This window comes from Leucopleurus acutus (genome assembly GCF_964270905.1).
Source record: "Leucopleurus acutus genome assembly, chromosome: 20".
Taxonomy (NCBI): Eukaryota; Metazoa; Chordata; class Mammalia; order Artiodactyla; family Delphinidae; genus Leucopleurus; species Leucopleurus acutus.
The window spans coordinates 2,122,056-2,238,741 of record NC_139162.1 but is presented as its reverse complement, the minus strand read 5'-3'; the positions used below and the strand labels follow the sequence as shown (position 1 = coordinate 2,238,741).

The 116,686-nt window shown below is 47.7% G+C and overlaps 2 protein-coding genes across 2 annotated transcripts; one reads left to right on the top strand and one right to left on the bottom strand.

Moving 5' to 3' along the window:
- The first annotated feature begins 7,113 nt into the window (after window positions 1-7,113).
- On the top strand, window positions 7,114-20,097 carry MAP1LC3B (microtubule associated protein 1 light chain 3 beta). Its single transcript, XM_082862661.1, has 4 exons — window positions 7,114-7,273; window positions 15,200-15,255; window positions 17,814-17,920; window positions 19,074-20,097. The coding sequence occupies exons 1-4, from the start codon at window positions 7,234-7,236 to the stop codon at window positions 19,246-19,248; spliced, it is 378 nt and encodes a 125-aa protein (XP_082718787.1). The 5' UTR covers window positions 7,114-7,233; the 3' UTR covers window positions 19,249-20,097.
- A 2,981-nt stretch (window positions 20,098-23,078) lies between these two features.
- ZCCHC14 (zinc finger CCHC-type containing 14) lies at window positions 23,079-81,188 on the bottom strand (the record flags this gene model as incomplete). Its single annotated transcript, XM_082862655.1, has 13 exons — window positions 23,079-26,108; window positions 27,244-28,728; window positions 28,812-28,952; window positions 30,182-30,309; window positions 30,684-30,775; window positions 32,253-32,532; window positions 33,561-33,615; window positions 33,697-33,791; window positions 34,568-34,677; window positions 37,321-37,392; window positions 48,385-48,458; window positions 55,631-55,754; window positions 80,622-81,188. 13 exons carry the CDS (start codon window positions 81,186-81,188, stop codon window positions 26,053-26,055), a joined length of 3,279 nt encoding a protein of 1,092 aa, XP_082718781.1. The 3' UTR covers window positions 23,079-26,052.
- Window positions 81,189-116,686: the final 35,498 nt, after the last annotated feature.

Here is a 116,686-nt window from a genome sequence, read left to right as displayed (position 1 = left end):
CTAGGGCTTGGCCCCGCCCACCAGGGGGAACCTGCAAAGACCTGGGCCGAACCCGAATGCCTCCCGCCTACCCCCGCCCTCCCGTGTCATTGAGACCGTCTCCCCGCGGCCCCACGACCCCACGACCCCCGGGGGGACCGGCGCCTGGGCAGCAACTGGCGCGCTGTCGGGTGTGAGGGCTGAACTTACCACCTCCCGAGTATGTGGCTGACGCGCTCTTCCCGAGATCAGCCCCGAACACCCTACGGGGCACCTCCCCCCAACCCAGAATGCCCCAGGAAGGCCCGAAGGGCCCCCGCAAAACCCCCCAGGAAGGCCCAAAGTTGCCCCCCAAGAACCCCCCCTGAGCACCCTTCCATGAAGAATCCTCCAGGAAAGCCCAGAGGACACTGCTCCGAGGACCTCCCAGGAAGGCCTGGAGGAGCCCACCAGAACTCCCCAGAGGACCCCAAGAACCTCGCGCTAGGTGTGTAGTCAGTCTGATCTTGCTGTGCCCTAGTTACCTTATTTATTGGGTTCTGGAGGCTGACTGGGGCCTAGGGCGGGGGTGGAGAATGTGCAGACCTTCTCCTGACAGTGGCTTCACCTTAAGGAGCACTGATAACAAGAAACTGTCCAGAGAGGAGGGCCAAGGGTATAGATGTGATTACAAGATTACAGGATTATAGGAGCCTCTGCCTGGGTGGGCCCAAATCCTTTCTGGTCAAGACTGACTTCAACGCCCTGAAGTGCTGGAGAGCCCTTCAGGAGCCCAAAAGGAAGACTAACAAGAGCCCGAAAGGAAGTTAAGAATCCACAGCCCACCCCAGTGTTTCTGGTCAGTTTCTATTTCTACTCAAATAGAAAATAGAAAATAGTGACCGCGCCAGTTCCCTGGGCCCAGCCTCCACAAGGTCCTGGCTATTCACTACCTCCCTAAGGAGGTCTCCAAGCAGAAGAGAGGGCTGCCTACCCCAGTCCACTGAATCCCATAAACAAGGAAGTTCATCTTCTGACAGAAGTAACCATTCTGTACTTCAAACCTTGACCATCTCAACTCCAGCCAATTGAAAAACAACATGTAGGGACTTCCCTGGTGGCACAGTGGTTAAGAATCCGCCTGCCAATGCAGGGGACACAGGTTCGATCCCTGGTCCGGGAAGACCCCACGTGCCACGGAGCAGCTAAGCCCGTGCCCCACAACTACTGAACCTGCGCTCTAGAGCCCGCGAGCCACAACTACTGAGCCCACGTGCCACAACTACTGAAGCCCACACGCCTAGAGCCCATGCTCCACAACAAGAGAAGCCACCCAATGAGAAGCCCGCGCACTGCAACGAAGAGTAGCCCCAGCTCGCCGCAACTAGAGAAAAGTCCGCGCGCAGCAATGAAGACCCAACACAGCCAAAAATAAAAATAAATTTTCCAAAAAAAAAAGACTCCGCACTCAAAAAAAAAAAAAGAAAAACATGTAACTGCCCTCCCTGTATCTCAACGGTTTTTCAGACTGTCCTCCACCCTGTTATCAGAACTCTCTTCCTGCAAATAGCAACACATAAACAAAAGCATACTCATCACTTCACTCACCTATTTAGAAATATTTGACTTCTTATGACATCACACAAAGTACCTCACAATCCTGTCCTAACCTCCCAGTCTGGCATCATCTCCTGTGTCTCTACTGAAACTCACCGTGTCTGCCCCTTGTTCAAGCTGTCTCCTCTGCCAGGAGAACCCTCTCCCCAGTCTATGCCAGTAAACAGCCACCCCTTCTCAGAATGTCCCTTTATTACAGCACCATCATTTGTTTTGTTACAAACATTTGCTTCCTTTAGTAGCAGCCTTACTAGATGTATCTCCTGTCACATGATAGACCTGCTAACACACATCATGTAATCAGCAAATGTGTACTGACTAAATGTTCAATGAAAAAGGAACAAATGATAAACTGGCTAGAAGGCTAAAAAGTGAGGAACGTGAACCAGATTTAGAGAAGACTAGTGGATTTATCACCTGAACCATCCAAGCTAGCAAGTCTCCCAGCAAACAGAAATGCATTAACTAATGTAATAAATATTTACAGAATGCCTGACTAACCTACATGCTATGTTCTCTGTGGACCCATAGATTGTAAAGCATGAACTTTGCTGTTGTATATTTCAATCAGTTTGTTTTCTTAAATCTATCTACTCCCTACTAGGTCCTATTAATAAAATACAGTATTCTCCTATTAATAAAATACAGTATTCTCAGGTCCTATTAATAAAATACAGTTTAGAGTACATTAAAATGTACAAAAATTTCCATCTTTAGAAGAATGGTTAACGTATGTTCATAATTTGAATAATGCATAATTCAGTGAAAAGATACCTCTAAATCTATATATTCTTGACAGCAGGAACGACAGAGCACTGTGTACAATAACCCACAAAGGTGTGAAAGGATGGAATTTGTGCTGACCATCAGAACAGAAAGAAAAGGATGGCCGTGAGAGCTTGGGTAATCCATATCGGTGGAGAGGAACCAGAGGCGAAGAGTTAGGCTGTAGCAGAGAACTATTACACATTGAACCCTGAAAGCTTTGTGTCCTTGAAACTTTTACAATCCCTTATATAGAACTGTAGCCCTTACAAAGAACGCTAAGGAGGATACATTCATAAATGAGAAAAACCTAGATAGAAGAGGCCCTTTTTATGGAAAATTTTTAAAATTCCATACAATTTTAAGGCTTACTTTTTATTTCCAGTTATTACAAAATTTTGGCTCTATTCCCCATGTTGTACAATACATCCTTGAGCCTGTCTGACACCCAAAAATTTGTGCCTCCCTCTCTCCCACTCCTATATTGCCCCCCACAGCGGTAACCACTAGTTTGTTCTCTGTATCTGTTAGTCTGCTTCTCTTTTGTTATGTTCATTAGTTTGTTGTATTTTTAATTTAATTATTTTTTTTCAAGAAAGCAAAGTGAGGATTTACTAAGCGAAAGTACCATCTCAGTGGGAGAGGGGGCAGACTCAGGTGAGTAGCTGCCTAGTTTGTTGTATTTTTTACTTATCCCACGTATAAGTGATATCATACAGTATTTGTCTTTGTCTGGCTTATTTCACTTAGCATAATGCCCTCCAATCCATCCATGTTGCTGCAAATGGAAAAATTTTGCTCTTTTTTATGGCTGAGTAGTGTTCCATTTGTGTGTGTGTGTGTGTGTGTGTGTGTGTGTGTGTATACATATATATATATACACATATATATATATCACATCTTTATCCATTCATCTCTTGATGGGCATTTAGGTTGCTTCCATATCTTGGCAATTGTAAATAATGCTGCTATGAACATTGGGGTGCATATATCTTTTCGAATTAGTGGGGTTTTTTCAGACATATATTCAGGAGTGGAACTGCTGAGTCATATGGTAGGTCTATTTTTAATTTTTTGAGAAACCTCCATACTCTCCTCCACAGCGGCTGCACCAAGAGATCATTTGTTTTAACAGTATGTCGGGAATATAAGAATGAAGTCTTTGTTAGTGAGAACTGATAACAACTAAGGAAATTAGTAGAGTACAGGACGAGGCATTTCTCAATTGGTTGCCTCAAAAGTAGTCGTTCTTTCAGGTTGCCCCTGAAAGTAGTAGTTCTTGAACTTAAGAAAACCCTGTTAACTTTCCCCATGCTGGTTCTCAGAATCCAGATGTGAAAAAATGGCATCTTGCCCACTGCTCAGAAGAAACAGTCAAGGTGAATGGAAAGAAGGGAAAATATTCAAAGGCTAAACAACAGGTTTGAGGTGTGAAATAAGAGTCTCAATGATTACATCCTTTAGTCCCAACATGGGCAAAAAGCTGGAAAAATAGCAATCCTTCAGAATTTGTTTGGAATTAAACAAGCAAAAAACTACAATAGAGAAAAAAACCCTGTGGAATGCCTGCCAGCTCCATTAGTTGTTACACACTCACTTAAGAGACAATGTTAGGTTTTAGGAGTGATTTGAGATCACTTTCCTGCATGCACCAGTGTGCTGGTTTCTGAAGTTGTACACCAGAGCCAGAGCGTCCTGGGAGAGGAAGCACTTCCACATGGTGCCCTTCTCGCTTCGGACAATCCCTCCTGGACCTGGTGAAGACACTCCTAAGGACTGCAAGCTATGGAGCACCGACTGCAAAACGCTCCTGGCTGAGTCCTTTCTGAGAACAGCGGGAACACTGCTCTTGAGCAATACTTGTTTGTTTACTTTAGTTAAAGAGCAGAGATGACACAAGACTGATTGGACCACTGGCCAATAGTGGCCCAGACAGCAGGGAGGGTGGAATATCTTTCCCAATCAGAAAGAAGAGAGGCAGGACAGGCCGGGCAGGCCTGAAGAGCTGAACTAACTCTCAGTGTGACTTGCCCTCCATACTGAGTGTGGCAAAATAACCCTAGCGTGTTCTGCGCCGCCAGTTAATGTTTCACGCTTCGTGTTTTTGTTTTTTTTTCATGCCTCGTTTAACAGATTCTTAGAAATAGCGAGACAGCATGATTTACGGCATGTTACTTCACTAATGCTGGGACATCATATTCAATTTCTAGCTGTTACCTTATAGAAAGAAGTAGGGCAAGAGTTACTTAAAACTGACACTGCTTGGCTTTCTAGAATGATTATTTAATAGCTTAAGAGTACCATGAGATTTCTGGAGAAAACACTGAATAAATTCACATGACAGATGCGGTCTTTTTTACTGTGTGTGGATTATTTCAAAGAAGAGTAATATTTGTTAATCGTTTAAAAATAAACCGTACTATTCTTATATTAACTAGCTTAAAATAGATCATGATATTAATTTACCACTCTGAATATCATTTGCTACGTCGAACATATATTAAACTGCAATCTGGGGGGAGATTTCCCTGGTGGTCCAGTGGTTAAGACTCTGCAGTTCCACTGCAGGGGGCACGGGTTCCATCCCTGGTCGGGGAACTAAGATCCCTCATGCCACATGGCACAGCCAAAACTAAACAAAAACAAAACTGCAATCTGGGGGCACATGAAATTTTTCACATACACTCAAGCACACTTGTTTTCAAATTTTACATGAAGTTATGGTACTTCTTGGTTGATATTTATTTGCATATGACTAAATTAGTAAACTAAATATAATTTATATTTTATTTCAATATGTTGTTCTTACCTGCTCATGAGACACCTTTACACACCAACTGCTCTGGATGATTTTTCTGAGACACCTATAGGGAAGTGTGGTTTTAGATTCAAGTAGAAAGTGGAGATAATAGCATAGCAATCACTGTAAATGTGCACTTCAGTACTTGAAAATCACAAAGAGTAATGCTGTCCCATCTCTATCACAGCCCTTGAGGTAATCCCTGGGGCAGTGAACCCAAGGCCTGAGGTTATTTCGTAAAGCTTTATGGATGCCTAAGGGACTGGGAAAATATGAAACTCTCCTTCCCCTCCCCCCAGCTCCAGATGCCTGATATCGATTTTTTTTTTTTTCACTCCTCTTGCATTTGGAACAGTTGTCCAGCAAGGGAACAAAAAGTCCATTTCTTACAAACTACCAATTAAGCCAAAAAAGCACTCACCAGTCAATACTCAATATCATAAAAACCCAGAAGAGAAAGCAATACACAGTCCACGCTCTCATTTAAGACTTCGAAACTGATCATTCTGTGTCTGGCAGAAGGTAGGTACACTTACTGGATTTCCCCGCGCCCCCCTCATCGTCACAGAATAAATCAAAAACAACCAAGATAGTACACTTGGAGCTTAAAACCTTCCTTTGGAACATTGGAAAGCAGACAGAATGTTTAAGTCATCTTTATTAACTGTACACTATTAGAGATTTTTCAAGGTAAAGAACTGTGACAGAAAGAGGAGAAAAAAAAAACCTGGGAAAGTGACATATGCACAAATGCACTTTTCTTTCGTAAACAGTGGCACAGTACAGAGCTACAACTAACATCACTGTTCTGGCAGCTAATTATAGAAGATACTTGGCTACTCTGTAAAGAAAGAAATTTCAGGTGCATTGGAACCCCTTTGAGAAATATATTTTAGTAGGTTTTGTATGTTTGTATAATAACTGTATATTAGCACAATCCAATTACTTTATGAAACAGACATTTTAAGAAAGGCTTTTACAAACTCAAAAAGGGGAAAATACTTTCAAACTATGAAATATTAAACAGCAAAAACAGCCAAAGAATCACGTGCTGCTCATTCAGATACCTGTTTATCAGATGTTTGAGTTGGGCAATAACTGATTTGATAACTAAACGTTGCGTAGTATCTAGATTCTACCAGGAGGCCCCTTTCATTTGCTCCTCAGAAAGCACTTGGAGTTCTAAAATAGTATTGCCCTCTTGCACACGAGTCGGAGACTGAGAAAAATGGTTACGTATGCAAGGTAGCTCAGCTAGTTAGTGTTTGAAAGACTGAGCGGTGTGAACACGGGTAAGACTCCGTATCTGAGACCAGCAGAGATGAATGAAAGGCAGTGAACCCTGCCCAGGTGTGGGCAGGCCCGCGCCCTGTCAGCGAAGGTAATGCCCAGGGCTCATTCGACCACCTGAGTTACCTGAGGTCGGATGCCGAGCTCAGGGCACGGACTTTCTCCAGGGCCGGACTTTACCGACCATAACCTGAAATAACACAGTTGCGGTTCTTTTCCTAGTTGGGACAACGCGTGCCGGAAGTTACCAGTGGACAGTTTCCTTAAAAAAGAAGAGAAAACTGAGACGTACTTGACGTGGAAGCCAACGAAAACAAAGACACAAAAAGCCGCCGGCGGAAAAGCACCAGCATCCCCAAAGGAGGCAGGGGCACAACACCCCTTTATTTTCAGGTGCAAACATCACCAGGCATCAGAACCGGCACCGGGAACAGGAGCGAGGCCGAGTCGCGGAAGCTCGGCCGCAGGGGCAGCACCGTGCGTGTCTGCGCGGCGCGTTTCCGCGGGTCACAGGCTAATCCAGCGCTCGCGCTCCCCACGCGGGCCGCCGACCGCCCCCACTCCCGCCAGCCCCGACCCCTCCCCCGGCGCGGCGCTCGTCCTGCTTCCGCCACGCCCGCCATGGCGACGGCGGCGGCCCGCTCCTGGCCCCGCCTCCCGGGACGCCGCGCAGGTCACCTGACGCGGCTGCGGGCTGAGAAGACACAAGAGCCGTCGCTGTCGCCACAGTCGGAACCGTCTCAGCCACCGCCTGGAGCCGCCGGGACTCTCCGCCTCGCCGCCCCCGCCCAGCCTGCCGCGCCATGCCGTCGGAGAAAACCTTCAAACAGCGCCGAACCTTCGGTGGGTGCCGCGGGGCCGGCCGCTGACGGAGGGCCGGGGCCTCAGGGGCCGAGGCGGTGGGGCCGGCCCTGGCGGAGGGGCTCCGGAGAGGGCGGACGGGCCGAGGTGCCGAGGGCTGAGGGGCTGAGCCAGGCTGAGGCGGGGGCTGCGGGAGGGCCGGGCCCGGGCGGCCGAAGGGCCGAGGCGGGGGCCTGACTGGCCGAGGGCTGCCGGGCCCAGGGGACTGCGGGCCCGAGGGGCCGGAGTGCGGGGGCCGAGGGGCCGAGGGCGCACTGGCGCGGAGCTGCTGAATCACCTTTTGGCCCCGGGAGGCCGGGCGGGTTGTGGGCTCGGGGCGCGTCAGCCCTCCAGCCCTGGGGTGTTAGGTCCCCAGGACGAGACGAGCGCGAGCCGCGCAGGGGGTGCCCTCCTTGAAGGGGAGGCTGGCCCGGGCGTCGGGCTGGGACAGGTTCTCCGAAGTGGTGGCCGCGGGGGTGCAAGGCAGTCGTCTTCCGGTGCGTCGTCCGGGTGACACCTGGTCCCTTTACGCGTCAGGCCCTTCGTGGAGAGGAGTGACTCCGAGGCCGCGCCTCCTCACGCCTGCCCCTTCCCCTGCAGCCCCGCGTGGCCGGGACGTCTTGGTCCTATTGGTGGCACAAGAGCGAGGGTGGGTGGCTCTTCTAACCGGCGGGCGACAGCATTCTTTGAGAGCAGCGGCGAATCCGTTCTCTCCCAGTTCAGGCTAGAATCCCCACTTAGCTTGCTGGCATTTGGTTGAAACTGGAGGTGACACCATCACAATATTTACTCCTCCACAAACCCCATGGGAAGGAAGTGGTTGGTGCTCCCTTTAGGCTAGACAGTTCTGCAGTAACAACGTGGCCTCCTTGCATATCGCTGTGTAGGGCTTGTTTATCTCAGCCCTGGAAGGCCAGGTGGAGTAGGGCGGCACCAGCGTTCCTTCCTGCTCTAATCTTTAAGAGCTTGAGCAGTAAGTAGCGCTTTCGTCTACTTTTGTCTAGTTTCCTGGAGTCTAGAAAGAGCCGAGCATTCACTTGAGCTAGGATATGGTTTTGTAGATCTCGTTATTGATAATTGTTTCTTGTGCCTTGGAAGCTCCAGTAGATGAAATTCACGCTGACCTGTGGAGCATATCCTTTCAGCCTCTTGAAGCGGTTGGTTAGCAAAACTTAGACGTGTCTTTTTTTTTTTTTTTAAAGAAATTTTCTCTTTAGTGACTTTCATGAACTCAAGTTGATACTCATGAATATTGCTTACTTTTTATGCAGCCATGAGAACAGCATTTAGAGCAGATTTGCCGTTGTATCTGGCTTCTGTCCTTACAGACTCTGGCATTGAAAGCTAACTGGGGACATTTGTATGGGAAAGATGCCCATTTTCTCATGACCAATACTATAGTTACTTTCTTTTTGCTTAGAGTATTTTTAGGTTATCTAGAAAAATCGCTCAAGAAGAGTAGGTGGTAAGAGTAGGAAAGGTGAGGAATAACTAGAATAAAAGTGAGAATAAATGAGAATAAAATAGCGAATTAGAAGGAATTCCCCTGGTGCCTGTGGCCTTGAGGGTAGACCAGCAGGTATGCCTCATTTTTTTCTCCATTAGTCTATTTGTGGAGTTTCCTCTTTGTTCACCTTTACTCCCACTCCTCCTTTTTTTCTCCCTGGTCTCCTGACTCTGATTCTTTTTTTTTTTACTTTTATTGAGAAATGACATTCATCACTGTATAAATTTAAGGTATTCAGCATGATGGCTTGGTTTACATATATTGTGAAATGATTACCATAATAGGTTCAGCTAACATGCATCTTCTCATAGATAAAATAAAAAAGGAAAATTTTCTCCTTGTGAAGAGAACTCCTAGGATTAACCCCATCCCCCACTTTTTTTAAAAGGGCTCTTTAATAGTCATTTTGCAGGGCTTCCCTGGTGGCGCAGTGGTTAAGAATCCGCCTGCCAATGCAGGGGACACAGGTTCGAGCCCTGGTCCAGGAAGATCCCACATGTCGCGGAGCAGCTAAGCCCGTGCGCCACAACTACTGAGCTCACGTGCCACGACTACTGAGGCCCGCGTGCCTAGAGCCTGTGTCTGCAACAAGAAGCCACCACAGTGAGAAGCCCGCACACCTCAACAAAGAGTAGCCCCTGCTTGCTGCAACTAGAGAAAGCCCACGCACGGCAATGAAGACCCAACGCAGCCAAATAAATAAAAATAATTTTTTAAAAAATAGTCATTTTGCAGAAAAATATCACATCATTTAATGGCTACTGCCTTTCCTTGCTACTGATTATGGTAATCAGCACTGACAATTTTCAGAGATTTGTAACACAGTAAATGAGGGAAATAAGTTGTTTGGAGATACCTTTTTTTTTTTTTTTGCGGTATGTGGGCCTCTCACTGTTGTGGCCTCTCTCGTTGCGGAGCACAGGCTCCAGACGCGCAGGCTCAGTGGCCATGGCTCACGGGGCCAGCCGCTCCGCGGCATGTGGGATCCTCCCGGACCGGGGCACGAACCCGCGTCCCCTGCATCGGCAGGCGGACTCTCAACCACTGCGCCACCAGGGAAGCCCTGGAGATACCTTTTTTATAGACACTAAGACCAGCCCCAGTTAGCTTGAACAGTACTGTTCCCAAGTGAGTGAGTTTAGGTTAATTAAAAATTGAGTATATCTCTGCTGTGATATATTCTACCAGGGTTAAAAGGGTTGAGATGAATCTTAGGGCTCGCCCAAAACAACCACTTACTTTTGTGGCCAAAGAAACTGGGTGGGGCCCTGAGAGGTGGAAATCATGGTCCACCTAGTGGCAGAGTCTGGACTTGTACCCTTCTGATAGGAATTCTGTCCTCCAGTAGGTAGCCATCATTTCCAGTACATGAAGTGGGCCAACACTCTGAGTCAAGAGGCAATAGTGTTTCCTTACAAATGGTTTGAAAATTTTTGTCAACTTCAGAAGTTGTATTTGAGCAAACATTTTTGGATTCAGTCTTCTCAAATGTCATAATCTCACTCCATTTTCTTCTAGGGTTGCCGTAGTTTAATAACAGATCTGTCTCCTAGACATCATTTTGCTGAGATTCAATGTTAAACCTAGATCTTAAGCTTCACCATCAATAACAAAAGGTCTGCATGTCTCGGAAGTTCATGTGATGGTCTAGAATAAATAGCTCCAGCTATGTAACAGGGAGACTGGAGAAGGAGATTTATGCCAACACCTAGGTAACACTCCCTGCTCTTAAGCTGTGTCACTCACTGATGGGTGGGATTTTATGTTTTTTATTTATAGGCATATTGGGGAAAATATTTATGGTTCCACTTAAGTGAACTAAATCCTGGAAAATATATGTAAGCCTTACTTTAAATGCCCTAGGGAATCTGTCTCAAAGCATCTTTGCAAATAAGACACCTTAGACTCCTAGTTTCTATTTTTGTAAGGCTTATAAGCGGTCTTAGAGACAGGAAGAGGAATCTGGGGAAGTATATCATCCATGTACAAGCCTGAGCCCTGGGGAATACAGACATGACTAGAGCTGGATCCCTGACCGCCAGGGGCAGTCTGTTGAGAAAGGCAAATGATAAACAGATCATCACAGCATTAGGAAAATAATTGAGTAAAAGAAGTGCTCTCGTGTGCCTTTGATCCAGTGGTGTTGGTAATGCTTTTGTTAAATATACTGTTGGCTTCTAAAAACAGCCTTCTATTCAGAGTTAGGCGTCAGCATATACCATATTTATTTAATCACTCTGGGCTCACCACTGGATTTTCATTACAACTGGCCAGGATGCTAAAGACATTCCTGCAGGACTTTGGTACTACTCTTTTCACCTTAGGGAAGTCACTTGTCTTCCTCTGTTGTCCCACCTTTAATGAAAATAATCATTTTTGCCTTCCTTTTTGGATCATATTTTGGGGATAAATCAAGATAAAGAAAACTTTTGACGCTGTAGTTTGACTTTGAAGCCCCACATTTAGAGCCCATTTTATTTTTTCCTGCTCCACTCACCAAAATAAACCTGTTTTCCTTGCATAAAAAATTCTCTCCCCCTTCTGCCTGAATGATTCCTTGAACCTTTTAAATTTTTTTGGAAGAGCTTTTAAATGTGAAACATTTCGGGGTGTATTAAACTTACTATTTATTGGCTACAGTGAATTAATTAAATTGTGATTTCCCCTTGCTTGTGAAATCTACTCTGACAAGATGGAGGTTTTTGTTGTGAAGATGGCTGATAGCTAAGTGTAGATGGTAGAGTGTCTTTTCTGGGGTAGCACAGACATAGGGACAGGTCTTAGGGCTGAGAGAAATGCTGAAGTATCCATGACACCCCTAGAAATAGAGCGGGGTTCTAAGGATGATAGAAAGGAAAACTCTTCCTTTGTGTCCCCTCTACTCTGCAGTACTCCATAAACGCTGCGGCTCACTTCTGACACCAGACAAGCAATTCAGCTAGTTGTCATCCAGTTTAACTCAATTCTAGCGCTACCTGGTGATAGCCTCAGATCCAGCAGGTTAAGGGCTCCGTCCCACCTGACAGCACCCCCCCACCCCCCGCTCCCCACCAAAGGCTAATTGCAAGTACAGGTCCTTGCTCTGACTAGCTATAAATCAGTTTCCCAAGACCACCTTGTGTTTGATTAAATTACTAGAGTGGCTCCCAGAGCTCAGGAAAAGCCTTTAATTACTAGATTATCAGATTATTGCAAAGGATATTAAAGCATAGCAGGTGAAGAGCTGAATGAAGAGATACATGGGGGAAGGTCCGGAAGAGTGCTGAGCACAGGAGCTTCTGTCTCCACGGAGTTTGGTGATTGCACTCTCCTGCCACCTGGAAGCTCTCCAGACCCTTTTACTGTAAATAAGTTCGTTTGTATTATTTTTTAGATTTTACATGTGATACCATATATGATATTTGTCTTTCTCTGTCTGACTTACTATGATAATCTCTAGGTCCATCCATGTTGTTGCAAGTGGCATTATTTCCTTTTTTTTTTTTTTGCGGTACACGGGCCTCTCACTGTTGTGGCCTCTCCCGCCATGGAGCACAGGCTCCGGACACGCAGGCTCAGCGGCCACGGCTCACGGGCCCAGCCGCTCCGCGGCATGTGGGATCCTCCCGGACCGGGGCACGAACCTGTGTCCCCTGCATCGGCAGGCGGACTCCCAACCACTGCGCCACCAGGGAAGCCCCTCATTTTTTATTTAATAACAGCTAGCATTTATTAAGCATTTACTATGTGCCAGATATTTGCAAGGGGCGTACCAACATTCTCACTGAATCTTTTTTCTTTTCTATTATGGTTTATTACAGAATATTGAATATAGTTCCCTGTGCTATAAAATAGGACCTTGTTGTTTATCCATTCTGTATATAGTAGTTTGCATCTGTTTGTCCCAATCCAGCACTCCCCACCCTGGTCCGCCTTGGCAACCAGAAGTCTGTTCTCTACGTCTGTTAGTCTATTTCTGTTTCATAGATAAATTCATTTGTGTCATATTTTAGACTCCATGTACAACTGATATCATATGGTGTTTGTCTTTCTCTTTCTGACTTATTTTGCTTTGTATGATAATCTCTAGGTCCATCCACGTAGCTGCAAATGGCATTATTTCATTCCTTTTGGCTGAGTAGTATTCCATTGTATGTATGTAACACATCTTCTTTATCCATTCCTCTGTTGATGGACATTTAGGTTGCTTCCATGTCTTGGTTATTGTGAGTAGTGCTGCTGTGAACATAGGGGTACACGTATCTTTTCGAGTTAGAGTTTTCTTCGGATATATGCCCAGGAGTGGAATTGCTGGATCATATGGTAGCTCTATTTTTAGCTTTTTGAGGAACCTCCGTACTGTTCTCCATAGCAGCTGCACCAGCTAACATTCCCACCAACAGTGTAGGAGGGTTCCCTTTTATCCACACCCTCTCCAGCATTTGTTATTTGTAGACTTTTTTTTTGCGGTACACGGGCCTCTCACTGTTGTGGCCTCTCCCGTTGCGGAGCACAGGCTCTGGGTGCGCAGGCTCAGCGGCCATGGCTCACGGGCCTAGCTGCTCCGTGGCATGTGTGATCTTCCTGGACCGGGGCACGAACCCGCATTCCCTGCATCGGCGGGCGGATTCTCAACCACTGTGCCACCAGGGAAGCCCTATTTGTAGACTTTTTGATGATGGCCATTCTGATGGGTGTGAGATGATACCTCATTGTAGTTTTGATTTGCATTTCCCTAATAATTAGTGATGTTGAGCATCTTTTTATGTGCCTATTGGATGTCTTCGTGGATGTCTTCTTTGGAGAAATGTCTATTTAGGTCTTCTGCCCATTTTTTGATTGGGTTCTTCGTTTTGTTGAGTTGTATGACCTGTTTGTGTATTTTGGAAATTAAGCCCTTGTCGGTCGCATCATTTGCAAGTATTTTCTCCCATTCTGTAGGTTGTCTTTTCGGTTCTTTTTTAATGTTTCCTTTGCTGTGCAAAAGCTTGTAAGTTTGATTAGGTCCCATTGTTTATTTTTGCTTTTATTTTTATTGCCTCGGGAGACCTATGAAAACATTGCAGTGATCTATGTCAAAGAATGTTTTACCTCTGCTCTCTTCTAGCTAGGAGTTTTATGGTTGTCCTCTCTTCCATTTAGGTCTTTAAGCCATTTTGAGTTTATTTTTGTGCATAGTGTGAAGGTGTGTTCTAACTTCATTGATTTACATGCAGCTGTCCCACTTTCCCAGAACCACTTGCTGAAGAGACTGTCATTTTTCCATTGTATATTCTTGCCTCCTTTGTTGAAGATTAATTGACCATAGGTGTGTGGGTTTATTTCTGGGCTGTCTGCTCTGTTCCGTTGATCCATATGTCTGTTTTTGTGCCAGTACCACACTTTTGGTTACTGTAGCTTGGTAGTATTGTCTGAGGTCTAGGAGGGTTATGCCTCCTGCTTTGCTCTTTTTCCTCAGGATTGCTTTGGCAATTCTGGGTCTTTTATGGTTCCGTATAAACTTTAGGATTATTTGTTCTAGTTCTGTGAAAAATATCATGGGTAATTTGATAGGGATCACATTAAATCTGTAGATCGCTTTGTGTAGTATGGCCACTTTAACAATATTTTTCCAGGAACTTCCGTGGCAGTCCGGTGGTTAAGACTTTGCCCTTCCAATACAGGGGGTGCACATTCAGTCCCTGGTCAGGGAACTAAGATCCCACATGCTGTGCAGCCAAAAAAAACCAAACACCAATATTCTTCCAATCAAAGGGCATGGGATATCTGTTTCTTTGAATCATCTTTAATTTCTTTTATTAATGTTTTATAGTTCTCAGTGTATAACTCTTTCACCTCCTTGGTCAGCTTTATTCCTAAGGTGTGGTTTTTGTTTTTTTGTTTTTTTTTTTCTGGCTGCATTGGGTCTTTGTTGCCGCGCACAGGCTTTCTCTAGTTGTGGCGAGCAGGGGCTCCTCTTCGTTGCAGCATGTGGGCTTATTGCGGTGGCTTCTCTTATTGCAGAGCACGGGTTCTAGGTACATGGGCTCGGTAGTTGCGGTGCACAGGCTTAGTTGCACTGCGGCATGTGGGATCTTCCCAGACCAGGGCTCGAACCCGTGTCTCCTGCATTGGCAGGCAGATTCTTAACCTCTGAGTCACCAGGAAAGTCCCTGGTGTGATTTTAAAAGATAGTTTTTTTTACATTCCCTTTCTGATATCTCATTGTTAATGTAAAGAAATGCAACCAATTTCTGTATGTTAATCTTGTATACCAACCTTTGCCAGGTATGAAGTGTTAGTGTTTGGTTTCTCTCAGTTCTAGGGAAGATGTCTTTACTGCTTTGCTCTGCCACAGCTAAGGATAGGTGGATTCAGATATGGAAGTCACCAGGTAAAAATGCAGGAAAGAAGCTGCATTTTTGGCCCTTAATAATGCCTGTGTTTCTTCCTTTCCTTTGCAGAACAAAGAGTAGAAGATGTCCGACTTATCCGAGAGCAGCATCCTACCAAAATCCCGGTAGGTAGTCTCTGTTTCAGTTGTTATTAATGTACACGGAAGAGAGCATGGCTTAAGTACAACTTTAGTACAGTGCTGCTATGTGCGACTAACTGACGGGTTTCTTTTTTTAATTTGTATTTATTTATTTATTATTTGTTTGATTATTTATTTTTGGCTGCGTTGGGTCTTCATTGCTGCACGCAGGCTTTCTCTAGTTGTGGTGATGGGGGGCTGCTCTTCGTTGCGGTGTGCAGGCTTCTCATGCGGTGGCTTCTCTTGTTGTGGAGCACAGGCTCTAGGCACACAGCCTCAGTAGCTGTGGTGCACGGGCTTAGTTGCTCCGTGGCACGTGGGATCTTCCTGGTCCGGGGATCAAACCCGTGTCCCCTGCCTTGGCAGGCAGATTCTTAACCACTGTACCACCAGGGAAGTCCCTACCTGATGGGTTTCTATAGGAATCCTCAGCTATGCAACTGGTGTGTCAGTTTCATGACCTAGAATGGAGATACCTTAATCTACAGTTTAATCTAATCACATTCTATTTCCTCCTAAGTCTGAGTTTACTGTGTTAATGTTACACACTTCACAAATCAAGGGTATTTTACTTGCGGGGGAAGGGATAGAGGGGCTAGATCTGTTGGTATTTTATCAGTGAAAGTTGGTATCCACCCTCTTTTGAAGCAAGCAGAGACTACTGCTGTACGAAAATCAGTAGCCCTCAAGATTTAAATGTGACTGCGCATTCCAGACTGCCTGACTTTGATGCCCCAGAGAAAGAAGTCTCTCCTTATATTTTATTTCTTTGCAGGATTGAGGAAAGATGCTGCTCCTGTCATGTGTAGGGACCTCAGATGCTTATTGCTGTGCCCAGCCAACAGTGTCCTGTGTGCCCTGGATCCTTTGGTGGTGGACCTTAAATAGGTTTCTGCTGAGGCACTAGGTCTAGAGAGAAATGGTCAAGGAGCTTTTGGCTTCAGACAGTGGCTGAGTTCAGGCCTTAGGTTCAAGGTTACTAAGTGATCTTGGGCTCATTACTAAAATTCTGAGAGGAGCTGCCATATCCTCATCTATACAATGGGAAGAGAATCCACCCATGTGGTTGGAAAATTTTGCATAATTCTGGGGACATGCTTGTTACCTCTTACAGACCACTTCCAAGGAAACTCCACTGCTAAATTCTGCAGACGCTTTCATGGTTGGCTTTCTGATTGATCATCTCATACCAAAGTGGGGGAAAAGAAGATGGGAAGATCAGTGGGGCTGGGGTTGTGAGGTGCACAGAAGGGAGAATAGGATGGGTCTGCTCAGCAGTGTCGTGACTAGGATTCTGTAGTTAGAAGATACGTTTCTTGGACTGGTTGGAAATTTCAGTCTGTCTTCACACTCAGGGCCAACATACGGCCTGGGGATGAGGCTTCTGGGTAATTTCCTTTTCAAGGTTTTTCTTCACTTTTGAGTACCTGCTGTGTCTCTTTGCTAGCAGGTACTCGTCAGTCACTGGAGACAAACAGCCAGCCCAACAGTCTGCCAGTATTTGTTCCATAGTCTCCTTCTGAAATGTGAATGTCTGCATATATCTACAGTCATCTTTTCTGCTAGTAGTTTTAGGTTTTTTACAGAAGTCACATTCATACTTGTAGATACCATGTCTGAACACACCTCAGAGATAAAGCTATTGATCTTACCAAGGAGGGTGACGACAGCTTGACCTGGCCTTACACAGAACCTCATGTAGGCCCCGTGCAGTGCAACAATATACATACAAGCATTTTTCCCTCTTCTGAAGATTTTCCATTCCTATCTTACAACTTCTCATTGTCATGACAGGGTAAAGAATTGCTCTACGTGGAGAAGGATGTCTCTGGTGCTCAGTAAACAGGTAGTATTGAGGCTCAAGGGCAGTCACCAGTTTGCTGTCAGAGACTACATGAAGTGGCTTAGAACTAGAAAAACTTTTTTCCTTTATGGAAAGGAGGAAGCATGGCAAGGAGCTAATGGATTTATTTCAAGTCATAACGTGGAACTATTTTTGTTCCCTGCAGAGTTCATCAAGGATATTTTATCAAAATGGCAGGATCTTCGAGACTTCTGCAAAAAAAAAAAAAAGTATCTCCAGACCAGCTAATCATGGTCTCTGCTTCTCAAATATTTACTTAGGATTTGAGTCTATTACCAGAGTTAAGATCTTACTTACGCTTTTAATAAAAGTTTTATTAAAAGACTCTCATCATGTCACAGGAAATGGTGATGTAGAACTGGCAGAGATTCAGATCTTTGCACTTAGAGCTGGTACGCAGCGTCTCTGCTGGTATAAGGCTTGGGGTCTTTTCTGACTGGGTAGTGATTTTCATGGTTCCAAACACCAGAATTTATAGCAAAGTTTCTTTCCCCACCTCAGGGCTACCTTGCCCCTCCCTGACGGCAGACACGTTGTCTCGTGCACCATATTTCGTAAGGAACAGAAGTGCTGTTTCAAACCCCATTTTGGCGTGTGCCAGCTACAACATAGGACGTATCTTACCGGTTTTTCTTTGTTAACGGTTATTTTTAAATCACTTTTCTGGCTTCTTTTCTAGGTAATAATAGAACGATACAAAGGTGAGAAGCAGCTTCCAGTCCTGGATAAAACAAAGTTCCTGGTGCCTGATCATGTCAACATGAGTGAGCTCATCAAGATAATTAGGTATTTTATCATCTTTTTACTTTATTTCTTTGGGTAACTTCTCATTCTTTATCAGGCTTACAGATAAATCTTCAGTCTAGCTCTGATAAAAATCTATGCAACTTAATAAAACTGTAAGACATTTCACTTCTGAGTTTTTCTATTTCTTACCTGCTGGATCTCAAGTCCCTTCTGATCCTTTCATCATAACATCTATGTAGATGTCTCTTAATCAGAAAAGTTTTATATAAGAAAATAAGTTAAGAGAATGTAGACGTGGTCCAATGGTAATAAATTGCATCAGCTTAGATCTTAGTTTGTAAATTATATTTTGAACTATTTTTATCACATTAGACACTGGTGGCTACTCAGATAGCATACTAGTTTTAAAACTGGCCTCAGGACTTCCCTGGTGGCGCAGTGGTTAAGAATCCGCCTGCCAATGCAGGGGACACGGGTTCAAGCCCTGGTCCGGGAAGATCCCACATGCCGTGGAGCAACTAAGCCCATTCACCACAACTACTGAGCCCGCGCTCTGGAGCCCACGAGCCACAACTACTGAAGCCCGCGTGCCTAGAGCCCGTGCTCCGCAACAAGAGAAGCCACCACAGTGAGAAGCCCTGCGCACCACAACAAAGACCCAACGCAGCCAAAAACAAATAAATAATTAATTAGCAAAATAAATAAATAAAACTGGCCTCAGGAAAGTAGTAAGAATGATCTAGCAAGGATTATCATTAATACTTACCATGCATATAGTCGTAGAAAACATCCTGTGTCTTATGAGAAGAAACATTCAAGTCATCGTAAGGCATATATTTCATTTTGCCAAAAGCAGCATTTACAAAATCTTTGTACTTTTTTTTTTTTTTTTTTTTTTTTTTTTTGCGGGCCTCTCACTGCTGTGGGCTCTCCCGTTGCGGAGCACAGGCTCCGGACGCGCAGGCTCAGCGGCCATGGCTCACGGGTCCAGCCGCTCCGCGGCACGTGGGATCTTCCCGGACCGGGGCACGAACCCGTTTCCCCTGCATCAGCAGGTGGACTCTCAACCACTGCGCCACCAGGGAAGCCCAAAATCTTTCTACTTTTATATTGATCCAGGGTGGGTGATATTTTTTACACATTCTCCCTAGGTATTGATGTATCAGTATTTCTTAACGTTTTCTTTCAACAGAAGGCGCTTACAGCTCAACGCTAATCAAGCCTTCTTCCTGTTAGTGAATGGACATAGCATGGTGAGTGTGTCCACGCCAATTTGTGAAGTGTATGAAAGCGAGAAGGATGAAGATGGATTCCTGTATATGGTATACGCCTCTCAGGAGACTTTTGGAATGAAATTGTCTGTGTAAGACTAAAAGAAAATGTGTCTGTTCTAGAATTTAAACCCTTACCAAGGAATAAAAAAGGGATGTTACCAACTGAGACTGATCAGTTCACCTAATCACAGATCATCAAAACAGTAGTAGTGTTCCTGCCTAGGAGTTTTTAGCAAGTTGTTTTTTTGTACTTCAGGCAGAAAAGCTGGGCTCCAAATGAGCACATTCAGCTTTGGGAAACTTCATTATTTAACCTAGGCTGTCTTGTTTTCACATTTAGAAGTTTAAAAATAAAATACTTTGCATTCTAAGTTGCCAATAAAATAGACCTTCAAGTTATTTTAATGTTTTTCCCCCAAAAGGAACTTGCAATTTGAGCATTCAGAGAGACATTCAGTCTTCTCTCTGGAGAAGAGAACCTGCCAGCTTTTTATAGAAGGGTTTCTACTCAACTAGAGAAATCTCCTTAAGAGGATCTTTAAGCCTAAATTGTCAGGCATAGCCAACCCCCACCCCCAGCCCATTTGCCATAATAGCTGGCAGAAAGCAGGGTGGATGCGAGTGTATAGGAAATAAGAAAGCTGAGCTGCTGTCCGGGGTTCCTGATTGCTAATAAGCGTATTTCACATCAGTGCTCTTGTCACAAAGTTTTCATTTGGTTTGTTCTCTAGGCAGTAACGCAGAAAAATACCACTGCTCAACAGGAACCTTGAATAATTTATAATTTTGGTCAAGTTTCTCAAAAGACCTAGAGAAAGAGAATGACATTTTTTTTTGTTTTGAATATTCTCTTAAGAGCTCAAGATAGTGCCTGCTTTAGTAAATAAACAAGCAGTTACATGGGTTTCATTCTTTGGGACAAAGGTAGAAAGCTACAGGATACTGAAACAAAAAGCATTAAAATTCAGATACACCTCCTCGACCTTTCGGCTTAAAGCTGTAGATGATCCGTGTTTTATGTTACGTATGTGACTAAAATATGTTATTAAAAAGCATCTTTAAGGGTATTTCAGTTATCACAGTTAGGTCAAGCAGTCCTCAGAATTCCCCCACTCCATGTGCATGTCAGTTTTGAAAATAGCAAAAGGAAACATGTTCTTCACAGATATTAATGTCAAACGTTAAGCATTTTCAGAGTCCTACTAGAATAAATAACCAGTGCTTCCTACTACCTGCATGGGGTTCACTATGTACTGTTTTTGTGAGAGCTGTCGCAGAAGGCTCACAGGCCCCCTTGAGACTGTACAGTGGCAGGTCGCCATTAACCCTTGTGCATTTAGACGTGTGTGTGGACAACTTGTATCAGTGAGTGGCAGTTACTTACCGTAACTGAGGAAGAAAAAGCAACATTACCGCATATGGGCCTCAACCCCGTCAGCTCCTCTTCCCGACGCATGCATCTGTCCACGTGGCTAACTTTTAATATGTATATTTTTACATTATGTAAATTCTTAATTAGCCTGTCTTGTTTAGATTGTATACATCATTATATCTGACATTCTTGTAACTACTATGTGACCGATAAGATTCCTTTAAGAAACTATGCTTTTTAAAGACAAAAGTACCACGCTAAGAGGGGTGACTTACTTATATCCCACATTAGTGGGTGGTTACCCTATTTATAGGATCTTTAAAACAAGTACATTTTTAACGAACTAAGGTGAATAAAGGCACAACTAAAAACTGTCATCAAAGTTCAGTTTAATGGATTAGTATTTGAGACTTGCAGTCTATACCATCCACGGCCAAGTGGGTCATATCCTTTCCAATGAGGAGTGCTGAGGCCGGTTTCACTGTGCCAGGGTGGAGGGACACCCACCTCTGAAGGTCTCTGCCTTGTCATAAGCACCTCGCTCGCATTGGTCAAGGTCCTGACTTCAAAAAACTCAATTCTCTTAAAGGTACAGATGTGCCACGAAGTATGGGGAGACGGGATGGGGGAGCGAGCGACCTAGGTGTTTTGTGGAAACAGGCACTTGAAAACCTGATCTAAATGAACAAACGTGTAACACGAAAAGTACTGAGCGTGTGTGGGGCGTTGTGTGGCACATGGGACCTGAGGTGGCCGTGTGGGGAGCCGCGTACAGTACAAACAGCAGATGCGCACATGCCCTCCACCCTCAGAGGCCCTGGAAGTGACCAAACAGAGGGGCTGCTAGCAGGTGCCAGGAGTGGCCAGCTGTGTCACCTGATGCTACTTACCTGACAGGGGCCCTGACTAGCCCGAGAACCGTGTGCACGTTTTCCTCCGGGTAACCACAGGTCTGACGACAAGACCAAGAGCAAATGGGGACTCCTGCTGGGGAAAAAGCCCCAGAATTCTCCCTCTGGGGCCTGGCACTGCTCAGGACAGCCCCGTAGTCCTGGGCGAGCACAGCACCAGCCCAAGTCCAGAGAGGACGTGGCCTTAGGTGGCAGGGCACATTCATCATGAGTTTGGAAACGTCCAAAGGATACTTGATCTAGTAATGCTAATAACCTTGATTGTTCACGGGTACCTGAGAGCTGGAACATCTTTAATCCAACCCCAAATCAATTCACATTTCTATTCACAGCAAGGACATTTTTTACACACCTAGGAAACGTGATAGAAAATGGATTTAAGACCAGGTGTCCCTTTTGCAAGGCTGGGAAGAAGGCGGAAAGGTCAGACTCCCTAGTTTGGAGGATCGTGATGTGAAAGGCTGTGTGCTTCATACTCTATGAGACAAAGACCTAATAAAAAGAGACTGCTCTTTCTTTTTTTTAATTTTTATTTTCAGTACATTAAATTGACTCATAAAAACATTCTAAAAATGTACAATTTTTCCTTTTTAACAAAGTATAATAAAACATAAAAACCCCAAAAACAGAATACTTGACATTTACAATTCAAAATCAAATTAGCAGAATATTAAATATTTACAAAACTATATCTTTTAAAAATATTTATAAAGTTACATGCAATTTTGTAGAATTGACATAAAAGAATGGCTCAAAAATGGGAGAATTTTCCTTCATTCCTAAAAAGAAAATATGTCCAATAGAAGCTGGGAAGATTCTTGAGTGTACACGAGGTCTTCAGTTTCAGTACCAAAGCCTGTCTTTGTGCATCTAAGAACTTTACGCATGTGAGGGGCTTCTTAACACCGGGGTGACCTGGCAGGCGCACCCCTCCCTCCAATAACAGTGTAGTAACATTGACCTTTGGCCTCAACCAGCACAGTACGTAGTTTGCAAGTGTTGATGAACGATAACTCACTTTGATTCAGAACCTCGGGGCTTTTCAGTAATGGAGCCTCTTCAGAACCCATGGCTTTAAATGTCCCCTGCCTCATTCATTGGGAGTCATCTGCACTTTGGAAAGGACGGCCAACCCGCTCAGGTTCCACAGGCCCATCCACTGGGACGGGTGGTCGAGCTGAGCAGGGTCAGGGTTTCCCTTACAACCTTTAAGACTTCAACACGTAACGCCATCAGTTATCAGTGTGTAAAACTAGCAAGGCATCAAATAAGCCACCACGGAAGCAGGAGGAGTGACAACGACAGGGAGCGAGGAGGGCGTGGCCCACTTCCTGCTCAGCAAGTGCTCACTAGCAACACTGCAGTGAGTGGACAGATGCAAGCCTCGGTCAGCCTGTGCTCAAACAGGAACGCATTACAGCTGCATAATGTCAGGCAAAGTTACTACCCGCTATGCATCTCCATACGTAGTGTGCCGTGTAAACTAGCTAGGTGGACTTCTTGCGATAAAGGACCTAGAATTCTAAATAGTGAATTAAAATACTGAACCTACTAACTACTGTATTAACAAGCTGACTCGTGTAATTTTTTGGAGATTATAAATGATGCTGGTTTTTTAAAATACCCAATCACATGTCTGCTTTCAAGAAAATAGCTTTTTCTTTATTATTCTAAGTGCTAGCTCCCATTTTCTCAGTGCTCTTTAGCAATTAGAAGTTTTTAACATTTATACACTTTCCAATGTTCAGTATAATCATAAAATAAAAATTAGAAAATAAGGTAAAAAATTGAGTGTTCTGCTTTAAAAAAAAAAAAAAAGATTAGTGTTTTATCCCAACGTTGTATTCTACTTCAATCTGTACATTCCACTTGCCCCATTCTTGGAGATAAAAAATGGGGTTAGAAACTTTAAAATATGACAGACTACACAGAGCAAAGTGGCTGGTGCCACACCTACCTGGTTGCCACAGCATTTGGAAACTGAGCCCACAATTTCAGGAAAATAAGTAGTTGCAAGGGTCAGTCTGATCTGTGTTTCTAGCTGATGAGGACGTCCTCTGAGGAAATGCCAAATGCTCTTTAGGCTCACTGACTGTGGTTGCTTCTGGAGAGAAATTTCATCAGAGAATACTGCTAGCAAATATTCCCAAGTTCAAGTATGGGATTCACTTGGGAAGAGGTCTCACGGAGCGGCAGCTGAATGCTTTGTGTCCTGGTGTCTCACATTTACGTTTTACCACTCTCAACTCGGAACGGCCTCACTGGAGACGTCACTCTGCACATGCACGTTCAAAGACAGCTGGAAGTTTCTCTAAGACCTCTGATGACTGGAACACAGCCACACAATGTCTGAACTTATTTCCCTCAATTTGAATGTCATACTTCAAATTGAAGTTCGTTTTAATTTTTTGTCGTATTTAACGCTAACCTCTTATATTTATCAAAACAGTTATAAGGGTAACAACAGACACACTTTCATTCCCCAATACTGACCACTAAAACAAAAAACCTAAATATGATTTTTTTCTTTTGTTATGAGACGGTTTTCAACAGTTTCACTGTGTTGAAATAGGATTTATTTAAAATAGTTCTTTGTTTAAAAAACCAAAAATTTTAAAAGTTTGGCTTTCAGCACATATCCAGGCCACTGTAAGGGCCTTCAGAAATATTAAAATCGTAAACATCAATGAACACTCTAAGTCTTCCTTAAACATAATATGACAAGTTCCAGTCTAGTACTCTTTAAGGCAAAGTTGCGTCAGTTCTCGTAATTTTGACATTTTGTAGTGTTTATAATTTAAGAGATCAATGTAACATTCCCCCAAAATGCTGTTGTAAGCATCATCATTACTTCAAAACTGTATGTAATACTGTGTACCAGGAAGAGAGAGAAGAATACAGAGGTCTGTCAATTCTGCATTGCATAGAAATAAAACTCTACTAAAATAAAACTCTTAAAAACTCTACTAAAAGCCTTTCATTAAAAAAATGTAACAACTTTCTGCTTTAGTTTCCATGAAGCAGGAAACTGATCTCAAAATTTGAAGCCTTACATCACAATGCCTCAAATTCTAGGGTATTCTTTTGATTTACACCAATTTTACATGAGGCTGATTGTCCCATTTTAAGAGTGGTCTGAGTATTGTGATTTTCTTTTTTTAAATAAATATTCAACTGGAAAATCCCTGGGCAAGACCTTACCAATCAATATTTTAATATTGAAGGCTTTAGCGTTTAAAACAATATTGTTTGAGCAGAAAATTCCCTTTAGCCTGGAAGCTTTAAGTCCCTAACTTTCGGACCAAAAGCTCTCATTGCAGTGGGGTGAAATTGAGAGCTGTGTGGTGGACTTTCTATTTCCCACCTTGGTAAAACTAGACTTCTGCAGATCTTGTAGCTCTGTCCTGTCAGTGTATTCTCTTTCAGAGTCTTACCACTTTCTATTGTAGTTTTCCAGGTAATTTTTAACGGAACTAACTATTGATACACAGCCTAATACAAAAGAAGTTGACAGGAGAAAATTTCCAATCGTTTGCTCAGAGATTATAGGACTGTATTATTGTTGTTGAAATGTCTGTCTCAAGTGTGAATCCATTAGCAGTGAGCCTTGGGGTCCTTGGGAAGTCCATGGGAGATAAAAGAACTTGCAAACTTGGCTAAGGACGTGCAGCATCCATGAGTGCCGCTCACGAGGTGTGCCGCTATCGCGTCTCTGCCAGAGTTCCTTCGTGGTGGAAGACGACAGGACTCAAAGCTCGGAAGGGCTGGGAAGGAAGGTGTCCTCAAAGCTTTGACTACTAGGGATTCTCTGGGACTTGGACCCTTTTAGAAATTAAGTTGTTGCAAGTAACTATTTCTATTTAATAATGTAGTTTAAATTTATTTGCAGGAAAAAAAAAAAAAAGAAAAAAAAAACCCTGAAACTGCTACAAGTGCTTTTAAGGAGGGAAGGAAATACTAAAATCTCTGTTGTGTACTAAATCGTGTAGCCTGCTGGTGCGGACTCTAAGAACGGATTCTCTGAGCGTCTTGCACTGACTGGTCTCAGGGAGTTTGTCTCCCAGAACTGCAGAGATGGACATCGGTTTACATTCTTCGGTAGTGCAGTCCTCAAAAAGCCCAGAGATTAGTGCCTAACCACTTTAAGAACGAAACAGAACAGAACAGAACAAAACAAAGGCGACATTTTCCCTCACCAGGGGTGTCAAGAGTCCGACTGGTAGAACTCCACTTGGAGAACTCCGACCTTCAGTTCTCGATTCCAACCTCACGTAGCTGCCCTGGAATTACGTGTGAGCCTAGAAGGACCAATTACGGCAATGCTCTTCAGGAGACGGGAGGTCTCTGCATTGCAACCAAGGGTGGAGGTGGCCAACTTTCACCCACAGTGGAGATACCCACTAGGCCAGTCCTGACATCAAGCTCCCGTCTAGGATTTTGGCAATAAAACTGAGTTTGATGCATTCCTACGCTAGGTTTTCTATCCAGTCTAGTAAAGTAAAGCACCTTTGGATTAAAAATATTGAGCTCAACAGCAACTAGACTTCTCAGTTTTGTATTTAATTTTCCTTAGGTCTCCATGGCTTAATAGTGTTCTGTTGCCAGAGAAAAATATCAATCTGTGGAGTCCAGACTTTCTGCTGGAGGGGCATATTTCAACCTAAAAGTACCTAGAGAGGGGGAAAAAAAAGAGATCAAATTTGAATCACCATAGAATTACTGCCATGATCTGTCCAAAGTTATTTCCAGAGTCACTGGTCAAGATCTGGGTGCTGGAAATCCAGACCACCTGTTCTGACCACTCCCAGCTCCCCTGGCTCCACCCCGCAAACTGGACGTTATCTTAACAAGTTTATCAAATCAGAGAAGGGGTGAAAAAGACTGAAGAGTTCCCAGTCTGTTTCTTCATTCTTTGGGAGCTCAGACAGCACAGAATTGGCCCCCTTCCTTGGGACAGGGCAAGGGAGGCCTGGCCGCCACCACAGGCCTCCGGGCTCGCTGCGTCAGGAGACGCAGCACCACCTCTATCAACGGGGGAGGGGGGCCCACAGCCCACAGTCACTCCACCTGCCACCAGACCTGATTCCAAGTTGTCTGTAAAGCTCTCCAGGTGACTAAGGGGCACAGGCAGGTCTGGAACAACCCTCAAGAGTCTCCAGAAAGCAAGTGGCTGACTATCCAAGGTCGCAGAGTGAGCAGTCGCAGGCTGGGACCAGTTTTCCCAACGCCCAGCCTAATGTTTCCAAGGAAAACAGCAAGAACAAACCCGGTGTGGCAACGACAGCCGACACACACCTGACTAAAGGAGACAAGAAAGAGTAGCAAAGGGGGAAGGAAGAAGGTGCAGCGCAGAGAGTGAGAACACCACGCAGCCGCCACACAACGCCCACGGCCATGGCCACTGCCACTCTAGACGGGGGAAGAGAGGCGGGGACAGCGAGCTCCACCTGTAGCGCCTGAACTCACACGCCACGCCCTCGGTTCTCAGTTAAACACCGGCGGCGGTGGCACTAAATCACCCATGCTTCCTCCCCAGTCACGTGGCACAAAAATAACAGACCAAGGAGCCACTGGGCCACAGCCAGCTAGCCACAATCTAAAATGAGAAGCAGGCTGAAATCACAGAGACAGTCTCAGAACCAAAGCAGACCTTCTGGGGGCTGCACAGCCCATCAAGAGTTTCGTGCTTTTTCAGAGAGCATTTGAAAAACCACTTCTTGCTTGCTTTAAAAAAAAAGGAAGTTGACTATTACTTTCACAGAAAGGACGCTCCTGTCTGGAGCTCTCCACCTCGGGGGCCTTTACCTTGCCGGTTGAAGTCCATGGACGGCTGCTTGCAGTCCTGAGCGCGGTGACCGGTGGCCCCACAGTTGTAACACGACAGATTCCCGCTCTTTTTGTGACTGGAGCCGTTGCTACTACCCACCAAGCCCTGGGCCTGGTAGACGCCCGCCGCCCCCATGAAGTTCTGCACGGGCGGGACGGTGAAGGCCGACTGGCCGCCCAGCACGGGCTCGGGGCCCACGCCGCTGCTGTAGGGCGAGTGCACGACCGGGAAGGCGCCGCCGCCGTACTGCTGGGCGCCCACGTAGCCACTGCCGCACATGGGACTGAACGGCAGGAACGGAAAGGGGAAGACGGACGGCCCCGAGAACGGGTGCTGGAAGTAGTTGGCGTAGCTGACAGTTAGGCCGCTCGAGCCGCAGCTCCCGCTGCAGCCGCAGGACGTGCACACGACGCAGCCGGGGGGCGGGGCGGGCGCGGGCTGCTGGGGCGCCGGCTGCTGCTGATGGTGGTGGTGGTGGTGGTGGTTCTGGGCCGAGGCGGGGAGGTTTCCGGGGGAGCCGCCACCGCCGCCGCCGCCGCCGCCGCCGCCGCCGCCACTGCTGCTATAGAAGCTGCTTTCGGGGACCGAGGAGAGTGCGGGGCTGGAGCTGGGGGCGGGGCAGCTGGGCACGGTGGCCATGTTTGCAAAGGACGTGGCAGGGTGGCTACCGGCAGAGGCAGTGTTGCTGTTTGCGCAGAAGCTGCCCTGCAGGGGGCCCACGGGCACACTGCTCATCGCAGAGAAGGCAGCTTTGGTGTTGGCTGTGTACAGAGCAGTCCGAGGGTTTATTATGGCAGGGGGCACGCTTATTTGCACGTTGCCGGAACAGGACGTTTGCCCAGACACGGCAGAGTCTGCAGGGACAGATGAAGACACCAGAAGTTTGATGGGTGGCCGAGCCACATGGAAGACGGTGCTGGACGTCCCTGCGGCAGCAGTGCTGGTCTCCACCACCAGGGCCGGCTGCTGTGCCGGCTTCATCACCCTGTCGAGGGCGGACGCGTGGACGACTTTGGTGCGGGGACCAAAGGAGACGGTGGGCGACACAGAGCTGCTCTCGGTGAGTCCAGAAAGGACCTGCATGGGCTGATGGGGGGTGGACGCGGGTAGCATGTCCATCATGGTGCTGCCAAAGTTCTTGTCCACTTTGATGCCGCTTCTTGGTCCAGAGACTTTACTGCGCTCCTCGAGAGACAGCAGCGAGTGCACAGAGGACGAGAGGAGCTTCATGTCCGCGCCCCCCCTCTCCGCCTTGTGCACGGAGTTCAGCATCCGGATGGGCGCGATGTGCGAGGCCGCCGTCATCATCTGCGGGGGCAGCGGGTGGTGGCCCGACGGATTGGAGCCTGCTTCGTTCTGCACGGGGAGGACCTGGGCTGTGGGCCTGGCGGAACTTGAAGTGAAATGGTTCAGCAGCATCACAGGCTTCTCTTTGTCAGAGCCCTCCAAGTGGATCTCCACACCTAGAGAGGTGGAAACAGCGTCAGCACAGCTTCCGCAGACCAGGGCGCGGCAGCACAGCGCGAGCCACACGGGGCGTGCTTACGTCTGTCGTTCTCCTCCGCGCTGTCCGAGCTCTCTTCCCGGGCCTGCACGCCCATCGGGCTGGGCGAGGAGCTGGAACACTCAGAGGAGCTGCCTTCCCGGGCCGTCTGGTGCGGGGGCTGCGCCACCTCCACCCGCAGTGCTGCGGAGAAGGCACAGGTGACAGCCCGGAGGTGGCACCAAGCTCCGCGAGCCACGGGATGCCAACGGGGGCTGTGCCAGCCGGCGCCGACCGCGCCCTCTCCCACCCGCATGCATGCCTATCGGGCTCATTTTCTATCCTGTCCCTATTCATACAGGGCCGAGGCTCACAAGCTCGCCAGGCGGCAGACGCACACGTGGCCGTGCTCTCAGCCTCCCCAAGCAGACGCTGCAGGACAGGAAAAGGACCCCCAAACCACCGGGTGCTACGACAGCCACACTCCACAGACAGACACCTCCGTTTTCTGAGGACCGGGGATATAAGACCTTTTCAGTCAAATAAGCACTGAAAAGATGCACTGACATTTTTTCTTCCTGGTTTACTGTCACTCTTGATATTTCTAGTGCATGAAGAAAACAGCAGAATAGCTGTTACCGTGACCCTCCCCCTCCTGCCGAGGAGAGGACGGCAGGGAGAAGAGGAGGAAGGCTGGGGGCGCGGCATCAGGGACTTCAGGATGGACCTGCAGGGCAACGGCCTGAAGCCGCCTCCACACCTGCCGTGGTGGGGCGGGGGCGGGGGGGCGGGGGCGAGCCTGTCATCTATTTTGCATACTTCCTACTCTCTCCCTTTCACCAGAGCAGTTTCTGGGTCTAATGCTTTTGCCCAAACCACTTCAGGCGAGTCACCAGTCTCCAGCTTCTAACACAAACGTCCCTTCTATTTTCCTGTCGCAGAAACTATAAAAGCTAAAATAATGAAAAGTAACTCTTAAGTATGAGAAAATGGAAACAGCAAAGTCCCAATTTTGGGACTTCCGTGGTGGCTCAGTGGTCAAGAATCCACCTGCCAATGCAGGGGACACGGGTTCAAGCCCTGGTCAGGGAACTAAGATCCCACATACCGCGGAGCAACTAAGCCCGTGCGCCCCAACTACTGAGCCCACGAACCTAGAGCCCATGCTCTGCAACAAGAGAAGCCACTGCAATGAGAAGCCTGCGCACCACAATGAAGGGTGGCCCCCGCTCGCCGCAACTAGAGAAAGCCCACGCACAGCAACGAAGACCCAACACAGCCAAAAGTTAAATTAATTAATTTAAAAATAAAATAAACTAAAATAATGAAAAGTAACTCTAAGCACTAGAAAACAGAAAGGGAAAAGGGGCGTGACCTGTGGCCTGGCCCTCCTCCGAAGGGTCCCAGGTCCAGGCGCGCCCGGCCCCACCCACCTGCAGCATGGCTGCTTCGCACCGGCTGCACAGGCCCCACGTGGCTGGTGGGGGGAACGCGGGCCACTCCGCTGCTGCTGACTGGGGGAGGGGCCGAGGGGTTCAGGCACCGTTTCTCTGACTTCTCCCTGTGCGACAGGAAAGCACAGCAACAAGCGAGCGTTCAGTTCTGCTGCAGAGCCTCTCCGTGTTTCAGTCTCTGCTTAATGCAGAGCCTCTCCGTGTTTCACAGTCTCTACTTAATGCAGAGCCTCTCCGTGTTTCAGTCTCTACTTAAGAAGGCTGATTTCCGCCAAAATAATCTCCAGGGTGGAAGATAATGCATTCTGACTTCTCAGATTCACTCTAAAGGGTCCTTCCTAGCAAACCAAAGCCACATTTGTAGAATCTTAAGAGCATTAATTAAGGTTTGATAAGCAATCAGCAGTAATAAGTCCTAGCATCTGTTCCGCATGTTAGAAACTAAAATGAAGACACATTCTGTAAACAATCTCACACTCACTTCTCCAACTCCAGCTGAGTCTTGAGCTTCTTCTTTGCTCCCATGGTGAGGGATTCAAATTTATTTAGATCTTCTTCCGTAAGGCTCAGAAACTTCCACAGAAGAAACAAATTACAAAGTGTGAGAATTAATTAGGATTCTGAAGACAAAGAACTTGGAGTTTAATTTCATAAACGTATTCTACCTCTAGGATATGTAAACAGATCAAACTTAAGTAGATAATAAAAGACTGGGGATCGCTGTCAAACATTTACTTGCTAAATGACTTGGTGTCCAGGGTCCAAAATATAAGACGCTCATTGTGCGTCTGAGGGTCATGGGCTATGCCCACTGAGCCTTCAGCACAGGCGTCCGAGTGACAGCTGGGTGAAGACTGGGCACCTGGAAGGTCCGTGCTATGCGGGCAGGAGACTGAAACAGTGTTCTGCGTCTCAACTGCTGCAGAGATGCAGCTGGTGGAAGTGTCTCCCCTCCCGGGGCTCTCCCTCCAGCGACAGGAGCAGTCTTCTTTAGTGGCTCTTTTTTCTTGAAATCATGGTCATTTTAGGGACAACAGCAACTTTGTTGGGTAGCCAGTGATCCAGAAAAGTAGATGCCATCCAAACCGAACGGCGACCTAACTCACTGGCCTCATACTAAGAAAAAAGATGATACTTGGTTCTCACAACGGTCCATAACATGATTTGTGATCTTAGCCTTTTCAACTCATACATTACGCTAAAACTTTTTAAACTGATCATGACCAAGGTTAGTAAAATCTGTTGTTTTTAAGACTTGTGAATCCTAAACTGAGAGTATTGAAAATTTACTTAAAATGTGTTTTTTATTAGCAGTAAAAGCTTGATTTCTAGATTCTTCAATTGCAGATTTTTGGACAAACGGAACGTTTGTAGAGATAAAAGGCACCAAGTCACTTTATCCAGCAGGGGGAGCTCAGAGTTCAAACATCACATACAGGTCCAATTTACTTTTACCATTGACACTGAAACTTAAGAAATTTCAGAATTTTTTTAACAGTGAAAAAATGCTCCTTGTCAAAACTGTATTGTAAAAGATAACTGCTATGTAGGATTTCTTGAAAGCCATAAAATTCATCTATTCCTTTAGCTCTAAGAGCCTACATGAAGGCAGGTCATCAGACAACCCTTTTGCACTGGGCTCTTGTAAAAGGCTACGCTGAGGGGCATCTAAGAAAGGGGGACGCGGGGCCCACAATTCACTACCTCTACCCACTGAAGGGCTGCTGGAGACATAGCCCTCAGTCACAGACAGTGAGTGTCTCGTTTGGGAAGACCCCAAACTATCTTAAGAAAGCTGTTTACAGACAACTGTGATCCAGTTTTTGCTTCAGCTGCAGGTCGCCTCCAAATTCAAATCCACGGCCCCTCCAGCAAGCTCACAGGACTTGTGGGGACACGCATCTGCAGGTGTTAAGGACCAGGTGGTATCACCTCCACGACACACACGCTGCAGAAACCCAACTCAGTTCCTCTAGGAATGAGGTCCAAAGAATGACGGGTTACCTGAGACAACAAGCACGTTCTCGCTGCCTGCTAGTAACCAACGTACCTTCTCCATCGTGAGCTGTTTAAAGACAGGGTAGTACTTGTGCAAACGCAGTTTCCGAAGCCAGTCTAAAATCCCATTTTGCTCCTGGGTCTGCGGGGCCTGCAGGCTGGAAGGCATCAAGATGGCGGGCGAGCTGTCCATCGGGGTCCGGTAGGCCAGAGCTGAGCCTGCACCCCCCGTGTGCGAGCAGTGGGGCAAGGCGGACGTGCTGGCCGAGTGCTGCACGTGATGCTGGGCGCCGCCCTGAGATGACGGGATGCCGGCCACTCCGCACACAGGCCTGCGAGGACAGCAGACAGGTAGTTTTCAAAAGACCACGGCCTCCACCGAGGACCAGCTCCTACAGCCTGGACTGCATCTGCAGCCATGTCCACTGCTGGCGCCAGAGCTACTGCCACCACCACCCTGGGGTGAACGTCTGAAGGCGTGGACATGTGCGTGCGCAGACGTGTATGTACCCATCTAGATGCTGCGCTTGAGTACGTGTGTACATGTTATGTACATGTACACGTCTGTGTGTCACCACCAGACTTGTGGCTTTGCTGCCTAGTTTCTTTCTGTTGCTTCTATCACAGGATGATACTGATAATCATATATTAAAACTCCAAAATCTTTAATATTCAAATTAATTTTTTTTTTGAAAAGTAAATTCTAGAAAGCTGAAGGACCAAAGCATCATCCTCTGTCCCTACCCCTTCCACACTAAACTGCAAACTGACATATTACATGTTTACACACTCCAGGCAGAGGGTGAAGAAAGTCAGCACCTTCAAAGACCTCATTACCTGACTAGAGCTCACAGAACCGTGTGTGTGTGTGTGTGTGCACGCGCACGCGTGCACACACCGTCTGTGATGTTAGCCCATCTTAATGCTGGCTGTCAGTCCAGATGTGCAGTCTGTCTGTCACCCGCGCACTGCCACCATCACTGTTGGGCCCCGTGCTGGCAGAGGGGCCTCCAGAGCAGCGACTCTGGCCCTTCGTGGGCTTAATCACTCCCCAGGAGCTTGTAAAAATGAAGATTCTCAGAAATTTTGGTTGCCTAGAATGTGCAGGGCCCAGAAACTGGCATTTGCAATAAGGGTCTTTGGGAATTCTAATTCCAGGGGCTCCGAGAACCACTTTTTTTTTTTTTTTTTAAGAAATCAAAAAGTGGATTATCTCTATCCAATTCTTCTCTCAATATTATTACTCAAGACTAAGATCAAGAGTGACTTAACTCTAGAAACAACTATTTACACAAAATGAAAAGTAAGCTCTGTAACAAGGCTGACTGGAAATGTGTTGGTTACATGGTAGAAGTCTCACCTTCCAGACACGCCCATCATGGTACCGACTTTAGACAGGGAAGGGTTGCCAGGACCTACAAGTTAAAATAGATATAATTTATTTACAGACCATAAAAATGTTTCTACTTTTATTGAATTATATTTTACAAACTCACTTGGACTTTGAAGCTGTTGGGTGGGAGATGAAGTGCTGAAAAATTTCTTAACATGGTCATTTTTTAATATGTGAGAAGGTAATGAAGCCAAATACCTAGAAATGAAACAGAGTGGTTTTATCAGCATCAAAACGTGTTACCAAAAAGTAACTGGCAGAGAAATTTTAATTTTCAATTAAGAGATATATATAGCAGAGAAAAACTAAACAGAAGTGCCTTAACCTATATTCTTCCTGCTTTATTCAGTTTCATTCTTGGTATGATTCATACTGTTTCCTGGTGCCCCTTTTCCTTATTTACACTGTACTACGCTGTATGAATTGAGTCTCTCAGGGCCCACGACCCGGGCCATGAGCACAGCTGGGGCCGTCACAGCTGCTGTGTGGCACTCTGATGTTGGCCCCAGTCCCCGGGGCCCTCTGTGCGCACGTACAAGACCAACGCGCCAGGACGTCATCAAGGGTCCAGAGCCACCGGGCCCAAGAGACTTTTTATTAGGTCCTCATTTTATCCTTTCAACTATAGGACAGAAGCAGATTTTATTTCATTAAGACTGTCAAAATTACATTAAATGGTGGCATACACTTTGAAATTCCTTCACTTATATATTCTCAAAATCATGCCTAGATTATTAAACTCCTTCAAATTCTCCATAACTGATGAAAACCCCTAGAGGCAAACAGGAGACCTGAACCATCCGGACCGCATGTCACCTGAGGAGCCCCTCAGATGCCTATAGGCAGCTCACGTCGGGCCCCGCCCGCGCTGCAGAGGGCCATCGGCGGCTGCCCGCACTGCACAGGGCCATCGGCGGCCACAGCGCCGCAGGGGGGCCGCTGGCTGTGGCCTCGGGTGGGGTGACGAGCATTACCTCAGGTCCGCTTCCAGATCCATGTGGTTTCGCTCTACATAGAATGCATCTGGGCCAGCTAAGCAAGGAATGAATTTCTCCAAATTTTCTTCAGGACACAGCTGAGATAACTGAAAGACGAAAAGGCATAGGAAGTATGTCACAATTCATCTTACGGAACCAGAACTCCTCACTGCGGGAAACACTTGGGCAGGTCCTGGCTGCTGACACCTGCTGCTGTGATTCTGGGAGCCACCTGGGCTTCTGCGTCCACTTGGGACGCAGGAAGCAACGACCCACCACGACATCAAGAAGAAGCTCGACACCCCACACCGCTGTGCCTGCTCTGAGCCCAGCAGAGGGCTGAGCTGCAAGGCCACCAGGTGAACCGAATTCCAAGACGGACCTGCCCCTCTGAGGACACAGGGCACGGGAACTGTCTCAGCCGTGGCAGAGCCCGCGGGAGAGATGGCTGCCGTACAAGCAGGTAGAAGAGATCGGCTGGGATGAACACATCCCCACAGGCTGAGTGTGCGTCAGACAGCAGTCAGCCCGGAGCCCAGACACAGGGGGCCTGTGTCCTCATTCCCGAGCTCCCTTCCACAGGTGGGGAGGCTGGAGAGAGTCTGCACAGGTGGCACAGGGGTGAGGCAGCTGCCCCCGGGGGTGAGGCTGGAAACCCCATGCCTTTCCCTGGAGCCTGCTCTCAATCCAAAGCAAAAAGCCTGTAACCCGCCGGGGGAGGGACGAGATTGCTCGTGCTCCCAGAGCTCAAGCAAAACCCCCCGTTTCTGGGGGCTGAAATGCCTTCATGCCTCTGGAGGAGGAGGGGAAAGTCCTCCCGGCACCAGGTCACAGGCAGAGATACCCTGCTTCTCAGGGAAGATGAAAACAAAACCCCTCTGGCCCCAAGGAAGGGGCAAGAAAGCCCTCCTGAGCCGAGTCAGCTGCTGCTGGGGAAGGAAGGGGCAGGGATGCTGAGAAAGGCCCCCCACGACCCTGTGGCTAGAGCTGAGGCTGCACCAGCAGGACGGGGAACCGCTCCACCCTCACCGCGCATGCATCGCCACGCAACAGGTGACAGCAGTCTCCCAGGGAGGGAGGAGTCAGCGGAGCAGGGAGACCCCTCTGTGCCACAGGTGAAGCAAGACCACGCCAGCCTCCTCTCAAGGCTCAAGGCACCAGCAGGCCTCCCTGGAGGAACCTGAGGCCTGTGGTGCAACAGCAAAACCCAAACCCAGCTCCGCTCCTGATGAGATCAACCTGAAGCCCCACCGCCGGTCCGACAGACGCAGCAGCAGGCCCGTCTCCAGGCTGGTTTCTAGACGTGACGTCTCACATTCAGTCAAAAATTATAAGATAAAAAAGAGGGGGCAGTCTATCATCAAGATAATCATCGGAACCAGACTGGAAAATAACCCAGATGTTGGCACTATCACACGAGGACTTGAAAATAACTGCTGAACATACTAAAGGACTTCGTTTAAAAAAATGAACAACATGCATGAACGAGTGGGAAATTTCATCAGAGAGATGGAAACTTTCTATTAAAAGACATCATCAAACGGAAAAGCTACAGAAAACAAAAGAACAAAAAAACCCCAAAATCATGGTACTAGAGATGAAGAATTCAGCGCGTCAGCAACCTGGGCAGAGCTGAGGAGAAACGTAAGTAAACTTGAAGACGGGGTCACGTACACATGATTCAAGGCCCGGAAGAAGAGAGAGTGGGGCAGGAGAAATATCTGAAGAGATAATGGACAAGAAGTTTCCAAAATTACTGACAGACAGCAAGGCAGAGACCAGGAAGGGCAGAGAACCCCAAGCCAGGTGAGTATCAGCCACTGCAAACACCCAGACAAAAGGGTGGCAAAGTCGGCCGGCATCAGCGGAGTCCAGAGAAGCGCTTTTTCACAAGACAAGAGGATAGGCACAAAGGAGAGGAAATTCAGTGTTCTAAGTGGTGCAGAGGAATCAGGGAACCCCCGGGGAGGATCACTGATCAATCCTAGAAAGCACAGCACTGTGGCGTCCTTCAGCGTATGGCAGGCCGAAGTAAGGGGCACACGCAAACAACTTCTGCCCAAGCTTCTCACACAGGATCCATCCACTCGATTCTCTCCTACGGGATTACATCCTTAATTTTATAATCAAATGGCAAGCCACACTTTGGAGACACTTCAGCTATGTTATTCCACACAACAAAGGTGACTACTTCAGCTGAACAACTGCGGCAAAGACAGTGGTTCACTGCTCCAGCACAGGCCAGGCCAGGGGACTTTAGACACACAGGTGTGTACGTATGTAACACGTGTACATGGGGGTAAAGAGGTAATTCTTTAGTAGTGCAGCTTGTTCAAACGGTATTTTTTGAATCAATTTTAAACCAAACAGGTTGTACATCATCTGTATTTCAACTTTAAAAAATAAAAACAAACAGGAAAATTCAATATGTAGACGGAATAAGGTGGAAAAAGGTGAAGTGTCCGCCCACTGCCTCCACGTGGGCCCCTCACTCAGCCTCAGCCGAGCTGTAACAAAACACCCCTTGGGCACCTTCACACTCGCATCTTTCTGTCCCATCTCGTTCTCCGCAACCGGAAGGAATGTGGACCGTGGCCCTGAGGGCCACTCGCCCTGTTGGAGCACGAATCCCCGGCACTGCACTCACTGCACCCGCTGAAGGCTGCAACCACGGAAATTACCTGGCAGTCCAGTGGACCGTGGGGAATGAGACCCTTTTAATTTTTGTAAGAGCCCTTAAATCACCTTACCTTGGAAATAAATTCAGTCACTTCAGAGGAAGATTTGGTTACTGATGTTACTGAAGAATCAGACCACAAGACCTTAAAAACAAATAAACAAACCTTAAAAACAGACGCCACATACTTAATTCCCAACACACTTGTCCAGGGATTCGTGGCCGGTACAGGCGCGGTAGTGGGACGAGCCCTAGTGCGCCTCTTGCCTGGAGCGTTTATATACCCCTTGGTTTGTTACAGAAAGAATGTTCACGTAACTCAAGTGCATTAAAGCTTAGCTTCCTGTTTTGCGCAATTATTCAAAGATCAGTGTTATCACTCAAGTGTGGAGTCTAAGGCTGCTCCTCAAAGCGTCAGAAAGTCCCTGACGACCCCAACTGCGGGTATGTGTGTGAGCACGTCATCCTCACGTTGACCTCCTCTGTTCAGGTCAGTCTACGCAACTGTGGATGTGGAATCAAGAGATTACCAGAAACGAGCCCATCCAAACAGTAAGTACTCCATACATGTTCAGTGCTGGGGGCAGGCTGACGGGAGGAGGCCAGGTCCCAGCCCTCAGGAATCTGACAGAACTGGGGGCGGGGGTTGACACAGGCCAGGGCAGTCAGTACCAGAATAGCGGGGAACATCCTCCATCGCAGGGGGCGGGGTAAGAATTCGGGGAGAAAACATCAGAAAGGTCTTTCTGGAAGTTCTACAAAGCCCGGTGTGTCTGTTTTCCCTTCCTGCACCTACGACAGCAGCAGTTTTAGTTCATGACTCCACAAATGGACTGTACGTTCCCCGGGGCAGAGGGCTTTCCTGCACTGAGGAAAGCGTGAGCTGAACTCAGAAGGCGCGAGAAGGACAGAGGGGACAGGATGAGATGGGAGGGAAGCAGGGTCCATGACAAGAAGGGTTAAACCACGAACGAGGACGTTGACCCTAAAATCCAGAAGGAGCGTTGGAGGATTTCAAGTCGGGAAATAAAATGACTGAGTGTATTTTATCACCAATAGGAAAGCGTTGTATTTACACTGATTTAGAGAAAACAGGCTGGAGACACCAAACAACTCTCATGCTCTCCTCCCACCCCGCGCTGGCCTTCATCTTCTGAGAAGCAGCCCAGCATGTTTGCTGACGGTCTCCGGGGCCTGAAGCGCTGGCCATCTCTCCTCTCTGTTGAAATTCACGTGAGTTCCTCTCTGCTCTGGTGGCTGTCACATCACATAACAATTACTAAGGTATGTTTTTCAAGCCCCCACAAAATACAAGCCAATCAAGGAAAGGGACCTCTCTTCTTCATCTCTGAATTCCCTGTGCCTCCCAGAATTTATCAAGGCAAGTGCTGGCATTTCTGAATGAACGTGCTGTGCCGTCCCAAATCTACCTACACTAAAATCAAAGCACCTACGCCATTTTTTCTGTCTAAAATAATTAAATCTTTTTAACAACACTAAAAGGAAGTTTGGGGGAGAGTGAGCTGCTCCGCACATAAAACACCAGTAACATCCAGGATTAAAGGTGAGAACTTTCTAGCATTAGATGTACGACCCCAAAGTACGGCTGACGTGGTTTTCTCAGTAAAATATGCCGCATGTCACGTGGCACGAACGCACCCTAACCCAACTAAACCCAACACCCAAATGGGGAGCACGGCATGGACACACCATTCTATGCTGAAACAGACAATCTGCTTCCCTGACAATTATATATTTTAAATAGGCGCAACTATTCTAGGTTGTCTGCTCCTGGTATACTTTTCTTTGACTTCCAAAAGGACTTGCTGCTCCAACCAGGGGCAAGGACTGGAAACCAGCAGACCTCAGCAGCACTCTGCTCTGCAGGTGACGCAGGCTGGCCTGACCCAGTCCCCTGAGGAAACCCCCTGACGCAGGCTGGCCTGACCCAGTCCCCTGAGAGGGCGGGCCCCTGGAGGGGCATGGACACGGGAGAGCAGCCTCGCACTGTGCCACGTGCTAGAGACACGTGATCTACCATGTCCAAGACAGCATCGATCATAAGCTACCCCACTGCTGATGTACCACCAAGAAGAAACACTGCCAATCAAATGACGGCCCAGTGTTTTTCTACCACCATAGTCGCTCAAAGAGCCACTGAGACCTGCTGAGATGGATTTTAATGTATCTTAAACATACACAAAAGAGCATGGGGACTTCCCTGTGGCACAGTGGTTAAGAATCCGCCTGCCAACGCAGGGGACACGGGTTCGAACCCTGTTCTGGGAAGACCCACACGCCGCGGAGCAACAAAGCCCGTGCGCCACAACTACTGAGCCTGCCCTCTAGAGCCCGTGAGCCACAACTACTGAGCCCTCGTGCCACAACTACTGAAGCCCGCACGCCTAGAGCCTGTGCTCTGCAACAAGAGAAGCCACCGCAATGAGAAGCCCGCGCACCGCAACAAAGACCCAACGCAGCCAGAAAAAGAAAAGCACGGTATGCACAGAATACATAAGGGTACTGAGGATTTCTTCACGCTCAGAGTCTAACTCCTCTGACCCACTGTCCGTCTCAGCTCTCAGCACCCTCTGGAGAAGGGGGAGCAGCGTCTTCTTCACTCACACAGGCAGCAGCTCAGGCAAAGGCCCTGCCACTGCTCAGGCCACAGCCCTCACGTGAGCAAGCGGCCCAGAGCCACCAGACCTGCCACCAGACCTCTGAGGAGCTCTGAAGTCGAATACAAGGACAGGCAAAGCAGTCGCAAAGAACAAGGCAGCCTGGAGCTGGCACGGACCATGCACTCAAAACTCGCTTTTAGGACTAAAAACTATCAACGAGATTCTCAGTGAACTAAGAGCAGACAGCATCGCCAAGAACAGGATGCTATGAGAAAAGAATCGCCAGGGAACAGAGGTCTCTGTTGTTAAAAACAGGACAGCAGAAGTGAGACATTCACTTCAAGAGATGAAAGATGAGGGAATCTTCCGCAGGATAGATCAAAGTCAAAGGGAAAGAAAATAGAGGAAAAACTAAATAAAACAGAGGACCAGTCTTGAGGTCCAACAGGCAGACAGCAGGAGTTCCAAAACAAGAAAACTGAGAAAAACAGGACACAGGAAATCAAAAGGAATGATTCCAGAAAAGGAACTCAAATTAATGGACTTAAGTTAAAAGGGCCGACTTGCATCTCAGCACAGTGGATGGTAACCTACACCCAAGCCTGGCTCTGAGAAATGTGCAAAGGCTGGGGACTAGGAGGAGATCCTAAAACCTTTAGAAATGACAACAGGGCCAACACCGGGCCAGGAGCCAGAGCAGATCGTGCTTCTCAAGTGCAACACTGCAAGACAGTAAACAAGAAGTGCTTCCGAGTGCCTAAGGAAAATGACGCCTGCTCTAGAACTGTATGCCCAGTCACATGTCAGGTCAGATGGATGAAGACACTGCCAAACAGAAAGCCAGAAACCGTACCTCCCCAGGACCCCTTTCTAAGAAGCTACTAGAACAACTATTAAAACCTAGAACTAACCCAAGGCAATAGATGAGTTAAGAGCTGAGAACAGGGTATCAGAGCCAGGAGGGAGGAAGGGACCCCGCGGGTGATGGTACGGGGGCCCCGCAATGAGACTGCAGCAGGCCGAGTCCAGGTCGGAGCAGGGCCGTAGCTCCAGAGACGACACCGATGGAATGCGGGATGCATTTGAACACCACCAGGGAAAACTTCAGGGGTGACTTTGTTTTCTAAGTACTTGTTCACAAGCAACAAACAAACAAAAAGAGACAATTAACTCCAGGTAGAATAAAGTATCGGAAAGGAAAGGTACTAAATAAGCATATACCACATGGCTTGGGTAGCAACAACCTTCACACAGTCAGGCTAATTATCATACAAGCAATGAGGTGTATTATCACAAGAAACAGTTCCCTGCTCCTCCGGGTGATGTAGGCACAATTACTGGACTCTCTGCACACAGAGAGCTGATGAAAACAACTAAAGAAAAGAAAAACAGTTGTCAAGACTCATCCTTAGCTAATAGTGATAAAATGTTCAGAGCAGTTAAGACTGTTTCAAGATGGAAAACTTCTAAAGAAAAGATACAGCACTAAAATAAAATGTAATGTCTGGATTCTTAACAAAGACTGGCATAAAAAGAATGGGTCTTTTAATGAGTATTGCTCCACAGTTCCTTTTAAGTCAATACAGCTCTCCCATCTACAGGCGTTTCAACTGTTCGCGTAATCTTCTGATGTTTTTTTCCCACCCTGTCCTTCATGTGTAATAAGTATACTTTAAAAAAGTTTTAGTTATTCAACAGTGAATTTGGAAAAGCTGGTAAAATTTGGACATTTCACATGTACACAGATATAAAATAATTTTTGTATTTTAAAAGATTCTGTCATTTTCTTCCTGTATTTGCTTTCCTCAGTAACTAGTAATTACAACTTCAGCAAAAACAAAACCAACTCCATGAAAAAAAAGAACAGGAAACTCAAACTCCTGCTCGCAGTCCATTTGTTACTTACGTCTTCCTATAAAATAACAACCTTTCATTTGTCTCCTGGAAAACAATGACACATAAAAACTAAAAGTAGAGACAAACAAAGCTGAGAAAAAGGGGAGGGGGAAGTCGCTGACTTCTCCTTGAATGAGTGAAAGCTTTCAGAAAAAACCGCTTCTCGAGTCTTCCTATACTGTTAGCAATAGAGGGTCCATCTCACCGTGGCTAAGGCAGAGACTCCTAATAAAGTTCTTTATTGTTCTGGCCACAGCACAATAGCTATTTATATCCATGTTCAAAAGACAACCTATTTAAAGGACAATTTATCCTAATTATTTAGGGCTCTGTGGACAAAAATTAATCCTCAGGTAAACTTCTTTCTTTCTTTCTTTCTTTCTTTGGCTGCATTGGGTCTTCGTTGCTGTGTGCGGGCTTTTCTCTAGTTGCGGCAAATGGGGGCTACTCTTCACTGCGGTGCACGGGCTTCTCATGGTGTTGGCTTCTATCTTATTGCGGAGCATGGGCTCTAGGCGCGTGGGCTTCAGTAGTTGTGGCACGCGGGCTCAGTAGTTGTGGCCCGTGGGCTCTAGAGCACAGGCTCAGTAGTTGTGGTGCATGGGCTTAGTTTCTCTGCAACATGTGGGATCTTCCCGGACCATGTGTCCCCTGCAACGGCAGGCGGATTCCTAACCACTGTGCCACCAGGGAAGTCCCAATCCTCAGGTGATGTTTTTAAAGGTTTTACTGAATATAACTGACAATGAAATGCACATATTTAAAGTGTACAATCTGACCAGTTTGGACATACGTATACACCCATGACACCATCACTCCGATCTATATAATGAACATACCCACCAGTCCCTCCGCAGGAAGCTACTGATCTGCGTTCTATCACTGCAGTTATTTTGCATTTTCTCAATTTACATAAATAAACGCATACAGTGTATGCTCCTTTTTTCTGGTTTCTTTCACACAGCACGATTACGCACTTTCCCCCACACTGCCAAGTGTATCAGTAATTCACTCCTCTATTCTGAACGCTGAACTGTGTGGCTGCGATACCACAGTGTATATCCAGTCTCCTGATAATGGATATTTGGGGCGTTACAAACAAAGCTGTTATGGACATTCGTGTACAAACCTTTGTACGAACGTGTACTTTCATTTCCTTTGGTTATTGACCTAGAAGCGGGACCGATGAATCAGATTTTAGGGATATGTTTGACTTTTTAAAAACTGCCAAACTGTCTTCCAAAGTAATCTCACCATTTTACACTCCCATGGCAGTCCTTCCACACACCTGCCAGCAGCTGTCAACTTCAGCCACTGTGACGGGCGTGCAGGATGAGCTCACCGTGGTTTTAATCCGTGTTTTCCTAATGGCTACCGATGCTGAACATCTGTCACGTGTGCTATTTGCCATCCATACATCCTTCTTGGTAAAATGTTCACTTTTTTTATTGGGTTATTTTCTCACCACTGAGTTTTGAGAGTTCTTTTTCTAGTTTGAATACAAATCCTCTATCAAACGTGCAATTTACGAATGGTTTTCTCCTAGTCTGTGGCTTGGCTTAACTTTCTCCACGGTGCCTGTCAAAGAGCAAGTTTTAAACTCTGATGAAGTTTAATTCACTTTGTCTTTTATGGCTCATGTTTTTGGTATCCTACCTAAGAAATCTTTGCCTGTTTAAGTCACAAACTTTTCTCCTATGCTTTCTTCTAGAAGTTTTATGGTTTTACGTCGTACATTTAGGTCCGTGATCAGTTTTGAGTTAATTTCTATATAAAGGGTGAGGTTTGATGAAGGTTCCTTTTTTTGGCATATGGTTATCTGCTCCTGAACCATTTGCTGAAAAGACCGTCTTTTCTTCACTGAAATGCCTTTATACCTTTGTCAATAATCAGTTGACCAGGGTGGTGTGGCGTCCGGGGCCCTTAGCCCGAAGCAGACGCGGCCTGGCCTGCGGGATAGAGCAGTCGCCACCGCCAGGCCCCGAGCCGACCCCAGGGCCACCCTGCAAGGAGCCGCGGGCAGCGGGAGCCTGAGTTGCTGCCAGTGCTGGCACCAAAACTGACAAGCTGCTCCTAAAATTCACATGGAAATGCAGCATCCCCAGAAGAGCCAAGACGATCCTGAAAAAGAAGACCAAACCTAAGAGGACTCACACTTCCCAATTCCAACGTCAAAGCCACAGTACTCAAGACAGAGCAGTGCTGGCCTAACAACAAGAGAGATGAATGGAACTGAGAGTCCAGAAACAACCCCTCACAATTTCGCTCAACGGATTCTCAGCAATGGTGTGAAGACCCTTCAGTGGGGGAAAGAATGGTCTTTTCAACAAATGGTGCTGTCCAATAAAGATGTTAAAAAAATTGTAAAATAAACAAACAAACAAAGGGTGCTGGACAACAGGACGTCCACATGCAAAAGGACACATTCGAACCCCTACCTCACACCATACACAAAAAATCAATTCAAAATGCATCGAAGACCTAAATGCAAAAGCACAAACAATACAATTCTTAGCAGAAAACACACGAGTGAAGCTCTGCGACCTTGGCTTAGGCAACGACTTCTTAAATATAATACCAAAGCACAAGGAATGAAAGCAGAAGTAGGGAAACTGGACTTTATCAAAATTTAAAACTTTTGTGTGTCGAAGGACAGCATCAAGAAAATGAAGAAAATTCCCACCCAATGGAAGAAAATATCTGCAACCCAGTAATTCCAGTCCTAGGTGTGTATCCAAGAGAAATGGAAGCACTTGTCCACACAAAAACTTGTACATAAATGTTCATAGCAGCATTACTCATAAGAGGCAAAAAGTGGAAACAACCCAGAAGTGCATCAACTAACTGCTGAGTGGATGAACTAAATGTGGTCCATCCACTCGGTGGAATTTCACTCAGCCATAAAAAGGGAAGCACTAATACATGATATAACATAGAGAAGCCTTGAAAACATTATTTGCATGAAAGAAACCAATCACGAAAGATCACATATTGTATGATTCCATTTATGTGAAATATTCAGCATAGGCAAAGCCACTGAGGCAGAAAGTAGGTTAGTATTTGCCAGGGACTTGGGGAGGAGAAGTGGGGAATGACTGCTAATGGGTATGGGGCTTCTTCCTGGGATGATGGAAATATTAAAATTAAATCGTGGTGATGGTTACAAAATTCTAAATAAATTTTAAAAAGCCACTGAACAGCTTAAATGGATGAATTTTATGTTATGTGAAATCTATCGCATCAGAGGTGTAAAGAAGAAAGTCAATTAGAAAATTTTAAAACCGTCTAATCTTTAAAAATGCCACCAAGGATATTCTCCTAAAGTCTTCAAAACAACCAACTGAGCACTTTACATGTGAGTCTAGCTCGGGCCCCACTGCCCCGGGGCACGGCGTCTCCTCCCTCTCAGCAGCACCTTTAACACAGGTGCTGAAATCGGGTACCGTGAGTCTTCCAGTGTTTTCTTCGTTTCAGAATTGTTTGGACTGCTCTATAGTGTTCTCCATATAAACTTTATTTTATTTTATTTACTATTTATTTATTTACTCAGGCTGCGCTGTGAGGCTTGAGGAATCTTAACTCCCTGACCAGGGACTGAACCCGTGCCCTCGGCAGTGAAAGCGCGGAGTCCTAACCACTGGACCACCAGGGAATTCCCTCCATATAAATTTTAGAATCGTCTTATTGATTTTTTTTTCTTTGAAATTTATTTATTTATTTTTGGCTGTGTTGGGTCTTCGTTTCTGTGAGGAGGCTTTCTATAGTTGCGGCGAGTGGGGACCACTCTTCATCGCGGTGCGCGGGCCTCTCACTGTCGTGGCCTCTCTTGTTGCGGAGCACGGGCTCCAGACGCAAAGGCTCAGCAGTTGTGGCTCACAGGCCCAGTTGCTCCGCGGCAATGTGGGATCTCCCCAGACCAGGGCTCGAACCCGTGTCCCCTGCATTGGCAGGCGGATTCTCAACCACTGCGCCACCAGAGAAGCCCCTCGTCTTGTTGATTTCTAAAACAGAAAAATGCTACTGGGACTTACTTTTGCCGGGTGGTCATGTAAGATGACAGAAAGTTTGTAAGTTTAAAGGTACATGGAATGATGTTCTCCCACTGTCCACAGGTTCTCTCTCTTACAGAACTGTAGTCCTGACCACAACGAGCTAGGGAGACCGCGGTTAAACGCCCGAAGCTATGTAACTACAAGGCGCTTCACTTTTCGAGTGTGACAGGAGTCCCAAACCTAAGCACATGCATATCACACATTCGTATCCTACAAGCAGCCACTTATTTACGAGTAGGAGAGTGCAACTCACCTGCAGAGAACAAGCACACAGTTTAAGCTGCGCAAATGAACGGTGTGCTTTATAAATAAGAAGATGGTTGTGTTTTTTTTAAATCTTCCTTGTATCTTTCCTTTGTGCCTCAAATTACCATCAACAAATGTAGTGTGGGCAGTAAATCCCTTAGGGCGTATCAAGTTAGTATCCCAAAAGAAAATGAGTCGGACCGCTGGCTAGTGAAGGATTATCACTTTCCTAAACACAAGAATCCTTTTATCAGTTATCGCATCAGGAAAAGCAAGCTTTTCCGATAACCAAACCTTTTTCTTTAAGTACCAAAACACTTCATTCAGCTTAACCATTTGGGGTTCGAAGCGTCTTAAACTGAACTTCAACCCAGCTGTCCGCCCTGCTTTCAGAAGACTCACGGCGCCCTATCCTGCCAGCCTGCCGCCTCCCCACCCTGATCACAAGGCCCTCCTCTGGGGAAAGGCCACGAGAGGCCAAGTGTCTACCCTGCCAAAGCTCATTTCTTTGCAGAGAGGCTGTGGACTGGGGCCGAGTCCAAGCCCAGTTTGATCAGACGGGCTGTGAGTGGGATCTGAAGGGCTGTGAGTGGGACCTGAAGGGCTGTGAGTGGGATCTGAAGGGCTGTGAGTGGGATCTGAAGGGCTGTGAGTGGGACCTGAAGGGCTGTGAGTGGGACCTGAAGGGCTGTGAGTGGGACCTGAAGGGCTTGACGCTCAGCAGTTCCCACACACGCAGGCCCTGTGCACGGGGACCACGCCCACCACCAGCCCCTCAGGCGATATCCGTCAGCCAGAGGCTGACTGCAGAGGAGAGGAGCCAACACACCCAGCGTTTCAGGGACTCGCTGGGCTCCCAACCCCAGCAGGCCTTGAAGATGCTGGGGTCCTGAGGTTCTCTGGTTGCTGACACTTGGCTGCTGGTCGCAAGCTCTGGCAACCTCCAAAACCGAAGGGAAGCCTTTCCCATACATCTACGGAGTGATAAGTGATTTGCACGATGCAGGACTTCCCAAATCAAATGAGGGTTTTATCCTTGTGGTATTAAAAGTACTGGAAGTATTCTGATGTGGCTACACTCTTGGAAAGGTTAGTAAGCTCCACAGTGTAAGTACTAGACACTAACCAGAAGCTGCTATGCCTGAGAACACTCTCCAGTAAGGCTGGAAGCAGATTTTCCTACGATGCATGTGGTCAAAGGAGAACCTCACACAACAATGGGGTAGTAACAGAACCCTGGTGACACAGCCAGCCACGCACACGCAGCTAAGCGGGACCAGGAAACTCAGTCTGGCCAGTAAGACGTAAGTGGAAGTGTCTAGTGGCTTTTTTTTTGCCACGCCTCGCGGCATTTGGGATCTTAGTTCCCCGACCAGGGATCGAACCCGCGCTCCTGGCAGTGGAAGCGAGGAGCCCTAACCACTGGACTGCCAGGGAAGTCCCTCTAGTGGCTGTTTTTAAGAATGCTCCATGAAAAAGAGGTAAAAGTAACCTTTCACTCTCCTCTTCATCCCATGTCCTGTTGCCTGGAATGAAAACGTGAGGGCTGGAGTCCTAGCTGCCATCCTGGACCATGAGGCTAAGGGCCACCTCCTAGAGATGTCAAAGCAGTCAGCTGGAGGGAACCTGGCTCCCTACGTATTTTATGGAGCACAGATGCCATTCCAGCCCCAGGGCCGGCTCCTTGTACACTCCGATGTTGTTTAAGCCACTGTTATCGTAGATCTGAGATTCTAATGAACAGTATGCCTCAATTTTCACAGTTCTCTACTTTAGCCAACTCTGGTGGCCAGCCACCAGCAGCTGAGCATGTCAGTCTAGAGAATGTTCCCCACACACACCAAGGAGTTTCTGTCATCCAGGAGGCACAGAAGAACAACAGCTCATCTTTGCAGCCGCTTACTATATCCAGACCCTGTACTGAGTGCTTTGAATGAACTGTCGCATTTAATTCCCCCCCCAAACTCCATCCTGTTCGACTGAATGGAGGTGCTGGGGCACAGAGAAGTCCAGCATTGTCCTCGGTCACACGGCGAACAGGAACACAACAGGACTGCGCACTCCAGGCTGTGGCCGAGCCCAGCCCCTCCCCCTCGTGGAGCCTGCTGAGGTCCAGGGGGAGCAGCCCCCCAGGCCCAACAAGCCCACCGCGGAGACGGTCCACCCACAGGGCCCAGTCCCCACTTCTGTCTCCCGCAGCAGTGGCACAGTGCTTTGCAAAAGACTCGTCTTTTATTTAGAGACATAAAAGTACCACTTCATGGTAAATGTTTCCTTCCTATCCCTTAGAGGAGAAAAGGAAAAAAAAACTTAGCGTCTTACCTCAAAGGAACATTCAACATTTCTTTCATTTTTTTTGTGTGATAATCCCTTCAGGTCTATCTTTTCAACACTCACTGTAAAGGTAAACAAAACAAAACAAAACAACAACAAACAAAATTATAAAAATGAAGTAAGAGCTTGAAGTACATATGATTAGTTTGCATCGATACATTAGCAACTTTTCACAGTACGGCTCCCAACACCCGGCCCCGTCTCCTCTGTGGTGGGTGAGCTCGCCAGGAACGAGGAGGCTGCTCGCGCGGGAATGGAGGGCGAAGTTGAAAGTGACACAGAAAAAACAGGCAAAAAATAAAAACAAATCATAGAAAAGAAAGAGATCGGTGCTTGAAAATGCACAAGGGCACAGGCCATAATTATAACTGAAGATTAGTTATGATCTGTTCTCATTTCTGAAAAACTAATGCTCAACGTTTTCCACTGTGATTATTTAGAGACACAGCTGCCCAGAACCTCTCACTGGCATCTCCTCATCTCCTCCTTCTAGGACAAAGCCAGGCTGGAGGTGTGAGGAGAGCAGCTGCGGAGGAGACCCTGCAGACCCCCAGCACTGCCTCTGCAAAACACAGCAAGGACGGGCAGAGGCCGCAGTTGCACAGGTGAACAGGGATGAGAAAAGGTCGTCACCGTTAGAGTTCCAAAGCCATCACCTCTGCATACCTCCCTTTTCACACGCAAGGGTGCATTTTTTTCTCCTCAAAAAAGAAAATGATACAATTAAGCTTCTAAGCCCTTAAGCTTTAAGATGCAAATATCTGAGCACAAATATTTGTTGAAAATAAAACAGCACTTACCAAACATGATGTAGTTTCCAAACTCCCAAACCACATTAAGGTACGTATGTCCTATTTCTGATTCAAATACTAAAGTTTCTCAAGTACCGAGTTAACTGACTCTTCAAGCTTATGAACCTTGGGCAGGCACACGGGCAGTCAGCTCTTATGCAAAGACCCTGGCAAATGAGGGAGGCTTTACTTTCTGAACAGCACACGCACCTTCTTGCACTATTTCTCACCGACATTTCCAGAGGTCCCTTGGCTGTGCACTATGGGGATTTCTACAAAGCTTCAAAACATGTCTAGCATGACACACTCAACATAACTTATTAAAGCTATTAAGTTACACTTTCTGCAGACGCCCCATCTCCTGATCGGCCATACCTTCCATAGTTTTCTCCGGGCCACCCCCAGAAAGCTTTGTGCTCAAAAGTTTGGAGGGAATATCTGAGAAACTCCTTTCTGTAGGATGCCCATGTACATTAGCATATTAAAGGCTCTGAGAAGTCCTGCAACAAATAAATCTACATTTTTAAACCACAATTCCTCAATTTCTTTGGCCACAGAACTCTCTCCTCCCCTAACACGTCTGAGCACCCCAGAGAGCAGCGAGCAGCTCTGTGCACCGGGCTTCGGGGAAGGTTCTAACCCTGCACTGCCCACTGCTGCAGCCACTGACCACACGGGACCACTTAAGTTGGTACTAATTACAATTGAGTAAAATTAAAAATCTCACTCCTCGGTTGCACTAACCGCATTTTAAGCGTTCCCACACGTGGCTAGCAGCTACCATACTGCAGCAGACACAGAAGCCCGGTCATCCCAGGGAGCTCTACTGGGCGGCACTGTTCTAAGCAAGGGGCAGGCAGGCTGCAGGCTGCCCTCGGCCTGTCTGCCTGTGTAAACAGGCTCCGGGGCACACAGCCACGCCGTGGGCCGACGTACCGTCAATGGGTGCTCTCCACCCTGCGACGGCAGAGCCCGGCGGCGGTGCCAGACTCCGCACGCTTCCCAGAGCCAGAAATACTGACTTTCTGGATCTTTGCAGAAAAAAGGGTGCCAATCCCTGCCCTAAACCAACAACTGTTCATTCACCAACTCGTCTTACAAAGCTCCTGCTGTGTCCCGGGCTGTGTTCCAAGGGCTGGGCACACAGCGATCAGCACCGTCCATGGGTTCTCGCACTCGCAGAGGTTATGGCCTGTTGGGGAAAAGCGCTTTCACGCCCTCAACTTTCCTCACGAGTCTCCCTAATTTTATAAAGTTGCATCGGGGTTGATATGGATCTTGGGAGACACGAGAACCCATTTGGTTTAGAGTAGTTGTAGCTTAAAATAGCTCACAGGAAGGAATTACTCTAAAAAAAAAAATAAGAATGTTTTCTTCCTTTCTGGCAAAACAAAGAAAACACTACATTTAGCAGCTGTGCACTGCCCAACCTCACTCAGTGAAACTACTCACTGTTCCTGTCTGACTTCCCCAGTCAGATTGTCAGCAAATAAACAGCTCTTATGTTTTCCCAATCACTATTTTTAAAAACTTACCCACAATGACCTCACCCTAATCCAGATCCTTTACTTTTTTAAACAACAGAATATACAAAGTCAATGAATACAGAAAAATGTTATTCGGCATTTTCCCAGGCCACAGAACACCAACGTGTACCTAAAAGTTCCAGGACTGAGTATGAGGATTTATGAAAAAAAAAAGAAAAAAACCCCAACTGGACTGAAAGCGGGAAGTGACTCATATCTGGACAGGAAAATGTGAAAAGCAGATGAATGTTACTCAGCTGTTTTCAAATAAAAGAGGCATTTTGGACCACAGGACTGAAACGTTTGTGAGACCTCTTCGAAATCGCCAGCCCACCTGACGCGGTGTTCTGTGTCCGCGCCATCGGCCCTCTGCAGGCAGCTGCAGCGGCCCCGGCACTGCCAGGATGGCTCTGGACCAGATACACGGCCGGCTGACGAGTTCTGCTGCTTTTCTCTTGGTGCCGCGCCCACTGTGTGGCCACTCGGGGCTCTGAGGGTGGGAGGACGGCCTGCTGGGGCGGGGGCAAGGCGGGTGGGAGAGATCGTGCAGACGGACTTCTGTAGCAGATGAGAGTGGCGACGGTGGCTAACACAAGGGGCGGCTGGGGGGTGCTGAACCGGGCGGGCTTCAAAGGCGTGTAAGCATACTCTCGATTTTGGAACTATTAAAGACTATGTTTATAAAAATTAAAACATGAAAAATGCTTATAATATTACCTGAAAAATTATAAACTGTATGTATAACATGATTATAGTTGTTTAAAATGTTAAAGAAAGACTAAAAATAAATTATCAAAAATGATAGGGTTGGGCTTCCCTGGTGGCGCAGTGGTTGAGAGTCCGCCTGCCGATGCAGGGGACACGGGTTCGTGCCCCGGTCCGGGAGGATCCCACATGCCGCGGAGCGGCTGGGCCCGTGAGCCATGGCCACTGGGCCTGCGTGTCCGGAGCCTGTGCTCCGCAATGGGAGAGGCCACAACAGTGAGAGGCCCACGTACTGGAAAAAAAAAAAAATGATACGGTTAATTTTGTTTGGTTGTGGAATTATGGGTAGTTTCCCTGTCAAATTTCTGTAATGCAGTTTCATAATTTTAGAGTGTTTACCTACACGCATATAAATTTGTTGACGACCCACTTAAAGTCTACTGGTAGATAATGCGGCCTCCCTCCCTCCCACCACCCTCGTGAGCCCTGCAGACTGTGTCATCTGTCACACACGAAGTCTCAGTACTTTCTGAAAAGGGCCAGCAAACTTGTGCCAACTTGAGGGGCTAGATACCAAACCATCACCTGCAGGGAGAGAACACATCCGAAGACAGGATTAGCACCAACTGGAAAGACCCCGAGCCCGAACGGGCGTGATGGGAAGAGCGCTAGGGGGCTGGGAAGGACGTGAGCCTCGCTGGGGTCCAGACTGTGCAGAGGCTCAGGGCAGGGCACCCAGGGCTGGGAACCTGGGACTCGAGGCCACCAGCCTGCTCTCACGTAGAGATGCAAAGAGCAAGGTGGTGTGCTGTCTGCTTTTAACATTTCGTGTGTTCAAACCTTTCTTCTTTTCTTATTCATGACGTACACTAGGAATTCTCCTCAAATCTTACAAGTTAGAGCACACCGCCTTCACTAAGATGTGTAATTGCACTGAACTACCATTTTTATAATTGGATCAATGCCTAATTTAAAAACCAGAACACTAACGTAACTGAAAAAGGAGGGAGGGAGGGAGATGTGCGTAGAAGAGACTGTAAAAGGCCCCGCAGTAAGAGCCCAGGCAAGCGTCCCCAAAGGCCTGAGCGGGATTGGCGGAGTCACAGATGGACCAGAAAACCACTCCCCGGACCTCAGCCCGGGGAGCTCCTGCGAAAACCGCCACAGCCTAAGGGCCACCAAAGGCCTTCAAACGATCTACAGGAGCTGATGGCCGGCCACCTCACACCGAGAGAACACGACACCTAGAGATGATGGCTTTAATATGTCCCAAGAATGCGGCCCTCTTTTGGAACATTTTCCCTAAAGTCTTCTGGAAAAAACCGGGTGGTTGGTATTTTTCTGCCAATTATGTGTTTTACTTGATTTCAAAGTATCTTTATGAAATAGCTTAATTCTGTACACTCAATAACAAGAAACCAAAAATTACCAAAACTGTGCCAAAAGAAAGCACAGTAAAGAGGGTATTATTCACGAGGAAAGGCAGAGACGGAAACAGCCATGTTCCAGCACAACACCGTCTTCTCTCGAGTTGTATACAACAGTACTCAGTGTCTTCATACTTAAAGACACTAAACCAGACTAATATTTGAGATACCTCCAGCTTTACAATCGTTATTACTGAAATCTAGTTTTCATCCAAAACTTGAAAACCTGTATTCTTAAAAGTCTCAGGTGAATAATGACGTTCCTAAAATATCAAGTTACTTTCTCACATTCATTTAGTCGTCTGTGTTGATGGGAATAATTTTTTAAAAACACTGCTTCTTTTAACTGTCCCTAAAATTCAAACATACACTACTATGCTGATTAAACTGATCCTCCTTCCTACATCTTTTTAGGTCATGTTATATTTAAGAACTCTGCAACTTATTTTTCTTTGATTTTTTTTATCATCTAGCTACCTTGCATTAATTGGATCTGTTAGTTCTCCAGAAATATAGAAACAAAAGCAGTACATGATCCAGAAAACATAAAGCTGATAGAACATATTTCTAAAGTAGCAAAAGTAGGAAATGAACACACATTCCATTGGAATGGTTAGTGATACGCACTTGAATCTAGGGGCCTGAGGAATTCACTTGTTTATGTATTAAGGCAAACGTTTTATTCAGTCTTAGTACGCACGAGGCACAGGAGCAGCCGTAAGTGATGGAAAAAGGACACAGTTCACAGCAGTGCTGTGGGGCTAGACCTCAAAGGGAAGGGCCCAGCGGGCAGAGCGACACGGGGGTCAAGGCCCAGGGACGACAGCACCTGTGCTGGACGAAGCTGTGCCGTGGCGGAGACGGGTGACAGGAGGCCAGGGCAGAGAGGACAGACCCACAACCCACTCGGCAGGGCCAGGGAAGCCAAGGGGCTCTGCAGTCAGACAGCCTGTCTGAAACATGACACCTTCCAGCTCCGTGACCTTGGGCGCAGTTATTTAATCCCTGAACAAAACGTGCTCTGTGGGACTGCGGCATCACCTGGCGGGCTTCCACAAACTCCAAGTGGCTTCCCAAGGAAGGCTGTACCTGAAAATCTTCACAATCAATAGTACAGAGGAAAAGGTAATGCTTTCCCTTCATGTGTACTTGAGTTTCCTTTTCTACTCTCTTCTAACACAAGTGTTGGGATCCCAGCTTATCTTAGGAACACTGCTTATCTGTGACTCAGTTCTCCTGTCTGTGAAATGGGGACTGTTGTTAGAATGAACCAGCTCATACCTGAGCCCCACAGGTTCTTAGGAAGATCAGATGAGTTAATGTATGTAACGAGCTTGGACACCACCTGACAAGAGCAGTCAGGGTTTCAGATTGTCCTTACTGCTGTCCCCTGAGCTTCAGTACTGAAGAAATGCAAAAATCTGACCTCTTTACAAGCTAAATTGTGTCACTGAAAACTTCTAAGAAGCAGAGACAACCCACAACAGAAGTGGGATACAGAAAAGACAGCAAGAAAACTTTAATAACACTCAGAGTGGCTTCAGACTTTCCGAAGAGCAGTAACAGGGCACCGGGAAAAGTGCGAACGACAAAACCAGGTTTACCTGCTGGTCAATTTCTGGGCGGAGGAGACCATCATCCCCATGACCACTGGCTGGAGAATACCATAGATAATTAGCAAGGTCTGCCTATTCTCTAAGGATTATGATGTCTGAGCGCAGACAATAACGGTCCTACCACAGATCTGCCTTCCCGCACCCAGGCACATCGGCAAGAGAGTGACAGACACAGCCGTTCAACTGGCAATTATATTAAAAAACAGGAACGAGGGGGTCTTGATAATTGTGCCTACAGGAAAAAGCACAATGGTGAAGGAAAGGCCTTCCCCTTAAGACTGCGAGGGTGTAGGACACAGGCTCCAAAGGTGCGGGGACGGGCTGGGGACAAAGGAAGCAACGCCCCATCGGGAGGCGCTCCTCCCTGGGCGACACATGCAAGGAAGAAGTCCCTCGGAGCGAGTGAGCGACAACCACCCACCCAGAAACTGAGGTCCTGCTGTGTCTTCAGAAAGACTGACCCTCCCGCTGAGCCAGAGGTGAGCCAACCATGCGCTCCCAGGGCTGCTAGGAGCGCGATCTTCCCCACACACACCGAGCGCGTTTCCAGGCACCCGCGCCTGGCTCTAGACCAGGAGGCCCAGAGAGCCCTGTCTCTCCCCAGCGAGCCCCCCAAACCCCGCACAGCTGGCCGGGGGACAGCCAGCCCGACTCTGTCTAGTGTGGCTGCACAAACCAGACCTTCAGGAACCAGGGAGCTCGGCCTCCTCCCAGACGTGCCCTGCCGCCTCCAGAGGTGCACTGTCCACACTGAGCTAGTGCAACTGCATGAAATAAATCTAAAAGTTCAGGCCCTTACTCGCGTGAGCCACATTTTCCAGGCTCGGAAGGCACATGTGGCTGGTGGCAACTGCCTCAGTGCAGAGAGAACATACCGTTACTACACAGAGCGCTACAGGGCGGCGCTGCCCTACAATTCAGGACCCACTGCGGTGCGGGGCGGGCAGAGGCACAACAACTTTCACTTTTTCCCCCTTAATAAACATCAAGATGTGAGATGTTTACAGCCAAGATCCACTCGTGTGTAACTTGCAGAATTTAGAAAAACAGTACATCTTACTAAGACTAGCATCCCCAAAGATCTGAGAGCATTTAACCAAACGCCACTGCGAACGTCTCCCCCTACATCCGACGCTGCTCCCCTCTGACCCTGCAGACCAAGCGCTCACCTCTGGAGTGCTTCCCTCCAGGCCTCTTGGGCAGCGACTCCTCAGTGGAATGCGCGGATGTGTGCAGGGCGTTCTCCAAACTGTTACCGACACTGCTGACGGGGGTCTCCGTCCTGGGAGTGACCTCAGGGGACAAAAATAGAAACATCTTATTTTCTTCCATGTAGTTCATATGGAATGATTTCCATTTTTATTTAAAAGACATTTAAGTTTATTGTATCTTCAAACTTTTCTATAAAATGTGTATTGCTAGTGCAACTAGAAAGCACTTCCAGCAAAAGACAAAAATTTCACCAACCCACTCCTCACCACTGAAACTTAAAAACATCCCCAGTTTGAGCAAACGTGGAAGTTCATGTCTTGTGCCAGTGGTTCACTCGCTGGATAGAAACTGTTAACCAAGCCATCAGGAATCATATACCTATATGTGAGGTACAACCTGATTTTTTATTTCTTTAAATCATAGAGTTTCCTATAAAATTAATTACACAGCAGAACTTAATACAGTCCTTCTATAAATCTTGAAAAAAAAATAATAAAATGCTCTAAAAAAACCCAGTAAAGAACAGAATACAACTTGATGTATTGGGGGGGTACATTTCTAAAAAGCAGATTCTAAAATTACAATTCCATTTCTGGGAATCTGTCATACGAAGTACTTACACGTGAGAAAGATGTGGGGTGGGACGCTCACTGCAGCATTTGTAATAGTAAGATACTGAAAACACCTTAAACAGCTACTGATAGAGACCCAATAAATAAAGGACTGCTGCCCACAGATCCCCACCCTGCACGATAAGGAAAGCTCACCTAGACCAAGTGTCCAAAACAAGCCAGAAGGAGTGTTCCCTGCCCCCTCCCGTCTTAGGGTTACAGTGAACGTGTCCATGTGTAAATAAACAGTCAGGGCCCAGAAGGATACGGCAAACTCGTAACCGTAAGTGATTTCAAGACATGAGAGGAGGCTCTCTTGGGCAGGGTGGGGAGGGTGCAATAACTTTCTTTTTTTCCCTGTAATAATGACCAGTATCTGAAAATTTTATAGCCAAATATATTTACTACTTGTAGGATTTAGAAGAATAAAAAGGACCAATGCTTTAATGTCTTCATATTCACAATTTAATGTACATCAAAATTTCAAAGGACAGTAGAGAAAAATTAAAATTTTAAAGTTTATCAAAAGAGGTGAGTTTTAAAAGGTGGAGAGGGGCTTCCCTGGTGGCGCAGTGGTTAAGAATCCGCCTGCCAATGCAAGGGACACGGGTTCGAGCCCTGGTCCGGGAAGATCCCACATGCCGTGGAGCAACTAAGCCCGTGCACCACAACTACTGAGCCTGCGCTCTAGAGCCCGTGAGCCACAACTACTGAGCCCACGTGCCACAACTACTGAAGCCCGTGTGCTAGAGCCCGTGCTCCACAACAAGAAAAGCCACCGCAATGAGAAGGCCGCGCGCCGCAACGAAGGAGTAGCCTCCGCTCGCTGCAACTAGAGAAAGCCCACGCCCAGCAACGAAGACCCAACGCAGCCAAAAATGAATGAATGAATGAATGAATTTTTAAAAAAAAGGTGGAGAAACACCATGCTACATACACAACAAAGGAGAAGATCTGGGAAAAAGTGGAGTATGCCTTTCTGGTCCCAACCCTGACCCGTGTCAGGAAGCTCTCTGGCCTTCACTGTCCCTGGTTCTCCTTGTTACCTGGACAGCAGGTGGGCGGCAGCACAGCCCCATGCCCTGCTCTGTAAAGCCCGGGCCCGGGGCATCAGGCCGAGGCAGAGGGCCTGGAGCAGGCGGAGGTGGCACCACTCCTGCAGGGCAGGACGGTACATGCCATCTCGGAGACAGGACACCCAACCCTGCACAGACGGAGCCGCAGCGACACCACAGGCTGCCCGCAACAAGCTCCGCCTGCTCGACCTGCCAGCCTCTGGCCAGGAAGGCCTCCTGCTGTGCACGGGGACACGCAAGGACCCCACGCAAGGACAGCAGCTCACCGCAGGTCTGGTTAGTCTGCAAGTTTATGTAGCTCGAGGAAAGAACTCCTCCCCACCCAGTATTCCTCCAAAAGGTCAATTCATTTGATAACATTTACCAAGATGTTATCAAGACAGCTACATTTTTCAGTTACTTATATTTATAATTTAACTAAATTGGATTATTTCCTTAGGTGTGGCAAAGTTTCTTTCATCATCCAATGGTCAGAGTATTCCAGAAATGAACTTCTCTCCTATTAAATAAGATAATAGCACTAACAGGTACAAGTAATTACTCAAAGAGCAAGATTTTAAATTCCAAACAGTAAATATTACTTTGGGAAACAACTCAGGAGGTTACTATTTTCAGCTACACACTGAACATAACGGCAGCAGACTCCCCGCATCTGACCTGACTCCTAGGAATCCCTGTGTTCTCTTAGCTGCCCCGGCAAGTAATTCTAGGTCCTGGTCCTAAGAAGAGAGAGGCTGAGCTGTCTCAACAACCAACAACGGAAACACTGGGCCTGCTGGCCAGTGAGGAACCTCTCCGCCCCAAGCAGAGACACACATGCCCCTGCCCACCCTGCAACAGCCCAAACGGCGAGAGCAGAACGCCATCCTCCAGACTCAGCCTGTGGGGAGGTGGATGCAAGAGTGGACCAAGTGCCCTCCAGTCCCTCTGGTTAACACTGTGGTTGGAGAACGCAGCTTGTGAAGCAGGGGAAGCAGACCCACACGGGGCTCTCAGCCCTGACTGCACGGGGAACTCCGGGGCACTAAAAGAATGCAGGCCGACACCCCGCCAACCCAACCCGGACTTCTGGACTGCGGCCGGGACACTGGGGTGGTTCTTTTGTTTTGTGCGTGAAGCTCCCAGGGCCCCACGTCCAGATGTCTGACTGTCCCCAGAGGAGAACAGCGAGCTCCTTCCCTGGATTCACAGGAAAAGCTACAGGGTGTAGGTCAATGTGCCGTGGCTACGAACAGAAAGGGAAAAATCTGTGAGTTCCCCATCGAAATGTATGCACTGCATCTGACATAAATACATGAAAGAAAACTCTTTAAAACTGTAACTACTGGGAAAAAAATATTTGTTTTCCTTGGTACTTTTTCCGCAAAGCATTTCCTCCTACTCTTCCAAATGTTCACTTTTTCCAACCAAGCCTTTATCTTTCCTTTGCTCCTTTGTTTACATTGAAAGCTGTCTTCACTTGCATTTCCCAGAAATGCTGTTTGGGGTTATTTCTGGTCAAGTTAATTTGCCCCACGTGACCTATGCAGTTCAGCTCAAGTGCTCTCTGACTCAGGCTCACAAGCAGGGCCCAGTCAGCAGCTTGGTGGACACGAGAATAAAGACTCGCTCGGTTCCCAGTGTCGCCTTCTGCTGCTGCTGGGAAGGCGCTGAGAAGATGCTCTCCAATGACAGAGCCCAGCTCAACCTGGACGGATGTTTCGCATTAGGCTCAAAGTCCCTTTTCCTGCAAGCAGCCGGCTCTATTTCTAAACGACGCCCGACGTGCTTGCCGGCCAGCTCACCTCCCGTTTCACCTTCACAGCTGGCCTCTCCTACGGCCCACGGGGTCTGGCTCCTGTCACGGCCCTGACATCCCCCACGGCTCCCCTCCGCTCCATCCACTGCGGCCACTGGGGGTGGGACCGATGGCCGGGAGGCCTTTGCCCCAGCTGTGCCCTCAGCCGGGAGCCCCTCGACCCCATCTCGTGCACGGCTCCGGCTCCACAGCTGCGGCCGCAGCCTGCTGACCATGCCACCATGGCCAAAACTTCGTCTGGCAACGTTCAGCTTCCTCCACTGCACCTAGCTCGTAGGGTTTTTGTGAGAATTAAATGAAAAGCATTTAAAGTAGCTAAGTGTGCTGGAAAAACAGCCAGGATTCAGTGAGATGTTAGCGGCTGCTATGACCATTGCACGTGCCGGCCAGCCATGAAGGCCATTACACAGGCTCAAGTGCCAACACGCGGCGCTGTGAGGACACGTGGAGGCGACAAATGCCCACGAGGTCCCGCAGAGAAGCTCCCCTGGGCGGCCTCGAATCCGGGGGCAGCGTCCGTGCTCGACCCCACTGTCCGCACCCCGAGTGCAGCACGCAAAGCTGCACTGCTGACCACGCCCAGGGTCCAGGTCCAGGGAGCCCCACGGTTTCCACATCCCCGTCCCTGGAATCTGGGGGCCGCCTCCCCCTCTAAATAGACACTCCACCTACAGATGGACTCTTCCGTGACAAGCGATCAGCGCACTGCAACTACAGGTAGACAAATGCCCTTACGAGCAATGCTCACATGTCACAGGCGAGCAGTCTCATCCCCAACCAGCGAGTGCAAATCGGTGCAAGTGTCCCAACAGCAATTAGGTGCATGTAACAGACTTTTATTACATCTGTACCTTTGGACCCACTAATCCCGCGGGGAGGAATCTATCCTAAGAATACAGCCAGCGATACAAAGGTTTGTGTGCAAGAAGGTTCATCTTAGCTTTAGAAGGACAAAAATAGGGAATTCCCTGGCAGTCCAGGGGTCAGGACTTCGAGCTTTCACCGCTGAGGGTGTGGGTTCAATCCCTGGTAAACTAAGATCCCGCAAGCCGTGCAGCACGGCCGAAAAAAAAAAAATGACATAAATATCCAGCAAGATTAATATTTAAGTACGTAAATAAATTTACATCCAGGGGCTTCCCTGGTGGCGCAGTGGTTAAGAATCCACCTGCCAATGCAGGGGACACAGGTTCGAGCCCTGGTCTGGGAAGATCCTACATGCCGCAGAGCAACTAAGCCCGTGAGCCACAACTACTGAGCCTGCGCTCTAGAGCCCGCGAACCACAACTACTGAGCCTGAGCTCTAGAGCCCACGAGCCACAACTACGGAAGCCCTCACACATACAGCCCGTGCTCCGCAACAAGAGAAGCCACCACAATGAGAAGCCCGCGCACCCCCTCGCCACAATTAGAGAAAGCCCGTGCACAGCAACGAACACCCAACGCAGCCAAATAAATAAATAAATAAATAAATAAATTTACATCCATATGATTAAATATTACGCAGCCTTTAAAAAATAATTTCAGAAAATGAAAGGCACGGAGAACACTCACAATTAGATGTGTGAATCTTGTAATATATAAATTGTGTAGATACATATACTACAGGCATTGAAAAAAGAAGAAAACACGCCATAATTTTAATAGTATTTACTATCTGAGTGATTAAAAATACACTTTTCTGTTTTTCAATTTTTCTGGAAGGAACAATCACTATTAGAATTAGGGAAAAAGTTAAAGATACTAAGTCTAAATGAGAGCACCTTCCTACAAGATGCAAACAGCATGAAAAAGTCCAACAAAAGCAAGTTCTAAAGCCGCAGCTGCTCATCCCTTGCGCGGCTGTCCTGCCCCCCCCAGGCCTGGAGCGGTCTGGGAGCTGTCGGAGGTGCTGAGCAGCACCGGCAGGACAGGAAACCCCGTGGTCTAGGGAGGACGGCGGAGCTGAGGCCTCGTGGGACTGGGAGTCAGCCAAGCAAACACCTGCAGGAAGGGCTTCCAGGAGCAGGGACAGATGGGTTGGGGCCCCGAGTCTCCAAGAGCTGGAGAGCAAGGCCTCCTTGGCCGAAGCTCGTGAACGCCAGGGACCTCCAAGCACAAGCATGAACTCCAGCAACTACAAACAGAGTCCCTGATTTTCAACGTGTTTTCCAAGTACCACCTCTATACTGGAAAGAACAACATGTTAAATACTTCTAAGTCAATGGGAAAAAAATACATAAAATCAAAAAGAAAAGTGATTTGTAAGCATTTTACTAAAATAGTGATTATGTGTCTCTAAAACCCAGAACAAGAAAATAGATAGTTTAATAGTGAAAGCTATTTGCTGACTTAGGACAAGCGGAAGCCAGAGCTAACCAAAAACCGTTTTCCACATAAAAACACTGCTTTTAATATTTCTTACCCTAGGGCTCTGCTCATTAAAAAAGAGAAAAGGAGGGAGAAAAAAACGATTACCACTCAAAAATCTCAGCACAAGGTACCAAGTACGTAACCAGATGAGTTCCAGCAAAGCGGCTTGAAAGCCATGCTCTTCCCTAGCAGCCTTCAGGGCGGTGCAGCCCCACTGCGCACCCAGCCTCACTGTGCACACCGGGAAGCTCAGAAATTCAACTCCAGGCCACCATGCAGCCGGCAGCCGGCAGTTAAACCAGAGCCTGGCGGTGGGGGAAGGCGCCCGGAGCCTGACACCTAGCAGGGGCCACCATCATCCAGCTGGTGACATGGCCGAGGCGCAGGGCGTAGCAGGACAGGCTTCGTCTGGACAGCCGCACTGCCAGCCTCTCATTCAGAGGTTTATTTTAAACAATGTCAACAGCTTAGGTGTATTCTCCTAGAACTGAACAGACAACAGGCAGCAAATTTAAGGCAGGGGCGGGAGAGCATTAAAAACAGTGGTGTCGAAAGAAAGGCGCAATGTTAGTGGTGAGGACCATGAATGACGCAAGGGGTCACACAGGAGTATTATTAAACCCAGAACTTCGAAAGGCACAGCCACGTGGGATCTCAATAAACTCTGAAGACAACACTGAATGTAAAATACATTCAGGAAGGCAGCCCCTCCCCCTTTAGGAAAAAGGTAAGGCGTGTGACCAGTGTGCTCGTGGAAACCACTTCAAATGCAGGGCTGTGGCCTTCTGCGCGGCGGTGTCCATTTCAGGTAGCGCTCCTTCTCGTGGGCATCACAGCCAGAGTCGGTCCTTGCTACCCTCAGGGCTTTTGACATTAAGTGCGTACTACACGCCATATTGTTGGCGTGCACATGGCCAGAAGTGTGCTTAAATATTGGGGTTTTCTTTGAGAACATGAGTCAAAGTCTAGTCATAACGAGTAAACTGGGCTCTAATGACCATTTTGGTTCTAGACGTAATAGTCAAGCACCAGACATGAACCTCGCAGAGCAGCACACGTTCCAGTGGTTGCTGTTCGACCCCCCGGGGTGTGAGCCACGATACGGGTTCAGTGCAGAGCACTGGGGCATCCGGGATGGGGGACAACAGGCACCCAGAGCAGCTGGAAACGAGCAGCAGCCACCCAGCTGCAGACGAGGACGCACCAAAGGTCCAGAGAGCATGAGTAACACAGGCCCTGGGGCGTTGCTTCTACAGGAGCCACCTGAGCAGACGCCTGTGACGAGCACGGCCAAGCTGCTCAGCCGCTCAGGGCCAGGTAGCTGCTCAGGGAACGATCAGGCCGGAAAGGGCCCAGCGCGTGATCAGAGAAGACACTCAGGTCAAGAAATTCAAGAGGCACCTCCAGCCGCAGATGGCAGCAGACCCTGCACCTGAGAGGCACACGCGTATGGGCGCTGGGCCTGCCCTTTCACACACCAGACCCTCCTCAGCACCCTGAGCGCCAGAACACCTCAGCAAGCATCTCATGTGCAGTCTCCAAAGGACACGCTGATCTCAAGGCACCGGGCCAGCCCGTTTCTCCACCTCTGCCCAGAGCCTCCCCTTGACAGTGACGCGAGTCCCAGCAAGCGGGAAGCACTCCTTCACAGCTATACTTCCTCGGGGAGCGTTACTCCTTCTTGGACCCATGGTCTACACTGACCACAACACTTGGATTACAAAACACAGGTGGTTCTCCATTCAATAACAGCTGAGTAGTCAGAGCAATATTTTGCAGATAAGCATAAGCTCTGGAGAAAGCATATAAAACAATGAACCGACACAACCAAACACAGGAGAAACCAGGGGGAGGTCTCAGCTTGGAAGTGAGACGTGCACGGGTGAGCTCCTGTGCAGCAGGCCTAGGCCGCACCAGAGAGAAGAGCAGCTGAAGCTCAGGGAGGGCCCCAAGCCTCACCAACTCGGAAAGCCAGAGATCGGAATGCTGGTGGACTCCAGCAGCTGGAAAGCGAGAGGGAAACCCCGAAAGGACAGCGCCCGGAGGGGGAACGGCAAATCCTGCATATGACTCCTGCCCACGCTCCGCGTGAGCCCTGAGCCGGGCGCCAAGGGCAGGCTCCTGGTGGTCACCCCAGGACCAATCAGCTGCACAGGCCGCAGCTGCCAGCGGACACCGGCGAGGGCCTGGGAGGAGCCCAGCCAGGTCCACTACACCAAACAAACGCAACTGGGCACCAACACCCTTCAGGAGGACAGAACAAAATCCAGAGTTTCTACAACGCCTCCCACACAAAGTCCAAGAAGCGATCCGTAATTACTGGCCACATAAAGAAACGAAAACAAGACCCACAAAGAGAGAAAAGGAGGGCAGGCACAAGAGGAGCCGGAGCTGGGGCCCGAGGCAAGGGGCGAGAAGCGGCTGCTGTAACGAGGCTCCAGGACGGGAGGGAAAATATGCCCATGGTATACGAACCAAAGAGGAGATCTCAGGAGACAAACAGAAACTGTTTCTAAAAATGGAAACTCAGGAAGCAACCAATGTCCTTCAGTAAGTGAATGGATAAATCAACTGTGAACTTCCAGACAATAAACTATGACCCAGCTCTGCAGAGAAATGGGCTCTGCAGCCATGAAAAGACGTGGGGGAAGCTTAAATCCATGTTCCTAAGTGAAGAAGCCCATCTGATCCCAACCATGTGACATCTGGAAAAGGCAAAAACTATGGAGACAGTCAAAAGATCAGTGTTGGCCAGGGGTTGGGGGGGGCGGGTATGAATGGGTGGAGCACAGAGGATTTTAATGACAGTGAAAATACTCTGTTACACTGTAACAGTGGATATATGTCATGACACATTTGTCCAGACCTATAAAGTATACAACACCAAGAGTGAGCCCTAACGTAAACTGTGGACTTTGGGTGATCATGATCAATTTTTCTGGGAGCCTAAAAGTGCTCTAAAAATTGTCCTAAAATAACAAAAAAAATTTTAATGGAAATTCTAAAACAAAAAGTGCTATTTCTGAAATAAAAAATCCACTGGATGGCCTTAACAGCAGTTTGGAATTAATAGAAAAGTCAGTGAACTTCAAGTCAGATCAGCAGAAAGCGTCCAATCCAAAACACAGAGAGAGAGAAATATTTTGGGGAAAAAAAAAAGAAGAACAAAGCTTCCAGGACCTGTGGAATAATATCAAAAGGTTTAACATACCTGCAGCTAGAGTCCCAGAAGGAAAGAGAGATGGCGACAGGAAAAACCGTGCAGAAATTATGGCTGAAAATCTCCCCAATTTAGTAAAAGACATAAATTTACAGATCCAGGAAGTTCAAAGAACAGCAAACGAGATAAATTCAAGAAAACAACACGGTCAGGCTGCTCCAATACCAAAGCCAGAGGTGATCTTGAGACCAGCCGGAGGGAAAGAGCACTTTGGATACAGAACCATAAACCGAATGATGGCCAGGAGACATGTCTCAACTCTTTTAAAAGCTAGAAGAAAAAGAACAGTCAACAAAGAATCCTACATCCAGTGAAAACACCCTTTAACAATACAGGGCAAAACAAAGCATTTTTGGATAAAAGAAAACAGAGAATTTCTTGCCATCAGCCCTGCACTCCAAAACATGCTGAAGAAAAGATTTCCAGACTGAAGGGATATGGTAACAAACCGGTTCTTCTGTAAGAAATGGCAAATACGTGGGTAAAAGTAAAAGACTATATTTTATCTTAACTTAAAAACTATATATTCCTATTAAAGCAAAAAATATACTGTAGGACTAAACAGCCTATATAGAAGCAACACATATTTAACCACAGCATGAAGGACAGAGAAACCTTATGGGTACAATACAACTGCAAGGTTCTCAGTCTCCACATGAACTCCAGGAAGGCAGACTGTGAAACTTCAGGAACCCCTGGACCAGCCACCAAAAATCGTGCAGCAAAGCAAGCCCACAGCTCAAATGGAGTCTATGAGTCCCCTTAAATGAAGCTCCAGAGAAGGTGGAACTAATCAATGGTGGGGGGAAAATAGAAGAGAAAAACAAGAAAAAAGGCAGGAGGTAGGAGATAGCAGGGTTTGGTGGCAGTAAAGGTGGGAACTGACCCAAAAAAGAATGAGGACATTTTCTGGGGTGATAGTAATGTTCTGTATCTTGGTAGGGGTTCATTCATTTACCAAAACTCAAGTGGTGAAAAACACTCACTCACATGATACACTTAAAATGTGTGCATTTTGTGATACACCACGTTAACAAATTGAAGAATAAAAACCATATTATCATCTCAATAGATGAAGAAAAAGTTTTTGATAAAATTCAACATCCATTTATGACAGAAACTCTTCAGAAAGTGGGCAAAGAAGGAATATACCTCAACATAATAAAGACCATAGATGACAAACCCACAGCCGACATCATTCTCAACAGTGAAAAGCTGAAAGCGTTTCCTCTAAGATCAGGAGTAAGACAAGGATGCCCACTCTCACCACTTTTATTCAGTGTAGTTTTGGAAGTCCTAGCCATGGCAATCAGAGACAAAAAAGAAATAAAAGGAATCCAAATTGGAAAAGAAGTAAAACTGTCACTCTTTGCAGATGACAGGATACTATACATAGAAAATCCTAAAGATGCCACCAGGAAACTGCTAGAGCTTATAAATGAATTTGGTAAAGTTGCTGGATACAAAATTAATGCACAGAAATCTGTTGCATTTCTATACACTAACAATGAAATATCAGAAAGAGAAATTAAGGAAACAATCCCATTTACCATCTCATCACAAAGAATAAAATACCTAGGAATAAACCTACCAAAGGAGGCAAAAGACCTGTACTCTGAAAATTACAAGATGAAAGAAACTGAAGTCGACACAGACAGGTGGAAACATATACCATGTTCTCAGATTGGAAGGATTAACATTGTTAAAATGACCACACTACCCAAGGCAATCTACAGAATCAATGCAATCCCTATCAAATTATCAATGGCATTTTTCACAGAAATAGAACAAAACACTTTTTAATTTGTATGGAAGCAAAAAAGACCCTCAATAGCCAAAACAACCTTGAGAAAGAAGAATGCAGCTGGAGGAATCATGCTCCCTGACTTCAGAGTATACTACAAAACTACAGTAATCAAAACAGTAATGGTATTAGCACAAAAATAGAAATATAGATCAACGGAACAGAACAAAAGGCCCAGAAATAAACCCACACACTTACAGTCAGGAGGCAAGAATATACAATGGAGAAAAGACAGTCTCTTAAATAAGTGGTGCTGGGAAAACTGGACAACTACATGTAAAAGAATGAAATTAGAACATTCTCTAACACCATATACAAAAATAAACTCAAAATGGATTAAAGACCTAAATGTAAGACCAGATACTATAAAACTCCTAGAGGAAAACATAGGCAAAACACTCTTTGACGTAAATCATAGCAGTATTCTTTTGATCTGTCTCCTAGAATAATGGAAATAAAAACAAAAATAAACAAATGGGATCTAATTAAACTTAAAAGCTTTTTACACAGCACAGAAAACCATAAACAAAACGAAAAGACAACCTATGGAATGGGAGAAAATATTTGCAAACAGTGCGACCAATAAGGGATGCATTTCCAAAATATACAAACAGCTCATGCGGCTTAATATCCAAAAAGCAAAAGACCGAATCAAAAAAATGGGCAGAAGGACTCCCCTGATGGCGCAGTGGTTAAGAATCCACCCGCTAATGCAGGGGACACAGGTTCGAGCCCTGGTCTGGGAAGATCCCACATGCTGCTGAGCAACTAAGCCTGTGCGCCACAACTACTGAAGCCCGTGCACCTAAGAGCCCGTGCTCCGCGACAAGAAAGCCACTGCAATGGGAAGCCCGCACACCGCAGAGAAGAGTAGCCCGCTCGCCACAACTCAGAGAAAGCCCGCGTAAAGCAAAGAAGACCCAACACAGCCAAAAATAAATAAATTTATTTTTTAAAAAAATGGGCAGAAAACCTGAATAAGCATTTCTCCAAAGAAGATATACAGATGGCCAACGGACACATGAAAAGATGCTCCACATCACTAATTATTAGAGAAATGCAAAACTACAATGAGGTATCATCTTACACCCGTCAGAATGGTCATCGTCAAAAAGTCTACAAACACCAAATGCTGGAGAGGGTGTGGAGAAAAGGGAACCCTCCTACACTGTTGGTGGGAATGTAAATTGGTGCAGCCACTATGCAGAACAGTATGGAGGTTCCTTAAAAACTAAAAACAGAGCTATCATATGATCCAGCAATCCCACTCCTGGGCATATATCCAGAAAAGATGAAAACTCTAATTCAAAAAGATACATGCACCACAATGTTCATAGCAGCACATTTACAATACCCAAGACATGGAATGTCCATCAACAGATGAATGGGTAAAGAAGATATGGTATACACACACAATGGAATATTATTCAGCCATAAAAAGAATGAAATAATGCCACGTGCAGCAACATGGATGGACCTAGAGATTATCATATTAAGTGAAGTCAGACAAAGAAAGACAAACATCATATGATATCACTTATATGTGGAATCTAAAAAATGGTACAAATGAACTTACTTACAAAACAGAAATAGACTTATGATTACCAAAGGGGACAGCGGGGCGGGGGGACAGGGAGACGGTATAGATAAACTAGGAGGTTGGGATTAACATACACACACTACTATATATAAAATAGGTAAACAACAAGGGCCTACTGTATAGCACAGGGAACTATATTCAGTATCTTGTAATAATCTATAATGGAAAAGAATCTGAAAAATAATATATGTATGTATAAGTGAATCGCTATGCTGTACACCTGAAACTAACAAAACATTGTCCATTAACTATACTCTAATTTTAAAAAATGGTTAGCAAATATAAAATACCTAGCTAGTGGGAAGCAGCCGCATAGCACAGGGAGATCAGCTCGGTGCTTTGTGACTACCTAGAGGGGTGGGATAGGGAGGGTGGGAGGGAGACGCAAGAGGGTGGGGATATGAGGATATATGTATACGTATAGCTGATCCACTTTGTTATACAGCAGAAACTAACACAGCATTGTACTTTACTCCAGTAAAGATGATAAAAAATAAATCAGTTAAATTAAATTAAAAAATGGTTAGGGCTTCCCTGGTGGCGCAGTGGTTGAGAGTCCGCCTGCCGATGCAGGGGAGGCGGGTTCGTGCCCCGGTCCGGGAAGATCCCACATGCCACGGAGCGGCTGGGCCCGTGAGCCATGGCCTCTGAGCCTGCGCGTCCAGAGCCTGTGCTCTGCAGTGGGAGAGGCCACAACAGTGAGAGACACGCGTACCGGAAAAAAAAAAAAAAAAAAAAAAAAAAAGGTTAAAACAGAAAAAAAAAGTGTGCAAGTCACAGAATGTAAGTTTTACCTTTAAACTAAACTATACATACACTGAGCTGTAATACTGAGGATATCAACGAAAGGCTACTGAAAGAATAAAAATGAATGAGTAGGGGTGGGGTGGCTGGGAGAAGAACCACATCACTATGACAAAAGGTTCCGAGGAGCAATCAGAGCCGCCCAGAGGTGGCTGGGCGCCCGCAGCTCACATAACTGCCAATGCCTCCCACTTCCTACTCCACGAGCCACAGAGCTTAGCCTCCTTTGTCTTCTCATTTCATATTCTTCAGGGTTTTCCTCTCACTTTTAATGATGAAGTAAAAACCCCCACCACTTTTAACATAATTTTGGTGTCACATAATACACACAGCCCCTTACTCATGTCACCTCTGAAGTTACGCATCCTTAAGCCCTGTGTCTGTCTCCTTGCTGCCAGAATGGGGACAGGACGGGATGGGATGGAACCTCCCTCACAGGCTCACTGGGAAGACCGCGCACACACATGAGAAGCAGCCCGCAGAGTGCCCCGCACGGGGCACGTACCCCTCTTGTGTGCATGCTACCTGTCCTCTACTCATCTCTTTCCTAACAATTCTGAAAGAAAGAGAGTCATTGTGATTGGTAAATCAGCCTCCCCAACACGAATATGAACAGCACACTGGTTCACGAGCTTCACACCCAGTCTTTAAAGTACAGGAAAAAACCCACACAAAATAAGTGTTTTCAGAAAAATCCCAGCCTGCAAAGTACCCGTACCAGAAACATACTCTGTCAGGAAGCTGGCGACAGGAGGATCATCCTCCCACAGGGAAGAGCGGAGTTCCGGAGAGTATTTTAATACTTAATTGCGTCCAGGTGGAGTACACGCACCACCCAGCGCTTCCCACACAACCTCAACACCCAGTACGTTCAAAGTATGTCATTAATTTAATTGACTTTATTATAGCTAGGTTGTTACCATTATTCCCAAGCTTTTAATTTTTATTAAAATGCCCAAATGTGATGGGAGAAGGGACTGTTTCTCTTCCCCACAAATTAACTCTCCTCCTTTTTCAAAGTTACTTTTTCTAGCCTAGACTATAATATTTCTAGAAGTGGTTCCTACATATACATGTTTTAATTAGATTCACTGTGAATCAGTAAGAAAATTGAGGATACAATTTCTTTCTAGTAATTCTACTGAAGTTCTTATGTAAAGTCCCAAATAACTAGGAAATGATGCTGTAATGCTCCCTTCTTATAATGAATCTGATGTCAATGTTTAAAGTATAAAAGACATATAAACTAACAACTGGGATGGTAACAGTCGCTCGGTTTACTGCCGTTCTATAGCACATTAAAAAACATCTAGGCTTACCATGATTTACAATTCTGCAAACACTAAAGGAAAACAGCGGAAGAGCCTTATGTTTAGAGATACGAGCTCTAAGCCACCTCTCCAAGACGACTTGATCCACGTGCACGGCTCCGCAAGTGGCCAGCCCACCAGAGCACCGGACGGCCATACGCCCTGTCCCCAGCTCTCGCCTCCTCCCCAGCTCTGGGTGTACTTGTCCATAAACTTAGTTTTGTCACAGCGTAATATAAAGCCAAACCATCCCACTCAGAGAGTTTCTCCCAACAGAAGCTTTTGCATGCTGGCTTTTGAAAAAAAACCAAGTAGGATACAGATGTTAAAATTTCACTAGAATCTACGGCTGTGTAATGCGTAAGAGAAACAGCCATTGGATAAAGGCTACGGAGAGTGTGAGTTGGTAACAGATATTACTACTAGGGCCATAGAAAAGAAAAGCACTAAGGAAGAAAAGGTTTTCACTGGTGGGGCCTTTCATAAACACCAACAAGTCCCTTCCAGGGTTTTCACAGACTCTCAGGACACAGCTCCTACTAAGTGGCAGGGACCGCTGGCCTCTGGGACTGAAAGACAGAGACACAGTCTCTGCCCTCCAATAAGGCAAAGTTTGGTGATGAAAACTTAAAGAACCCTACTATAGTAGGGTAAGGGCTAGGCCAGCAGGAGCCAGAAGAAGGCTTATTTAATACGTGTGCACCAGGAAGTGTGGGCTAGGGTGCCCCAGGCAGCAGGTGTCCCATCTGAGAGAACAGCATCTGCAAAGGCTCAGGGCAACGAGGCAACACAGTGAACAGGAGCAATATAAGAGCTGAATATAGCCAGGCAAGGGGCAGATCACAAAGGACGCAGCACACCATGCTGAGAGCTGCGTGCCAGAGAACAACCCTCCTACGGGCATCTTACCAGGACCGTTCCTGTGCCACCCTGGGAACTGCCGTTAGAGGCTCAGAGGGGCCCAGGGGGACTACGGGGTGTTACAGTACACAGACCCAGGCCAGGGACACAAGTAGGTGTGGTACTCGACTACAACCAGGTTAAGGTCGGCACCTGAACATGTCACTGTTATTTCTAAAAGGAGTTAAGGTACCGAAATTTCTGTTTTAAATTTAATCAACAAACAAAAAAGACAAGTTATAAAGTTGCCTCTTGTAGACTTAAAACAATGGCATCAGTTAATTCTACAAAGAGGTCGTCACTCACTCACATTCCCGTCTGCTTCTTGACTTGGGATGAGGCGGGGCTGCGTGGGGCTAGGGCTGTGCTTGTCCCCAGAAGATGGCTTTAATCTGTACCCTGAATCCCTGATAAACCACCCCAAATCCACCTACTAAGGAGTGTCCCACAGATGTAACCATCATGCCAAGTGTGTTAGGGAGAGGTGAGGTGGGGAGAGAGCAAGGGACAGACAGACAGACAGAAGCAACGCTGACCCGGGCTGCGGCAGGGCCGATGGAGAACAGTAAGGCTGTGGAGATGCTTGGGACCCGAGAACAAGCTGGTTGAAAATGAGAAAGCAGGCGTGGGCTCCCGGCTGGGGATCAGGACAAGGGCGCAGCAGTAAAGGATGGGAAGAGAGGACCTTGCCTCTGGACACGCTGAGCTCCCTGGGACACCCAGCTGCAGCTCAGTCCCAGTTAGTTAGAGATTTGGGGGTAACCAGGGAGAGTGGCAAAATCACAGCTGAATGTGTCATGAATTATAAAGTGACAGGAGAAGAGAAGGGAGGAGAGAAGCCTGAGGAGTACCATCATCAAGAGGGCAGGAGAGAAACGGAAAACAAACGCTCACAGAAGCAGGAGGAAGTCGGCGGTGCCAGAGAGGTAAGGGAGGGGGCCCGGCTCCCAGGCAGCGGGTGACTAGGCCCCGCCCAGACCCTTTAACCCAGCATCTCAGCAGCCCCATTTGTTTAAAAAAAAATAAAATAAATAACACCATCCCCTGGGGAATTTCACTGCGCAGGGAACCCACAGAACAAATGAGAGATGAGAAGGATAAGGGCTGAAAAGTAGCCAACGAATCTGGCAAATAAGAGGTCATCAAGATAGAGACATCAGTGAGACCCAATAGAGAGTCTAGAAGTAAACCGAAACATACTTGGGAAACACGCCGTACCGTGAGAGACAGCACTTCAAATCTGAGAGGGAAAGGATGCATATTCAACAAACGGCACTGGGACAACTAGGTGGTCATCTGGAAAATATAGACCCAGCTTTGTACCTTACACCAAATAAACTCCAGATGGATCTGTTAAATGTAAAATGAGAAACCACACGAGTTTCGTAAGGAGACACCACCGGGAATGGTTATCATGTATAATGCATGATGTGTGTATGAGCACAATCTATGCATATGTCTAGTACTAGGCACGACACATTGTGTACACTGCATTTCTAATTGGGACACAACACCCAGAAGCCAAACGAGACTGGTAAGAATGACACTAAAAACAAACAAACAAACAACAAAAACTGCATAGTAAAGTCTTTTGGAAAAAACCCAAACCTGGAAAACAAATACCTACAACTTCCACTAAAGACAAAAGGACAATTTCCTTGAAACTTAAAGAGCTCCTAAAAAACAACAAAGAAAAGATCAACAACCCAACAGAAAGGGGCAAAGGATACGGAGAGCTCAACAAAGATAAATAAAATGGATCACCTGCAAACATGTCCCTGCACTGAGCAGCATTCCTCGCCTAAGTGTCCGGCAGCAGCCAGCGGTGCACTGACGCCCCGCAGGAGGGGAGGGACGCAGACAGGTGCTCACACACGCTGTGGAGGTCCCACAAGGTGCAGCTCGGCGACACCCCAAATAATTACATAAGCGCAGACCATGTGACCTGCCACCAACGCCACGTCCAGGCTTCTGCTCTGGAGACACACTTACCAACATGTGAAAGGCCATATGCAGGCGACGTGTACATGATATGGAAGTGACAGACATTGTCTGTAACAGTAAGATGGGAACAGTGCTCATCAGTAGAGACACACAGGGCAGCCACAAAATAGAATGAAGCAGCTCTGTGGACTGACATGAGTGCTCATCAAGAAAGTCGCCAAGAGAAGCAAACAAGAGACAGACCTGTGTGTGCAGCAAGACACCAGTTACCTATTTGTAAACACAGAGAGTCTTTCTAGAAGGTTCTACAAGGAATAAAGAGGGGAACGGAACTGCATGGGTTCCTGGGTAAAAAAAAAAACAAAACCAAAAACTTGTTTTTTTAATGTGATATAAAAGGTATCAACAACCAGGTAAAGGAAAGGAACCTTGAAACGTCCTGTGTGTCCTCCTCTGATTGCATGGGGGATGGGGGAGGGGCAAGAAGGGGATGTTTCATTGAAGATTCTTTTGTAGCTTTTCAATTTTCTTTTTACTTCTCATTATCTATTAAAATATTTTTAATTTAAAAGATTTATTGGGTTCCCTTTAATAAAAACTGTTCTAGTTGAAGAGGCTGGGGGCAGAAGCCAGGTTCCAGGAGGCTGGCTGTATTCTCTACCACTGGGTTCGTGTGTGTGTGTGTGTGTGTGTGTGTGTGTGTGTGTGTGTGTGTGTGTGCGGCGCGCACGCACACACGGGCAGAATAGCATGTATGGGAGATCCTATTTGTATTTAATTATGTATATATGATGTTTTCAAAGAATACATAAGTACATATTTATATAGGCATTAGAACATCAGAAGGATTCACACCAAACTGTTAAAAATGGGCTCTCCCTGGAGCGCAGGCCTGCTGGCTGCTCTGGGGCAGGACTTGGTCACAAAGGAACCAAGACGTGAGCGGATGACGGAGGGGACACGTGGAAGGAAGGGTCTCGCTGTTTCCACGAAAGGGCTGATGCTCCAAGTGGGAAAATAGTGGAGGTCAAAGGTTGCTGTGGGGAGGTGGGGAGGTCAGGAAATAGCAAAGCGCAGCACGTGACCTAACGATGTCCCTGAGGAAACAGGCAGATGTGACCAGAACAGAGACAGAGGGACTGCCTGGGACAGAAAGGCAACCTCTGCCCCAAAACGTCCACCCAAAGCTCCAACCCCCAGAGGCGCGTCCATTGGCCCTGCCTCTGAGGTCCTGGCCATATACTGTGCCAAAGAGATTATGTGAAATGAGCAATTACTTGAAAGATAGTGGGTCTTGCCTTTGTCTTCTCTTCACTCTAAATAACGTCAGGCCTTCTAACCCAAAACAAAACAGACTGCTTAAGAATTAACCAAATATTTTATTAGTTCTTGATAATTGCTTTTCGCTTTTGACAGGAAACGCTGCTATAATATGTTAGGTCTCACAGGGCAGCCATAAAATAGAGTGGCTATTATAAATAGGGAGGCTCCCACAAAACCGCTACAGAGACTGGAGAAAAGCTGCCTGGTTGAAACTGATTTCTAAACTGTATATGTCAAGGGTAAAGTCAAACATCAGAAACCCTTCAATAATCTGTAAACCAGTTAGTGAACTTGGGGCAACAGTTCCTACTCAAACTAATGAGACAAGTAGTGTTCTGAGGAGGGTTCTCAAAAAAAAAAAAGGTACCCAAAGGATCTTTCTTTCTAAAATCCAATCCATCTAAGGCAGGAAAAAATAAAAAGAATACTGAAGTAGAGACTGTTTTTCCTAGATGTGATAAAATTTTTCCTCTGATTTACTAACAGCCTCTAAGGAGGTCAGCAGTCAACGATTTAGCAAACAGAAAGGATGTACCAGCTCGGGTCCCTTCTCCTAGCTTCCTTTCAAGTTGTAAAACTCGGAAGTGAATTTGTTGGGAAAATACGTATACTAATCCAAAATGTCCTCAATCCAAAAGGAAGGTAAATAAAGTACACAGGACTGAGAAGAAAGATGGGTACAATAAAGCCTAAGTGAACAATGAACTTCAAAAACTGCAGAAACGAGGCTAATGTTGATGTTCATCTGCAATTACGTTCTAACTTGTATCAGTAATGCTACCCCATCGCTCATCACACCCTAATATGACATGACACTTCCAGCTTCTACAACTATACTCCAGAACACAGGTGGAACAGGAGCTCAAAAATGTTTGCTGAGTTAAATAAAGCAAATGCTAACTAGCTCGTGTCAAAGGAAACAGCCTCAAATTAACCTGAGGGCAAAAGACAGTCATTAAAGTGCCACACAATCTGAGCCATTATACAGGAGAAAAACAGCAGGACTGCGACTCCAAGGACAGGTGAGGGGTCTTCATTTTCAATGAACACACCAGCAGCAGAAAAGCAATTAAAACTGTACCCCAGGATGTCTCAATTCCTTATCATGTACTTCACTACAAAAAGAGGACACTCTTTGGGACCTATAAAAGCTGGCCAAAAAAAAAAACACCAATCCCTCTCAGGACACCCTCTCCTGTAGTGTGATGAAGGAAGCCAGACTTGCGTGGAGACTGGTGACCTTGGACCTCAGCTGCCTGGAACAAGTGTGAACAGGGAGCCGCACTGGCCTTCCAGGCACAGCTCTTCCTTTAACCTGAGTGGGAACAACAGCAGCTCCAGGCAAAGTCCCTTCTTGTGGTTTCAGACTACTTTCAGCTCCAACAGTCCAGGGTTTAGGGTTAAAGGAGAAACCAGAGGAAGCCGTTTCTACAGCACATGACAAACCACCAGGTGTCTCACCTCTGAACTGCAACGATTTCCAACAGCTTACGAAAAGCAACGAGACAAAGCAAGCTCTCGCCTGCCTTGGGCAAGAGATTATTAGCAGGTTCGTTCACCGTATCTGCGTGGACCCCAAGTTTCTCGGGCACTCAGCCCCCAGAGGAGGACACACACCCAGAGAAGGGCCACCACCCACCACACTCCTGCACTAAGCACTTTAGACACAGTTTCGACGCCCTCTGGAAATAGGTCCGTGAGGATCCTGATTACAAGGATTCCGGAAAGGGAGGGCAGGAGGGGCTCACAGCGTGACCACGGAGCTGACCACCAGTCCTGAGAGCAGAGTGGCCTCCGCCACCTCTCACTGCAGCTCCTCTGGGAGGCCAGGGACAGACCTGCCGGGCGCCGCGCCGACGCCCAGCAATCCGCCAGGTGGACTCTTAACGTGAGAGCCAGGTCCCTCCGGACGGCCGTGTGTGGGCGACGCTCCCGAGACGACTGAGCAAGTGTTAGGTGGAAGGGATTAAGACACGAGCCTGCTAGCCGTGAATGAAGAAGTCTAGAAGCAGGCACCGGAGACAACTCACAAACCCATCAACTAACCGATGGATGGACAGACAAAACGGGGTAGAGCCACACAACAGAAATTATTCAACCTGAAAGGAGTGAAGTGCTGACACAGGCTACACAGAACATGAGTGAACCTTGAGAACAGGAAGCTAAGTGAAAGCAGCCAACCACAAAAAGCCACCTAGTGTGTGATCCCATTTCCATGAAATGCCCACAACAGGCAAATCCACAGACAGAAAGTGGATTAGTGGTTGTCACCGTTGGGGGAGGGTGAATGGAAGTGACTGCAAATAGGTACAGGTTTCTTTTAGGGGTGATGAAAATGTTCTGGAATCTGACAGTGGTGATGGCTGCACAGCTCTGTGAATATACTAGAAACCACTGAATTATACACTTCAGAGGAGTGAATTTCATGATATACGAATTAAGTCTCAAAAAATAAATAAGCATATGCCACAGCACTTTATCACTTATACACAGAAAAGATGGTAAAGGATAAATTTAAACTTTTCCCAAAACTATGGCTTTATAATTAAATAAAAGGGAAAGACCGTTTTTCGCACTGCACACCTGCAGCACCAGCTACTGAGCGCAGTGAAGCCACCCACTCTCCCTCCAGCCTATGCACACCTTCCTTTCGGAAAGTAAAAATGTCTATTTTACATTCTTCACACTTTTAAACTTCTTCTACAAGTCCTTGGAGCAAGAAGAATTTTAAAATAACCCAGTGAGACTTTGGAGAAGGAACTGCAAATACTATATCAGAAAATTTAATTACAAGAAGTATGTCCCTTTAAATAGGATAAAGAATAAAAAACAATCAACATCTTTATCTCTAAAAGATAAACACAAAGTCTCTAAGCTCAAAGAGTTCAAAACAAAACACAACATCTTACAAAAGAAATGCAAACACAGCTTTAAGGGGCTGCTTTTTCAGGACTGCACTAAATATTAGATTTAGGGATACTAACAAGGCAAAAGGCTTACTTGTTAGATTTCACAGGACTTGTGCATCAGTGTCAGGCATAAATTTGAAAGCAGCAAAGGAACAGAAAGTTAAATGAATATGAGTGAAGTTAAGTTCAGCAGTGACACAGGGGATGTACCAGGTAAAACTAGACACCATGGGCTTCCCTGGTGGCGCAATGGTTAAGAATCCACCTGCCAATGCAGGAGACATGGGTTCAAGTCCTGGTCCAGGAAGATCCCACATACCTTGGAGCAACTAAGCCCATGTGCCACAACTACTGAGCCTGTGCTCTAGAGCCCGCGAGCCACAACTACTGAGCCTGTGTGCCACAACTACCGAAGCCCAACGTGCCTAGAGCCCGTGCTCCGCAATGAGAAGCCACCGCAAAGAGAAGCCTGTGCACCAAAACGAAGAGTAGCCCCTGCTCGCTGCAACTAGAGAAAGCCCGCGCGCAGCAACAAAGACCCAATGCGGCCAAAAGTAAATAATAAAATAAAATAAATAAATTTATAAAAAAAAAACTAGACACCATGATTGTTTCTGAAACATGGAAGCAATGGCCCCAAGGTTCCTCATTATAACCTCATTATTAAATGTCAGGCAAAATTCTCCAATTTCCCACGGATGAACAGAACAACAAAAAAAAAGCCAGCTCCAAGTAACTACGTATTCAAAAATCAACTTAGAAAACACCAAAACTCCAAACCATAAATATGTCACTCCCTGACAACGTGCCTTGCTTAAGTTAGTACTCCTAGGGAAATCTCTGGCGGTCCTGTGGTTAGGACTTGGCGTTCTCACTGTCAGAGGCCGAGGTTCCATCCCTGGTCAGGGAACTAAGATCCTACAAGCCCAGCATTGCAGCCAAAAACAAAGTTAGCGCTCCTCTATGGAAAGCCAGAGAGGACAGGGCCAAGAGAGCACTCATAGAACATCTCCTGGGCGCTTCACATGGGACCTCATGGATCCCTCCAAACGAGCCCATGAGACAGGTAACCTGCCTTCCACCCCAAAAGGGAAAACCAGGAGGAGAGAGGATTCTGGCCAAGGTCACACAGCTGGTCAATTCCCAGCCCCTGCATCTCATCAAAAGGGTTTCTGGCTTGACAAAAAGTCTCTCTTAAAAAAGGTATTTTGGTTCTAGCTTTAGCTCGCTGCCCCGCCAGAATAATCGGCACCTTCTGCTTTTATAAGGTGATTCATCTGTACACACACAGGAATCCGCTTCAAGAGGGGAGTACGACTCTACCAGTGTTTACCAACACGAACAGAGGACTGAGACCTCATGAAACCGGCCACCAGGGACTGAAACCCCATGAACACCAGCACCCCAGAGCCTACTGAGTGCCCTGTGGACAACCACATCTTATAGGGCCCTGCTTTCCCTTTGTCATAGCTGGAAAAACATTTTTAGGATGGGATTTGAACACACGCTTAAAACAGGAAACCAAAGTCTCAGAGGTGGTTCATATCTCAAAAAAGATACGACAAGTTAAAAACCAATGTAGGGGGGCTTTCCTGGTGGCACAGTGTTTAAGAATCTGCCTGCCAATGCAGGGGACACGGGCTCGAGCCCTGGTCCGGGAAGATCCCAAATGCCACGGAGCAACTAAGCCCATGCAACACAACTACTGAGCCTGCAGTCTAAAGCCTGCGAGCCACAACTACTGAGCCTGCGTGCCACAACTACTGAAGCCTGAGCGCCTAGAGCCTGTGCTCCACAACAAGACACCGCAATGAGAAGCCCACGCACCACAGGTAAGAGTAGCCCCTGATTGCGGAAACTAGAGAAAGCCAGCGCACAGCAATGGAGACCCAATGCAGCTAAAAAAAAAAAACCAACCAATGTAGGTATCACAACCCCGTCTCAAAGGAAATCATTAAAAGCCACAATCCACAGTTGAAAGAGCTTAAAAACCACCACTAGCAAACCAGAGAAACAAAGCTTTAGTTTCAGACAGCACAGACACTATCAAAAAGCACTTAGACTACTGGTGTGACTGCAATCTTTTACTACCAAAGAAAGTCAGTTTTAATCCTAAATCACACAACACACATGGTCAAAGATAAATCCTTTTGCTTGGAGCACAATTCTGGCACAGGGTCCCAGGGGGCTGTTAAAAAGACACTGGAGCCCCAAATGCTTTGTGTTTACATAATTTTTAAACATCTAGACAAAAGTTCACATTTCTAACTGAATGACCACTCTGCCCTTCCTGTTTAATTTGGAGACAGGAGATCTTTTAACTCATCCTAGTTGGACTCTCAATCAGCCTAGGATTTGTTTCTAAAAAGGAAGGCGGGTCACGGAGAAATAACTGTTTCACATCCGTTGAAGGCTCCAAACCTGCTTTTCCGTCTGTTACAACAGCCCTGTTCTTACACACAATATAAATACAGACACACGTACACATTCAGAAATACACATATACACTCTATACACATATATACATGAGCACACACTCACGTATACACACAATGCACATACACTCAAGCAGACGTGTACTCACGTACACGCACACACTGACACACGTGCACACGGCGGCCTGCGGCCCATGGCGGCCTGCGGCCCACGCCGACCCTAACCTCCTCGGGGCGACGCCGACCCCACCACTCCCGGGAAATGGACACCTAGGCCGTGGGAGCCCCAGCACAGCACCCCGCGAACGTCTCCTATCGTTACAGCGCCTTCTAATCTCCACCTCACTAGCGGCTTCCTTTTCTGATAATAAACACCAGATTTGGAGAAACCAAGAGGACACAATGTGTAACGGTTATCTGTCGCCCAAGAGCCCGATGAAGGGGACAAAGGCTTTATCGCGCTTCCAGCTTCCCGCGGAAGACGTGTACCGAAGGCCCGGCGGGCCGCGAACTCTGCCCGGTGCGCCCTTCCCCAGTCCCGGAGCCCCCTCCCCCGGGCCCCGAGCAAGGCTGGTGCGACGGGCCCCAGGGGGCGTGGGGTGCCGGGCGGGGTCTAGGGGTTTGGGTTTGGAGTGCAAGGAGGGAATAGGGGGTTGAGGTGAGGGTGGGGTCTGAAGTGCAGGAGGGAGACGTGGGACACGGAGTGAAGTGCGGAGTGGAAGCTTGGGGTGGCGAGGAGACGGTGGGGCGGAAGCCTGGGGTGCGGTTAGGGGTTTGCGGTGATGTGGGATGCCAGTGGGGGCTTGGGGAGCGAGGTGTGAGGTTTGGGGTTCAGGCGGGGGCTTGGGGCGCGGGCACGCACCTTGTGGCAGGCCGGGCATGTGGGCAGCGCGCTCTTGCCCCCGGGGCCCCCGCCGCCGCCGCCGCCGCCGCCGCTCAGGCTGCTCTGGATCTGCGTGAGCTCCTGGCGCAGCACCTGCTTCTGGTGGAAGCTGAAGGCCGGGTGGTTGGAGGCCATGGTGAAGAGCAGCAGGAACTCATCGCCTGTGCGGCCCTCGTTGAGCTGCAGCCCGTAGTTGTGGATGATGGAGTCGATGTGCGTGAGCGTGCGGTAGAGCACGCCCGCCGCCTCGCGCTGCTCCGAGCCCAGCAGCGCCAGCGACACGAGCAGTTTGCTGCGCACCACCTCGTCTGTCAGGTTGGTGAGGCTGCCCAGGTCGGCCGGGTTGTTGGCCTTGATCTCCGAGTCGCGCAGCGAGTGGTAGTCCTTGCGGGCCAGGTCCTCGAGGCACGAGCCGAGGAAGCGCAGCTCGAGCGGGATGCACAGGTCCAGCAGGCCGCAGAGGAACTCTACGCGCTGCGGCGACGGCAGCTCCGAGAACCAGCGGTACACGCCGTCCCTCTGCAACGGGCAGCGCTTCTCCACCATGCTGCCGCCCGCGCCGCGCCGCCACGCGGGGCCGGGGGCCGCCGCCCGGGGCCGGGGCCGGGGCCGGGGGCGCGGGCGGGCGCGGCCGGGGGCGCGGCCGGGGCCGGGCGAAGGCGAGGGCGGCCGGGCGCCGAGGGCCGCGCCGGGGCCGGGGGCGCGCGGCGCGGGCGAGACCCCCGCCAGGGGCCGGCGGGCGGGCGCGCGCGGGGCGCCGGGGGGGCCCGGGGCGGCCGGGGCGGCCGGGGGCGGCGATCGGCCTCGGGCCCCCCGCTCACGGGCGGGCTCCTGGCCCGCGCCCGTCCCCGGCGGCGGCCGGTGCGCGGCGGCGGCGGCGGCTGCTCCTCGTCGTCGTCGTCGTCGCCCGGGAGGCGGCCGCCCCCATCTCCCCCCGCGCCGCAGGGTCTGTCACTGCGGGCCGCCCCCCGACGGAGCCGCCCGGGCCATGCCGCCGCGCCGCCGCGCTGGGCCGACGGCCGTTACCCGGGACGGAGGCCGCGGCGGCTCGGGAGCGGCGCTCGGAGCGGGCTCGGGAGCGGGCGGCGGAGGGATCTGCGCCGGCACTTGCCACGGCCTCGCGCCTTTGCTCCCAGCGCCGCGGACGGATCCGGGCCGAGCGCCGCGTTCGCAGCTGACGGGCGCCGGGACAAGGCGCAAGTGGGCGGGGAGGCCGCCTCTCACGACAGCCAGGCGGCCGGGCCCGCCCCCCGAGCTGATTGGCTCGGGCTGCGCCTTCTCTACCCATGATTGTTCCGGGTCCCCAATCCGATTCGCCCCTGACCCGGCCACGCCTCCGTGGGGCTGTCGATCACGTTGGAACCGCCCCGGCCCGCCCCGCGGCGGCCGGCGGAGTCAATTGGCCGGCGGGCCGGGCGGGCCGAAAACCCGAGGCGGATTTCTGGTTGCTTTTGTTCACACAGATCTGCGTGGAGCATTGTTTTAGGTGGAAGCGGGAGTCCGGGCTTCCCGTTTTATTCCTGAGCGTCACAGTAGGAAGGCAGCGAGTGTCTTCGAAAAGCCGCTGGAGCGGGGCTCCAGACACCCGCGTCCCCATCCCCCCTCTGTCTCTGCGAAGCTGTGTGACCTTGGGCGAGTCGCTTGGCCTCTCTGAGTCCTGGGCGCCTCCCCCGAAAATGAGGGTGATGACAACCGCCCCCGGGGCCCGTGAGAAGGTCGTGAGCTCACAGAGGCCCGGCGCCCTCACCTCTGAGGCGGCTGGCCTGCCTTGAGATGTGACGGGAACAAGCTATGTACGAAAACCTCATCCAAATTGAGCCATTAAGTCGGCCTCTTTTCAGCGGGTTACTTCCTCAGCTCTGGGAACCGAGAGGATGCAAGCACACCGGCCAGGGTTAGGGAGCATTTGCATTGGCACGGATTCTGGGTTGGGGACAGGCGGGGGAGAAGCTGGTGGCCCAGCCACCTATAACCCTACAGCTGCAGGCAGCGGTCCGCCATCTTCAGATAAGGAAACCGAGGCCCGAGAGCAAGAAATTCATTCTTCCCTGCCCGTTCAGTAGAACCTTTCTTCTGACGTCCTGTGGTCTAGGACGGGGCCTGTTCCTGCATTTGTTCAGCAGCTCGACGGGGGCCTGGTGGACGCCAGGTTCTGAGCCCTGGGGGGCCCCTTGCGAACAAAGCCTGCCCTCCCGCCTTTGGAGCTGACAACCTGGTCCTGGGCAGTACACAATAGAGATTGATTTAATAAATGAATGCATTTCTTCAGGACGTGGTCCAAGGTACTAGAAACTTCCTAACAAGACGTTCTGCAACCTCTGGACTTCAAAGTTGAACAGACATTGCAGAGCCATACTTGGGGTGGGGGGAGAAGATTTGCTTCCCAATCCCCCACCCCCTCCACTCCTGGGACAAATCTTCCCTGAACCACCTGGTGTTCTTGGCCATTGTGGGAAGGAGCAGGCATCCAGGTGAAGGTCAGTGTAGCTTCCCAAGTGTATTAGGTCCTCATAGGCAACAGGGGCAAGGCTGGGTCCAGCTGGGTCTCTGCACCTTACTTCCCCAGTACAGACTAATTTCTGCGAATAATTTAATCCTTGTTCTCTTCCACCTCACCTTCTCAAGTGATTCCAGGGCAGTAGCCGCATTCCAAAATCTACGACATGAGGAAGTGAAGGAACATGAAAACCAAAACAGTTCACCGTTGCTTTCTTTTGATAAATTAAGTTCCTTGGAATGGAAAGATCTTGGGACCTTATCGGTGCTGGGGTTTTCCTCAAACCCAGCCCTTCATGGCTGTGAAATCCCTAAGCTCCAGTGCCAGTCGACCTGGATTCTACTCCCAGCTCTAGCGGGCTCTGTGACCTTGGCCGTACATTCAACCCCTCTGAGCCTCAGTTTCCTCATTTGTAAAAAGCAGCCGGGAACCCCGCCTTCCAGCTGGCAGTGGAGGTCAGAGGTGCTAATGGGAGCCCTTGACAGCTGGGACAACTGAGCCACAAGTAACTGGATCAAGGTCTCCCAGCTCCCAGCCGCCTTCTTGCCACTTCTGCCTGTGCTATTTGCTATTTAATGTATGCACTGGGGTGAAGGGTGTCCCCCAAAAGGTCTTGTTCACCCAGAACCTCAGACTGTGACTTTATTTGGAAATAGGGTCTTTGTAATTATAATTCAGATGAGAATCAAGATGAGATCATGGACTAGAGTGGGCCCTAAAGGAGAGTGTCCTTGTAAGAGACAGAAAAAACCCAGAGACTCGGGAAGAAAAAGCCATGCAAAGACAGAGGCAGAGCTTTGGAGCCAAGGGACACCTGGAGACACCAGGAGCTGGAAGAGGCAAGAAGGACCCTCCCTGGAGCCTTCAGGGGGAGCATGGCCCAGCAGACACGTTGACTTTGAACTTCTGGCCTCCAGAACTGTAAAAATACATTTCTGTTGTGTTAAGCCACCAAGTTTGTGGCTGTTTGTCACAGCAGCCCCAGGAAACTCATACAGTGTTGCTTCCCCCTCAACTTCAGTCTAGCTCAATTTAATTCAACAGATATTAAATCCCTGCCCTGCTGGACCAGACCCCACTCAGGGTTTGGGGCTTCTAAGGAGAAATGAGACCCAGGCCCCCCGACTCTAAGGAACTGACGGCCTGGAGTCCCTGCTGTGAAGCAGCTGGGCCACCAGTCCACAAGGGAGCTTTCCCTTCCGCACACTGTTCCCTTCCCCAGGGGCCTCCTGGGAGCGGAGCTGGTGGGCACTGACTCCCAGCCGGCCCTGAGGCTGCAGTTTTCTCTGCTCTCCTTGCTCTCCCAGCCACCCGGGGATCCTTCCTTGAAACAGCCTCCAGCCCTGGGCTATTTGGAGCTTCTCACTTTCCCTTGCTCTGCAGCAGGTGACCCCTGGCTTCCACTGGGACTTGAGTGTTTCTCCAGCTGCTACAAAGTAGAGAGGCCGGGGACCCATGGGAGGAGATTGAAGGGGCATCCCTCCATGTGAGAGAAAGGGGGCTGCAGGTAACAGGGAGGTGGGGCTGTGTGTTCAGCAGGGAGAGATTCCCCACACAACGCTGAGCAGGACAGCAGGCTCACTCGCTCCTTCAGGCCATACCTGCCACATACCTGTGCCTGACACAGGGCCCAGGGACGACAGTGCAGTCTAGGAGAGCTCTCGGTCTACAGTCGGACAATGTGTCTGTCTGCATTTTCCATAGAGCTGGGGTGGAGCAGAAATTAATATTATCTTTGAGAAAGAGAAAGATTTGGGGTTCACCCAAAATTCCCCAAATGATTTTGCAATGAAGCTATGATGTGCGAGGGATGACTTCTTGCATCTGAATCAGTGACACTGTTGAATTACTTCAGTAGGCAGGGACCAGGCTGAGACAAGAGGTCAGCCAGCTGGAGTACGGCTCTCCATCTCCCCCACCCCATGGCCTTGCTTCTCCTCTCACTTAGAATCCCGGCCAGAGAGGAAGAGCCTGGAGGCCAGGTTGTGGTTAGGCAAATGAAAACAGAATTAAGATTGAGACTCTGATTAAGATGAGGGTGCCTTAAAAACATAGGCTCTGTGCCTGGACCCACCACTTATTTTTCCCTGAGATGTGTGGCCAGGATGTGTGTGGTCTCCACTTAGATGCTTTTGTTTGTCCTAGGCCCTGCCTTCCTGTGATTGAGAAAGGAAAGGGACCCCTAATGTGCGGGACTTAAGCAGCGCCCCCCTAAATCCTACTGCGGGATCCTTGCTTGGTGCCTCGGCTCCCGATAGCCGCAGTGATGGCCATGAGGCAGTGATGGCCACGAGCCGGTGTGAGGAATCCTGATAGTGCTGTCGTTGTTCCCATTTTACAGATGCAGAGCAGTCAGTTGTGGGCCTGGGGGCACGTGGTTCAGATACGTTGGAACCAGATCCTGACCTAAGTCAACTGCCAGGGCTCTGTCCCTCAGGGAGGAAAGCACAAAGGTGACAAGTCATTATTCTCTGTTTCTGCAAACTGGAGATTCCAAAGGTATCTGTGGCATGCCACTTCTTCCTAGCCCTAACTGCTGCCAGAGTCCACCTGGGGTCATAAATGGGCAGTTGACCCCAGCCACATCTGGCCCTGTTTCTGCGTGCCCACACGTTCTCCTCCAGGGCAGACCTGCTTTCCAGGGTGTCTTTGACCTTGGGCTGGAGGCAGTGTTTCCCCAGGGGGAGTTACCTGGGCTCTTACTTAAGATGCAGATTCCCAAACCGGACCCCAGGTGTTGAGTCAGACTCTGTGGGGCGGGGCCTTGGAATCTGCATGTGGCGAGCTCCCTGGGGCACACCGAAGTGGGACGACCCCCCTCGGGCAAGGCGTTCTTGCTCTCAGGCTTCTAGTGTGCGTCCCTGGGTCGACAACTGCAGTCATAATCAGAGTGAAGTCCGTGTTACAGGCCTACCATTCTGCAAGGATCTCCCTATTTTAGTTTATTTTTTGTTTTATTTTATTTTATTTTAATTTTGGCTGCGCTGTGCGGCATGTGGGATCTTAGTTGCCCGACCAGGGATGGAACCCGTGCCCCCTGCATTGGGAACACGGAGTCTTAACCACTGGACCGCCAGGGAAGTCCTGGATCTCCCTATTTTACAGGTGGGGAGACTGAGGCTTAAAGAGGCCATGCAGCCAATGATTAGTGATTCATTAATAATTCTCATCATTAAGTTCTGCAGCCTTATTTCTGTTGTATATTTGCTTGTTATTCACATTTCTATGTTTCTTATGCCAAAAGAATGATATCCTCTGAAAGCTAACTGTTCACTGCTGCTCTCGGTTTTGAGTGTTTTGGGTTTCTTTTGTTTACCTTTTTACAATGGAAGTTTTCAAACATACCCAAAAGTTGAGAGAATAGCGTAGTCGTTCCCCACGTCCCTGTGGCCCAGGTCCAACAGAGATGACAGTTTACCACTTTTATTTCATCTATTTCTCTCTGGAATGGGAGAAATACATATATTTTCTTTCTGCAGTATTTTAAAGCAAATAAATTGGGGATTATATATATTAAAAAAACACTTATTTTGTCTGATTGCAAGATAATACATGCTCCTTGTAAAAAGATTATATCTCACTTAAAACAACTTAAAAGTCAAATAATGTCACTTGTCAATCATAACCGACATTAACATTTTAAAATATATTTTTCTAGACACTTTTGTATTCATATATACACATGCACACCTATTTTTACAAAAATGGTATATTTCTCGAAATTAGGACTGTGCTCCCCTTTTTGCAATCTGTTTTGTCCACCTAACAGTATACCCCAGATGTCTATCCATGTCATGGAATGTCTTCCAAATCGTGATTTTCAAGGGCGGCCCAGAATCTTGTTTGAATGTATCATGATTTATTCAACTAATCCCCTGTTGTCAGGCATTCAGGTTGTTTCTGTGATCTGCTGAGTTTGAAAAGGCAGTTCTGCTTGTCCTGGACTTTGCCCTGGGCTGAAGCCTGACCCGCCTCCTCTAGATCCTGCGTGGGTTTCTGAGAAGTGTCAGGCAGGGGCAGAGACAGAGGCACTGGGTCGTTCCCAGTGCCTCCCCAGCCAAGTCTTCAGTTCTTGGTTTGAAGTCTCAAGACACAAGACACACCCAGACCCAAGTGTGGGTGAAAACCACCTTCCAAAGGGAGAGAACGTGTTGTTTGGGTGACAAGGTGGTGTAACTCCAAAGTACGGAAAGTTTCTTTTCAGACAATCATACCAGAGCTCACCCAACACAGTAACTCTCCCTCCTTCAAAGTAGTCACCCCGGAATGCAGTCCTCTTACTGAAAGAAAACTGTGATTGCTTGAAAATACATCCGTGAACTCTTTTAAAACTGTCTCCAGAGTCTTGTGTAAATAATGTCTGGATGTACCGTAGGCTGAAAAGTCTTCATGCTTCTAGGTACATTGAGATCTGGGAATAGCCTGTGTTCACCAAATAAATTGCAAACCCAGAATTTGCTATGTCTAGTTTGAGCAGAAACAGGTTTATTAAATTATAGCAGAGAAGTGAGAATCTGGCAGGGTCGGAGAACCGGGTGTGGTTGCCATTCTTGTGTCTTTTTGTAAACGAATTACCTGTTCATGTTTTTTGCCCATTTTTCTATCAAGTTTTGGGTCTTTGTTTCTGTCCATTTTTAAGATTTTTTTTTAGTATATTAGGGATATTAGCCCTTTCTCTGTGATTTATGTTGTAAATATTCTCTCTCAATTTGTCAATTGCCTTTGACTTCGTTTATGGTGTTTTTACCTTGAAAAGATTTCTTTTAGTTTTATGTAGTTAAATTTATTCATCTCTTATTGCATGAGGATTTGGAATTGTGGTTAGAAAACCTTTCCTTACACCCAGCTTATAAAGAAATTGACCCATGTTCTCTTCTACTATGTATACGGTTTCGTTTTGTCATATTTAGATCCCTGATCTGCTTGGCATTTACTCTTACGTAAAATATGAGGTATTTGCTTTTGAAACCCAGTTCTATTAGATGTACTCATTAAACCGTCTGTTTTTTGGGTTTTAAAATGCTTTGAAGAGCCAGGCAGAAAGCTAATGAGCAAAGCTATAGAGGGTAGAATAAAATAGGGAGTGGTGAGGTCTACGGCCAACCAGAGATTACATTTAAAAAACACAACCACACAGTGGGTACATTAGTTTCCTAGGGCTGCTGGAAACAAATGATCACAAACTCGGTGGCTTAAAACGACAGAAATTTATTCTCTCACAGCTCTGGAGGCCAGAAGTTTGAAATCAAGGTGTCAGCAGGGTTGGTTCCTTCCGATGTCTCTGAGGGAGAACCTGATCCAGGCCGCTCTCCCAGTTTCTGTGATTCACAGCAATCCCTGGCTTTCCTTGCCGTATGGCCACATCACTCCAATCTCTGCCTCTGTCTTCACGTGGCTTCCTCCCTGTGTGTTTGTGTCCAGACTTCCGTCTTTTCATGAGGACACTAGTTGGATTCAGGGACCACCCTTATCCAGATGACCCCGTTTAACTTGATTACATCTCCAAAGACCCTATTTCCAAATAAGGTCTCCTTCATAGGTTCGAGGTAGACATGAATTCTGGGGGGACAGAGAGGGAAAAGCAGAGCTATCCGGAGCCCCTGCAGCCTGTGTGCTGAGAGCCTGGGGGCCCTCCATGGATGCCTTATGCTGCTGTTGAAGTCGTTCAGGAGTGACAAAGAGTCTGCTGAATTGGGAAACTCATCAGACTTTACTCTGAGAATCAGTTTTGAAAAGCACTGACAGGTGGTCACTTTAAAATGTTCTGAGAAAGGGACTTCCCTGGTGGTCCAGTGGTTAAGAATCTGCCTGCCAATGCAGGGGACACGGGTTCGATCCCTGGTCCGGGAAGATCCCACATGCCACAGAGCAACTAAGCCCACGAGCCACAACTACTGAGCCCACGTGCCACAACTATTGAAGCCCACGTGCCTAGAGCCTGTGCTCCTCAACAAGAGAAGCCACCGCAATGAGAAGCCCGCGCACTGCAACGAATAGCCCCCGCTCGCCACAACTAGAGAAAGCCCGCGTGCAGCGACGGTGACCCAACACAGCCAAAAATAAATTAAAAAATAATAAAAATTAATTAATTGTAAAAAAATTTTAAATAAATAAATTAAATGTTCTGAGAAAAGGAAAAAGAAACCAGAGGCCAAGTCTCCTAAGTGTGAACGAATAGTTGGCCTGCCCCACAGCCTTACAGAAGACAGGCTTGTTTGATATAAATATTTGGGTTTCCCCCTGGAGGCCTGGCCTCTGTTATGCTTCTTCCTTCAATGTAAGGGGTGAATTCATATTATAAATCCCTCTGTGCCAAAAGTCGGCCCATTTTGTACCAGAGAAGGAGAGGGGTGGTGTCTCCACCCGGAGATCCAGGGGAGGGCTGTCTTTGCAGCTAATCCCCCCTAAAGACCCCACCAGGGTAGGTAGAATTCTAAGGATGCCCCCAGCCTCCACCCCAGCCCCAGTCCCTTGTTATTCAAACACTAACCCAGGTGCTGCTGTGAAGTGATTTTTGCAGATTAACGTTCCAGGTCAGGTGATCTTAAAATATGCAGATTATCTGGGCGGCCCTGACTCATTCAGGTGAGTCTTATAAAAGCAGAGCGTTTTCTCTGGCTGGAGGCTGAGGGGGCTGACAGAGATGTTAGAAGAATCGGGAGGCCGTGACACGCCGCCGTTTCTGCTCTGAAGACCGCTGGGGCCACGTGGGAAAGAATGCGGGTGGCCTCCAGGGCAGAGCATGGCCCCAGCCCACAGCCAGCAAGGACACGGGACCTCCGACCCACAGCCTCGGGGAAGCAGATTCTCCCACAGATGGGAGCCCAGCTGGGGGACACGGGGCTTTTCGGCTGTGAGACCTGAACAGAGAACCCAGTAGAGCCTGTTCAGATTTCTGGCCCACGGAACTGTCAGGTGATAAGTGGGTGTTATTTTAAGCCGCTAAGTTTGTGGTAACTTGTGCAGCAGGAGATGCTAACCCGCCTCTGCTCTTGATGCAGGTCGGGGAGGACGCAGAGATTGGGGTCAGGCAACTCCATCTCTTCCACTGGCACACCTCCATCCTGTGTTCATCCGTGGGATCTACCAGAGCTCCTGGTCCCTGCACGCGATGTAAAGACACTACGATGAGCTGGCTGTGGGGGTCCTCTGCTCCAGAGGCTGATGGAAAACAGCCAAGCGCCCCTCTTGTGGTCAACCAGTTACTGAAGACCCGGGAACCAGGTGAGTCTAACCACCTTTTATCCAGGTGTTTTAGACCTTCCTAGAACCAAAGAACCTTGATAAAGTCCCTTAACACAATCAATTCCCCCTTTAGGGTAACAGCCCAGAAAGTTGCATTCCCGTCCCCCCACCGAAAAAACAAAAAATAAGTAAGCGGCAGAGTGTTGGGCGTGTCACAGCTCTGGGTACGCTGCGCCTTGCTGCTCTCCTCCCTCGTAGAGTTGAGGTGGTAGGTGTGGGGCACTTGGCGTCCAGCAGATGCTCAGTTAACGTTAGCAGCGGGGATGATGACCCTGAGGTGGAAGGCTGATTGCACCACCCATCCTGGATATCACCGTTGTGAAGCTGCGTGACCCAGGGCGGGTCTCCTCGTCCTGTCACAAAGGTGAGACTAGAGGGGGGACTTGCAGCCCTGCCTGCACTGGAGCATCCCCTGGTCTAGGGAGGAGCTGAGCCTCTGCCTGGGAAGATGACCCAGACCCCTGAGCATCACTGAACGGCAGTGTCAGGTGTGGGTGGGAGGAGGGGTCGGTGCCGAGCGGACCAGTGAGGGCTTTGAAAACCAGTGTTTCAGGCATGTCTGAGACAACCCTCACACGTGAGGAGGAACAATCAGAGGGTGCTGGAAGGTTTCCTGAGGAGGCGGGCGTGAGGCAGGAGAGGGGGTTGGGGACGGCCCTTGCTCAGGCAAGAATGACCCCAGGCATGGGAGCAGGGGTAGGGGGTCTGATCTTGGAGGAAGACGGCACAGGTGTGGCCCTTACCTCCCCTCCCGAAGAAGACAGAAGGCCGATGTGGTCTCTGTTCTGAGCTGAATTGCTTCCTCCCAGAAGATGTGTTTAAGTCCTGAACCCTGTTACATGGGAATGTGGCCTTATTAGAAATAGGGTCTTTGCAGATATAATCAGGTTGAGATCAAATCGTTAGGGTGGATCTTAATCCATTAGGCCTGGTGTCCTTATACGAAGAGGAAACACAAAGGGGAGAGGCCATGTGAAGACGGAGGCAGAGACTGGGGGGAGGCAGCCCCAAGCCAAGGATACCTGGACCCCCAGAAACTGGAAGAGGCAGGAAGGACCCTCCCTAGAGCCCCAAGAGGGAGCACGGCCCTGCCCACACATGGACTTCAGACTTTAGGTCTCCAGACTGTGAGAGAATCCATTGCTGTTGTTTTAACGCCCCCCTGCACCCCGCCCCCAGTTCATGGTCCTTTGTTATGGCCGCCCCAGGACACTGCTCCAGTCTCCAAGGCCAGGGCGGGGATGGCCGATTGGTGAATGTGCAACACTGCCCATGAACTACCTGAGAGCCATCCCAACCTGTTCTGTCTTGCTGTCTCAGACTACAAACGTGGGAAAACAAATTTTCATGTGCCCAGCTTCCCTTGCATCCAGGAGTCACTGTATGATCCCGTTCTGGCCAACAAGACCCAAGTACGTCTGCTGAGAAGTTTCTAGAACACTTCTGCTTCTTTAATAGAAGAAGTGTGTCAGGCATCCCTCTTTACCCTCCCCGACGGGGCTTCCTTGAGCACAGCATGGCCGCAGTGTAGGGGGGCACGGCACTGGGGACCACGCTGCCAGTGATGCTGGGACGTCACCCAGGTGCTCAACTCAGCTTCTCCCACGAGAAAAATAAAACCACGTTTGTCAGGTTACTCGGGTTTTCTGCTACCTGCTGCCGAATGCATGGCTTCCTCGATGCTGTGGTCTCCCCCGGGGAGCCTTCCCAAACCTGTCTTCCCTCCGGTGGACCAGAGGGGTAAGGGCAGGCGCTCCGGACGTCAGACGAGCAAACTCTAACCGCGGCTCCCTCACCCCCAGCTTGCAATTCGCCCCCTCCTCCCAGCGCCTCAGCCCCCTCGATATGGAGATAAAGATATCGACTTGGGAAGGTGGCTAGATAGTTGAGATGATGCAAGTGCTTGGCAGATGGTTGACAAGTAGCGGCTGCCACCACTTCCAGGAGCATCTTCAGCCCCAGGTTCTAATGTACGTAGGGGCTCCACAAAAGCCCCAGCACCGGAAATGCTGTAGACAGGGCTAGGGCGAGGACCGGTCCATCTCACCGGGACTTTGAACAAGCACTTGACACCATATGGGTCCCCTCACCTCAGCGCGTGGGCGTGTTTACATTACAGACACCCACGTCAGAGAATAAGAACAGCCCTGTATCATCATGGTCGTTGCCACCGAGGGCGTGGGTTCTGTGCACAGAGCACGGCGCCGGGAAGTCACCTGCCAGAAGACAGACAGCAAGTGACAGAGCAGGCCTCGAGGCCGGCAGCTCCTGGTGCCTCTGGCCAAGCTAAGGGTTTTGGCACCGAGAGCAGGAAGGGCAGAAGTGCCAGGGGACAGAGCACTTTCATGCCTCATTTAACCTTGTAACATGCTTTGAAATCAATAGATCCTTATCCTCAGCTGGTAAAGGAGGCGATCAGGCCTGGGGGAAGGAGAACAGATACCGGCGGGGCTCAGCCTAGAACAAAAGATTCCTGACCCCGAATCCTACTGCCCTGTGCCCTCCAGAAAGGCAGAAGATCAAGCCCGGGTCAGGATGACACCTCTGTGGGCGAGGAGGGTCACTGGGGCTCAGGTGACCCTGGTGTCAAGGAGCTAACACCTGTCGAGACCTACTGGAGGCTGGGTGCTTTGCTTCATAATCTCGCTCGGCTCTCTTTGGACTCAGAGAGGCCACTTGCCCATGTAGACAGCCAGCAAGGACAGAACCCATATCCTCCCTGCTGTGTGACGCTAATCACCATGGGGGTTTCCTGACCAAGTAGGGACCTTTGCCCGGCGTTTTAACCAGAGCCGGTCTGATACGTATGTATGATGTATGTTTATATATTAACATGTATTTGGCTTCTGCTTAAGATTTTGTGTGAAGAGGATGTCCTGTGGCTAATGTTTTTAACCGTTGGTCCACCTATCACACGTGTGATTCTTGGTGATGAGACTTATTTTCTTTCCTGCAGGGACAGTATTCCTCAAGAACTTCTGGACAGAGCATTCAGAACCATTCCTGGCTACAATATACAGCAAGGCCATGCTGGGATGTCCCAGGTGAAGGTTAGTACTGTCAAAACACATGTGCTGGTGGCTTAATTAAATTCTGAGTTCCCTGAGAGCAGGGACCAGGTCTGATACTTTTTTGTCACTTTGGGTTTCTAGCTCTAGACAGTTGCCTTGTACATAGTAGGCATTTATTAAATGTTTGAGATGGTCATTCTGAATTCCCAAATAAGTTTTTGTGATGTTTCTCCCAAACAGAAACATTTTCTTCTGTAAAGATCGTGGTACTGTGCTAATTTCTCCAATTAGTGGGATAGCTTGTCAATTATGATCTCTTGTGTATAATTATGGTTCTACCCAAGTGCTTGCAAAGTGGAATGTTTTCAAAAATATTGTTGCTATTTCCTTATAACATAGCATCAATCCCAGGATGGGAAAGACTTGAGCTGAAAGAGAATTTAGCAGTCAGGCAGGTTAACTTCTTAACTAGCAGATGAAGAAAAGAGGTAAAGGGCTACCAGGGATCAGCCAGCCAACCCACTTATCACCCGCGTTGGGGAGTGATTGCTGGTGCAGAAAGTAATTGAAGTGATTTACAACCTTTTCAGATTTTTGATCAACTACATGGTTTTTTTTTTTATAATTTTATTTATTTACTTATTTGGCTGCATTGGGTCTTCATTGCTGCACGTGGGCTTTCTGTAGTTGCGGCGAGCAGGAGCTACTACTCTTCGTTGCGGTGCGCGGGCTTCTCATTGTGGTGGCTTCTCTTGCTGTGGAGCACGGGCTCTAGGCCTGTGGGCTTCAGTAGTCGTGGCACGTGGGCTCAGTAGTTGTGGCTCGCAGGCTGTAGAGCGCAGGCTCAGTAGTTGTGGTGCACGGGCTTAGTTGCTCCGCGGCATGTGGCATCCTCCCGGACCAGGGCTCGAACCCGTGTCCCCTGCATTGGCAGGCGGATTCTTAACCACTGCACCACCAGGGAAGTCCGGATCAACTACATGTTTGACCAAATTTCTCTGTTTTTCATATGTGTTAACATTTTGCAATAACATGTGCTAGTCACTATTGATCCATGCTTCTGACATCAGATTTGACTTTATGCACGTACCCTGCTAACTAGCAGCTCCCAAGAGCAGCTCTGCTTGCTCACGGTGACTAGTACATGTGAGGTAATCGACTGAATGATCGATGAAACTTGGATTGAAATGTTGCATATGACTTTCTCATTAAGTCTGATGGCCCACTCAGCAGGCATCCTAGACCATCCTGTCTAATTGCTGCTGGGTTTTAGTGAGAAATATCTTTGGTTGCAATGGACAGTGATGTTAAACATTTAGGGTTTGTTTTTCTCACATGACAAGAAATCCAGAGATGGGTAGTGTTGGTGGTGCTGCTCCAGCAATGATGCTCAGTGACGTCAGGGACAGCATCCATGATTCTTCTTGGCCTTTCCTCATGGTACCAATATGGCTGCCACCGCTCCAGGCATCACATCCTACACTAAATGCAGGAAAATCGGAGGAAGGGAAGAAATCAGCAGTGTACAATTCAATAGTTTTTAGTTAAAAATTAAAAGATTACAACCATGCACAACCATCACTACAATTTTAGAACATTTTAACCACCCCAAAAGAAACCCTCCCGTGAGCCACGGCCATTGAGCCTGTGCGTCCAGAGCCTGTGCTCCGCAACAGGAGAGGCCACAACAGTGAGAGGCCCGCATACTGCAAAAAGAAGAAAAAAAAAAAAAAAAGAAACCCTGTACCTATTACTATCACTCCTCAGTTATCCACAACAACCCCAGCCCTGGCAACCACTGATCTATTTTCCACCTCTGTGGATTTGCCTCTTCTGGGCATTTCATATAGATGCAGTTGTACAATATTTGGTCTTCTGCTACTGACTGCTTTAAGTTAGCATGATGTTTACAAGGTTCATCCATGTTGTAGCATGTATCAGCTTCCCCCATCTTTTTGAGGTATAACTGACAAATAAAATTAAATACATTTAAGGTGTACAACCTGATGATTTGATGTACACATACACTGTGAAGTGATTACCGCAATCAAGCTAATTAACATTTCCATCACCTCACATAGTTACCTTCTTTTTTTTAGTAATTGAAGTATAATTGACCTACGTCACTACGTTGGTTCCAGGTGTACAACATAGTGACTCAGTGTTTCTATACATAACAAAATGGTCCCCACCATAAGTCTAGTTACCATCTGTCACCATACAAAGTTACTACAATATTATTGTTTGTATTCCCCATGCTGTACAATTCCATCCCCATGACTCATCTATTTTGTAACTGGAAGTTTGTACGTGTTAATCTCCCTCACCTATTTAATTCATTCCTCCCACCCCCATCCCCTCTGGCAACCGTGTATAAGTCTGTTTCTGTTTTGTTATGTTTGTTCATTTGTTTTGATTTTTAGATTCCACATATAAGTGAAATCATTATATTTGTCTTTCTCTGCCTGACTTCTTGCACTCAACATAATACCCTCCAGGTCCATCCATGTTGTCACAAATGGCAAGATTTCATTCTTTATTATGGCTGAGTAATAGTCCTTGACTATGCATACCACATTTTCTTTATCCATTTATCCAGCAATGAACAGTTGGGTTGCTTCACTATCTTGGCTATTGTAAATAATGCTGCAGTGAACATAGGGGTGCATATATCTTTTCAAATTAATGTTTTTGTGTTCTTCAGAAAAATACTCAGAAGTGGAATTGCTGGATCATACGGTAGTTCTATTTTTAATTTTTAAAGGAAGCTCCATGTTGTTTTCAGAGTGGCTGCACCAACAGTGTATGAGGGTTCCTTTTTCTCCACATCCTCGCCAATACTTCTTATTTGTAGTCTTTTTGATAATAGTCATTCTGATAGGTGTGAGGTGATAACTCATTGTGGTTTTGATTTGTATTTCCCTGATGATTAGTGATGTTGAGCATCTTTTCATGCAATGTTGGCCATCTGCATGTCTGCCTGGAAAAATGTCTATTCAGATCCTCTGCCCATTTTTCAAGCAGGTTATTTTTTTTTATGTTGAGTTGTATGAGTGGTTTGTATATTTGGATATTAACCTCTTGTCAGAAATCTCATTTGCAAATATCTGTCTCCCATTCAGTAGGCTGCCTTTTCGTTTTGTTGATAATTTCCTTTGCTGTACAAAAGATTTGTAGTTTGATATAGTACCATTTGTTTATTTTTGCATTTGTCCCTTGCCTGAGGAGACAGGTATAAAAAAAAAAAGAAAATACTGCTAAAACCTCCGTCAGAGAATGTACTGCCTATGTTTTCTTCAAGGATTTTTATGGTTTCAGGTCTTACGTGTAAGTCTTTAATCCATTTCAGTTTATTTTTATATATGGTTAAGAAAGTAGTCCAGTTTGATTCTTTCACGTGTAGCTGTCCAGTTTTCCGAACACGATTTATTGAAGAAGATGTCTTTCCCCCATTGTATATTCTTGCCTCCTTTGTCATAGATTAATTGACCATATGTGTGTGGGTTTATTCCCGGGCTCTCTATTCTGTTGCATTTATCTATGTGTCTGGTTTTGTGCCAGTACCATACTGTTTTGATCACTTTAGCTTTGTAGTATAGCCTAAAGTCAGGAAGTACAATGCCTCCAGCTTTGTTCTTCTTTCTCAAGATTGTTTTGCCTATTTGGGATCTTTTGTGTTTACATACAAATTTCAGAATTATTTGTTCTAGTTCTGTTAAAAATGCCATTGGTATTTTGATAGAGAGTGCATTGAATCTGTAGACTGCTTCAGGGAGTATGGTCATTTCAGCAACATTAATTCTTCCTATCCATGAGTACTATAAATCTTTCCATTTGTTTGTATTGTCTTCAATTTCTTTCATCAGTGTCTTATAGTTACCTTTTTTGGTCTGTGATGAGAACACTTAAAAGTCTACTGTCTTAGCAAATTTCAGGGGCACTATACAGTATTAACTCTAGTCACCATGCTGTACATTAGATCCCCAGAACTTATTCATCTTGTAACTGAATGTTTGTACCCTTTGATCAACACTGATTGCTGTTTGTGATGACATTTTATTCAGCATTGTTGGGGCCATGGTTACCTGATACACTAGGCAAACCTCATTGTTTACCCCTGGGGTAGTAGGAGAGCATTCATTAAGCAGACGCTGGAGCATAGCACAGAGGTTCAAGGCACTGTCTCTCTTAGGGAGTTTACATCTCTAGCCAGGGAGCATAATGTACACACATGAATGAAGAAAGCCCTCGGAATCACGGAGGTTTGCTGTGCTTGCTTCTTATATTATCACCTCACAAGGCAATGAAAGCTGCCGGCCAGCAGGGATTATAGTGGGCACTTTATGTATTTAATTCTCAGCACGGCCCTGCAATAGAATGGATGCTCTTGACTACATGTACTGGAAAATCCAACCCAAAGGGGCTTAAACAAAAAAGAAATTCATTGTCAAAAAGTCCTGAGGTGTGAAGATTCTGGAGTTGGTGAATGTATTGGCTCAAGGACACCATTGAGGACCCAAGCTTCTTCTGCCTTCCTCAGTGTGTCAGTGTTGACCTTAGTTTGGCTCTCCTCATGCTCACAAGTGGCTGCAGCTGTTCCAGGCATCACATCTGGCATCCAGAAGAAGAAGAAAGATTATCTTTCTTTGTGTAACAATTTTAAGGGCAAAAGAATAAAAACAAACAGAACAAAAATCTTTTACTGAAGCCCCTTAACTTAGGTTGTAGCATATGCCCATGCTTAAATTAATCACAGACAAGAGGAAGAGAGTGATCATGGTGGCCCTTGACCAATCAGGATATGCCTTCTGGGGCTGGAGCCAGCCTCTCCTGAAGCCCATGGATGTGCAGAGAGTGTGGAAGGCAGAACAATGTCAGGGCTCTGCTTGCAAATGAGGACACTGGGGCTCACAGAGGTTATATAACTTGCAGGAGGTCACATCTGGTATACTGTATGCCAGATTTCTAATGCAGATCTGTCTCACCCCAAATCTCTCTCCACCAGACTACACTGGTTCTTTACACGAGGTGGCAAGGTTGGATAGGGAAGGGCTTATATCATTACAGGGCTGTTATTACCTTTTTTACGGTCATAATCACGGTGACCATCGTACTCCATTAGAGCCAGCTTATGTGTGTGTGGGTGCTCCGTAATCATTATTCTTATAGCTGGGCAGATAGAGTCTAGCCCCAGATAATCCCATAGCTCATTCCAACATAGTGTGAAGGTCAAGTCTGCCAGCTTAATCACCTCCACTTCTCTGGAGATGGACCCTGCAGGCTCTCGTGCTTTCTTCCTCCTTGTCCACCCCTCAGCTAGTTCTCTGAATGAGCGCCATGCTAGGACCGGGAAGGAAGTTGTTGTGTCTGCCTGCATCACTCATTAGCATCCCTGGGAAGTTTGACGAGGGAGGAGGTTCGAGTGGCTGTGCGTCATGAGGCTGGAGCACCCCTGGATTTGCTGTCTAACCCATCTATGGTCCACTGCCGCGGCTAAGTGGGGAGTGGGTGCCACTGGCATGGAAACGGGCTATGCCCTGCCTTGGTCCTGAGCTGATAGGGGCTAAAACCTTCCTGCCATCTGGGTTCATGAACAGTTAGCGACGTCAGAAGCGGGACAGCTGGGAAAGCCCAGAGCTTTGGAAACTTGGGTTCTGTCTTTCCTACCTTGGCTTTGGGAGTGCCACTTATGCCCTCTGTACCCCAGTTTTCTTATCTGTGTAATGGGGCGCCGCATTGCAGGGCTGCTATGTGGCTCAGGGACCAAGGATACTGAGACTTGACAAGTGGCTGGCACCCAGGGGCAGCGGCCATGAGTGCCATTATCACTGGACTCGGGCCAGTAAAACTTGGGACGAAGTCAGGGCTCCTCCATGAAACTGTTGAGTTTCATAAACTATGGGCCAATTTCTTACCACACTTGGGTGTGGCCGAGTTGGATTCAAATGAAGTGAATTGATCCGGTAGTCACCTGACATCTTGGCAGACTCTGAAATGAGAGTTTAAATTTTCCTGTGAAGGCAGACTTCAAAGTCTCGTGAGCTTCCTCACTTTGTCCAGGGAACTCCGAAAGAAACATTCCATGGATTTATGTTTCCTTCCGGGTGAGTGTACCAGCTCCCTCTGGCTGCTTGGTACCTTGACATGTATTTATTATCTTACAGTTCTGGAGATCAGAAATTAGTCTTTTTTTAAAATATTTATTATTCTTTTATTTATTTAGGCTGTGCCGTGTCTTAGTTGCGGCATGCATGTGCGATCTAGTTCCCCGACCAGGGATCGAACCTGGGCCCCTGCATTGGGAGTGTGGAGTCTTACCCACTGGACCGCCAAGGGAAGTCCCTGAAATTAGTCTTACAAGTTTAAAACACGTGCATTAAAAGTGCAGTGTGCTCGGGACTTCCCTGGCCGTCCCGTGGTTAAGACTTCACCTTCCAATGTAGGGGGTGAGGGTTCGATCCCTGATCAGGGAGCTAAGATCCCACATGCCTTGCCGCCAAAAAACCAAAACATAAAACAGAAGCAATATTGTAACAAATTCAATAAAGACTTTAAAAATGGTCCACATAAAAAAGAAAAAAGTGCAGCGTGCTCAATGCTCCAGGCTGTGACCACACTCCTGGGGTGACACCATCTGCTGAGCACCAGAAAGAGATCCTAGGTCATTTCTGAAGACTAAGAGATCTGGCTCTGGATTGACATTGGCCCTCTGTATCCACGGGAGTCCAGACAGGAAAACAGACCACCCCAGCTCTTTTGGCAGGAGAGTTCAACACAGGGCACTGGTGGAACAGGTGTGGAAGGCTGGAGAGGCAGAGAGGTAACATGCAGTAGCAGAGGGCAACACAAGCTCGGCCCCCGGAAGGGTGATGCTGCACGTGGTCACTCCTCACCCGTCTCCCAACGCGTATCCTTTGGAAAGAGCGAGAATTCCCCTGCAAAGTCCCGTTGGCTGGTTTGCTAGCTCTTAGCCTACTGCAACATAAAGTTGTGACATGTTGGCTTCACAAAGTGGATTTGCAGGTTCTATACCCACCTCGTCTAGTCCTAACTAAATTAAACACGTGCCTTAAAAAGATTCCTGCAAAGAAACTGAGGATTGAAGCAAATACTACGAAACTTGAACACAAGTAAGAGCCAGAAAGCGGCAGAGGCAACTGTCCTATTCCTGCCCAAGCTCTTTATCAGACGTGTCCCACGGAGAAAGCAAAGACGGTCATCCAATCTGACCTCAAAGACAACCCCAGATTCCAGATGATCAAGAAGTCTATTTGAAACACGTATTCAAAAAGCCATGATTATTGGCAAAAATCCTCACCCAAAGGCGTCTTTCTGCCTTGAGTCAGTGACGATAGAAGCTGACAATTAGCAGGACATTAAAAAACATCATTTCATCTTTTACTCAGCCCTTAAAAATTTCCCTGTTGAGGGAATTCCCTGATGGTCCAATGGTTAGGACTCGCCAGGGTTCAATCCCTGGTCAGTCCCACAAGCCACACGGTACGTGCCCCCCACCAAATTTCCGTGTTGATATGGGTCTCATGATTTTTGCATAAAATATGAGAACAGAGGCACATGTGTCTAATTCATAAATTTTAAAACACACATATATTGTGCTGGAAAGTTTTTGCCCTAAAGAATTCATGTCTATTAGCTGTCAAAACAAAAATGGAAACAAAAACCCCATATCAAACAGTGACCGATTGTAGGAAACATTTTAGCTTTATGCACTATGTAGTCGAGAACTCTGTAACGGGGATGGCTACAGGCAAATGGTGAGGGCCTAGATGTTTTTTTTATTGGTGGGGAGGGCCTGCTGTACAGAGAAGGCGTTTGCTAGAGGTTTTTGTCTGTTTGTTCGTTTGTCTACTGATTTATTAGAACTGGACTAAGGAGCCCCTTCTCCGCTCCGTGTCGTTCTTACTTCTCAGCAGAGTGAGGGTTGGGTGGCGGGGAGACGAGAGCATCTAATAGCCAGAAATGGGGGGATGGCTCTGGCTCCCCTACCGCACATGGGTGCCAGTCCTAAGTGCACAGGACCTTACAGAGAAAGCACAGTTGTGGATCTTTCCCCCCTTCAGGACTTCAAGGGGCAGGAAGTGGAGACCAGTGTCCCTCCCCCGCTTCACCCAGAGCCCATGCCTGGCTTGGCGATGGAGTGTGGAGACATATGCATTTGGATGGTTGGTAGGGATTCTTATCCAAGTCTTTCAAGGAGAACTTGACCTCCCTGAAATTACACACAACATTTGCATGTAAATGCCTGTACCCACTTTTTACAGCAAAGGGTCCATAACTTTCACCGTATTCCCAGATAAGCCTGAGACCCAAGGGAGGTTGACAAGAGTTGGGAAAACATCGCTCTGAGCTCAGACTGGGTTCTGGACGCGGGACCGTCACATCACCTCTCTGAGCCTCTGCTTTCCTCATCTGGACGATGGGACAATCCTGCCCGCACCTCCCCACCCCCAGTTGTTGCCATGGACACGCAGAGCAGTGATGCCCTGTACCAGCAACACCAGCCTTTGCTGACCCTGTCCTGCTTCCTAGGGCTGCACTGGCCTCCCTGGGTTCCTGGCTAGGTTCCCCAGCAGGCGTTTTGTTTGTTTGGAACAAGTTCCTGGGGTCTCCTGGAGAAAAGATTCTCACCCGAGTTCCAGAAAACAAACACGCTCCTCCCCGCTTGCAGGTCTCCCAGCTGCTCCCTTGGCCCCCCAGCTGAGAAAAAGTGATGTTAGGAATGTTTATCTCTTGAGGAAGCCGAAGAGCACCTTTTAGCAGAACGAGCAGAAACCACAGGAGGGGTGCAGGGGGGCTTGCCAAAGCGTCCTAGCGTGGCACTCTGGGAATATCCGTTTCCTTTGTTCTGCCTCGGCTAACAGTGCCTCCGAGAGAGGCTGTCAGCGGGGCTGGAGACATCCGCTTTCTTGGCCCAATCATGGTCGTTTCATGTCACAAAACACACTGATGTCTCAGACCAAAGAGACTGGTCCTCAACTCCAGCTTTCAGCCTGTAGGCAATGTGAGGGGCCCTATACTGTGGTCGATATCTCGGCATCCCTTCCTGTCCTTAGGTGCCCTCTTGGGTGAAGAAGCAGGGCTCTTGGCAAGGTTCGTGCTGATCACATAATGGTTAAGGGCCTCAGTTCTGTAATCACATTGACCGGGGTTTGAATCCTGGCTCCACCACTGAAGAGCTGTGTGGCCTTGGGAAAATTACTCCATCCTTCTGAGCCTCAGTTTTCTAATCTGCAAAATGGCAATAACAAGCATTCTCACCACAACGGGTGGTTCCGAGACCTGAATGTGGTCGTAATAAAGTCGTAATAAAGCGTTCAGTATACGTAAGCGCAGACATGTGGAAAGGAGGTCGCAAAGGGTAGCTAGTGTTATTTCAGTTGTCTGATTATAAAATCCGAAAGTGGCAAAACACAAAAAAGTTCAAAGAAGAAAACCAAAAGCACTCGTGACCCCACGCTGTGGAGGCAAACACTGCTGGCTTCTGGTTAGGTTGCCGTTCAGTCTATTTTCTTTCTTTCTCTTTTTTTTTTTTTCATTGAAATATAGTTGATTTCCAGTCTATTTTCTGTGCATGTGTATTTCATAGACTCATCTCACTGTGGAATGAGTACAGCTTACATACGTATATACGTGCTAACTTTTCTTAATTCCAGGCATGATGTTTCTTAACCCACTTTTTTTAAACTTAAAAATATATCGAGAACATTTTCTCCAGATCATTACGTTTTACCATATTGCATATTTTCCCACACTTTGATGTTTCTGAAATAAAGATGTGTTTTAGAATCAATGTCAAAAGAAACATGCCAGCTATTTCTTCTCTTTCTCTTTTTCCCCTGAAGAGGGGGTTATGAAATGGGTGTTACACGTAAGGAATGATGGTATCTCAGACTCAAAATAACGGCGCTTTCAGAAAAACACTTCTTAAAAACCATATAGTATTCTTGGGTGCCTTTGCCATAATTAACGTAACCCACTTCTAATTTTGGACATTTCAGCTCCTTCGGTTTTTTTTTTTTTTTTTTTAACTATCATCAACAATGCTGCCAAAGAAAACGTATGGCAGGAAGTACAGTCTGGTGGGTTGCTGACCCAGTGGGACGGAGGTGGGTGGAGAGGTCAAGGGCACAGCCAGCCTGTGGTGACCTTGTTGGGAGGAAGGTGGGAGATAAGTACTGGCCCCCTTCCCCTTCCTTCCTCCCTCCAATCTCATGCCAGGGCTCCCTGCTGGCGAGGAAGGGGGGCACAGTTCTTCAGGTCACCCCCCGGGCACCGTGGGGAGGCACCCCAGATGTGCAGACATGATGCCCAGCGCACATCTGCCTTTAGGCTGGGAGCTTACCGCGCGGGCTTTCCCTTCCCGTGGAACAGAAGGCGCAAACCGAGCGCGGCCCCCACCAGCGCCAGGCACAGACTGGGGAGCCCACATGCTCCGAGGCAAGAGCGGGGATGCTTTCTCCTGTTCTGCAGTTCTGGCTCATGCCTGCGTCTTGGGTAGGATGCTATTCTTAAGCGCCTGGCTTTGTGGATTTGTACACGGGAAGGGAGGAGAGGGGATTGACACCGTGCAGGGGTGGGCAAGGGGGCGCTGCCTGTGTGCTGTGCTAACAATGGGGCTGGGGTTGGCGGGCTGTCACACCCACTGCCGACGTTAATCACATCCTGCCTTGCCTTCCCCAGCAGCTCTGACACAGGAGGCCACACCCCGCTTCTGGAAAGCTCCGCTCAGACTCTAAGGGTGCTTCTTGGCCACGCTTCCCCTGTTGGGTCCCTTCCCCGCCCCCCCCCCCCGATCCTGCTGCTGGCTCTGGAGGCTGGGTGGGCCCTGGGCTACCACGAGAGGCTGATAAAGCGCTTTGTGCAGCAGGCTCTTTGGCGGGAGGACGCCTGTCCCCTTTGGAATGTCAGCGGTTGTGTGGGGCAGGCTCACAGGCAGGGTGTGAGGCCCAGCGCGGTCACTTGCAGCCAGGGTTTTGGGGTTGCAAGCAACAGAAGTGGTTGGGGGAGGGGGTTACTGGAAGGAGGTGAGCTAGTTTACAGAACAGAGAGGAAGGATGGACAGCAGATTACAGGACAGAGAGGAGAGGCACAGTACCAGGGATGTGGGAGAGGCACGGTTAACAGCCTGGGGGCAGATGGGGCTCAATTTGCCCCATTTTACAATCCGAAGTCAGAGGGGAGGGGACTTGCCCAGGGTCATGTGGCTCATTGGAGGCACAGCCAGCCCTGAGCTCAGACCCCTGACATGGTGCGGTGGGACCAGCGCAGGTCCCCAAAGAAATCCAAAGCCAGCAGGTCCTTCCGGCAAAGGGAGTGCTTATTCCAGGGCTGCCTCCCCTCCTGGATCCTGACCCCTGGGCGTTGCTTTTTTGGGATTGGCGGGCAGGCTGTGCCCCAGGCAGAGGGAGGGGGGCTCAGGCAGGACCGGGGTGTGACTCATTTCTGCCTACCCAGCCAAGCCCCAAGTAGGGAGGCTGGCCAGCAGGAGCCCGTGCGCAGCCGCTAAGCAGCTGCCGGAATCCTGCTCAGTGGCCTCAGTTTGCAGAGGCCACAGAAGCACGGCCTTGGCAGGATTCCAGGCCCTGCCTCTCTGACCACCAGCAAGCCCACCCCGTCGGTGTCCACTGCCATGACGAGTCCCGCCCTGCGGGCTCCGGACACACCAGACATCTCGCCCATCTCTACCCACTCCCCACCCATTATCACCTCACCCGGAACGCCACCGCCCCCCCGCCCCCCACCGTGTTCCTCCCAGACCACTAACTTGGCGTGTGAAAGAATTCGGGCTGTGCAGTCAGAAAACCACGCCGCCGTCACAACTTCCTGGTGTGGATCTCCAGCAAGATGCCTAGCTTGTCTCCACGTCAGTTTCCTCCTTTGTAACATGAAGATAAGACCTCCCCTGCAAGGTTGCTGTAAAGATGAGGGGTAGGGTGTGCAGACGCCGAAGTCTGGCACACAATAGATCCTAGAGATGATGGCTGTTTTTCTCCTTCCAAGGCCCGGCATCTCCCTCTGGGACCCAGGCTGGAGGAATGCTCCAGGCCGCAGGGTCGCTCTCCCTTGTGCTGCCTCTCACCTTGATCTGGGTCGTTTTTATTTGTTGTTTTTTTTTTGTTTTTTTTTTGCGGTACGCAGACCTCTCACTGCTGTGGCCTCTCCCGTTGTGGAGCACAGGCTCCGGACGCGCAGGCTCAGCGGCCATGGCTCACGGGCCCAGCCGCTCCGCGGCATGTGGGATCTTCCCGGACCGGGGCACGAACCCGTGTCCCCTGCATCGGCAGGCAGACTCTCAACCACTGCACCACCAGGGAAGCCCGATCTGGGTCGTTTTTGTAGCACTTCCCAAATGCTACCCTGTACTGTCCTCGTGGCAAAAGGGAACATTCTGGCTGCTTAAAACCAAGCCACACAAAAAACACTGTCATCAGTTCTTGCCTTCAAAAGTGGCAAATCATACTGGGGATGCTGGCCTCGGGATTCTGGTTAGCCAAGAGCAGAGGAAAGCATGTCATTTCAGAGCACCAGCTAGTGCTTCGTGCTACTAACTGCTGGAGTCCTGGCTTACCCGAGCAGCTTAGTGACCTTGTATATTACTCAGGGCTCTTTTCGCTGTGAATGACAGATATTCAACCCAAATCTCTAAAGGAAAAATAATATTTATTGGTTCACTAAATGGAAAACAGAATCTATAGGTGTGCCTAGCTCGGGTACAGCTGTATCCAGGGGCTCAAATGGTGTCTTTCCTTCTCTTTATTCTGCTTTCTTCTGTGTGTTGGCCTCGTTTTGTAGATACCCTCATTTGTTTGACGAAGGGTGATGGTAGCTCTAGGTTTCTGTGTCAGGTTGTATATTCCAAATTTGGCCACATCTACATATGTCCCATCCCACATGCTCTTCTAAAATGTAATGTCGACATACTCCCATCAAAAGGGAGGGTTTGGGCTTCCCTGGTGGCGCAGTGGTTAAGAATCCGCCTGCCAATGCAGGGGACACGGGTTCGAATCCTGGTCCGGGAAGATCCCACATGCCGCGGAGCAACTAAGCCCATGCGTGACAACTACTAAGCCTGCGTTCTAGAGCCCGTGAGCTACAACTACTGAGCCTGCACTCTAGAGGCCGTGCTCCACAACAAGAGAAGCCACCGCAATGAGAAGCCCGTGCACCACAACGAAGAGTAGCCCCCACTGACCACAACTAGAGAAAGCCCGCATGGAGCAACAAAGACCCAACACAGCCAGAAATAAATCAATAAAATAAATATATATATTTTTAAGTTTATTTATTTATTTTTGTTTTGCGGTACGCGGGCCTCTCACTGTTGTGGCCTCTCCCGTTGCGGAGCACAGCCTCTGGACGCGCAGGCTCAGCGGCCATGGCTCACGGGCCCAGCCGCTCTGCGGCATGTGGGATCTTCCCGGACCGGGGCACGAACCCGTGTCCCCTGCATCGGCAGGCGGACTCTCAACCACTGCGCCGCCAGGGAAGCCCTAAAATAAATAAATGTTTTTAAATGATAGGGAGGGTTTATGTTCTCTCCTCTTGACCTTGAATGCCCTTTGTAACCATCTCAACAAATAGAAAATTGTAGAAATGATGTTAGGTAACTTCCAAGGCTAGATCTTAAAAGGCATACAGCTGCTGCCTGGCCTGTTCTCTTTCTGGACACTTGGAAGCCAGCAACCATGCTATAAGGAAGCCCAAGCTGGCCTATGCAGAGAGACGGCCCACATGGAGAGGAACAGAGGCCCTTTGCTGACAGCCAGCATCAACCTCCAACTTTGGAGTCTTCCAGCTGAGGCCCCAGACAGTGTAGAGCAGAAAGGTTATCCACACTGTGCCCTTGTCTTGGCCCGGCCCACAGAATTTGTAAGCATAGTATATGTCTGTTTTCTGTCCCTAGGTTTTGGGGTAATTGGTTATACAGCCTTAGCAACTGCAATAAATTTCGTGATCCCTACAGCTGAAAATGTTTGTTGAGATAGATCTTCATTCTCCCAACATCCACATCATCAGTTCTTAGTAAAGATGCAGATCAGTTCGGCATGGGTGAGTCTCATCTCTGAACCACCTCTTGTGGCCAAAGGGATGGAAAACTCTGGCTGGTGAGGCTGGACCGTGAGTCATGGTCTGGCCTGGTGAAGAGTGGGGACAGAGATAGCCAAACCTGGTCAGGACCCCAGCCGGGAAAATGGGGATGGAGCTGTTAGATGAAGCAGGAACCATTCTAGCCTGTAAAGGCAGGTCCAAGCTGACTTGTGAATTGCTCTACCAGTGAAGAAAATGTTTGTTAAGGCAGAGGTGATGGGGAGTTGGGAAAAGGAACCCAGGAAAATAACATTCATGTTGTTTCTCCTGCCATGCATGGGTAGGATTTGGAGAAAATAGGAGAATGTCAAGATATGCAGGCAACGAATGCCTGAGTTACCCTTGTCTGTGTGAGGAACTAATATTCTTTGCCCAGCCTCGCATTGGGTGTTTTATATGCATTCTCACTGAATGAGCCTGTACTCTTGGAGGGGAGGAACTGAGCCTCCAGGGCAGTATCTGGCATGTAATAGTGTGTTTTAATTAGGATTACATCTTGGCTGCTGTAACAAAGGCCAAAGTAACAGTGGTTTAAATAAAATAGGAGTTTCTTTTTTTCTGTCACAATTGCCCAAGATTAAGCAAATAAGGCCCATGTGGCAATGCCAGCTGCTCTTATAAATATAAGATCTTGGTGTTCTGCCAACCCCAATATGTGACTTCCATCTTCAGATCTAAGATGGCTGCTCCAGGTCCCGCCAGCACATGTCCATTCCAGCCAGGGCAACAAGGGAAGAGAAGACGCAGGGTGCCGCTTCCTCCTTGTAAGGACTGGCCCAGAAGTGTTAGCCCTCTCTTCTGCTTACATCCCATTGGTCAGAACTTAGTCACATGGCCATATCTAGCTGCAAGGGTTGCTGGGAAATGTAGTTTCTAGCCAGCAACCATGTGCCCACTGAAACTCAAGGGTTGTATTGCTAAAGAAAGAAAGGGGAGAATGGGTATTGGGTGATAACCAGCAGTCTTGGCCTAAAACACTCGAAGCGGTGTTCGTAATGAGAGAGGCAGTGTGTACACTGATTAAGGGCTCAGGCCCCAGGCAAGCTTCCAGAGGATTTTATCTCGGTTCTACCCTTTAATAGCGATGTGATGTTAGCCTCAATTTTCTTACCCATAAAACAGGGGTGATGATAAAACTATATTTCATTGATTCTAGGATTCACACATTGGGATGTGTTTACAAGTAATGACAGGCTTTTTCGTTCTTTTTTTTTTTCTCTTTTTTTGGCTGCACTGTGCGGCTTGCAGGATCTTAGTTCCCTGACCAGGGATGGAACCCATGCCCCCTGCAGTGGAAGTGTGGAGTCCTAACCACTGGACTGCCAGGGAATTCCCATTTGTTTTCATTCTTAATAGTGTATACCATAATGGTCTATCTTACAACTAGTAGTGTCTAATATTCAATGAAATATAATTGTTTTGAGGATAAAATATGGAATATACATATTCTATTTATTAATAGAATTATCAATAGAATATATAGAATGTTTACACTGATGTTTTCCACTTGAATAGTTCCAGGATCATAGTAAGAACTCAATAAATGCCAGGATCTTCAGAGGGTAGAAGGAAGTGGCTCATTCCGCTGGGGCTAAAATAATACCCAGGGCTCAGAGAGTATAAACCACCCAGCTGTCGTCAAGACAGGAGACAGGCAGGTCCTTCATCCCACGCACCACTGATTATAAAATCAATTTTGCAACTGATGGCTGCATGGTGGGGATGGGGGTTATGTGGGAAGGGGTGGGGACCAGCTTACTTACTGTCTTAGCTCAAGATGCTATAACAAAATACCATGAACTGGGTTGGGGGGGCGGTGCTTGCAGATAGCAGAAATGTATTTCTCACAGCTCTGGAGGCTGGAGTCCGAGATCAGGGTGCAGCATGGTCGGGTTCTGGTGAGAGCCCTCTTCCGGGTCGTGGGCTGCCAACTTCTCATTGTATCCTCACGTGGCAGAGAGCAGAGCCCGGGCAGCCAGCTCCCTAGAAGGACCCTGATCCCACTCATGGGGGCTCCACCCCGAGCCATCCACCAATCCTAATCGCCTCGCAAAGGCTCCACCTCCTAATACCGTCATATTAGGGGTAGAGTTTCAACATACGAATTTTGGGCAGGACACAAACATTCAGCCCCTAACACTTACCTTCTGAGGTTTTCCTTCGTAAGCCCTGGGGCTGCCATAACAAACTGCCGCAAGCTGGAAGGCTTCAGACAAAAGAAATGTATTCTCTCACCATTCCAGAAGCCAGAAGTCTGAAATCAAGGTGTGGGCAGGGACGTGCTCCCTCGGGAGGCTCGAGAGGCGGGTCCTTCCTGCCTCTTCCGGTGGTGCATCACTCACTCCAGCCTCTGCCTCCGTTGTCACCTGGCCTTCCGCTCTGTCTCTCTCTGGATCCTGTCCTTTCTTTACAAGAAGAGGGCCCACCCTAATGCTAGATGACCTCCTCATAACCTACCTGTATATCTGCGAAGACCCTGTTCTTTACACGTAAGGGCGTGTTCTGAGGTTTGGGGGGGATGTGACTCTTTGCGGGGCACTGTTCCATGCGGAACATCCCTCACTGCAGTCTGTTCCCTCTCTGGCTTTGCGTGATTCTGCTGGGGGTTTTTTTTGCCGTCTTTCACTCCCTGGCACATCTGCCAGTTCCATGCAGCATCCCTGATTCCGACCGTTTTGAACATTCTGTTCCACGCAGATGGGGAAGGCAGTGCCCCAACCGTTCCGCTAGCTGCCGTTAAAATATAATAAGTTCGAGAAGATGGGGGAAGATAAGCCTGGGAGAAATAATTAACAGGAAGGAATGTCACTGGCGTGACCTCACTCAAGCACATCAAAATTTGTTACCGTAGACTTCCTCCGATCTCCGCTTATTTTCTCCCCTTCAGTAAAACGTTCTAGGTAAGCACTGCACTTGTCAAAGCACAAAGAGATGGCATAAGGAAGATTTTTCGTTTGAGGTGTCGACTTTTCTCTTTTTTGAGGTGAAAAGGAAATAAGGCAAGTGTTATGTTACAAGCCAGGTGGTTTTTCTACCAGGGTCAGAAGGCAGCCTCTTAACAGTCCACAGGCCCAGCTTGTTGAAATCAGCTGCTGGCTGCACTTGGGCCACGCTGGTGCAGTGATGCTTCGGGGATTATTGAAAAGACGTTGTGCACTTGGTTTCATTAGGATTATGGAAAAAGTTTTCGGAGGTCAGGTTTAATTATTTAAAATCTGGAAGGGATCTGCAGAAATGATGTAGCTCAGTGGTTCCCAGATCTCTCTCAGCCCTAATTAACACCTTTTAAAGAAGATAACAAATATTTTGTAACGCTGCTTTTCTTATTCTGAAATGAAATTCGTAGAATTTGTAACCTACCTACACACTAATTGCAAAAAAAAAAAAAAAAAAATTCATACAATGCCCTAACTGCAACATAAAGGAAAAGTCATTTAAAATAAAACAATGTGGATTTCAAAAGGTAAATGTTCAGGTCTGAGCATCCTGGACGACACAGTGAAGTGGTAGACGCTTGGCCCAGAGAGGGAATCGCGGTGACACAGGTGCATCGTATGGCGGCTCAGACACCGTGAAGCATCGCTGCCGGTGATGGGCTTTTCCAAAATGGTGAACAGCTTTTCGTCAAGCTCTGAACAGAGGAAATGACCATCTGCCCTTGACCACATGATATTGTAGTTGCCTTCCCAGAGCTTCCAATGTATATTCCAGCTCTGCTAAAGACACATAAACAGAAAACAGAGCTGGTTCTAGACCCGTAAATTACAAGAGGACTTTTCATTTACATGAAGGTCTGGTGGGACATCGCAAAGTGGAGGGATTGGAGGAATTCTTCATTTTGGGGGACTGTCCCACTCGTGGAATGCCTGCAAGTTTTCAGAACACCCCCTAGGAGGCAGCACTGCCCCTGTTGAGGACCCCAGATTTTCAGGGCCCCTCAATTTTTAAGGTAAACAGAATGAGGCTGAGAGATGGAAGACAGAAGCTTCTGGGCTAAGTAGCCCTACGAGCTGCAGAGTCACCTGACCTTGCATCCTGGAGGGAGGAAAAGGAAGCCTCCAGTGACCTGGACCTCACTTGACAGTGGAGGGTTTAGAGCACATGCTTTGGGGTCAGATGGACCCGCATCCAAGTCCTGGCTCTGCCGTCAACTGACTGTGTGCTCTCGGCCAGTGGAGGGTTTAGAGCACATGCTTTGGGGAGGGTTTAGAGCACATGCTTTGGGGTCAGATGGACCCGCATCCAAGTCCTGGCTCTGCCGTCAACTGACTGTGTGCTCTCGGCCAGTTGCTTACTTGCTCTCTGAGCCTCAGTTTTCTCATCTGTGACATAGGGTTAATAATATGACCCCATTATCAGGTGGTTGAGAGTACTTAATAAGAAAGATGCATATAAGATGCTCACTTAGCACAGTACATGGTGACCTGAAAAGTCCTGCTCAACGATGATGAGACATTTATACGAAGGCCTCAGCCTGGGGGAGAGGAGAGCAAAGAAAATCCCTTTTCAATTAATTCTCCACTTTTTGTTGTTGTTGTTGTTGTTCTGTTTTACAGTTCAGTGCTTTGTAGGATGTCCACAGAGTTAGGCAACCCTCATCACTACCTAGGTCCGGAACATTTTTATCAGCCCCAAAGAGAAACCCCTACCCGTTAGCGGTCACCCCCCGTCCCCTCCTCCCTTCAGGCCCTGGCAGCCCTGTCACTGTAGGTGTGCCCACTCTGGACATTCACAGAAGTGTCCTCTGTGAGTAACTTCTTTCACTTAGCATGACGTTTTCCAGGCTCATCTATACTGTAGCATGTAGCAGGACTTCATTCCCTTTGATGGAGAAATAATATTCCACTGTTTGGATGGACCACAGTTTACTTATTCATTTTTTCCGTTGATGGACATTTGTTTTTTTTCCCACTTCTTGGCGTTATGAGTAATGCTCCACTTTTAGGGCACCAGCCAGCCCCTGGCACATCGTAGGTGCAGAATGAGGGCACCAGCCAGCCCCTGACACGTCACAGGTGCAGAATGAGAGCTGATGGAATCTATTCTGCATCTGGGCCTTGGTTTGAATGAAAGGACATGAACAAGACAGGCTGGATTTGGACTCTGATTCCACATAAGTCACTGTGCGCCTTAGCCTTTCTGAATTTCAGTTTCCTCACTATGCAAGTGGGTGGTCATGAGGAATCAGCATGGTGTTTGTACATCAACCCTCTCTCCATCATCTCAGCCAGCCCTTTTGATGGCTTTATTTTAAATTAATTAATTAACTTAGCTGCGTTGGGTCTTTATTGCGGTACGCTAGCTTCTCATTGCGGTAGCTTCTCTTGTTGCAGAGAACAGGCTCTAGGCACGTGGGCTTCAGTAGTTGTGGCATGCGGGCTCAGTAGTTGTGGCTCGTGGGCTCTAGAGCGCAGGCTCAGTAGTTGTGGCACGCGGGCTTAGTTGCTCTGCGGCATGTGGCATCTTCCTGGACCAGGGCTCAAACCCGTGTCCCCTGCATTGGCAGGTGGATTCTTAACCACTGCAGCACAAAGGAAGTCCCTTGATGCCTTAATTAACAGGATTTAGTGGGTTCTGGTCTGGGCTGCGTGGGAGCTGTCCCATGCTGGCTCGTGAGAGCCTGCCTTGCAAGTCTCCTCCCAGCTGTGTAGTCAATGATGTCATGTTGATGGCTTGAAATCAACCGAAATGGGAGTGTTTACACCCTGGAAATCAAACCTTCAAATCAGGGATTCCCCCAACCCCAGAGCCTGCTATTAACATTAACAAGCACACCACAGGTTCTAATACTTTCTGTCAAGCTGGCCCGGGTGGCAACAGGCCAGAGAGATCAGGAGAGGGTCAGACAGGACAATCAGGGCTTAAACCCTAAGGTGCTGGAGCGGACGTGGTTTTCTGCACCCCAGCCCTGCCCACTCCTGCGGGGCTGCCACCCACTACAGAGGCGGAGACCTCCACACCCTCACTACCCCAGAATTTCCCTGGAGCGCAGCACAGCCAGTAGGACCTGCGGGAAGGTCTGTTGGGTGTGTGTGGGGTACTTCTGGGAAAGCTTTCCTCCCCAGTAAAAAGTAATGCAAAACTTAATCCAGGGCTTCGCTGCTGGCGCAGTGGTTGGGAGTCCGCCTGCCGATACAGGGGACACGGGTTCGTGCCCCGGTCCGGGAGGATCCCACATGCTGCGGAGCGGCTGGGCCCGTGAGCCATGGCCGCTGAGACTGCGCGTCCGGAGCCTGTGCTCCGCAACGGGAGAGGCCACAACAGTGAGAGGCCCGCGTATCACAAAAACAAAAACAAACAAACAAAAAACTTAATCCAAAAATGAAGACCTAAATAGACATTTCTCCAGAGAAGATATACAGATGGCCAACAGGCACATGAAAAGATGCTCAACATTGCTAATTATTAGAGAAAAACAAAACTGCAATGAGATATCACCTCACATTGGTCAGAATGGCCATCATCAAAAAGTCTACAAATAATAAATGCTGGAGAGGGTGTGGAGAAAAGGGAACCCTCATACACTGTTGGTGGGAATGTAAATTGGTGCAGCGACTATGGAGAACAGTATGAAGATTCCTTAAAAAACTAAAAATAGAGCTATCATATGATCCTGCAATTCCACTCCTGGGCGTATATCCGGAGAAAACTCTACTTCATAGAGACACATACACCCCAGTGTTCATTGCAGCACTATTTACAGTAGCCAAGACTTGGAACCAACCTAAATGTCCATCAACAAATGAATGGATAAAGAAGATGTGGTATAAACACACGTACACACACACACACAGGAATACTACTCAGTCATAAAAAATGAAATAATGCCATTTGCAGCAAGATGGATGGACCTAGAGATTATCATACTAAGTAAGTCAGACAGAGAAAGACAAATATTATATGCTATCACTTATATGTGGAATCTAAAAAAAATACAAATCTACTTATTTACAAAACTGAAGCAGACTCAAAGACATAGAAAACAAACATATGGTTGCCAAAGGGGAAAGGAGAAGAGAGGGATAAATTAGGAGTTTGGGATTAACAGATACACACTACTGTATGTATAAAACAGATAAACAATAAGGATTTACTGCATAGCAGAGAACTATAGTCAATATCTTGTAATAACCTATAATGGAAAAGAATCTGAAGCTGTATACCTGAAACTAACACAACAGTGTAACTCAACTATAGTTAAATTTTTTTAAAAAAGTGATGCAAAGTATGAGAGGTCCCTATTCCTGGGAGCTTTCATGTCCACACACAGATGCCTGGAACTACAGCAGTGATCATGTGAAAAGCAGGCCAATGTGCTAAGGATGGGAGGAGCAGAAAGAGAGAGTTTTGGTCCCCAGTGACATCATTGTGCCCCTGGACCAGCCCTGGGACTGCCTGCCTTTGGACTGCTCACAAGCATTGGTAAAAATACTTCGCCATTTAAGCCATTTTTGGTCACATATTCTACTACCTGCAGCCCAAACAGTACTGATACCGATGCCAACATAGGAGAAGGCTGGAATTTCAAAGAGATGAGGGCAAATTCAGAGTGATCTGCCTAAGATTTAGAAGGTAGAAACCTCGGGGTAGCCAGGTAAGGATTTTTCCAATTCAAGGAGTGGCAGAGAAACAGGAAAATTCTTAGAAAAAAATGTAATTGACTAAAACTGGCCCCCAAAGAAATAGAAAGTCTGAACAGTTCCACAACCAATAATGAAATTGAACAGTAATTTAAAATCTTCCCACAAAGAAAACACCAGTCCCAGTGAGTTTTACAGAAGAGCTCTACCAAATATTTAAAGTCTATCATTCTAGTCTCACAAAACTCTTCCAAGAAATACAAAAAGAAGGAATAGCTCCAGACTCATTCTGTAGGGCCAGTATAATCTTGATGTGAAACCTGACAAGAGTAAGAACAGAAAGTTATAGGTCAAAATCACCCATAAAAATAGACCCTAAAATCTTACACATAATATTAGCAAACCCAATCTTCAACATATAAAAAAATAATGTATCATGACAAACGTAAATGTATGCCAGGAATACAGGAGTGAAGTAACATTAGAGAATCTATAAATGTCATTCATCACATTAACAGGTCAAAGGAGAAAAACCATTCCATCATTCATACAGATGCAGAAAGAGCAATGGCTAAAACTCAGCATCCTTTTATTATAAGAAGTCTTGAAAGAGTAAGAACAAAATTAAGGGCTTCCCTGGTGCTTCCCTGGTGGTGCAGTGGTTAGGAATCCGCCTGCCAGTGCAGGGGACATGGGTTCGAGCCCTGGTCCTGGAAGATCCCACATGCTGCGGAGCAGCTAGGCCCGTGTGCCACAGCTACTGAAGCCCGCACACCTAGAGCCCATGCTCCACAACAGAAGAAGCCACGATAATGAGAAGCCCGTGCACTGCAACAAAGAGTAGCCCCTGCTCGCCGCAGCTAGAGAAAGCCCACGCGCAGCAACGAAGACCCAAAGCAGTGAAAAATTAAATAAAATTTTTAAAAAGAACAAAATTAAATTTTCTTAATATCTTAAGCCTATCTACCAAAATGCTACAGTACACATAATTCTTAATGGTGCACAAGATAGTTTTGTTTTTTTTTACATTTAAAAAAATTTATTTTATTTATTTATTTTTGGCTTTGTTGGGTCTTCATTGCTGCGTGCAGGCTTTCTCTAGTTGTGGCGATCAGGGGCTACTCTTCGTTGCGGTTCGTGGGCTTCTCATCGTGGTGGCTTCTCTTGTTGCGGAGCACGGGCCCTAGGCACGCGAGCTTCAGTAGTTGTGGCTCACAGGCTCAGTAGCTGTGACTCGTGGGCTCTAGAACACGGGCTCAGTAGTTGTGACGCATGGGCTTAGTTGCTCTGCGGCATGTGGGATCTTCGCGTACTGGGGCTCAAACCCGTGTCCCCTGCACTGGCAGGTGGATTCTTAACCACTGCGCCACCAGGGAAGCCCAAAATAGTGTCTTTAAAATCAGGAACAAGGAAAGGATGGGTGTCTCTTTGCTTCTGTTTAACATTGTATTGGAGGAGCTACCAGCATAGGAAAATAGGAAAAGTAATATTTATCAGGGTTGGAAGGGAAGAAACAAAACTATCATTGCCTGTCAGATAATATGACTACATTGGAAAACTAGAATCTACAGAAAAAATTATTAGAAATGAAAAAAAAAGAGT

Excerpts from the sequence above, each read along its gene's own strand:
- MAP1LC3B (XM_082862661.1), top strand. The coding sequence starts at position 7,234 with ATGCCGTCGGAGAAAACCTTCAAACAGCGCCGAACCTTCG. Across the intron at positions 7,274-15,199 it reads CAAACAGCGCCGAACCTTCG|AACAAAGAGTAGAAGATGTC; the intron begins GTGGGTGCCGCG and ends TTTCCTTTGCAG. Across the intron at positions 15,256-17,813 it reads AGCATCCTACCAAAATCCCG|GTAATAATAGAACGATACAA; the intron begins GTAGGTAGTCTC and ends CTTCTTTTCTAG.